Genomic DNA, 116,264 nt, shown 5'->3' on the forward strand with positions numbered 1-116,264 from the left:
GTTGTGTCCCATTGTCGTTGTTGTTGTTGCCCGTTTTTTGTTGTTCTTTTGTGATGTTGTTGTTGTTTCCAAAGGAAGCCGGCATTTTTGAGGTTAGCGTTTAGCTTCGAGGGAAGTGCTAAAATGAAAACAAACAAAACAACAAAAGTAACGAAATGAACTTTTCGAAGCGAAGACACGATGAAAACACGACGTGTGGCACGTTGTAGTGTCATGCAGAAAAGAGCCGCAGGTGGAGTTCTTTAGCTTTTTTTAAAATCTCTCATTTTTCTCTTTACACATTATGCTGAGAAAGAGAGTGCTTCAATTAAATGAGAAATTTTACTCTCGAAATGCACAGGGAAAAATCGCAAAAAATACATCGCTTTTTGATCTAAAATAAATAGTACTTGAATTAATTTACTGATTTATTTTTAAAGTTATCCCCTCAAAACGTTGACCATTTCAAATTATATATTACTATCATATGCCCGCTATCTAACGTGTGCGCTACTATTGTACGCATTTGCAAAACCTCCACCAGATACTAGCAGAGACCTTAATATAAAATTTCGGGATTCCAGCTCTTTTAACTCACTCAATACCAAATTTAGTAACACTTGTTCAATTTCGTATAATTTTAGATCTCATTTGCAAAGCCTTTCTACATCACAATTCTACACACGAACAGTTATAACAATATCAAATTTCGCGGTGTCAGCCTTATCCCTTTACCCAATTCTAAATTTAGTTTCCATCTCCATAGCAGAGACTAACAGATACCTCAATATCAAATGTCAGCCAATACCTATTTTATGATCACTCAGCACTTTTCGAACAATTATAGCACACATTTCCAAAACCACCGCTTTTTTAACAACAGACACTAATAGTGACATCCACATAAAATTTCAGAATTCCCGCTTTATTCCTTCACCCAATACAAAATTTAGAACTTTTCGTACAATTATAGTACCTATATAGCCAAATCTCAAACACTCTCTCTCAAACACATATACAGCAACCAACTTCAGACTGCTGTCATTTCTAAGCCACTCGTCTGACAGCTACTAAAATTACAGCTCATTATATTGTTTACAAGCGTACAAAAGCATTTTGGTGAAAATTTCCAGAAAAAAGTTATTCGTGATGGAATTCAAGCGTGATAGTGTGATTTCTTTACATTTGGTTAGAAAACCACAAGTGGCTATCGTTAGAGCACTCCAGAATTTAAATTTGAATAAATCTTTTGTGTCTCGTACCATCGCTCGTTACCGTGATACTGGTAGCGTAGCCCGACGTCAAGGAAGTGGACGGTAGAAAACAGCAACATCGGTAGAAATGGTTCGAAAAGTAAAAAAGCGCGTCGCAGTGACAGAAAAATGGCTCGTGACCTGAACATATCGCAGTATTCCATTCGGCAAATATTGAAAAACGAGCTCGGGGTAAAGCCATTGAAATTCCAAAAAGTGCAAGAAAGAAAATAGACTCAAAAGAGTTGCTTCGCTGGGCCAAAAGTGTTGAACTGCCGAATTTGGTTTTCTCCGATGAGAAAACGTTCGTTGTCCAGCAGCTTGTAAACAAACAAAATGATCGTGTTTACATGCCAAAGAAGTCAACTGAACTCAAGCGCCGGCCATGGTGATGGGGTGGCCCGCAATATTCTGGAGGATGCCTTGGGCACGCAAACATTTTGGCCGAAGACCTTGGCCATTCCAAAAGGAATCAGCACCATCGCAATCAGCACGCGCCATCCAAGAACGTTTACAAAATGAGGTTCCTCATTTCCAGCGCACAATGGCCGCAAAAATCTCCGGATACCAATACGTTGGACTATTGTGTCTGGAGTATTTTGGAAAGCAAGGTTGAAACTAAAAGGCCATAAGTCGTGCCAAAGGTGACCAATTCGAACATATCTAAACTTATTCTAAAATTTGATGTTATTTCCGACATTTTTTGCTTTTATTCAATAAAATTAAAAAAAATAAAAATTATGACGTTTTTTTTTATCTCAACCTGGATATATTAAACATACTTTCATACCAATTTTTAAATTGTTTTGCTCTATGTGTTTACATAATACCAAATGAAATTTAGTACCACTTTAGAACTTTTTGTAAGCTTAGATTTTGATTTTCCAAAAATCCTGAAGTACATTTATTCTGCACTCCATCAGTGGCTTTTTTCCGAAACTCAGAACAAAGTATTCAAGTTTTAGTCCCTTTTAGTACGAATTTCAAAAACCTAGCCTTATCACACTACTAGGAACCTTTTCGTCGGCCTCTTTATCGTCTCCTGTGAATTTTCTTTCATCCGAAAACCGAACTTTTTTCCAGTGCACTTTTTGAGTGTAAGAATATTTTCTCTTTGAAACGAGCAACTGAAAGAGACAAAGAGCTAACTAAAATTGTCATTTATGCCACAAAGCAATGCAACAATAACAACAATCAAAGTGTGACTTGCAGATTTGTGGCAAATAAGCAACAACATTTCAAACAAACAAAGCCCAACTCCACATCCAACAGACAGCAATCAAATTGAGCAACAGCAAAAAAACTAATGGCCCAGTCAGAGTTACTCTGCTCCCCGTGTGGACATTGTTCTCTTTAAAGGCTGAGAGCGTAAGTCAGGTTAACTGCTGTTGGTTCTTGTTTTCTTGTGTGCCACACCACAACAAAAACAATTCAGTAACAAAGAACTAACAGACGGTCGAACGGAGGAATGAATGGATGGTTGGTTGGATGGATGGACACAATGGCACTAAATAAGCGCAGACAATTCTGGCAAATGCTTCAGTCTATGACAAGATTTTATCGGGTGCGTATCTCCGCTCTAACGCTAAAGTGAGTTACTCGGCTCTTTCGTAAACGTTTTCGTAAAACGCACACTGCCGACTACTAATACGGATTCATTCAGTTAGTCAGTCAGGTTGTTAGTCCTCAATAAAACAACATTGCAACTAAGTGGGATTCGTTTCGTGTCAAAGAAAGAAATTTTTATGCGATTGCGCAGTTATTCGAACCGGCGATCCTGAAGAGTTGTAGTTGTGAAATGTGTGTGTGTGTGTGATTCTGCTTTCCGTGGACGATTTGTTGCATTTGCACGGTGGTTTTTTGGCAAATGTGAAAGTGTGTTTGTGTGCTTATACAATAATCCTTGCAGCCCTCTGCCTAATATGTAATTCACGCATTTAACATTTAGTTCAACGGCAACATTACAATGTGTCACTTTTAACGTGTTTGGTTCAACGCATTCGTGAATCGGAGGACAAGTGTCGAATTTTGATTTGTAGTGGACATTTTCGTGATTTAATGCAAAACCGGTCGAGTTTTATGTTTATTATTGAGTGTTGTAATTTTTTCGCATCGTTTAGAGGATATTGAAAAAGAATTCCGTATTATTTGTAACCTTGAATAAAAAAATTGACTTTTATTGGGTTACAAAGTTAAATAACAAAAGACCGTTTTCAAATATCACAAAAACAGTCCAGTTTGAAATATACTACACAAAATTTATATTGCAGAACATTAACAAATTTACAGATCCTTAGAACGTGAATTTTAAAGAATTTTTAAAGTGACAAAGAATAGATTCTAAATAAATTTGTAAGACCTCCCAGAAAGAAAATTTCTGCAATTCGGATTTGGAAGATAGATTTTGAATAATTTTTGTTGGGTTTCAGAACTTGGGGAAATTTTTTTGGCAACATATCAACATATTTCGTTTTTCATACAACACTATGTGTCTTTATGATACACTACACCGACTTTATGAAACCCTACACCACATTGCATATTTAGTAGAGCAACCCATAACAAATATCCTTTTTATGGGGAATTCATGGGAATTAAATCATACAAACTATCACAATTTTCAAGTAGGTCAGTCAGCCAAAATGAACTAACATATTGGAGGTATATCCTCCAATGAATCGAATTCTACTAATTCCAACCATTCCATTCGAGCTTATGTAAACCATTTGGATCATAATAAACTTCAAATCTAGTAAAGATATATATGGGATATACATCCAAATCTGGACCGATATTGATAAAAATCGGCAAATGTATTTTTGTGCTCTATTTTCTAAAATTTCCTCGAATATCAATGGTACGGAGTGAATATTACGGCTTTGATATATTACGTTTTGGTATGGCCCCCATACAATGGTATCTCCTTATATCCGGTATTTTGATGATTTTAGCTACATTATTCACCGATTTTTTCAAGTTTTGCAATTTGAATATTATGATTAAGGTTGCCTATGCAGGCCCACGTTGTCGTATTTTTAACGGTTTTTGTTTTTTTGGATATTGCCAAATTCGTTCTTGATCAGCGTAAAATTATAAGTCGATTTAGCCATGTCTGTCTCTCTGTTGTAATCACGCTATCTTTCGAACGAATTGAGATAGAAGGCTAAAATTTTGCACACGTGTTTATTTTTCCAGTAGGCAGGTTAATTTTGTAAATGGGCCATGTAGGTCCACGTTTTCATATAGCCCCCAATATAACGGTACTTCCCGATATTCGGTATTTTGATGATTTTAGCGACATTATTCACCGGAATTGTTTCAACTTTGGTATTTGAAGTTCGAAGTGGATACTACAGCCTATGACAGAAAATTATCTGGCCAGGGCCACGTCTTCGTATAGCCCCATATAACGGTAACTCCCTATATTCGGTATTTTGATGATATTAGCGACATTATTCACCGGAATTGTTTCAAATTTGGTATTTGAGATTCGTAATGGATGCTACAGCCGATAACAGAAAATTGTCTGTGCAGGTCCACGTCTTCGTATACCCCCCATATAACGGTACCTCCCAAAATTCGGTATTTTGATGATTTTAGCGCCATTATTCACCGGTATTGTTTCAAATTACGTATTTAAAGTTCGTAATTGGAACTACAGTCTGTGACAGAAAAATGTCTATGCAGGTCCAGGTCTTCGTATAGGCCCCATATATCAGTACCTCCCCATATTCGGTATTTTGACGAGTTTAGGTACAATACCCTCCGAAATTTTTTGAGATATCGTATTTGACGTTAGTAATGGATGCTATAGCCTGTGACAGAAAATTGTCTATGCTGGTCCAGGTCTTCACACAGCTCCGATATAATGGTACCTCCGTATATACAATATTTTGATGATTTTAGCTACATTATTCACCGTTTATTTCAAGTTTGGAATTTGAATATGGTAATGGCTAATGGCAAATAATGCCTATGTAGGTCCACGTCGTATAGACCCCAATATAACGGCAATATTCGGTATTTTTAAAATTTAACAGAATTTTTTAAGGATTTTAATTTTTTTAAATTTCCAAATTCGTTCCAAATGGTGGAGGGTATTCAAAGTTTGGTCCGGCCGAACTTAATGCTTTTTAACTTCTTTATTTAATTCATATGCTTAAAGTTTGTTATATATAGTTCGTAATAGGAACCATTCTAGCAAACTGTCTATATAGGTCCAAGTTTTCGTACAGCAATCATGTTATGGTACCTCCCGATATTCGTTGTTTTGTTGACTTTAGTCGAATTTGCAAAAAAAAATTTTTTGTCTCGAAAGTTCATACTAACAGAAACAGCATTCCAATACTGAAGCTGGACACTTATAGAATTTTTTTCAAAAGCATTACTTTCCAAAAATTCGGCTTGACCGAACTTGATTGTTCCTTTTTTGTTTTCGCTAAAATTTGTAATTATGGATGTTGAATGTAAACTATGGATATGGGTAATATGGGTTTGGCCGATTCAATTTGCATTCAAATTCTGTACTGACCAATTTAATTTGTGTCCACAGTCTTAGTCACATTTTCATTTCGCAAATTCTTCTTCATTGTACATTCTCGCAAAAATATGATCAATAAACATTCAGGATTACGATGCGAATACCGGAATTATTCTACCGTGAGCCATACATAAGTTACTTTTAGTTGTCAACGCGATATAATTTAACGCCGTTCCAAATCGTTATACCCAACACGTCATAATATCCTTCATAAATCCCATAAAGTATATGTATATATCTTATGAAATGGCTTAAAATTTAATGTTTATTTAGGCATTTCCGTGCCTGTGTCGGTATGCTAAAATCACGAGAGATATTGCTCTATTAATTATAGAGCTTTGAAATATACACGCGCATTAAAAATTCCAAGATGTTTGCAATACTCAAGTCAATTGAACGCCGCCTCATATTCAGACTAGCTTTGCATTCTTATCAGTTGTCCAAAAAGACTTAATAAATAAATGTTATTCTAAGCTAGAGATGTATTAAAATATGTTAAGTACTCAAATTTTTGTCTAATTAATTAAACTAATGTTAGTACAACAAGTAACACTTAGGCTTGTCATTAGCTAAGTGGTAAATGAATTGAATTATGATAGAAGAATACAGACGTTGACACAGCTACTGAAACAATGAACTCTCACACCAATTTTGAAATTCAAAATTTTAAATGAAAAATTATTCAAATTCGTAAAAATTGTTGAAATTGCATATCATAACAACCACCGATCGGTGATGCATAAAAAAATGCAAATCTAAAAACAACCTTTAAAATTTTTTGACATTTCAATGTTGCCAAACGTTTATATAACACCCATATGACGGCACCTCGTTTTCGATATTTCGGTGGTTTCAGAATCAATTTCTGCTTAATCGGTTGTAATTTGACATTGTGGACTTTCTCTGGGCAGATTTTCTTCTCGCAAAAAATGTTTAATGTGCGTCAATTTTTATACCTTTCACCATTTCAATTATGTATGAAACCTCTTTTCATAGAGCTGTCAATATAGGATAGGGCTTTTTATAGTCCGTATATAACTGTACCTCTGGATATTCGGTATTTTGATGATACAGGTTCACGCATGGTACAATGAATTCAAGGTAGGGCAGAACAACCATATGATTTCAATTTTTTCATTTTTCTGGCTTAATATGTCAACTTCATTTGTTTATGTGTGTGTATTTTTTCAATAATAAAAAATTGTTCAGGAAATATTCAAATTTGGGTGTTTTCAAAATGCTTATTGCAACGTATACCTCGACAAAATCTACAGTTTTTGTTGCGAAATAAACCATAAGAGATATATAGAACATAATTTTGAAAAGAAATTTTGACCTTTCATTCATTTTTCGCGGTTTGAAATTATTTATTCAAAATAAATGCAACAAGTTGTTTGATTTTTTATTGTTTTGATACTAATTCTGACATTACAAGCCAAACAGGTAGACCTCTATACTTGCAATTTTTTCAAAGTTGACCTACCTTCTCTTCATTGTACCATGGGTTCACGTATTTGTATAGCCCCCATATAACGTTACCTCCCTACATTCGATATTTTGATTTATTAGCGGCAATTATTTCAGCGAATATCTTAAAGGCATATGACAAAAATTACATACACAGATCCACGTCTTCGTAAAGGCCGCAATATAACATTATTACATTATTTTTATGATTTTAGCAACATTATTCAGCGGAATTGTTGATATTTCGTATTTGTAGATATTAATGGGTACAACCTCCTATCAGAGAAAATTGCTCATACAGGTTCACGTCTTCGGGTATAGCGGTAACTCCCTATATTCCGTATTTTTTTATTTTAGCAGTATTTTTCAAAGGAATTTTTTGAAAATTTGTTTGTTCCTTCCAAATAGTGAAGGGCATTAAAAATTCGGCCTGGCTGAACTTAGCTGTTTTTTTACTTATTTAATATAATGGATATTGAGGGTTTAGGTCCGAATTTCCAACCAATTCAGCAGTAATTTGATTTTCCTCTCGAAAACATTAAATATAGGTATAGCCTTACAGGGTGAGATAAAAAACTGCAACAAAGTCAAACGCCATAATTTTTAATTTTTATTTTATTAAATGAAAGCAAAAAATGTCGGAAATATCATCAAATTTAAAAATAAGTTTAGATTTGTTCGAATTGGTCACCTTTGGCACGAATTATGGCCTTCAAATTGGCTAGCTGCAAATTCTCAGCAAAATGCTTTTGTACGCTTGTAAACAATATAATGAGCTGTCAATGGAATAATTTTAATAATCGGAGTGGCTTAGAAATGACAGCAGTGTGAAGTTGGTAGCAGTTTTTTTCATCTCATCCAGTATGCAAAATATGTAAAAAATACAAATGTTGTGCCTTTTATTCTTATTGATTTGTTATGTAACGATGCTCTACGACCATCCAAAAAATAAATACATTAGCATAGTCTTCTAATCATGTGTCTTGGAAACGTATTGGCATTTTTCGACAAAAAAAAACTACAATTTTTCTGAATTCTGCTTTTCAATTTCCATTTCTTTCACACAAACGTAGAAGATATTATGCTCTAATTTGTTATTGCCAAAATTTTATGCATTTATGAAAGTAAATGTGAAAGTTTAAATTAATTTGAAACTAACAATTTGTACGTTTTACGACTTACGTCATTTCAGTGCAAAATAAGAGAGAAAAACAAAACAGATTTTAATAACAAATGTACATGATGACCTACATAATTTTATGGATGGTTACTGTATGCGAGTACGACGAGTACATGCAGCTATGCTGGGTACGATAATGACGAGATGAGATGATCTATGAGTTTTAGTTAAACAGCTTTGTGTATGAACGGCTAGGCAATATAAAGAGATAATAAGCTACATGTTTTTCCATAAAATCCATCTCTTCTAACAAGTGTTCTGTGGGGAAATTTGACAGTTCCTTGTGTGTGTTTAAATGACAGTGTTAAATTTACGGTTATTACCAGTCCAGCCAGGCTCTAATGCATGTTTAGAGCTTCTACTCAGCCACACTCACATTTGTTGATGTAAACATGTGTGTTGACACCCACTGTCAATTTGAACTGTCAGTTTGGTTTTGGGGTGAAAAGTATAAGCAACAAACACTTCCTAAGACGCATGAACGTGAGCGTCAGCGTGAATACGTGCGTGAGCCAAAGTAAAACATCTGTAACACTTTGTGTTTTTGTGGAGCGCTCGTTGACATTTCAAACGTGTAAACAGCTTGTTCTCAAGACAGTTATGAGGATAGAATGGAGAACATTATGCGGGGCACACGTACATTCACCACGATGCTTCGTTAGAAGCATCGTAGGAAATAAAAGAAAAAAGCAAGTCAACAGAAAAAAACTATCTGCAATGCTCTTGCAGAGCAGGAAAATGCAGACAAAGAAGAGTTGTGAAAACAAAATAATGTGGTAATGCGAAGAATGCCATTGGGATTCTTATGGCCATTTGAGTCTTGCGAACTACTTACCTTACACAGAGTTAGCTGGGAGTGCGCATTTTGCGCATCATCTGAGGTATTTTCTTTTTGCGGATACATTGTAGAGATTCTTCAAATGATTTCATCTCAGTGGCCATGTAACAAAGCACGCGTGACCGATTTCTTTTCCAGAGAAACAGTGATGTGGGTTCGGATCTGATATAAAATATGAGGCATACTCAAATTGTAAATGTAAATTCCCATAAATATCTTTAGTATAGTTCTGAAGCAACAATTAACCTGTCAATTAGGCTTAAATGAAACATGGGAGAAGCATTTAACGTTGGACGCCAACATTTCTTAAAAATAGCAAATACAAAAAGGCAAAGAAAACAAGTAAGCAAAGGCTATAGTCGTGCGGGACCGACCATGTTATACACTACAATACTACAATATGTTAGAAGTCCCCTTATGTCCTAATCCATTTTGAAAAATTTCGCTTTTGAAATTATATTAAGGAGCACTGCCCAGATATTACCCTTAGCATTTTGACCAGGGACATTTGCCCAATATTTACGCACTCTATCGCGCTGTTAGTTGTTGTATTCTATTTTACAGCTAAATATAATCCTATGGTCATACAAAATGCTAGAATTCTTCCATGTCCTTAACTCTCTTCTCAGGCGTGTCGGTTGGCTTCAATTGTGTGATCAGTAATTTTTTTCTGTGTTTGGTTCATTTGAATCCTCAAGAGGGTATCTCCAAATTCAGATTTGCTTGTCTACGATATTTGGCTATATTCATCAACGAAATCAGCATAAAAAAGCCAGAAGTTCGCCTTTTGTGTATTTCGGATATCGCCTGTAAGTAATGTTGGTATTTTTTCACACAAAAGTAGTGGTCCATTCTACCCGCTGTCGTTAACTCAAACTTAATGCGATATTTCCTTTGGTTTCTATTTGTCACTTTTATAACGGCTGCAAAATCAGAAACATTTTTGTTTTTTTGGTCCATTTCAACCACTAAATATATTGCGGACATCTTTGAAAAAATAGGCCTAGCCTATTGACCCTCGTGAGGATCGGACGATAATTGCAATCTGTATATAACAACCCCAATCTGTGCTGTAAGGTAAAAAAAATATTACAAATTATACACTTCAATATTAAAGGTCAAATTGAAAAATCGCATACGATAAAAAATATGAAAAAATAAAAAAGTGTCACAAAATACTACAAAATCTATATTAACATCTTTATTGGCATCTTTTTATGCGATTTTTTTAGATTTTATTCTTTTATGCTAAGAAGGCATTCTGAATTATCAAAATTGGTGCAGCCATTATTGAGATATAAGCATTCTAGCAAACATCCCCTTCGTTTGTATATATACATTCTAAATATTTCGCATTATATATCTGATATCGGCATCTATGTAACGGTCAAAATTGACCTGTTCGTAGATTTGTGATTATAAATATAAATATATATATTATAAATATTGTTATACATTCGGACCCATGGCTTTTTGTATGAACTCCAGTCCAGGATATTTGAATACAACCAAGACTTTCTATGCCACTGGATTGCTTGGTTAAAATAACTCTACCAAACAAAGATCATGACCAAAGAAAAACTATGTCGACCCATTTCTTTTAGTACTACCACAACACGTAGACCACAAGATTTATATAAAATTCCAATTTTACTGATACCATAGAAATGTAGGATGTATATTCCTACGGATATCTGGCTGATGTATTACTGCTTTTTAATAAGTGGAGAAGTATATCTATATATTTAAGAGGTGTGAAATAAATGACTGGCTGACTGAGAATCAACACCTTGGTGCGTAGGGCTTGGGCTGGGTTTTCTGAAAGTCGTTTTAAAGCCTAAATACTTTGTATTGGGCATACGGAATGAGGTAGAATTTGAAATGAGAGTCACTGACGGAATGCAGGATAGATGTCCCAAAGGGTTTTTGAAAATTCGAACTTTAAGGTTACGAAAAATTGAAAAATGAAACTTAACTTCTAAAATGGTACCATTTGGTATTATGTGAAAGGATAGAGCTAAACACTTGAATTCTGAAATTTTTGTATGAAAGCCACTAGTTTTGAGAGAAGAAATACTAAATTTGCCGTTGAATGAATGGGTATAGTTTATTTTGAACAGAAAATTCGGAACTTATTATCCATAAGAAATTCTCATTGAGAGGACTTTTTGGTCTCTATGAGTAGACCTCTATAAAAAGAGATCATGGTCTTCTTTGAGAAAAACACATCATGGTTTTCTATGAGAAGGGAATCTCCGGGCCTTGTTTGAGTATATCTCCTGGTCTTCTCATGGAAAAACCTCATCCTTATAAGAATCTGGTCTGTAATCCTCTATGAGAAGATGCCAGATGTTCTACGGGAAAACCTCTTGGCCTTCCGTCAAAAGGCTTTCTGGACCTCTTGGTATGGGGGAACCCTTTGGGTATCTATGCGAAGGCCTCTCGATCTTCTATTAAATGGCATCATATTTCTTTAAGGAAAGAAATCCTGATTTTATATTAGAAGGCCTTCTGGTGTTCTATAAATTGACATTTTGGTCTAAAGGAACACGTCTGACCTTCCATAAAAATAATTCCTATGTTTCATTAGGAAGAGTTATTATCTTTTTATTCTACAAGTAGTAGTATTCAAGTAGCAAGAAGTAGTCCTTAGCAGTGTCCTTGTCATCAATAAGAAGAATTATTGCTCCTTCTTGGGGATTAGTCTTTTTAGGGAAGATTGGGCGATTTAAAAACAAGTCCATTTTTAGTGGTCGTCTCAGTGCTCCATTAGAATACCCCTTGGACTTTTTTTTTTGCATCAACTGAATGAAATGTCATCGGTCTTTTACAAAAGGATCTCTTGTTCTTCCATTAAAATACATCTTGGTCTTTCATAAGAAGTTTTTTGAGCTATAATAAAACTCTAGTCTATGATAGATTAACGAACTTCAACATAAAAAAATAATGGTCCCGTTTTTTTTTAAATTCTCCATATTATTTTTTGGTCTTCGATAAATTTTGGGGTTGCAGTCCGTTTTAAATCCAGAAATTCCTCGTCGAATTCGTCTTTTTTTCTGCTGCAATGAAAACTCAGTTTTTGTATAAAAAAGGGATTTCTAAAAAAACAATTGATAAAAATCTCCTAAATAACCAATAGGCTTAAAACCGCGTATGCATCTAAATATTGTTCCAAATAGTTCCCATTATACAAACACTATTTCACCAATGCCAACCACTGTGCAACACACAATTCAAATTGCCCATAACGCGATCTGCTGTGATCTTCATGCGATGTTGTCTTTAATTGGAATTATTGGCGTAACGTTTTGTGTGCTCTACCATCATTTTCAAAGTCAATTTCATTACAAAGTGTTTTGTTGACTTCCAGTGAGACTTAAAAATCATTACAACTACTAAAAAAGTTAAAGAAAAGAAAAAAATATTAAAACGAATTAAGGAAATCAAAACATATCTTAAAGAGTGATAAAAACGACAACTAAAATACTAAAACAACAACAAACAACAAACAATAAACAATAATTGTGTACAAAATGCTGCTAATAAAATTAATTATAGTCAGGTAAGTTAAAAAAAATGAAATACATTTATTTCAATGTTTCCCACTTTGTCTGCATCAGCGCATCTAAAATTGTATCCTTAATTGAAATGTGTGTGGAGTCTCTGTCCTCTAAGCTGCACGTTTTTATTTCTCTAACTAACAACCTTAACTAGTTACCTTGTCCAATTTGGCTAGAATTGTGTCAAACAAGAATGATATCACATAGGTAAGATGGACGAGCGAGTTGCCGGTTTTTCTGTAAAGAACAGCAATTGAGATCTGTGTCATTTGCAGTTGAGACGAAGACGAATGGGTATACATTTCATGGGAATGACCAAATTGCAGAACATTATTTAAGTCGGATATTCTGTAGATATTAGCCCAAATATGGCCAAATAGTTACTCTGAGGGTAAAAACAAGATAAACAAGTAAAAAAGCTGCTAAGTACGGCCGGGCCGAATACCCTCCACCATTTGGAAAGAACTTGAAAATTATCAAAAAATTGTCCGAAAACGATCACTTAATTGAAAACTTTTATATGGGGACTTAATTGAAAACCGTTATATGGGGACTATACGAAGACGTGAACCTGCTTACGAATGTATATGCTGTAGTACCTGTTACGAACTTCAAATACGAAATTTGAAACAGTTCCAGTGAATAATGTCGCTAAAATCATTAAATTATCGAATATCGGGAGGTACCGTTATTGGGCTATACGAAAACGTCATTACGAAATTTTAGTCATAGACTGTAGTAACCATTGCGAACTTTAAATATGAAATTTGTTACAGTTCCGTTAAATAACGGCACTAAAATCACGAAAATACTGAGTATCGGAAGGTACCGCTATATGGGGGCTATACGAGGACGTGGACCATTAATATATTCCAATACGATATTTGAAATGATTCCGGTAAATAATGTTGCTGAAATCGTCAAAATACCGACTATCGGGAGGTACCGTGGAACAACTCTAGTTTAGTAAAAACTCTTAGATTTTTTCGAAATTTTTCCCAGAGATAGGTATTTTTACCCTGAATCCCGGAAACTATTTTTTTTCTTGGGGGACGTACCCGGGACCCCAGATTTTTGACCCGAAAATCCGGGTTCAAGACCCGGCCTGGACCCGGATCCAATTACCCCATATAGACGGAAGTTATGGTCAAATTATCGATTTTTTGGACCCGGATTTTTTATAAAACACCCTAAAAGTCAAAAAAGGCCCATTATGGGGGTCAACAAAATTGGTAGATATTGGTCCTTCCATCCGCATTACCCGATTCTAACCAGTTCATTAAAATTATGTTTTCAATAAAAAAAAGTTTTATTTCGCGTAGCCGTCGTTGGATTACAAAAGCACCACATTTAGAAAACTTTGGTTCGCGTTAGCCGGTGTTGGACATAGTCAGAGGAGAAAATCTCAAAATCTCCACTTGTTGGATAGGTATTTTCATAAGCTTTCCAACGATACCTATATGGTCTATATCGAGTAATTGGATCCGGGTCTAGTCGGGGTCTTGAACCCGGACTTTGGGGTAAAAAATCTGGGGACCCGGGAAAAAAATAGTTTCCCGGGATCAGGGTAAAAATACCTACCACTGGAAAAAATTTCGAAAAAAAATTGAAGAATTTTTACTAAACTAGAGTTAAGCCGTTCCGTTATATGGGGTCTATACGAAGACGTGGACCCGCACAGACAATTATCTGTCTTAGGCGGTAGTATCCATTTTGAACTTCAAATGCCAAATTTGAAACACTTCCGGTAAATAATGTCGCCAAAATCATTAAAATACCGAATAACCGGAGGTATCGTTATATGGGGCTATATAAAAATGTGGGCCTACATGGCTCATTTATGAACTTATCCTGCCTACTGGAAAAATAAACATGTGGGCAAAATTTTAACCTTCTATCTCAATTCGTTCGAAAGATAGCGTGATCACAACAGACAGACGGACAGACAGACAGCCAGACATCAAATCAATTCAAAATCAAGAATATATATACTTTGTTGGGTCTGAGATGAGTATTTCGAGGAGTTACAAACGGAATGACAAAGTTAATATAAAAATCTATTTTGTTAACAGTGGAATATATCTCACCACAATACTAAAATAAAGTATTTTACCTCCGAAAACACCAATAGGAATCTACATGACAACATTCAAGATTATGGATTGAAATCTTAGTATAGCACAGCAACAAGTTATATTTTTAGCTTTTAGTATTTTTGTAGCCTTGAGGTAGAAATTTCCAAAAATGCTACCTTTTCTCAACAACCTACACCAGAGAGATCCTTTTTAAAAATTATCCAATTATAAACTACTAGTAAGTGCCCAATACATCGTCAGCGAAAAGTCCACCTTAAAATTTTAGCTGCATTCCAACTGTTCGTGTTTGGCCTTTCCAGTACTCAAAAAATGCACAATTTGTTCAGTTTGACAAAGTTTTTTAATCATGATCTTCAAACATCGTACTAAATCTTCAGACTTTCAATTTTTTATATATCTTATTTAAGTTTTTTCCTTTTCGGAAAGAATAATAGGAACATATTTACCTTTTATATCTAAAAGTGTTTAAAAAGTTTATCTGTCATATGGAAGTTAACTCTTCGATAAACTTAAATTAATAAAACCATTGCAAAATGGACCCATTTCCACATTTAAAACGGTTCCACATCTTAATCCGAATCCACATCATTTCCGAAACCACCTTAATATCTCAAACTCAGATACCAACAGAGACCCCAATATGAACTTTCGGAATTCCATTTCTATCCTTTCACCCAATACTAAAGTTAATGTGTACTATAATTGTTCGAAAAGCACGAAAATGGACTAACATTCCAATATTAACTCCGTACCTTAAACACAGACACCAACATTGACATCTATATCAAATTTCCGGATTCCAGCTCTATTCATTTACCCAATACCAAATTTAGTACTATTTATTACTTTCCGTGCAATTATAATACGCATTTGCAAAACCACAATTATTATACAATTATAGTATACATTTCCGAAACCACCTCCATATGTCCAGGTAACACATGAACAACGATCCAAATACCAAATTCCAGATTTAACTCACTATCTGTTGACCCAATGCGAAAGTGTGCAAAATATAGTACTATTTAGTACTTTTCGTGCACTTGTTGTATGCATTTCCAAAACCACATCTTTATCGTAATCCTACCACCAACAAATTTTCAAAATTGCATCTTCATCCGTTCACCCTAAACCAAAATGTTCCAAATTTAGTACCATTCACTACAGTTCACACATTTACTTTCCGTTCACATAATACCAAATGGTACCATTTCAGAAATTTAGTATCATTTAAGACATTTTTGTAACCTTAAAGATTAAATTTCCAAAAACACTTTGGGACATCTGTCCTGAACTCCAGCAGTGACTCTCATTCTACACTCCAGAATTCTAGCTCATTTCGTTTGTCCAATACAATGTATTCAATTGTTAGTACCTTATAGTAATTTTTGTACATTTTAATTACGACTTTCCAAAACTGGCCCTCGTGCAAAATTTTAAAATTCTAGCTTTAGCAACGTTGCACCATTTGTAACTTTCAGTACTTTTTGTATCATTTTCAACGATATTGTACTTTTTGTACAAATTTTCGTACCTTTAAAATACGAAGTTCCAAAAATCCTGATTTATATCACTATTTTACACCAAAAGCGACCCATGTGCTAAATTTTAAAATCATATATATTATTTTGTACGTTTTCGTACCCTCAACGTTATATCACCAAGAGAGGCCACTTTGGTATAATTTGAAATTTTACTCCCTGCGGTACCAGAAAGAGTGGACAATAAAACCCATATTCAGAATTTTTCAAAGTTTAAATGAATATTTGGAGTTTTTAGACCCTACATCGGATCTGCATCATACATTCTATCCACACATATATGACGAAATCAGAGTACAGTTTTGACCTTTTTCATTCGGAAGTTTTTTCCTCCTTTTGTTTTGTGTGAGAGCTCTCCCGAGTCATTGATTTGTGTTTGTGTGCAAATAATAGGAAACGGGTTGAAGAGGAGGGGTGTGATCGTTTACAGAAAAAATACAACAACGGTATAACAAAAACTAAAACAGTGCTCGCCAAAAAAAAGAATCTGCTCTATTTTAAAATGAATTTTGCTCCCATTCAAAAACGAGGAGGATATGCTAACTCCTATTCGTGCGACATCTAAAAATTGAGTTTGCTCGATTTTTTCTGCCCCCAGGAGTACTCCCGCTCGAATTCGAGCGAGTTTTTCGAGGGTCTGGATGAAACATTATGAAACACAATTTTGGTCGTTTAAACTGAGACGTTTGGTCCGGAGACTGAACACGAGATCCCACAAAATAGTTACTTTTCTGACATTTTTCGTACATTTTACATAGTTGGGTCGGATCGCATTTCTGAGTACGTCACTGATCTGAAGGTTTGATATCAAAGGCAGAAATCAAACAAAGGCCAACATTTAATCCATCTTTCTTTTGGGTGGTATTTGGACAATAGTTTCATCATGTTCAAAATTTCGACGTACTTGAAGACCCCATTCGCCTTTTACGAGATTGGTGTTAAATACAACTTCGCCCATCATGGCTCAGATAAGAAAATAAGTAAAAATATATTATCAACATAGGAGGTCGCTTGATCGAATCTCCAGAAAGGATTTATGGCAACCCTCATAACCCTATAAACAATATTACCCATGGTACAATGATATCAAGGTAGGGCTATGATACCATATGATTTTAATTTTTGTTTATTTTCTTGGCTTAATATGTCATCTTTATTTGTTTATGTATGTGTTTCCTTTTCAATAACACAAAAATTGTTCAGAAAATATTAAAATTCGGGTGTTTTCAAAATGTTTATTTCAACGTATGCATCGACAAAATCTAGAGTTTTTGTAGCGAAATAATCCTTTAGAGATATATTGAACCTGGTTTTGAAAAGAAGTGTTGACCTTTCATTCAGTTTTCGCGGTTTTCAATTATTTATTCAAAATAAATGCAACAAGTTGTTTGATTTTTTATTGTTTTGATACTAATTCTGACATTACAAGCCAAACAGGTAGACCTCTATACTTGCAATTTTTTTAAAGTTGACCTACCTTCTCTTCATTGTACCATGGTATTACCATTCTGTTCATATTCTACCTCTTACTCCCTTTTATCATTCTTAATCAATAAATATTTCCTTATTTACAGTATCATCTCAATAAATCTTAATGATTATTAGCTAACAATTTCAATCCCCAAATTATGGTAATTGATTTTCAATTATGCCATCATTAATATTCAATTCAGTTCTCCAGCTATTGAGCAACAACTGGAATGGGCCAGTAACAGTGCTAACTAATAATTTTTATAACAAACAACTTAAAGGCAGGCATAAAGACGAGCGAAGAAAGGCCACAGCGTAATAATTATTTTGCATGAACATGAACGATATGAGCTACAAATTCATTTACCTCAATACTGAAGTGTTTGCCCGTGAATTTTGTTCTCAGCCGCTGAGGCTTCTGTCTTCAATTCTGGAATATGATTTTTTTCTTTTATTCTCCAATTCATTATTAATGGCATATTTACACGCGATTCGAAGATTCCTCATAGAAATGCCTACAAATATTTGAATAAGTGGCCACAATTACTACTGACTGACTGCCGGGCTTGTTGGCAGACTGCCGGATTGGTTAGTTTAGCTGGCTGGTTGGCTGGATACCTTGCTGCTCGATTCGTTTATTCCCATCAGCCGCCTCTTCAAATTAAACAAAGTGGCAAAAACATAAAAATTGTTTTACTTGTTTTTACTCAATATGTTTTTGTTGCTGTTGTTATTTCTTTTAAAAACATAATTATCTACTTCACCAAGTTTGCAATAGCACCAATTGAAGTTGTTGAAATAGTGGCGGGTAACGTGATATGGCATTTCAATTGTTTAATAAGATCTCTTTAATTCATATTTCATAATATTTATACATTAAAAACCTCACATCTGGCACATAGAAGGCCATGTGCTCGAATCCTGTAAATCATATTCACATCTACACCCAAATTACTCTTGAGCAATACCGGTAATATGCACTAGTATATTAATAAGCGAGTTGAGTGATTAACCTCAACGCCCAAACTAAACGGTCAGTCTGTCAACCTTGGGTTGAAGGTTCGTAATAAAAAGGTACGAAAAGTACTAAAATGTAGTAAAAATTAAATTATTTGTATTGGACAAACGGAATGAACTAGAATTCTGAAATTCGGAATGAGATTTACTGATGGAGTGCAGGATATATTTACCAAAGGGATTTTGGAAATTCGAACTTTAATGGTTACGAAAAGTTCTAAAATGTTACTAAATTTCTAAAATGATACTATTTAGTGAGAAATTCAATGTTGGAAATGGTACTAAATTTGGATCCGTTTGGTTTAGAGTGAACGGCAGAAGCTGGAATTCTGACATTTCGTATTGGGGTCTTTGTTGTTGATAAGTTTATGATAAATGGGTGGTTTTGGAAATGTGCACTACAAGTGCATGAAGAGTACTATATTTGATACAATTTGGTATTTAAACAGATAATACTTGAATCTGAAATTTCGTTTTAAGTTCGCAGTTCATGTATCAAAATTTGATAATTAGATTATGATGGTATCTGGGTTTGAGATTTAGCGGTGGTTTGGAAATGCATCCCATAATTGTACGAAAAGTACTAAATGGCACTAAATTTGATATTGGGAGAAGGGATATGGTCGAAATCCTGAAATTTGGTATTGATGTCTCTGTTGGTATTTGGAATTGAGATATACAACTGGTTTTAGAAATGTCTGTTATAGTTTTTCGAAAATTAGAAAATAGTACTGAAGTGCTGAAATTTGATAAAGATGCCAATGTTGGTGTCTCTGGTCTCTGGGGAATATATGGAAGCTATATCCAAATCTGTGCCGATGTCAATATAATTTAGCAAGCACAAATTTCATCACACATTTCAAGTTTCATTGAAAAGTGGCGAACACTGCTTGTTTAATGCATCAAATATCCAAATCTGAACCGATGTCAATATAATTTGACAAATATATTTTCTGATCAAATATCGTCACTCTTCCCAGACTGTATCTATGTTACTTTAAGGCAATGTTGTAGCATACTTGGAAATTTTCAGGAAAATCTGTGCAGCGGTTTGCGAGTCCATAAATTACAAGCAATTTTTCTCTTTTATAGATATAGATTATTCTAAAAGTACTAAATGATATTAAATTTTTGTATTGGGTGAAGGAATAGAGCTGAAATCACGAAATTTGATATTAAGGTCTCTGTTGGTATCTGTGATTGGGATATTGATACTATAGTTGTTCAAAAAATGGTACTAAATGGTACTAATTTTGGATCACTGTTGCTGTCTAGGATATAGAGATGTAGATTGTTTTGGATATGCATAGTAAATTTTACTAAACTTGGTATTGGGTGAAGGAGTAGAACTAAAATTCTGACATTTCATATTGAGGTCACTGTTGGTTGCTAGGGTTTATATATGGAGACGTTGAAATAGTATTGGACAGAAAAATTGGAGGTGCGCGCACTGTGCAATTCTTTGGCTAATATCCTACTCTGTAAACTTCAAAATGAATGATTTGGATGGCTTTTTCGTGTAAAAGATAAACATTTTCCTATGATTCTTTCCGAATAAGGAAAAACTTGAATAATATACAAAACCTTCATAGACTGGAAGTTTACTAAAAAGTATCAAAAATTAGTAAATGTAAAGGATTTGGTTTAGAATACGTAAAAATTTAGCGATGGTATGAAGGGTGATTAACTAAAGTGTATATGAGAACTTGTACTTGTAGTACTTACTAGTACTAAATGATAAAATGTACTTGATTGTGATGCCACGTAGAAATTTGACACTATTGATTTAAAACAGAAACGAAGTGGTGTATTTGGAAAGAAATTAAAAATTAGATTCTTCTTAAATTTGGGATGTAGTCCGATTAAAAAAGTCATAAATTTTGGATACTACTGTAACATTTTTATTTACCAATAAAGGTAGATTAGTGTTTCAACTTTAAAATTTTGAACTAGGGTTACGATAAGGCAGGATTTTTTTTAAATTCTACTTTAATAACACGAAAAAAACTTAAAGCAATTGGTAAGAATTAGAGATTTGAATGTTTACAACAATATGGATTTTTAAAGATTTCCACTTTAAGGGTACGAAAAGTACTAAAAAGTACATTACTTCTTGAAAATGAACCAAAAAAGATGTAAGATTTTCATAAATTTGTACTAAAATGTGGTTGGAAAAACCATTAAATTTTAGAATTTACACACAGAAAAATACACGTTCGAAATATGTTTGGATTCAAGTATGTATATATTTGGGCCTACTCGCGGCTAAACACTTGTGTTTTGTTATTTGTTGATGCTGTTGCGTGGAGAATGATGAAAATGTTTATAAGTGCGGTTGTAAGATTTAGAAGATTTTCTAAAAGAATTTTAGTTTTATTTAATTCTTTGGTTCCTCTTCTATTGAGCTTACGATCTCGACACTTGGGTAAAAAAGTTGTTTGTCATAGAAGTTATTTTTAAAATAACATCGAAACATATATACATCGAAACATATATATATATATATATATATATATATATATATATATATATATATATATATATATATATATATATATATATATATATATATATATATATATATATATATATATATATATATATATACTTGTTTCCACGCATAACTTTACCTGCATATCAGCATATACATATACTTGCATCTAAGCATATATTTACTTGTAGTACCCAAACATATTATATGTTTGAGACTGTATCAAACAAGTATATGTTTGTTGCAAAATATGTTTGGAGACATATGTTAGAGAGGCAATATTTTCCTTCCGTGTACATATGGCACAAGTTTTCCAAATGTAAGTAATCGAACATTTTGAAAAGTTACAGGATGATCAATTCCTAAAAGTTTGTCGATTAAGTTATGTGTGTTCCTCCGTCCGTTGTACAACAGAGGTAGAAGATAAGATAATCCTTTCGCATTATTATGTAAAACTGACAAGTGGACGCTACTTCGTCAAGGAAAAGTTCACCATTAAATTTTAGATTCGTCTTTAAAATCTTACATTTTGAAGTTAATGGAGCAGGATATTAGAAAACACCATTGCACAATGGATCCACATCCAAATCTATTTCATGGTCTCCATAAGCATATTACAAATGCAAGACCAACCCCTTCTCTCAACCCCAGACACATCCATATTAAATTCCAAGATTTCAAAAGTGCAGGGTGAGATAAAAAAAACTGCAACAAAGTAAAACGCCATAATTTTATATATATATATATATATATATATATATATATATATATATATATATATATATATATATATATATATATATATATATATATATATTTGATGGTATTTCCGACATCATTTTTTGCTTTTATTCAATAAAATTAAAAAAAAAAAAAAAAAAAAAAATATATATATATATATATATATATATATATATATATATATATATATATATATATATATATTTTTTTTTTTTTTTTTTTTTTTTTTTTTTTTTTTTTTCCTAATTTTATTGAATAAAAGCAAAAAAATGTCGGAAATAGCATCAAATTTTAGAATAAATTCAGATTTGTTCGAATTGGTCACCTTTGGCGCGAATTATGGCCTTCAAACGGCAAATGAAACCGTGACACGCTGGCCGAATGTTTGCGTGCCTAAGGCTTTAATACACTCTTCAGAATATTTTCGCGATAATATTCGGCATTTATTCTGATGCCACGGTCGATTAATAAGAGCGTTGAGCGACCATCGGCTGTTATGGCGGTCCACACCATCACCATGGTCGGCGCTTAGTCCTGGTGGCCAACCGAAGGTGCACATTTTCAGCTGATATCTTTGACAAGTAAACACGATCATTTTGTTTGTTTACAAATTGCTGGACAACGAATGTTTTCTCATCGGGGAAACCCAAATTGGGCAGTTCACCACTTTCGGCTAAGCGAAGAAACTCTTTAGCTCGTTTGAGTCTATTTTCTTTCTGTTGCGGTGTAAGTTCTTGAACTTTTAGGAATTTCAATGGCTCTACCCCGAGCTCATTTTTAAATATTTGCCGAATGGAATATTGCAATATGATCAGCTCACGCGCCATTTTTCGGCCACTGCGACGCGGGTTTCGATCAAGTCGCTTCTTTACTTTTTGAACCATTTCTGCTGATGTTGCTGTTTTCTTCCGTCCACTTCCTTGACGTCTGGCTACGCTACCAGTATCACGGTAACGAGCGATGGTACAAGACACAAAAGATTTATTCAAATTTAAATGCTGAGGTGCTCTAACGATAGCCACTTGTGGTTTTCCAGGCAAATATAAAGAAATCACACTATCACGATGGAATTCCATCACGAATAACTTTTTTTCTGGAAAATTTTCACCAAAATTCGTTTGAAGGATTGTAAACAATATAATGAGTTGTCACTGGAGTAACCGCAGTCGCTGACGAGTGGCATAGAAATGACATCAGTCTGAAATTGGTCGCAGTTTTTTCATCTCACCCTGTACACCTTGGGGTCCCGGTCTCTATATATTAACCACCAATATTGACATCTATATACAATTTCAGGATTTCAGCCCTACTTGCTTTCCAACCTTGATTTTCATACAAAAGGTCAAGTTTTTGCTGAATGGTATCATTAAGAAGTTTAATGCCATTTTAGAACTTTTCGTAAGGTTAAAGTTCGAATTTTCAAATACTCTTTGGTGCATCTATCCTGCGATCCATTAGTGACTCTCATTCTAAAAGAATTCTAGATCATTCGTTTGACCAATACGAAGTATAAAATTGTAGTACATTTTTACTTTTTAAGAATTTCCAAAACTCTGCCTACGCAGCAAGACTCACCCTAGTGAGTCAATATTCATATTTCAATATTCTAATTTCATCCGTTTTATCGGGTATTAATTCTAGATCAGTCAGTAGACAGTTATTTCTCTAATCAACAAAATTGTAGATTAATTCATTCGCTTAGAACCATCGCAACATATTGAGTACGTTTTAACACAGTTTTTGTGAATTTGGCTCCTATTTATCCCCCGTTAGGTACTCGCAATGAGTTCTAACATTATGCGTTGGCTTAACCGGCACGTATTCTATTGTCCTTTTAAGATCTGATTGAGCCTATACCAACCTGCTGCCATTTTAATTCAAAATTTCACAACTTTAGCTTCAAAAAAGTAAGCAAAGGCTATAGTCGTACGGGGCTGATCAGTGATACCCTACAACACTACAATATGTTGGAAGCCCCCTTATGTCCAAATCTATTTTGGAAGATTTCGTTTTTTCTAATAATGTCATAGAGCCCTTCACAGATAGGGTCATTCACAGATGTTACCCTTAGTTTTTGAGCAGGGCAATTTGTCCAATATTTACGCTCCCCGTGGTGTTGATAGGCATTCAAAAATATTTCACACGAAAGTTGTGGTCCATTTTGCAGCTAAATATAATCCAAAATGCTAGACTCCTTGCCTGTACCTATCTCTCCTCATAAAAAATTCCGTGTCGATTGGTTTTCAATTGTGACCTGTAGAGTGACTGCAACATCAGGAAAATGTTCATTTTTTTGGTTCATTTGAACCCCTAAATGTACATATACCTGACCGTATGCTTAAATTCTGACCCTAACCCCAACCCCATGCTAAATTTCGTTAGGATCGGACGATAAATGTAATCTGTATATAATACCCTCAACAAAAAGTGTTGCGTGGTGTAGAAAAACTTTAGAAAATTTACTATTCAAAATTGTAAGTCTAATTGAAAAAATTGCATGTTGTCATATTTTTACGCGATTTTCTTAGATCTTATACTTTTTTGGCAAGAGAACATTCCAAATTGATTCGAATTTTGAAAACCAGTCCAGCGGTTCTTTTAAAACATTAAAAAATGTGAGAAGTGCGCCTTCTAAGGGACCTTAAATAAGCAAAATTGCCGTTTTTACGCCACTGAAAATCCTCAGGAGATTCAAGAAGTGCCTCTTTATGACGAAAAAGTCACAGTTTGGCGCGGCGTTAGTGCGAAAACGGTCATTGGGCCGTTTTTCTTCCAAAATGAAAATGGCCATGCTGTTACCATCAATCAGGAGCGTTATCGCGACATGATGACCAATTTTGTGATGCCAATTATTCGTCGAAAGCGTATGAGGCAGTTCTGGTTTCAACAAGACGGCGCTCCACCGCACACAAGTCGCATAAGAAAACATGGGTTCGTCGAATATGGGCAACCCTGTACATAGCTAAATCGACTCGACTCGGCGAGATAGGAAGATCGATATATATTTTCCTATATAAAAAAATACTTCCACATTTCAGACAACCCTCCTCGATAGTCGGCTTTTAGTCCTTGACAAATAAATACACTCAATAAACAAATCTCAGTTATTGCGAAAGCAAGTAATCCCTTCAAACATAGATAAAAAATAATAATTTAAAAAAAGGATTTGATACAAGCTTGATTTTAAGGCTTAAAATAATACCTTGGCTTCGTTTCTTTTTTTTTTTTTTTTTTTGTTTCGCTCAACAGATTATGTCAGATGACACGCTATCATCATTTCATCATTATGTTAATCCATGATAAAAAAATCGAAAAATAGCCAGAGATGAGGGATGTTGGATGAGTTTAGAATGGGATGGGATGCTTGGCTCTGTTGCCTAGCTGGGTGAGATGGATAAATTGTTTGTTTTTATTTCTTCTGAATTGTGCAACACAATATCTGGCGATGAGATATGAAACCACAGCTTTAGCCACACCATGCGTATAAACACAGAAATAACAACAACAAAAGGGTATTAATAATGCAATAGTGCCACATATGTGTGGTCGACCCATCCATCCATCGATCCGGACGGTTGATTGTCTGTCCATTCATCTCCCAGAATGCCTGACAGTCAGGTTGCCCCTGCCATCAGCAATTTCATCCAACAAATCCTCTTCAGTTTCGTCACCAGTTGAAAAATTATGGAATAATCCAGAGAACAGAACACAACGACGACGACGTGCACCCTTCTTGGTCATTAACAATTTCAACTAAATCAGAGCTGATGGCAAACGTGTTCATTGGCTGGCAGTTCGTTTTGCCTTGCTTTTGTGACTTATATTGTTGTTGTTGTTGCTTTTTTTTGCTGGTGATGTTATTGTTGATGTCCTTTGTCTTCCTTTTATTATTAATTCTTAATGGTTGGCGAATAAGTTTGGCCATTGTTGTTAGGATGGTTGCGTGTGTTTCGTTTTTGCAAAACAACAACAACAACAAAAACTTCAGATACCGAAGTCGAAATTTCAAAAAAAAAGGGTGCATCCATATTTATTTTGTAATTTTTCATTAAAGACTAGACCTTCCGTCCGTTCCCTTGGAACATTTTGCTAAGGTCACTGTGGCTGCTGTTGCATGGTAGCAACATCGAACTCGCAAATCTCTTTACGTAGCTTTAGGGTTGTTCGACTTAAATCTCTTCGATTCAAAACAACTTGTTACCCTGAAAAGACGATACACGAGGAATATACGTTCGTTCCTGGACGAAAAAGAATCCAAAGGAAATGGCAAATAAAAAAAGAATTCAATAAATGATTTAAAGGATTTCATGTTCCTGCTTTCCAGTGTCCAATTGGTAACATAAAATAAACAATTTGTGTTCGTTTTGGCCTTGCCGTGCCCAGCTATTTGGGGGATACAAAGCAGAAGGTTAGTAATATGACCCAGGGGTAATTTAAGCAAAACATGACAACAAGGTTTTACACTCACATGTTGAAACCATAGTTTATAGCTTGAAAAATGCTGTTGCTAATTTGCCAAAAGGAGGCTCTCCGCAGTTATCTATTTTTATATGAGAGTAATAAAATAACTGACTGATAGAGAATTAAAGCCCAGGCGAAATGGCTGAAGGTAGAATCTTGAAATTTTGTACTAATTACAGTCTTGGTGCGTAGGTGTGTGATATGGTTAGGGTTTTGAAAATTCGTAATAAAGGGTGCGAAGAGAACTAAAATTTACAGAGATTGGCCAAACGGACTGAGCTAGAATTCTGAAATTTGGAATGAGGGTTTTTGGAAATTCGAACTTTAACGTTACGAAAAGTTCTACAATGGTATTAACCTTCTAAAATGGTACCACTTGGTTCTATGTGGACGGACAGGTCTAACATATTAAAATTTATTTTGAGAACCTAGGATGGAAATTAAGTTTCATATTTGAAGGTGGTGTTGGAAATGTGTAATAAGTATGCGAACTTTACTAAATTTCCCATTTAGATAACTCTTGATATCTGTGTTTCACATTCGGTACTATAATTATTCGAAAAGAAAAAAGTAAATGTGGTATTGGGTGAAGGTTTAGAGCCGAAAATTGATATGGATGTCACAATTGGTATCTGTAGCTTAGAGAAGGCGGTGATTGTCCAAATGAGTACTAAGACTATACGAAAAGTACTAAATGGTACTAATTATACCCTCATTGTATATATATCATTTGATAAGGCCAAAACGTGTCTCATCGAAATATCGGTTTTGCCCTAGGTCCCTTTGGAACAAAACCGTTTCAGGATCTTGGGTTGTCCGTACGCACTTCCGTCTGTCTGTCTGTCTGAGTGAGTGGTCTAGTATCGACAACATCGGTCGACTCCTTCTGGTAATTGTCCCATAAAAGGTCCATGTTTTCTAAGAAAATAGTTCAACTGATAGAAAGATAAATTATCATTTGATTTTGTGTAAAATTTGCCAATCCCAATATTGATAGCAGTGCTATGTCAAGTGCGAAAATGGATAATATCGACCAACTCCACCATGTACCTCCCATACATGGGTCAAATATAATACATTGGAATAAATAAACCGTGGCGGAGGGTATACATTTGTAGACAAAACCAGCTTATACTATTTATACCCTTAGCCATATGGCTAGATGGGGTATATATATTACTTGATACAGCCAAGACGTACCTTATCGAAATAACGGTTTTAGACCCTAGATCTCTTTGGACCAAATCCGTTTCTGGACATTTTGAGTCGATCTAGCGATGTCAATCCGTCTGTCCGTCCGTCTGTCTGTCTGGCTGCTTCGAAAGATAACTCTCAAAGTTAGTATTCGAATTGTTCGAAACCTAGTACATCGTAATATTATTATCAAACAAAGATCGATTCCCATAAATCCCCCCATAAATTGTCAAAATTTTGAATATCCATGAAGCTCATAAAAAATCGAAATTAACATCTGATTCCGTTCAGACTTGGTACATCTCACTATTTCCATCCATACAAGATCTCTCCCATAAAGGGTCACCGTTCTGAATAACCAAGACGAGTATGGAATCCGAAATAAATATCCGGTTATCAGAACAGAGTTTGGCTTGCTTGTTTGGGATACCATAGTATTTTGTTGTTGCAAAATCGTCAGGCGAAATCCCATTATTGTTGTTTTTATAAAAACAACGTTTGTTTATGAGTGGAGAACGATGGTAATGTTTACCAGGGGGTAAGGCAGGGAATACCTAGGTTTCGGAAAGAGCCACCAATCCTCATCAGTTCCCTTGTTTCTTGTCTGGGATATTCTCCCCAGAAGTTATTTAAAAAAATAACTTCTGACGATTTTGCAACAACAAAATATCCGGTTATCTTTATATCTTATATCTTTATATTTCACACATCCCATTCCATCAACACACTATTTCCATCAACACAAGATCTGTTATAAATATGGTAGAGATCGGGCCATTTCTTTTGTTACCTCCCCTACATAGGGTTCAAGATTTTGAAAACCAAAACGCTCAAAGCGTAAGCCTCCAACTCTTTAAAAATTTCTCAAATACAAACATTTTTCTAACACAAGATCTGTTGTTAAGATGATATACATACACATGCGAACCCCCTCTGGTACCTCACCCACAAAGGCGATTCTTTACAAACTTACTATATTTAGTATTTTTCTCAACCAGAAACCTGAAATGAAGGTCTTTGTGGGTTAGGTAATGGACAGTTTTTATAGACACGTGTCAAAGTACTATATACGTACGAAAAGTACTATATTCGAAATGGATATTATGAATATAACTAGAATTATAAATTTTGGTATTAGGACCACTGTGAGTGTGTATCTTTCAGATAAGAAAATTAAACTGGTAAAAAGCAGATGAATTCGGCCGAGCCGAACATTTAATACCCTGTACCATTTGGAAGAAACTTGCAAAAAGTAAACAAAAATCTCTTGAATAATATCTCTGAAGTTATGAAAATTTCAAATATCAGGTTAAATTCGGTCATACGACCTCTACCTCTATTGCCAATTGTTTGCCAAGGCTCTGGCTCTTAAGAACTCCAAATACTAAGCCAACATCTTTAAAATACTGAAGTACAATTATATGAGGATAAATGGGAAGACGGAGATCAGTACAGTCATATGAAGTAAAGAGTAACACAAATCATTAAAATACCAGATTGTACCTGCAGCTATCTGGTATTTTATATGAAGACTACATCCAGTTCTAATCAAGAGTGGTTCCAACATATAGGGAATGCAAACTGTCAATATACAGTAAATTCGAGTTTAAATTATGACTATTGTGAATGTGAAGTGACCAGATAAATGTATTGGAAGATCTAGAGAAAGTCTTCTATTTAGACAGGAAACCTGAAGTGAGAACCTTTTGAACAATTTTGAATTCTCAGTGATAACCTTTTGGATATTTTTTAAAGGATTTCTAAGGCCTCTTAAACGATAATTGTTAGGTTGAGGACCTGGTCTTCCATGAATGTGAGAATATTCGGCATTCTTCTCTGGAATGGATTTTTTACGGATACCTGAAGTTCTTCTTTTTTGCAGAAGTCCTCCTTTGTGTATAAGCGGTCCATTTATAAAAAGAAGGCCCCGAATGGAAAAACATACAAAAAATGTCATCCTCTCCCTACGTACGTCGGTATGCTACCTCTCTCGTTAGAGTTATTATCTGCAGAGAAATTTCCCCAGGTTGAAGAACCCCTGAGAGTAAATCACCTTCACTAATAAAGTTACTCCTGAAGGTTTCTGTGGATAGAAGTTGCCCCAGAGGTTTTCTTTAGATTAAAAGAAAGCACATAGAAGCTCACCTTAAGACCTTCGGTAGACATACGGACTTCTGTTTAAAGAAGACCTCCTAAAGGTCTTAGAGAGTAACTTTGCAAAAGTTCTGAATGCTTGTGTTTAGTTTTTGAAGCACTTTCGGATATAGAAAATCTTCTTTTGACCTTATAAGGAAGAAGACCTCCTTGCGGTGGATAGACCCCTGAAAAAAGTCCATGGGAAGATCTTTGAAGATCTATTATAAATATAAGACTGCTAAAGAAACTCTGTAGATAGATGACCCACAGTAGATGCAGGGAGTTGTTGGCGATCTGGCCTTCTTGATTTGTATTGTTCAAATTAAGTGTATTTCACTTCACCACACCAATACTCTTTCTTCAATTACCCTTTCCATTGTATTCATTTCCAATTAAAGTAAAAGGACAATTTCGTTTATTTTTTTGGCATTTTTTGCATCAGCGATTTTTTGAAACTTTGTTGCTTCTTTTTTTTTGCCCACATTTTTATGGTTTAATTCTTCAAATGTATTTCCATCTGTTATTCCATCCAGCCACACAAAATGTTATACAACTTTTACATATTTCAATTCAAAATTAAAAAAAAAACAAAACATGGAACTTCTGTCGTTCTCTCCTTTGCTGTCTAAGTTTCTTCCGTTTTAATAATGTTTTGCAGGACTAAATAACCAAACTGTGTGGTTGCCATTTGGTCACAGGCAGCAGCAGCAGCGGCAATAGTTTGTTAGCCCAGCCCAATGGTCAGAGAATTTCTACAGTTTAGTTAATAAAATACACTGGTACTTTATTATGGACTCATGTGTGTGTGTATGTGTGCGTGTACATGAGGCCGTGTCCCCGCTAACGAGGGGGGGACATATGCCCATTCGGGCATATGTTGCAAAATTTATTGGATTTAATTTTGCGGCAATAGAGGAAAAATAGTGCTGCCAGTCCAGTGCATAGTTAGTCAAACGTTCCATGAATGCTATTCTCGGAAAGCCCTTTTTGCGTGAAACCGAAGACGAAGAAGACGCATCTGAGGAGAATAGAGGGAAGCAGGCTTATGCTAAAGTTTGCTTCTCTATGGGCTTCCTTTTGCATTATTGACTTGACAAAAGAATAATCAATAAATAAATATTATTTTATTCTGTTCGGTTTTTGTATGCAAGGTTTCTCTCCGCTTCTCTTGACTTTTTCGTGGTCTTCATGGGCTGTTGTTGCCACTGCTTTTGTGCCCAACTTTATAAATTATTCTGGGAAAGCAGAATTTTTTTTCAAAATGCTAAACACGTCTCATAAAATGCGGCATTTTTTATGCAACACAACATTGCCACTCAGCCATCCAACCAGCTAACATTGCAATAGCCGCTGCCCCTCAATGGCCGCCACTTCATTACGTGGACAAGTTGCAAGCTAAAGATTTTTCCATATTACTTTTTTGTTGCTGTTCATTTTTCATATTTCTTTTAGTTTAATTTAAAGTATTTTTGTAGAAGAAAAATCCAGAAAAACGTCATATGAGAAATTCCAGGCTTTGGCACTATTGTGACAAAGAAATATCGTCATCGAAAGGAATTCATTCCGAAGACCTTTTATGGACAATGGACACAGAAAATGTATTAACAAACTTCCAGTAAAGAAATTTTTTTTTATGGATCATATCTTTTATATTTTATCATCTTAAAGTTGAAAGCTTAAAATTATACATAGGTTATAACAAAAATTGCAAGTTGGTGTCATAGAAAAATAATGAACATTTAAAATAATTCTCATTCAGTTTCGAAAATATATATACAGGGTGAGATAAAAAAAAACTGCAGCAAAGTCAAACGCCATAATTTTTACATTATTTACATTTTTTTGAATGAAAGCAAAAATGTCGGAAATAGCATCAAATTTTAGAATAAGTTTAGATTTGTTCGAATTGGTCACCTTTGGCACAAGTTATGACCTTCAAATGACCAATGAAAACGTCACACGCTGCTCGAATGTTGCTCTGCGGTATTTTGGACCATTCCCGGCGAAGCGCTTGCTTGAGGTGATCGGCAATTTGGTATTTTTTAGAGCCAGCCTTGCTTTCCAAAATACTCCAGACACATTACGCGAGGAAACTCATTTTGTAGTGCGATGGTGCTGAGTAATGTTGGAATGTCCAAGGTCTGCGCCAAAATGTTTGCGTGCCCAAGGCTTTAATACACCCTCCAGAATATTTTCGCGATAATATTCAGCATTTAATTTGATGCAACGGTCGATTACTACGAGCGGAGAGCGACCATCTGGCGGCGAATAACATCACCATGGTCGGCGCTTGAGTTCTGGTGGCCAACCGAAGATGCACATTTTCAGCTGATATCTTTGGCAAGTAAACACGATAATTTTGTTCTGGACAACGGATGTTTTCTCATCGGAGAAATCCAAATTCGGCAGTTCACCACTTTCGACCAAGCGAAGCAACTCTTTAGCTCTTTTGAGTCTATTTTCTTTCTGTTGCGGTGTAAGTTCTTACACTTTTTGGAATTTCAATGGCTTTACTCCGAACTCATTTTTCGGCCACTGTGACCCGGGTTTTGATCAAGTCGCTTCTTTACTTTTCGAACAATTTCTGCTGATGTTGCTTTTTTCTTTCGCCCACTTCCTTGACGTTGGGCTACGCTACGAGTATCACGTTAACGAGCGATGGTACGAGACACAAAAGATTTCTTCACACTTAAATGCTGGTGTGCTCTAACGACTGTGTCCCAGCCAAATATAAAGAAATCACAAATATAAGAATATCACGCTTGAATTCCATCACGAATAACTTTTTTTCTGGAAAATTCTCAACAAAATGCTTTTGTACGTTTGTAAACAATGTAATGAGCTGTCACTGGAATAATTCTAACAGCTATCGGACGAGTGGCTTAGAAATGACAACAGTCTGAAGTTGGTTGCAGTTTTTTCATCTCACCCTATAGAGCTGGATTAAACCCGAAATCGGATGAAAAATATGTATGGGATCTCTAGCTATATCTGAGCCGATTTTCGCTAAATTTAAAGCACTTGCTTCTGAGCTGCCGAAATCCATTCCATTGGGCGAATAAAAAACTGATATAAATCTTACAACATGACAGAATTGGACTACATCGACAATTTTCTTCACTTTATATGAGATATATGATAATTTTTGCAAAATATTGAAGCGTGCGTGAGGTACCAGGCATGATAAAAAAAATATTGGGATGTGCAAAATTTAAAGATAATCGCTCATTTATTTCTAATTTTATGGGTGTTCCAATAAATTCCATATTCACATCAGACCTCTGTTTGAGAGAAATGTTTAGATATACTATGTTTGAATACAATCGCTGACTTGTTTCGTAAGTTATGAGAGATATAAGTATTGAGAATATTGATCTTTTGTGAGGGAGGTACCAAAAAGGTTAGGCCGATATCTATCATCCATACCTCATCTTAAGTCAAAAGGAATATTGACATGTGTGAAATTTGAAGAGAATCGGGTGCTCATTTTTTATATGGGTGCACTTTTTATGAGCGTGTTATTATTCAAAATATTGATCTCTTTGTGGGGGAGGTAACAGAAGAATTGGACCGATGTATCCCATCTTCACACCAGACCTTGTGTGGGGGAGTTACACGAAGGAACGGTTCGACATATTTTATCTCCACACCCAGTCTTTTGTTGATAGAAAAAATGGGATGTACCAAGTTTACCAAATAACCGGTGCTCTTTCGGATTTTATGACCGTTTCGATATTCAAAAACTTGATCCCTCTCACATCAGATCTTTTTTAGCAGAAATATTGTGTTGTAAAAAAGTTTTTTTTATGCAATTCGAAATCATTTCCCAATTTTCTTCACCTTGCAATATTTCTACTAACTGCATATCTATGTTTGAACATTTTGCTCCAATCTTTATGGTAGTGTCAAAAAGTGTATACTTTAAATTTTCAAATACTAATGCTTTATATCTGTCGAAAACCGATAGAAATTTTTATAAAAATCAATGTCCTTTAAGTCTTGTTTTAGTTTTTCTACCTTTGATGGGGAATGATTCATATGATTGATTCCCTTTGAAATTAGATGTTTCAGCCTGTCATAGTTGTTGCATTCTGCATTCACACGACGTGCCTTCAGCAAGAAATTTCAACGAGACGATTGTCAGGCATTAAACGTTATAAATGGATACGTGCCGAGTGGAAGAGTGGAAAATTTGCTTTGCATTGGCAAAAAATAGCTATGAACATTAAATCGAAAATAAGTTACAATAGTGTTTGAATGTTCCAAATGACTTCCAAAACTAATCGAAATAAATTCTCTGTCCTCCACTAAATGTTCATATGTGTGTTAGAATTAAAATTCAAACTCCAGTAAATGGTTGTTAATTGTACCGCACTTCTATTGCAAACATTGCTCGGCAAAGCACAAATATCGCTTTTGTAGCACTGAACATTTGATATTTAATCCTATGGATTTTTTTTTAATTTTTCCTTAAATAAAATCAATCAAAACTACCTAATTATGTTTGTTTTTTTACATACTGTGCTATTTTACCTGACCACAAATGTGTCATGTTCGACAATATGCATTGTTTGTAACTTATTTGTTCAATAACCTATGCATTTGTTGCCATCCGTAGTGTCCCTCAATCCTTGGTCTCAGACTACAGTCGTAGCCTCAGTGCAATCCAATACCGCACACAGAAGAACGTGCCTTTTCATCTTTAAACAAATGATGGAATGGCTAGAATTTTTTTATTTAACACATTGTCTCCCCTTCTATCTCTTCCTCTCTTTCGTTACCCATGACATTCTTGGTAACAATGACTTTAAACAACTATTAATTGGGTATTGGCCCAATGTACTAAAGGCAAGTTTGAAGTGACTTGGAGTTTACTGCTGGTGATTCCCAGTGCTACATGTCATTTGAGCGGTTTGCCAATAGAGAAGAGCCACAAAGAGGAACGTATGAAAGAACACCAATAAAAAGTACAGAAACAAAAGCTTAAAGCAAAAATGATTTATTATGTCGATTCTTTTGAATTTCAAAATGTTTACACATTTCAATGGACTTTGCGTACAAAAAGACGAAGGGATATTGGTTGTTTAGTTATTTGTTGTTAATGGATACTGTTGCATGTCCCTTGGACAAAGTTACATACCCACCACTTTTAGGATTAATGTGTTAGCCTCATTATGTTATTTTCAGCACATTTCTATAAAGACTTTGTAATGCTAAATCCCCTAGGAATTTATAATATCGATATCGAAATTAATTTGCATGAACACGTAAGCTCTACCCGAGAAAGAGTAAGAGTAAGAACGACAATTATATATGATCAAAAAATCAAAAAACCCTTTTGGTCTAATATCTTATCTAACCTAAATTAACATATAAAAAAAATAAAACTAATTCAGCAAAACATATTGGATACATCAAGTCTTTTTAAATTCTAAACTTTATCTTAGGTATTACGATTTGTACTTTTTTGTTGTCTTGCCCGCATGACCTAATACCATCACCTATAAAATTATTTCACAGTAAATTTACTACCGTTGATGGCACATCGGACCAAATGTACATCTTATATACATTACATTGTACTAATCAAAACGGCAACCCTATCTGCAAAACTCTTTTAATGAATTGTTGTTTCCTTATTTCGTATGAGGGTGGAGACCATTTTTTTATTTTCTGTTGTTGTTGCAGCTTTAGATCTGATTACATTGTTTGTTTAGCATTTCTTTGTTATAATATTAAATTTCATTAAATAAATAGTTTACTTTATATTTATTATATATACAATAAAAAACATTTTAATACACATTGGAAACAGTACTTGGTATTCTTTTACAACAACAAAGTACCTCTTCTCCTTTTCTTACAGTATTTCAGAATTAGAAAAAAATTTAAATTTAATAAAATTTCGACAACAAAAATGTTATGAGGAATTAATAATTAATAATAGGTCTTTCCTAGCAGACCAGAAAATCTTCTCATAGAAGTGCAGAAGGTTTTCTCATAGCAGACCAGAAGGTCTTCTCATAAAAGACCAGTAAGTCTTCTAATAGAAGACCAGATGAAATTCCATAGAAGACCAGAAGAAGGTCTTCTCATGGAAGACCAGAAAAAGGTCTTCTCACAGAAGACTAGAAGAAGGCCTTCTCATACAAGGTCTGAAGGTCTTCTAATAGAAAGCCTAAAGAAGGTATTTTCATATAAGACCAGAAGAAGTCTTCTTATAGAAAGCCATGAGAAGGTCTTCTTATAGAGGACCAGAAGAAGGTCTTCTAATAGCAGACCAAAAGAAGGTCTTCTCATAGAAGACGAGAAGAAAGTCCTCTTATAGAAAACAGAAGAAGGTCTTCCCATAGATGAACTTGTCATTTGACTAACACCAATTTCTCACAACTCTCAAATCGAATACACTCGCAAGTCTAATTGAATTTCCAAATTCTGAACACTGTGCCACATTCGATAAAGTTCTTCTCTATGAATAGGGTCTGTTTAGTTATATTTCAAAGTGGTCTTGGGTTATTGTCTGCATTGTATCCAAAGTAACAAACCATTTATTGTTGCTTGGAGCTGGCAACAACATTAACAACGCCACCACCACCCCCACCTCACCGTAGTATCATATTTAGGCTTGTTATTGTTTTGTCTGTCCGTCTGTGTACTACGACGACGTTGTCTAATGTTATGGTCCACTCAAGGTGTTCCATTTTCACGCTTAACCAAACATTGAAGTATTTTTCCATTCATGCCCCCGTACATAGAAACCTACAATCGGACATCGTAGTAAACCGCCAGACGCTTATGAATACCGTAGTTACGAATGTAGATTCAAAGATGGTCATATATGATATGATTATACGCTTAAAGTACTTGCTTTTGTTGTAGTCGTTTCTTTCTTGCAAACTACAATTCATTGTTTTTCTTTATGTTTTTATTTTTTCGCAAATGAAAACAAAGCGAACCACTCATAACGGGAAATGGAGCTCAAAGCTAGGTTACAATGTATCTAAATTGGAACAGATATTGTTTATGTGATACAATTCCGTTCAGGTTTTTTCTCTTTGGCAGGTATTTTACTTCAGTGTATGCAAAATGTTCTCAAAACATTGAATTGGACACATAAGTGGATTTCTAATTGTTTTGGCAGGCATTGTAGAAATTCAAATCGTAATCATTACTCAGGACTAGTTCTGTTCGTTATTTTCTTAAGGGTTATATTGTTTGGATAAACTTTCTATTGATCGCTATTTGCTTATCATTATGGGTTTTTTTGGCACTACATGTATTTTTAGAAAATATCAATGGGAATTTTTTTCGGACATTCTTGCCTTTTTGGTGTATTTTTCGAAAGAACTTTGACATGAGAAGCAACTATGCGATTACCTTCATCACTATTTCATCAAGGCAAAAAATGACATCGCAGCATAATATATTCATTGAGTACACTTTTTGGTACTGGTAACTATTTATAAAATAACATCCTAATACCTCATTTCAACACGAATATCTCATTGGAAATAAGTCCTTACCAAACAGTCATCAAGATCAAATAAATAGGTTAAGGGTCCGTTTTTTAGAACAACAGAGTTGAATTTGCGTTTTATTTCACTTACAAAAAATTTAGATTTTATATCCACATATCTATGATCTTAAAAGTTGGAATGCGTAACGGAATTTGGAACAAAAATAAATTTGCCAAATTATATTGAAATTGCTTCAGATTTAGATATAGCTCCCATATATAATTTCGACAGATTTCGTTTATTTAATGAATCAAACACGCTATGTATCTCCAATTTCAATCCCATTTGGAATGTTTGATGGAATTTGGTCTAAAAATATATTTTCCAAATAATATTGAAATTGGTTCAGATTTGGATATAGGTCTCATGTGTAAGATTTCATGTATTTAATGCAACAAAAAAGCTGAAAATGTTCACCCTCGGTTGACCACCAGAACTCAAGCTCCGGCCATAACAGCCGAAGGCCTCTCTTCGCTCGGTTTAATCAATCGTGGCATCAGAATAAATACCGAATGTTATCGCGAAAACATTCCAACAGGACTCAGCACCATCGCACTCAACATGCTCCACCCAAGAAATGAGGTTCCTCGCTTCATTTCCAGCGCACAATGGCCACTCAAGCAAGCGCTTCGTCGGGCATTCGGGCAGCGTGTGAAGTTTTCATTGGCCGTTTGAAGGCCATAATTCGTGCCAAAGGTGACCAATTCGAACGAAACTAAAGTTATTCTAAAATTTGATGCTATTTCCGCTTGCTTTCATTCGGTAGAATTAAAAAATCTAAAAATTAGGGCGTCTGACTTTATTGCAGTTTTTTATCTCATCCTGTATATGTTCGTCCATAAAATAAATGGACTTTTGCCCATTCTACTAAATTTTTCAATTTTGTTAAACTTTAATATAATCTTTCTCGAAGTAATATAATGCACTCTATAGTAATGTTATTTGCAAACATACATATCTACCTGTTTGGCTTGCAGTGTCAGAATTACTATCAAAACAATCAAAAAACCAAACAATTTGTTGCATTGATTTTGAATGAATAATTGAAAACAGCGAAAACTGAATGAAAGGTCAAAACCTCTTCTCAAAATCATGTTCTATATATCTCTAAAAGTTTATTTTGCTACAAAAACTGTAGATTTTGTTGATGCATACGTTGCAATAAGCATTTTGGAAACACCTGAATTTGAATGTTTTCAGAACAACAACAATTATTGCAAAGAATGCACACACATAAACAAATAAAGTTGACAAATTAAGTCAAAAAAGTAAATAAAAAAGTAAATATGGTATCATAGCCCTACCTTGATTTTATTGCACCATGCTTCTTAGCATAATAAATATAGGCCCTAGCCAATGGTTCATATATTTACACAGTATTTTTGAACACTTAAGGGCCTTCATACATTTCTTAATTCCAATATATTATCAAACAAGTAAGCAAAGGCTACAGTCGAGCGGGGCCGACCGTTGAATACCCTACAACACTATAATAAACGATACAGTTTATACAGGCGAGATACTCGAAAGAATTCCACAAGATATTGTGACAAATAATAAAAGAAAACCATAAGGTTTCGTTCTCTAATTTTCGAATAATAGCAACTTTAACTAATTTGCTCATTTCCAATTTATTGCAAGATGTTGCACGTAAATGGTCTTCCTAGATCTGGAACCAATATTTCCCAAAGACCTAAAATCTCTCAGAAGTGGCAAAAGATTAACATTTATTATTGGTTTTTGACTGAAACGCATCTATATGAGATACAGTCATTTGACTATATTCTTCAACGAAATCAGCGTTAACGAAATAGTCAGAAGTGTGTCTTTCCTGTATTTGTGAATTCTCCAAAGAGTCACTGGAATGGACATTTTCTTATTTTGTCTACAAAAGTTGGCAAACTATTTCACACATTGAATATTTTTGGATGGCCATCCAAAACTGCTTGTCTTTTGCAATGTCTGGTAACCCCCATTAAAATGTGCGTGAGGACCGCCGATAATTACGACCTGCTGACAATTTTGCAGTTTTTTGGTCCATTTCAATCCCTAAATATATGGCGATCATCTCCAAAAAGAGTAGGCTTCTATTCTGACCCTCATCTTATCCCCATGCAAAATTTCGTTAGGATCGGGGCATAAATGCGATCTGTATATGATATACTGATATCCTAACTACTTAGTTTTGTTAGCTGTAGAAATATTACCAAATGTTCAATTCAAAATGAAAATATGACAAAATGGAAAAAATATGAGAAATTGTTACAAAATCAATATTTTCATCTTTATTTTTATGCGATTTTTTAGACGTTTTTTCATTCCTTGCAAGAGGCAATTCTGAATTAATGAGAACTATCGAAATCAGTTCAGCCGTTCTCGACATATAAGAGATCTTTCAAGCATATACATACATAAGTATATATCGCACATATTTTGCTATATATCCGATTTGTTGGATGTTAACATCAATGTAAAGGTCAGAAGTAACCTTGTCATGGCTTTGTGATTTCGACGGGCTTTAAAATATTCGCGGTTTAATGAAAAATTTTGAATTTTTTCAACACAAAAGATATGGTCTATTTTACCCGCTAAATATTATCCGATTCCCCACCTTAAACTCTAACTACATGCGAAATTCTGATTCGATTGGTCTATAATTGCGACCTGTATAGCTACTGCAAAATCCGACATTTTTTCAGTATTTGGTCCATTTCAACCCCTAAACATTTGGCGATCATCTCCAAAAGAAATAGGCTTCTATTCTGACCCTAACCCCACCTTCGTGCAAAATTTCGTAAGGATCGGGCCATAATTGCGACCTGTAGCGTGATTACAAATTAACATGGACAGACGGACGGAGGGACATACATAGCTAGATCGACTCAGCTCGGCGGGCTAGGAAGATCCATACATACATACCTATATGGGAAACCAATATTTCGAGGTGTTACATAAATTCTGGCCCAATCAAACTTATAATATCCCCAACACATAGTACTGTAGGGTATAAAAACTTCAATTGCAAGAGCATTAAATTACCCTAATCATGTCTTTAAATTCGTCATTAAACAAATTAAATACACTTCATATTCGACTTGAAATGTAAACATTAAATAAATTACGATCTTTCTTCCTCTTTCTATTTTTCAATCTATTTGCAGTGTCCTTTGCCTTCTGAGCTGGCCAACAAATGTGGAAGGTGAAAAGACACAATTAACAAGAACACAAACAGAGCAAGAACAAGGCATAAGAAAGGATCCATCGTCTTCCTCGTCATCATCGACAATTGTAACACTGCCACTTACAACGACAACAACAGCAACAGCAGCCGCATCAACATCACCACAGTCAAACATTTACCGAATTAAAAGACTGAATCTGTCAAAGGATAAACCAAAATTACGCAAACAACAAAAACAACGAATAGAAGGACATGAAGAACAGCAAAAGCAACAATCAACTCTTATCCAACAGGACCATGGCCATTATGCAGACGAATCAAAGGCTATCATCAAGGATAAAATGGCAATGTCAGGTGATTCTCGTCCAGCTGGCAAAACGAAGGGAAAGAAAGTGAAAGGCATGGGAAAAAATTCCCATAGCTTAAATAAGAAGCTATTAAAGTGAGTAGACTGCTGTTTTTAATTGAATTTCCTATTAAATTGTAAGGTAAAGGGAAGTCGAATGTATTATTTTCTCTTAGCTTTGTTCGTTTGATGAAAAAACAAAAACAGACTTCATCATTGACATTTAAACTTTGGCTAGTTGGCGTTGGTTGGAGGCATTTTGACAAATTCCCACATAATTATTTTTGACTGGACTCAATGGCTAATGGTTATTCCTTCAATCATTAATCATTCAATCAGAAACACACGTTCATTGATCTGCAGATCTGCAATTGTTTGTCGTTGTATAGCTCCCAACCATGAAAATAAGTCAAGGCTGTCATTAAGTGTTCCCATAACAAACATCCATTAAAAAAAGAAAACAAAACAAGTGAAGAATATATGTTTTGTTGTTATTTTTCTTTTCAATTAATTATTTTGACTGTTCTTTTGTTATTTCATAACAAGGGTTTGCAATCATTTAGAAAAGGAATTTCAGTTTCAAATAATTATTTTGTGGAATTCAAAAAGAGCTTTTTTATATTGTTCTAACGATACAGTGAATTACGAATGTTCCCGAAACACAATACTATACCTTTGGAGCAGCGTACGAAAATAAACTATACCAAACGTTTGCAATCGTTTCGTTCTGTATTTTCTCGAAGTACAAAACGAAACAACGTTGGGAATTGTAATTGATTGAATTTATACATTCCAATGCAGTTTTTGAATTTACTGTCCGTTAGGACGTTTACGGTAGCCGGTCTCATATCAGTTCAGACACTCTGGATCGCATTATGCTCGGGCAAGCGGAAAAAGATTATGGTATATGGTTCTTCAATGAAAAGTCCCAGTCCCGTTCTCCCCTAGCACTGAGCCGTTTATATAACAAAATTTTCCAGTCGGCATTTCTGATAGAAATCCGTCGATCCACGAGTCTCTGGTGGGAATTAATGTTTCACATGAGGCAGCTACAACTATTTTAGGTATCCGATCCTATACAAATTCTCCAGTTGTTACCTGAACATTTTTTGATGGCTTTTTTGGCATTGATATGGCCTTTATGGCATTTAAATGTCCTTTATTTATCCACTCGTCGTCGCCCTAAGCCTTATAGCCGCCAGGGCCTCTTCATATCGTATCTGAATATATTTTGGGTGTATGTATAATATTATCTCTTAAGCCCTAGTTGGTGTTGTCCTAGGGTTAGGGTTCCTTCCCCTCAGAAGTATTTGTATTGTCCCAGCGCCTAAAATGCGTTATTGGGACGTATCGTTTTTTGTTACAGAAAAGAACGTGTATGATTTTAATGCAAGAATAGTAATTTTGGATTTAATATTTATACCCTACACCACAAGGTGGTCAGGGTATCATGTCTTTGTGCATTTGTTTGTAACAGGCAAAAGGAAACGAGATAGACCCATAGTTCCTTTTGATGATCTGCATAGAATCACATTCTGCGTCGATTTATGCATGACAGTCCGTCCGTCCGTCTGTCCATGTATTTTTGTAAACAAAGTACAGGTCGCATTTATTGCCCGATCCAGATGAAAATTTGCACAGATCATTTGCTTGGCCCAAGGACGAACCCTATTGAAATTGGAGATAATCGATCAAAACTTAGATATAGCTCCGATATATATTTTCGTCCGATTTGCCTTTTATTGTGTACCAAACGTATAATATCTGCCCGAATAGTATGGAATTTTGTATATAGATCCAAATTAGGCCTAAAAATAAGTATGCCAAATTTGATCGAAATCGGTTCAGATATAGCTATAGCTCCTATATACATTGTTCATCCGATTTGTTATTTTTGTCCCTCGCAGCCGTAATATGCACTCTGCAACAACAATATTTGGGGAAATATATCAAATACAGCTCAGAAATATCTTTGCCAAATTTTATCGAGATCGGTTCAGATTTGGATATAGCTCCCATATATAACATCGTCCGATTTACCTTTTATTGTGCACCAAAGCTAGTGTATCAAATTTGGTAAAGATCGGTTCAGATATAGCTATAGCTTCCATATATACTATTCATCCGATTTGTTATATTTGTTACCCACAACCGTAATATGTACTCCGTAACAACGATATTCAAGGAAATATATCAAATACAGCTCAGAAATATCTTTGCCAAATTATATCGAGATCAGTTCAGATTTGGATATAGCTCCCATATATATCTTTATCTGATTTCAAATTAATTTTGCACCAAATGGGCAATACAAGTCCGAATTTAAAAGATACAAATGCTTCGGCATATTTAATCCTTTGAACTTTAAATTATAATTATAATCATAGCGTGTATGATTGAATTCTCCCATAAAAACTTTTAATTGTTATGTGGAGCTCTACTAAATTAGCAAAGTGGTGTAGGGTATCATAAAGTCGGCCCGCCCGACTTTAAGACTTTCTTTACTGGTTTCATTCTAACTCTTTTAAAGAAGAAGCATTGACATATTTGTTAGGAGGAGAGTTACTCTCTTTACCTTTTAATATACCCTCCACCTTGAAAAAGAGGGTATATTAACTTTGTCATTTCGTTTGTAACATACCTAAATATTCGTCGTATAACCCATAAAGCATATATATTCATGATCAGCATAAAATTCTAAGTCGATTTATCGATATCCGTCTGTCTGCCTGTCTCAAATGGTAATTGTGGGTCATAATGGGTTCTAGCTCCGGTGGCGAAACATTGTATGTACAGGTCCACGTTTTTGTATAGCTCCCATTCAACGGTACCACGTATTTTGTTGATTTTTGCCACATTTTTCAACGGATTTGTCCATAAAATTTGTATTTGTAGGTCATAATGGGTTCTAGCTCCGGTGGCGAAACATTGAAAGTATAGGTTCACGTTTCTTTATAGCCCCCATACAACTGTACCTTTCGAGGTACCGAGGTAGAGGTTCCCATTTTGGTATGGCCCCCATATAACGCCCTCACGCACTTTATGGTTTTTGAAAAGTTTAACGGTGTTATCCAAACGGTCTTGCTGGTGTTTGTAGTTTAAAGTGGAATACGTTTTATATAAAAATGTTTTCTTTACCCAATGATGAGGCCTGGCCGGACTTAATGTTTTTATACCCTACACCACATAGTAGTAAGGGTATTATGTCTTTGTGCATTTATTTGTAACATGGAGAAGGAAACGAGATAGACCCATAGTTCCTTTTGGTGATAAGCATAGAATCACATTTTGAGTCGATTTATGTATGTCCGTCCGTCTGTCCATGTATTTTTGTAAACAAAATGTAGGTCGCATTTATTATTCGATTGAGATGAAATTTTCTAAATAACATTTGTTTGGCTCAAGGACGAACCCTATTGAAATTGGTGAAAATCGGTCCCAAATATATATCTTTATCCGATTTTAGGTTTCTTGTGCACCAAACGGCTAATACCAGTACAAATGGTGTGGAAATCGGTTCAGATACAGCTATAGCTCCCATATATATGTTTCATCCGATTTGGTTATTAAGTCCTTCATATTCGTAGTATACACCCCACAAAAATGATATTTAGTACCAGATATTAGATTCAGCCCAGCAATACATGATTTAAATTTTATCAAGATCGGTTCAGATTTGGATTTAGCTCCCCTTTATAACTTTGGCCGATCTCGGGTTAATTGAGCACCAAATGGCCAATATCAGCCCAAACAGGCTGAAGTTTGGCACATTCGGCCAAGTTTAGCCTAGAAGCAAATACATCAAAAATCGGTTCAGATATAGCTATATATCCCATATATTTTTGTTTCATCCGATTTGGTGTTTAAGTCCCTCAAATGCACGATAGAAGAATAATACTTTGTACCAGATATCAGATACAGCCAAGAAATGGCTGTTTTCAATTTTATAAAGATCGGTTCAGATTTTGGTAAATGAATTTTCGCACTTCAACCGAATTCAGCATAGAAGTAAGAATTTCAAATTTGGTCCCATATAGGGTAAGTGTACCAGTAGTCGGCACTTTTAGGATTTTCGCGTTTTTAATCGCTCACCATTCTGAGTGGAACATTTCAATTATTACAAAGTTAATTTATTCAGATTCGAAATTTTGTATAGTTTTTGCAATCTATATGTATATAAAAATCTATTGTTGTTCGTTGGCAATGGAATCAGTTGAGAACGGCTGAACCTATTTGCATAATTTTTTGTACAAACGTTCGTCATATCCCGAGTTAGGTTTTTAAAGAACAAAAAATTGACCACGCCTACTTTTACGCCCACTATTTCGATTTATCTAAAATCCTTATATTTGCCAAATAATGAAGATATCGATATTATTACACGAGATACTGTTGACTTTCCCTCAAACCCTAAGTATTTATTTTGGGGCTGAGGACCTGACCACGCCTACTTTTTAATCTATCTATATATACAAAAAAGTCAATTTTTTTTGGTAAGAATCTGTTGAAAACGACGGGAACGATTTGGATTTTTTTAAATGTTCGTCCTACCACGACTTAGGTTTTATGCAAAGAAAAAGTGACTACGTCCAATTTTACGACCATTTTTTTCGATTTACCTAAAATCTTAAATATTTGTCAATATATTTGCCAATCATGAAGATATCTGTTCCACTGTTAGTATACGACGTAATCTTGACTTGGGGTCAGAGGAACTGGCCACACCTACTTCTTTAAATCTATATGTAAAAAATTTAAATAAGTATAGTAAAACATCAGTAAAGAACGGTTGGACCGAAACTAATGGAAACATTTTCATGAAAAAAATTTTGAGAAAAGCCTCCGGAAAAGTCGCGGAACTGAAAAAATTTATTGTTCTATTTTGATATGGAATTGTTTGTAGAATTGTTTTAGAATGTCTTTTGGAATTGAAAATTTTTATTGAAAAAAAAAAACAACCGAAAAAAAAATGAGAAATTTGGCATATTTTCTATAGATGCTGTTATATGGTTGCCATACTAAAATTGTCAATTTTGATTAAGAAATACTTCTCAAAGCTCACGGACATAATTTAATCGACAAAGATTTCTACGCTTTAACATTCTTTATGGGGTCCCTAACTTTTATAAACCGATGAAACTTTAAATTAAAGTCATATTGCCAGGATTTCAATTTAGAAATAACTATCGATTCTGAGGTCCAAAATTCAAAAAAAAAAAAAAAAAAATGGTTAGATATAGAAATAATCCACCAATGAGAACTCAAAATATATTTTCGAATCGATTTCGCTTAAAATGTATGTTTAGAATACGTTGGGGTAGTTGATGTATACTTTTTCATATATGTGCTATGTTATTTAGGTTTTTAACTGTCAAATTAAAACCTCTGAAAAATGGCATCAGGTTTTTAAAAAGGTTTTTAAAAACACTATAAGTCGTCCGGTACGTGAACCTGTATTGACATTTATGCGATGCGTATTTATTTCTTTTTAGTCGAATCATCATTTTTACTATAAATTATGCCACTTATTTGAGCCAGATCTGTGAATTATTATGCTTTAAAAACTATGCATTAAAGACAAAAACTACGGGCCGGCAACGCGGACTGGGCCAGCTAGTAATAAATAAAGTTTTAATAGCTTTTTATTAAATTTCATAAATTTGTAGTTTTATTAAAAAAACGCTTTTTTGCCAGTAGTCGGCACCACTTGCCAATTGCCGGTATGGGATGTTCCAATAGTCGGCATACCAATTTTTTTGTAAGAATAATTAATAATAATAATAAATTAATTCATTAAAATAAAATATTTTTGTTTCGACGTCTTTATTGTACTTTTCTTAAGAATATGAATTATTCAAGATCTTCACAGACAAAAGTTTAATTTTTATTAGAATAAATCATCTTTTCTTAGCGAAATTGTGCACAAAGATAGCTGACAATATATTTGAAGTAAACAAAATACATTTAGTTATAATAGTTTCATTTATTTGGACTTAAAAATAAAAAGTGCCGACTACTGGGACATGCCGAACATAGGAACACTTACCCTATATGTTTCATCCGATTTGGCGTTTAAATTTCTAACTTTCGGAACATGCACTCTACCATAATAATATTTTCTGCCAGATATCTCATAGAGCTCAGAAATGCCCAATATAAACCTTTCTTTTACGAGAGCTCTACTAAATATGCATAGTGATGTAGTAGTTAGGCGGGACCGACTATATGATTTGAGATTTTCTTACTGGTTTACTTATTTTTAAGTAATAACCCTTTTTTTCCTCCCACTGGTAATACGTATAATCTTTTTTTCACCCCTCTACAGTAACAGTGATTTAATAATAATTTGTTAAATTCTTTGATATGAATTTGATATGAATACTTTAATAAAATTGATGATATTATGCATAAAATTGATGTATGACATAGACCGTTATTGACTTAAGCAACTTATCATACATTTTTAGAATATACGATTCCATAACATATACAATGACATGTCACACATACGAAAAGTTTAATTAAAATAATTTCAATTAACAAAGCAAACAGGCCGTCGTTTCATATTTCACAACGTTAGGATAATGACTGCAATTCCAATTATTTGTTAGTAAAATTATGGTCAGTTTTGGCCATAATTTTTGTCTTTCACAGCGGTTGAAAGAAAAACGTGTTTTCATGTTGTTGGAAAACTCTCATTCATAATCAGACAAATAATTTATAAAGAAGACGACGACGAAGACGAAATAAGCATGCTCTGGCAAATTATAACAACTGGAAAATATTCCATTTTCCCAAACTAGATGTTGTTTTTGATGAATTGGTCTGTTAGTTGTGAAAATTGACTATTCCTCAATGGCCATGATGATATGATTGATGTTTTGAAAGAAAATCTGGGATCTATGGACAACGAAATTTACCACTAACTAATCACGTTTTTCTGCGCTCATTACTTCGCAGGAAAGTGGGTGATTTATACACTTTTTGATTTTTTGCCAATTTTCCCTTATTTTCTTTGTTATACTTATTTTCTGATGTGCTTTTTCTGTCTTTTTGTGTTGGCATTTCAGCAAATTGGGCTTTACCAAAGTCAAAGCACCAAACAGTCATAACCGGAAACGTTTGGCCATTGAATCACGACGCCATGCCTCGCCCGATGACTCACACATGTTCATTATAAAATTACCACCAAATATGTACTATTATGCGAACCCGAAACCATCATCCGGCAGTGGATCACCCAATGCCCTTCCATCGTCATCATCGTCGTCGACATCATTATCAGCCAACTCATTTCTGGATAAAAAGAACTTCCTAAAGACGTTGCAGGAACAGGCCCATTCATCCAGCGATGATTCAACAACAACAGAATTAAAGGATGCTAACGGAAAAAAGGTAAACAAGTTTTCTGCTACTTTTCTATGCCATTTCTATAATTATTTTCTATTTCCAATTTGTTGAGTTTAAATGGAAAGTTGTAAAGAAATCTCCAAAGTAATGGAGTTCCTAAAAGAGCTTCGCTTCCAATTTGTTGATGACTTTTGGGCAGAACAAATTGTTTTTTAACCCATCAGGAGAGAGTCGAATTTAAGAAACGATAGTACATATCAAGACCTCTCAGGGGTTTAGTATCGAGAAAACTTTTAAAAGTTCCCTCAAACCTACGAAGTCTCCACTGAAAAAACTTTGGAATGTTTTCTTAGGCAGAAATCCACTAAAAGGTAGTCTAGGTGCAGATGACCTACTTAAGGTCTTCTGAAATGTCATATATGTACGAGACAATTTGAAAGTCGTCCGAGACTACTTGAAAGTCGTCCATACATAAAATATCTTTGGAAAGTCATATATTTCGAACACCCTCAAGACAATGCCTCTGAAACGGCTTATATACATAACCATCATAACACTTCAAACAAATCTTCTGACTGGAGGCTTCCTGAAAAAATCCATGCGTAGCATACCCTGAAAAGGTATGAATAACTTTACTTACTTAAATCCTAGAGGATCCCTTTTGGCCCGTTGTTGTAAGTTTGTAAATGAAAAATAAATTTGTTGTAAATTACAAATAGAAGCAATTAATTAAAATGTAAATTATTTGAAGTACATCTGAAAAAGGTATAGGTATACTGAAGTGTAAAGAAGGGTTATACTAGGCGATCAGACGAGTCAGGGAGTCTTTCTAAAAGAGTTGACAGGTCAGGCTGCCAGGACAGAGAGCAGTTACAGGTCTGAGAGTCTCTATAAATGAGCTGACATGTCGGGTCTTAGAGTCCCTATAGACGAGCTGACATGTCGAGTCTGGGAGTCTCTATAGACGAGCTGACATGTCGGGCTGGGAGTCTCTATATACTAGCTGACATGTCGGGAATGGGAGTCTCTATAGACGAACTGATATGTCGGGTCTGGGAGTCTCTATATACGACCTGACATGTCGGGTCTGGGAGGCTCTATATACGAGCTGACATGTCGGGTCTGGGAGTCTCTATAGACGAGCTGACATGTCGGGACTGGGAGTCTCTATAGACGAGCTGACATGTCGGGTCTGGGAGTCTCTATAGACAAGCTGACACGTCGGGTCTGGGAGTCTCTATAGACAAGCTGACACGTCGGGTCTGGGAGTCTCTATAGACGAGCTGACATGTCGGGTCTGGGAGTCTCTATAAACGAGCTGACATGTCGGGTCTGGGAGTCTCTATAGACGAGCTGACATGTCAGGTCTGGGAGTCTCTATAGACAAGCTGACATGTCAGGTCTGGGAGTCTCTATAGACGAGCTGACATGTCGGGACTGGGAGTCTCTATAGATGAGCTGACATGTCGGGACTGGGAGTCTGTACATGGACTGACCCTGGTTAGAGAGTCTCTATAGACGGACTGTCCCGGGTCGTAGAGCCTCTATTGACGAACTTGGCCCGGACAGACAGTCTGTATTGACGAACTGGTCCCGACCAGGGAGTCTGTATGGAAATGGCCCCGATCAGGGAGTCTGAGTGATTCAGGGAGCTGAAAAGAATGGAAGGCGTAGCTGTGGAGATTTGATTTTGTTACTCTGGTTGAGAAGTAAATAGTCCCCAGAAGCTATAACAAACTAAAGCTCTTTTGCGAACTTTGAGATTGCACTTATCTGCTAAAATAATTAAATCTATTATAATAATTAAAGTCTCTAGCTTGAGCCACATACATCTCGCAATGGGTTAATTTTCCACCGCTCCGCTAACTAGAATTTCCAAATCAGAAAAAAGACGCATTTCATTTGAAGACATTTTGTTTCGTTTCATTTCTTTTTTTTCTTCATTTTTGTGGATTTGTGTCTGCGCATTAAGTTCAGAGATAAACATCAAGACCAGTTCAATGCCAGTCAGACTCGACGGAACAACAAAAGATAAAGAAGTGGCAGCAGCAACAGAATCGTCAAACATCCAAAGAATGGAATAATGTGGCCACTGACGATGCTGTTGCTGCTGCCGGGTATTCGTTACAAATTGCAAACACACGTTTCTGGTGTTGTTTGGCAAATGTTGTATGAAAACTGGTACTGATGCACTTCCATTTTATTCTCTAGCCTTTACCGCAGAGGCAAGGCAACAATTCGACATTCATATGTACGTACGTACATACAGAGGAGACGTAGTTTTCAACTGTGTCTTAGATTGAAGTGATCAGAGTAACACCATCTCGACTGGTTGCACTTAGATTTCCAAGATCGTTTTTTTTTTTGGTTTGGTTGGTGGTATTTTTTTCGTTGTGTTTTGTTTCTGCTGGTAGAACCAAAACTCGTGAGAATCGCCTCGGACTAAACTAACAGACTCTGACAGACCACTAGAGTTTAGTTTGTTAAGTTGGTTTTCTAGCTGGCTGGCTGTTTGTCCGTCTGTCTGTTTTTTTTTTCTATTTACCCATAAGTAGTTGATATGCCAACTGACACATATAATCTCGATTTTTCGGTATTCCAGTATGTTAGGCATTTCGGATAACTGAATAAACGTTTGTTCACACTTCACTTTGGCGCAACAAATATCCTCTGGTCGAATTTTTCCGCTCAAACTGTGAATCGTATACAGCAATTGCATGCCAAGATCATGTCAAGAGATACCACCAAATGACGGCATTTAACGTGAAATGTTACACGACATATTTACCGTAAATGTGGCATTGCCGTCTGACCATATGACATAGCAAATGTGGAAATACATTATATGTTGTTGGTTATAGAGGTTATTGGTAACGCTGGACATAAGACAACATACTAGGTCAATTAAAATAGCAGGAATTGGCTAGTATGGGCTACAATGCCCTATATCAATATATACAGTCTTCATTACACTAATTACGTAAGGAGAAAATGTCGAACGAGTACGTCTATATGATTCATTAATGACACATTCTCACAAAGTGTGACCACCATGTCAAATTACTAAGTTCTTCCTCTTTTCGTATCCATAAAGTATCACATCCCCAACTCACTTATTCGTTTGTCGATCAATAACATAATGAATTATAAATCTTGTAATGCTTAATATTCAATTCTCATTGAGAAACTGCAAAACCAATTTAAAACGCCATAGGATGGTAAGTGTGACTTCGCTCTTAAGCAGACAAACATAGCTATATTAGGCTTAAAAACAATCGCGGGTCTACTATTGCCATATGACATATCTCCAACCAATTCGAAAACATATTGGTACATTAAAACCTATTCGTTCGGAAATTGAACTAGAAGCAGGAAATCATCTATATATATCCTTATATGGAGGACGTAACAAATGGTGGATTTATATCCTCTGCTTCTATGCTTCTCAAAGCTTTAAAAGTCTTCAGGTACCGTTATATGGGGGCTATTCCTAACAGAGAACCAATATGAAACTATTATTGCTGGAAAAGATTTCAGAGTACATAGATTTTTAGCACTTCTACCGAAAATTGTGGCGGAGGCATGATAAATTACGAATATCAGGTGCTATCATTATTTAGGGCCTATACCTAAACTGGGCCAATGTTTCAACAGCAATTATCTTTGATGTAAATATACCAATATAGTAATTTTAACAGACGGGCGGATAGACAGACGGACGGACTTAAGTCGTCATAGAATTTTCTTTGATCAAGAGTACTACTACTACATGAGATCCCCAATGAATGTTTTCTGGTTTTACAAATTGCTGACAAATAAAATATTTCCATTCAGAGATGGTCTGTGTGACAGTTTTTTAGGTTTCCGACTGTCGAAAAGTTATAAACGTCATATACCTGTATAAAACGTAGAAAGAGTATAAAACGTTATAAACTTCTAAAATACTGTTATATCCCCATTGATAAACGTTTAGGTCGTATTAATGAAACCTCGTTGATCTCAATGAGGATAGTTTCCTAGTGTAAGTCTTCCAAATCTACCAAAGTTACTGCAGAGAGCTTAAAACCTCAAGCTGAAGTTTTGTTCCAAAGACATAAAACTGTAAAGATTAGGTAAAATGCATATTGAATTTTAATGTCTCTATCAGGGCAAAAATGCATTAGCAAATTTACAGAATAATGTTATTCTGATATCGCAAAAAATAGCTTTAAACTGTGGAGAAAATCAACAGATATGATACATATGGACTTAAAAACGTATTCCAGAGCATTTGGGGTGTGCATTTAATCGATAAAAAATAGTGAAAATCCTATTAAGGTGTCCGCTATGTTACAATAAAACATACATACCGTAGCCTGACGTCAAGGAAGTGGACGGAAGATAACTGCAACATCAGCAGAAATGGAGCTGAACATATCGCAATATTCCATTCTGCAAATATGAAAAAATGAGCTAGGGGTAAAGCCATTGAAATTCCGAAAAAGGACAAGAACTTACACCGAAACAGAAAGAAAAGAAAGAGTTGCTTCGCTTGCAGAAAGTGGTGAAATGCCGAATTTGGTTTTCTCCGATGAGAAAACATTCGTTGTCCAGCAGTTGTAAACAAACAAAATGAACGTGTTTACTTGTGTTGGCCACCAGAACTCAATCACCGGCCATGGTGATTGTGTGGGTCGTTATAACAGCCGATGGTCGCCCTCCGCTCGTATTAATCGACCGTGGCATCAGAACAAATGCCGAATATTATCGCGACAATATTCTGGAGGGTGTATTAAAGCCTTGCGCACGCAAATATTTTGGCCGCAGACTTTGACATTCTCAGCACCATCGCACTCAGCACGCGCCACCCAAGAATGGGCACAATGACCACCAAAATCTCCGGATTCCAATCCGTTGGACTATTGTGTCTGGAGTATTTTGGAAAGCAAAGTTGACACTAAAAAATACCAAAATGTCGATCACCTCAAGCAAGCGCTTCGCCGTGAATGAACCAAAATACCGCCCAGTAACATTTGGGCAGCGTGTGACGATTTCATTGGCCGTTTGAAAGCCATAATTCGTGCCAAAGGTGACCAATTCGAACAAATCTAAACTTATTCTAAAATTTGATGCTATTTCCGACATTTTTTGCTTAGAAAAATTTAAAAATTATGGCGTTTGACTTTATTGCAGTTTCAAATAGAGATTTATTTTCTCTGGTAACTTATTATTTATTATATTTGATGAAGAATATTTTAATCTTCGACGTTATCCTTCTAAAATTATGCTTTGTTGGAGATTTTCGCGCAAACTCAGACAAAATACAACTTTATCCCTAAAATGTATTTTTTATATATATGAATTCCTGGCATAAAGGTTATATTTAGACTTTAGACATTTTCTAGAACCTATAGTAGAATTTTATGACAAATAATTTCAAAGAAATCAGATTTCCAAAAGTGTAAAAGAGGGGGGAACTTGTCCCCTTTTTTTCGGTTACTTTTCGATGTTAGCTTTCAAAACGCCGATACACGTGTCTTCTTTTTTAGGTCTACTTTCATAATCTGCTGGACTTTCCTCTTGTATATTGAAAACTTGAATTTTGTCCCAATAATTGGGATTTTAAATAATGTTTTAAGAAACTCCTGACAGAAGTGGAGGATTTTTTTAGAAGAAAAATTTGAAAGGACTTCCTGGCATAATTTTCATAACCTAACACCTTCTGGTTTCAGATGTTTTTAAGATTCCGAAGGTTATTCAATTAAAATAGGTATTATTCAAGTTCAGCCTTTTATAGATAACAATAATCTTCTCTATAGAAAGTGTCTCATTTATATACATCAGGTTGTAGTAAAGAATTCCTATAGTGTTGGCGAAGGTCTCAGTCCGAAATTTCTACCGAAATTTTAGCGTGTGAACTTACATTAGAACTGTTCCACATTTTGATACAAGCCCCATATAGCAGTGCCGATCTGAAATAAAAGAACAAAACTCCCAATAACTACATGAAATCATTTCAATACGTGAACAGTTAACGTCCATTCTTACCTTCTCTAGAATAATTCATAACATGAATTACACAATCAACATTATAAGTAGCGGAAATGTTCGAAACATTGTACCAAACACCAAACTCGTTCTAAACCGTAGCCAGATGTACCTTCAATACAGAAAACTAGATCATGTTAATAAATCATATTTAATTGAAATATTAATTAAATTCGAATCATAATTAGATTTGAAAAATTATCCATGTACCTTCATAGGTTGCCTGCCATCTAATGTGGAGTACACTGCTGGGCAACATTACTTCCTTGGAAGCACGCACAATTCTTACGATAAAAAGAAAACTTATTAATAGCCACAAGAAATTGTTGTTGCGTGTGGCAGTGATGTGGAATTTTCAGGGGATATAAAGCTCCCTTTAATTCATCTTCAAAACTTTTTTCATTTATCAGAATGAAAACTACTACTACTACAGCTACGCCACTCTCGCGTTTCATAGTCTACAGAACAAGTGCTCAAGTATTTTGTTTTTTAAACAAGAATAACACAATTCGAACGAAGTCGGCTATTTTTAGCCTGGCTTTCATAGGAGAAATATAAATAATACCACGAATTTGAAACCTTAGTATCGGTTCTCAGCTACGAAAAAAGGAGCTGACCAAAGAGCCACCAAGTAAAGGCATCATCACCATTATCCGCCAACGACTATTTTCCAAGTGCAATGGTGTTGAGCGGTTTCTCAGTTTGGCCATCTTTGGAGCGGCATATCTGACTAGACGCATGCGTGCGTGCGTGCCCAGTCATTGTGTATTTAAAAATATGTTTCCTTATCCAATAAACTTCACATACTAAAGTCCATAAAGGCACCATCTACATATGTCTGCTGCTATGAAATGCGTCCACCCAACAACAACAGCCAGCAACGGCAGCAACAAATGTCTATACCAAAAACATTTATCCTCAACAATGGCGATAATTGAATACGCCATAAGAGAACTTCAACAACAGCAAAAACAAATTATTATTCAAGGCTACCATTTCATGATTTGTTTTTTTTAAGGTTTGATTAACCATGATCAAATTCCATCGGTGTGTGTGTGTGTGGTAGTTGGCTGGAGTTTGCTTTCAACAATTTTAATGACTCCACAATCAACATTTGTCCAAATGGACATAGAGACCGATCATTAAAATTGCAATTTGTACAGGAAAGGTGCAAAATATTGAATTGGGTCCAGAAGATCCGCAAATTAGTATACTTTATATGGAGTAGGGGAAATTAATTGGATTATTTTTTGCAATAATGACCCTGTACAAATCTACAAAAAAAAAGAAGTAAAAAAGCTGGTAAGTTCGGCCGGGCTGAACTTTTAATGCCCTCCACCATTTTGAAGAAACTTGAAAATGTTCCAAAAAATTCCGTCGAAAAATACCGCTCAAAGGAAAACCGTTATATGGGAGCTAGCGGGTAGTACGAACTTTGAATACGAAATACGATTTTTTGTAATAGGCTGTAGTACGAACTTTTAATACAAAATTTGAAACAATTCCAGCAAAAATGTATGTTATATCATTAAACTGGAAACAATTCAGGTGAATAATGCCACTAATATCATCATAATAGTAAATAAAAAGAAATGTGCCGTTACATGTGAGCTAAATGAAGACGTGGACCTACATAGACAATTTTCCGTCATAGGTTGTAGTACCCATTAAGGGCTTCAAATATGAAATTTTAAAAATTCCGGTGAATAATGTTCTTAAAATCATTAAATTACACATTATCAGGAGTTATCGTTATGTGGGGGCTATACGAAGATTTGGACTTGCATACGCAATTTTCTGTCGTAGGCTGTAGTAACCAACAGATGGACGGACTTTACTTTACGTTGATCAAAAATATATATATACTTTGTTAAGTCTAAAATTATTATTTCGATGAGTTACAAACGGAATTGCGATCATAATATACACTTCATACTATGTATAGTGGAGGGTATAAAAACGAAATATATCCTGTTGCAGACGATTCCACCGGTCATTCACACTGTTTTAAAAGATTCCTAGGACAATCTACTATATTTTAGTCAACAACATGGATCATCTACTCTAGCATAAAGATCACTCAAACCATTTACTCAAGTGCAGAAGATTCCGTGTATTGTAGACGATTCCATGGGTCATATCTTTTATTGCAGATGACTCTATTGAAGACGACCCCTTATGCCACCTTCGCTAGTCACCGAAGACCTTCAAATTGTAAATTCTTTCCAACAGTTCATTCTAGGTATTCTTTTAAGTATTCAAAATGCACAATTAGTTCAGTTTGACAATTTTTTTACCCTTTTTCCGGAAAGGTTAATAGAACAATTTCTACCATTTACTCCAAAAAGTCCTCAAAATCTTTAATTTTAAATTTTAGCGAAGAGGATATTAGTAAAAACATTGAACAATGGACCCACGTCTAACTTTTCCTTGAAACCAACTGTGATCTCAGCCACAAATACCAACAATTATATTCATTCAATGACAAATTGCAGGATTCCACCTCTATTCCTTAACCCAATACCAAATTTAGAATTATTTGGCATTTGTCGTATAATTATAGTTCATATTTTCAAATTTAAGGATTCCAGCCCTCTCCCTTCTCACAATATTAAATTTAGTTTAATTTAGTACTTTTCGTACAAATATAGGACGCATTTCAAAATTTTCAAACACAGATATCATCAGCGATCTAAATATAAAATTTTAGAGTTGTATATCAATATCTTATCACCTAATCCAAACATGGTACTATGTACTTTTAGTACATTAGAAAATAAGGCTAGAAATTTCCGAAACAAATTCCATATTTCCAGGCTAGACATGAACTAAAACTAAATTTCAGATTTCACGCAGTATATGTTTAATCAAATCCAATTTGTAGCATATATAGTAGTTAGTACACATAAGTACAAATTTCCCAAAGTTGCTACATAACCCAATCCTACACTTGAACAATAATATTATTTCCAATTTTCAGGATTGCAGCCCTTTCGATTCATCCTAATCCAAATTATACCACATTTTGTACGTACCCCAATCAAACCAAACCTTCAACAGCAATTCCAAATTTCAGCATTCCAGACCTATCCGTTCATCCAAATCCAAATTGTACCAAACGTTGTATACCCTAAACCTACACTCCCACATTAATCTTATTTCCAACTTTCAGGATTCCAACTTTATGGGTCCACCCAAATCCAAATTGTACCAAATTTAGTACATTTTACAACATATGAATACAAACTTCCTAAACTACCTCCATATTCCAATCCTACACTCCCACAGTAATCTTATTTCTAAATTTCACGATATCGGCTCCATAGGTTCATTCAAATTGCACAAATTTAGTACGCTTTAGTATATATTCCCATAACTACCTACATCATACAATCCAATAGAAATCTTATTTCCTGAATTCACTATTCCAACCCTATCGTTTCTCCCAAATTAAAATTATACCAAATTTAGTACCATTTTGTACACATAGACACGTATTTCCAAAAATTACCTATATACCCCAATCATACAATACAATAGAGATTTCTATCAGCATTCCAGCTCTATATGTTTTAGTGCCATTTAGTACTATTCGTGTACATAAGTACAAATTTCAAAAGTACAAATTTCAAAAAACCCCATATTCCAATAATACACTCCTCCAGTAATCTCTGTACCGACTTTAAGAACTCCCTCCTTTCATGCAACCTTTATTCCCATTCCAAAATTACAAAATTATACCAAATGTAGCACATTGTTGTACTTTTCGTACACTCATAATGCGAATTTCCAACAAACCTTTGGTACATCCATCATACACTTCATCAGTGACCCTCATTCCAAATTTAAGAATCCTAGCTCTACTCAAATATAAAGGGTATCATATTTAGTATATTTTATTTCCTTTACGTACCGTTCAAGTACGAACTTCCAAAAAAACTGCCTTATCAGCCAAAATGTCCAAATTCTACCTTCATCTGTTTCGTCTAGGTGTTCATGAATCATTGAGTCTGTCAGTCAATCACTTTACTCTTTTAATAATATATTTATTGTATACGGAACCTTTAGCCATCTACTCAATTGTGGACGACCTCATGGGTCATCTTCTTTATCGTAAATGACCCCATGGATTATTTACTCTATTGTAGACGATCGCTTATGCAACTTACACTATTGTAGACGACCTCTGTGTCAGTTATTCTATTTTAGACGACATTTTGAGTTATCTGCATTGTAGTCGATAAATAGGGTCATCTACATTGGGCCATCTCCTCTATTGTTAAAGTTACTCTATTATATGTGCTAGACAAACCAATGAGACTTTGATATTTTTTAAAATGAGTAATAATAAACGTATCCGATACTGTGCCTGTATTCCATTATATCATTACGTAGTTAGACTTAAATTTACGCTGATAATTAATGGAATAATTCCTAAGGATTAATTGTTGCTAATGTTCAAATGCTACCGGTTTCATAAACTTTATTTTGGTTCAAATCATGGTGGAACCTCTTTTAAATACCACGGTCGTACTCAGAAATGCCTTTCGCAAAAATTTCATTGACCTTTATTTTCCATGCAAAAGGTACAAAAATATCAGAATAGTAGCCATTTCGGAGGAGGTCCGGGCCACATGCACCCCATATGTACGCCTCTGCGAAAGATGGCATTTATATGTAAAGTGTAAAGACTGTTCTCATGATGGATAATCGAAATTATCCAAATCATTATTCCTGGAATTGTCGTCTATATCTCCTGTAAAAATGTTCAAAACTCTTTCAATCATAATTCACATTCATTATTCTAATGAAAATTGTCGTTAATTCCCCTCATTAAATTCTATGTTAATTAAAACACGGTCATAAACTTCTGAAGAAATCGTTTCATAAATCATTAAATCAGTTAATTGAAACATCGAAGCGAAACATGCAGCTGGAAAACCAACCCAACTCAACTCAACAGATCAGCCATAAAAGCCACAATAATTATCATCATAAAAGGAATCGGACAAATGACTGACATGAAAATACGACTGTCATCTTGTTGCTTGTTTAATACACATAAACATGCCACCCAACATGACATTGCACCAGATGTTGTTACTTTTAAAAATGGAAACATCAAAAGAATAAAATCTTATAATTTCACGTTCTTCGAATTATTTATAAATCTATATCTATAAAAGAGGAAAATGTTTGTATGTTTGTAATTTATGGACTCGAAAACCGCTGAATAGATTTTCCTGAAAATGTCCATATATACTGCAACATCGCCTGAAAGTAACATAGGCTATATACATTTTTGAATTTCCACTTGGAACTGGAGATATAGCATCAGAATCGGAGGTACCTCCCAACAATTTAGATTTTATATGTACAGTCTCCAAATTTGGAATACGTAACGGAATTTGGAACAAAAATAAGTTTGTTAAATTATATTGTAATCGGTTCAGATTTAGATATAGCTCCCATATATATTTTCGACCGATTTCGTTCATTTGATGCCTCAAACACAATATGAATGTTCGATTCCAATGAAATTTGGAATGTGTGACGGGATTTAATCCGAAAATAAATTTGTCAAATTATATTGAAATCGGTTCAGATTTGGATATAGCTCCCATATATATTTTCGGTCGATTTCAAGCATTTGATGCACCAAACACGCTATGTATCCCCAATTTCAATGAAATTTGAAACGTGTGATATATTTTATCTAAAAAATTGATTTCCCAAATTATATTGAAATCGGTTCAGATTTGGATATAGCTCCCATATTTATTTTCGACCGATTTCATGTATTTGATGCACCAAACACGCTATGTATCTCTAATTTCAATGAAATTTGGAATGTGTAGCGGAAATTAAAACAAATATACATTTGTCAAATTATATTAAAATCGGTTCAGATTTGGATATAGCTCTCATATATATTTTCGACCGATTTCATGTATTTTATGCACCATACACGATATGTATGTTCGATTCCAAAGAAATTTGGAATATGTAACGGGATTTTGATTAGAAAATAAATTAGTCAAATTATATTAAAATCGGTTCAGATTTGGATATAGCTCCCATATATATTTTCCGCCGATTTCACATATTTGATGCACAAAACACGATACGTATTTCCGATTCCAAAGAAATTCGGCATGAGTGGCTAAATTTGGTACAAAAATAAATTTGACAAATTATATTTAAATACGCTCAGATGTGATTAAAGCTCCCATATATATACTCAGCCGATTTCACATATTTGCTGCACCCAAAGCGAGAGAGACAAAATCTGGCACCAGAAAAAATTGCCAAATTATATTGAAATCAATTGAGGTCGATTTCATACATATTATGCACCAAACACGATATATGACCGCACATATTTGCGTCAAATATGTGAAATCGGCCGAGAATATATATATGGGAGCTATATCCAAATCTTCATTAATTTCCAATTAATTTATCACATTTATTATTATAACCAAATTCCACCACACATTCTGAATTTCATTGGAATCGGTCATATATATCGTGTTTGGTGCATATAAAATATGAAATGATTTTGTTTATTAACGCATTAAATTAGTGCAATATATTTTTTTTTAATTTTTAAATTTGTTTTTCTTTATCCAACACTAGCTGGCCCGGTCCGCGTTGCCGGCCCGTAGTTTTTGTCTATTATGCATATTTTCCCAAGCATAATTATTCACAGATATGACTGATATAAGTGTTCACGTACATGTCGATTTAAAGTGTTTTAAAATACCTGTACCCATTTGTGTGGATGTGCTATACAAATCTATTAAAAAGTATATATCAAACTTATCGCCATATAAGGGATCAAATTAATTTTTAATATGGTAAAAATCGTAGCAAAATCTTTCAATCTTTCTTTGGAATTTACCGTAATTTGTATACTACATAATTGAGGGCTGAATGATTTAAGAATAGCCAAAGTTAATTACTTTTTTAAACCCATTAGCACCTTAGATTGTGCATTAGAGTCCTCATAAGTCGCCCTAACCATGTCGGTCTGTTTGTCCGCCAAAAGGTTGACTTAAGAGGGTATTATTACATGGAGAAAATTCTAAAATTTGTAGATATGTCGAAATTTTAGTGTAAGGTTTTCACCCCCCTAATACACATTATTAGCCAAATTCTTTGAAATATGGTTAAATTAGGAAGTACCTTCTTTATATGGGCACTACTCCGAAACATCGACATACATTAAAAACTTTCTTCTACTCTATAATTCAATGATGATTCAACAAATATTCGGTCCCGTGCTACTTTCTTATATTAGTAATTTGTTCATGTTTCCACAATTTATTTCATATAGATGCACATCCCAAATCTACGTTCCCAACCAATATTCTCTTGGGGGTTACAAATTCAATAGAATACAAAATTTTCTTTTCTGACCACACATTAGATGTGAAAGAGGACTTGGGGATACTCCAATGTGAAAATTTCAAATTTTATGCGAAGAGGTTCTCTACCCCCTTGGAAAAAAAATGTCAAATAAGGGCCAAAAAATGAAAAAAGTGGCCAAGACCCCAAAAATAGCTTAAATCATAGATGGTTATATAAATATGAAATCGGGAAATAGGGTCATCTACATTGGGCCATCTCCTCTATTGTTAAAGTTACTCTATTATATGTGCTAGACAAACCAATGAGACTTTGATATTTTTTAAAATGAGTAATAATAAACGTATCCGATTCTGTGCCTGTATTCCATTATATCATTACGTAGTTAGACTTAAATTTACGCTGATAATTAATGGAATAATTCCTAAGGATTAATTGTTGCTAATGTTCAAATGCTACCGGTTTCATAAACTTTATTTTGGTTCAAATCATGGTGGAACCTCTTTTAAATACCACGGTCGTACTCAGAAATGCCTTTCGCAAAAATTTCATTGACCTTTATTTTCCATGCAAAAGGTACAAAAATATCAGAATAGTAGCCATTTCGGAGGAGGTCCGGGCCACATGCACCCCATATGTACGCCTCTGCGAAAGATGGCATTTATATGTAAAGTGTAAAGACTGTTCTCATGATGGATAATCGAAATTATCCAAATCATTATTCCTGGAATTGTCGTCTATATCTCCTGTAAAAATGTTCAAAACTCTTTCAATCATAATTCACATTCATTATTCTAATGAAAATTGTCGTTAATTCCCCTCATTAAATTCTATGTTAATTAAAACACGGTCATAAACTTCTGAAGAAATCGTTTCATAAATCATTAAATCAGTTAATTGAAACATCGAAGCGAAACATGCAGCTGGAAAACCAACCCAACTCAACTCAACAGATCAGCCATAAAAGCCACAATAATTATCATCATAAAAGGAATCGGACAAATGACTGACATGAAAATACGACTGTCATCTTGTTGCTTGTTTAATACACATAAACATGCCACCCAACATGACATTGCACCAGATGTTGTTACTTTTAAAAATGGAAACATCAAAAGAATAAAATCTTATAATTTCACGTTCTTCGAATTATTTATAAATCTATATCTATAAAAGAGGAAAATGTTTGTATGTTTGTAATTTATGGACTCGAAAACCGCTGAATAGATTTTCCTGAAAATGTCCATATATACTGCAACATCGCCTGAAAGTAACATAGGCTATATACATTTTTGAATTTCCACTTGGAACTGGAGATATAGCATCAGAATCGGAGGTACCTCCCAACAATTTAGATTTTATATGCACATATCTATTGATTGGTTGAAGATACAGTCTCCAAATTTGGAATACGTAACGGAATTTGGAACAAAAATAAGTTTGTTAAATTATATTGTAATCGGTTCAGATTTAGATATAGCTCCCATATATATTTTCGACCGATTTCGTTCATTTGATGCCTCAAACACAATATGAATGTTCGATTCCAATGAAATTTGGAATGTGTGACGGGATTTAATCCGAAAATAAATTTGTCAAATTATATTGAAATCGGTTCAGATTTGGATATAGCTCCCATATATATTTTCGGTCGATTTCAAGCATTTGATGCACCAAACACGCTATGTATCCCCAATTTCAATGAAATTTGAAACGTGTGATATATTTTATCTAAAAAATTGATTTCCCAAATTATATTGAAATCGGTTCAGATTTGGATATAGCTCCCATATTTATTTTCGACCGATTTCATGTATTTGATGCACCAAACACGCTATGTATCTCTAATTTCAATGAAATTTGGAATGTGTAGCGGAAATTAAAACAAATATACATTTGTCAAATTATATTAAAATCGGTTCAGATTTGGATATAGCTCTCATATATATTTTCGACCGATTTCATGTATTTTATGCACCATACACGATATGTATGTTCGATTCCAAAGAAATTTGGAATATGTAACGGGATTTTGATTAGAAAATAAATTAGTCAAATTATATTAAAATCGGTTCAGATTTGGATATAGCTCCCATATATATTTTCCGCCGATTTCACATATTTGATGCACAAAACACGATACGTATTTCCGATTCCAAAGAAATTCGGCATGAGTGGCTAAATTTGGTACAAAAATAAATTTGACAAATTATATTTAAATACGCTCAGATGTGATTAAAGCTCCCATATATATACTCAGCCGATTTCACATATTTGCTGCACCCAAAGCGAGAGAGACAAAATCTGGCACCAGAAAAAATTGCCAAATTATATTGAAATCAATTGAGGTCGATTTCATACATATTATGCACCAAACACGATATATATGACCGCACATATTTGCGTCAAATATGTGAAATCGGCCGAGAATATATATATGGGAGCTATATCCAAATCTTCATTAATTTCCAATTAATTTATCACATTTATTATTATAACCAAATTCCACCACACATTCTGAATTTCATTGGAATCGGTCATATATATCGTGTTTGGTGCATATAAAATATGAAATGATTTTGTTTATTAACGCATTAAATTAGTGCAATATATTTTTTTTTAATTTTTAAATTTGTTTTTCTTTATCCAACACTAGCTGGCCCGGTCCGCGTTGCCGGCCCGTAGTTTTTGTCTATTATGCATATTTTCCCAAGCATAATTATTCACAGATATGACTGATATAAGTGTTCACGTACATGTCGATTTAAAGTGTTTTAAAATACCTGTACCCATTTGTGTGGATGTGCTATACAAATCTATTAAAAAGTATATATCAAACTTATCGCCATATAAGGGATCAAATTAATTTTTAATATGGTAAAAATCGTAGCAAAATCTTTCAATCTTTCTTTGGAATTTACCGTAATTTGTATACTACATAATTGAGGGCTGAATGATTTAAGAATAGCCAAAGTTAATTACTTTTTTAAACCCATTAGCACCTTAGATTGTGCATTAGAGTCCTCATAAGTCGCCCTAACCATGTCGGTCTGTTTGTCCGCCAAAAGGTTGACTTAAGAGGGTATTATTACATGGAGAAAATTCTAAAATTTGTAGATATGTCGAAATTTTAGTGTAAGGTTTTCACCCCCCTAATACACATTATTAGCCAAATTCTTTGAAATATGGTTAAATTAGGAAGTACCTTCTTTATATGGGCACTACTCCGAAACATCGACATACATTAAAAACTTTCTTCTACTCTATAATTCAATGATGATTCAACAAATATTCGGTCCCGTGCTACTTTCTTATATTAGTAATTTGTTCATGTTTCCACAATTTATTTCATATAGATGCACATCCCAAATCTACGTTCCCAACCAATATTCTCTTGGGGGTTACAAATTCAATAGAATACAAAATTTTCTTTTCTGACCACACATTAGATGTGAAAGAGGACTTGGGGATACTCCAATGTGAAAATTTCAAATTTTATGCGAAGAGGTTCTCTACCCCCTTGGAAAAAAAATGTCAAATAAGGGCCAAAAAATGAAAAAAGTGGCCAAGACCCCAAAAATAGCTTAAATCATAGATGGTTATATAAATATGAAATCGGGAAATAGGGTCATCTACATTGGGCCATCTCCTCTATTGTTAAAGTTACTCTATTATATGTGCTAGACAAACCAATGAGACTTTGATATTTTTTAAAATGAGTAATAATAAACGTATCCGATACTGTGCCTGTATTCCATTATATCATTACGTAGTTAGACTTAAATTTACGCTGATAATTAATGGAATAATTCCTAAGGATTAATTGTTGCTAATGTTCAAATGCTACCGGTTTCATAAACTTTATTTTGGTTCAAATCATGGTGGAACCTCTTTTAAATACCACGGTCGTACTCAGAAATGCCTTTCGCAAAAATTTCATTGACCTTTATTTTCCATGCAAAAGGTACAAAAATATCAGAATAGTAGCCATTTCGGAGGAGGTCCGGGCCACATGCACCCCATATGTACGCCTCTGCGAAAGATGGCATTTATATGTAAAGTGTAAAGACTGTTCTCATGATGGATAATCGAAATTATCCAAATCATTATTCCTGGAATTGTCGTCTATATCTCCTGTAAAAATGTTCAAAACTCTTTCAATCATAATTCACATTCATTATTCTAATGAAAATTGTCGTTAATTCCCCTCATTAAATTCTATGTTAATTAAAACACGGTCATAAACTTCTGAAGAAATCGTTTCATAAATCATTAAATCAGTTAATTGAAACATCGAAGCGAAACATGCAGCTGGAAAACCAACCCAACTCAACTCAACAGATCAGCCATAAAAGCCACAATAATTATCATCATAAAAGGAATCGGACAAATGACTGACATGAAAATACGACTGTCATCTTGTTGCTTGTTTAATACACATAAACATGCCACCCAACATGACATTGCACCAGATGTTGTTACTTTTAAAAATGGAAACATCAAAAGAATAAAATCTTATAATTTCACGTTCTTCGAATTATTTATAAATCTATATCTATAAAAGAGGAAAATGTTTGTATGTTTGTAATTTATGGACTCGAAAACCGCTGAATAGATTTTCCTGAAAATGTCCATATATACTGCAACATCGCCTGAAAGTAACATAGGCTATATACATTTTTGAATTTCCACTTGGAACTGGAGATATAGCATCAGAATCGGAGGTACCTCCCAACAATTTAGATTTTATATGCACATATCTATTGATTGGTTGAAGATACAGTCTCCAAATTTGGAATACGTAACGGAATTTGGAACAAAAATAAGTTTGTTAAATTATATTGTAATCGGTTCAGATTTAGATATAGCTCCCATATATATTTTCGACCGATTTCGTTCATTTGATGCCTCAAACACAATATGAATGTTCGATTCCAATGAAATTTGGAATGTGTGACGGGATTTAATCCGAAAATAAATTTGTCAAATTATATTGAAATCGGTTCAGATTTGGATATAGCTCCCATATATATTTTCGGTCGATTTCAAGCATTTGATGCACCAAACACGCTATGTATCCCCAATTTCAATGAAATTTGAAACGTGTGATATATTTTATCTAAAAAATTGATTTCCCAAATTATATTGAAATCGGTTCAGATTTGGATATAGCTCCCATATTTATTTTCGACCGATTTCATGTATTTGATGCACCAAACACGCTATGTATCTCTAATTTCAATGAAATTTGGAATGTGTAGCGGAAATTAAAACAAATATACATTTGTCAAATTATATTAAAATCGGTTCAGATTTGGATATAGCTCTCATATATATTTTCGACCGATTTCATGTATTTTATGCACCATACACGATATGTATGTTCGATTCCAAAGAAATTTGGAATATGTAACGGGATTTTGATTAGAAAATAAATTAGTCAAATTATATTAAAATCGGTTCAGATTTGGATATAGCTCCCATATATATTTTCCGCCGATTTCACATATTTGATGCACAAAACACGATACGTATTTCCGATTCCAAAGAAATTCGGCATGAGTGGCTAAATTTGGTACAAAAATAAATTTGACAAATTATATTTAAATACGCTCAGATGTGATTAAAGCTCCCATATATATACTCAGCCGATTTCACATATTTGCTGCACCCAAAGCGAGAGAGACAAAATCTGGCACCAGAAAAAATTGCCAAATTATATTGAAATCAATTGAGGTCGATTTCATACATATTATGCACCAAACACGATATATATGACCGCACATATTTGCGTCAAATATGTGAAATCGGCCGAGAATATATATGGGAGCTATATCCAAATCTTCATTAATTTCCAATTAATTTATCACATTTATTATTATAACCAAATTCCACCACACATTCTGAATTTCATTGGAATCGGTCATATATATCGTGTTTGGTGCATATAAAATATGAAATGATTTTGTTTATTAACGCATTAAATTAGTGCAATATATTTTTTTTTAATTTTTAAATTTGTTTTTCTTTATCCAACACTAGCTGGCCCGGTCCGCGTTGCCGGCCCGTAGTTTTTGTCTATTATGCATATTTTCCCAAGCATAATTATTCACAGATATGACTGATATAAGTGTTCACGTACATGTCGATTTAAAGTGTTTTAAAATACCTGTACCCATTTGTGTGGATGTGCTATACAAATCTATTAAAAAGTATATATCAAACTTATCGCCATATAAGGGATCAAATTAATTTTTAATATGGTAAAAATCGTAGCAAAATCTTTCAATCTTTCTTTGGAATTTACCGTAATTTGTATACTACATAATTGAGGGCTGAATGATTTAAGAATAGCCAAAGTTAATTACTTTTTTAAACCCATTAGCACCTTAGATTGTGCATTAGAGTCCTCATAAGTCGCCCTAACCATGTCGGTCTGTTTGTCCGCCAAAAGGTTGACTTAAGAGGGTATTATTACATGGAGAAAATTCTAAAATTTGTAGATATGTCGAAATTTTAGTGTAAGGTTTTCACCCCCCTAATACACATTATTAGCCAAATTCTTTGAAATATGGTTAAATTAGGAAGTACCTTCTTTATATGGGCACTACTCCGAAACATCGACATACATTAAAAACTTTCTTCTACTCTATAATTCAATGATGATTCAACAAATATTCGGTCCCGTGCTACTTTCTTATATTAGTAATTTGTTCATGTTTCCACAATTTATTTCATATAGATGCACATCCCAAATCTACGTTCCCAACCAATATTCTCTTGGGGGTTACAAATTCAATAGAATACAAAATTTTCTTTTCTGACCACACATTAGATGTGAAAGAGGACTTGGGGATACTCCAATGTGAAAATTTCAAATTTTATGCGAAGAGGTTCTCTACCCCCTTGGAAAAAAAATGTCAAATAAGGGCCAAAAAATGAAAAAAGTGGCCAAGACCCCAAAAATAGCTTAAATCATAGATGGTTATATAAATATGAAATCGGGAAATAGGGTCATCTACATTGGGCCATCTCCTCTATTGTTAAAGTTACTCTATTATATGTGCTAGACAAACCAATGAGACTTTGATATTTTTTAAAATGAGTAATAATAAACGTATCCGATACTGTGCCTGTATTCCATTATATCATTACGTAGTTAGACTTAAATTTACGCTGATAATTAATGGAATAATTCCTAAGGATTAATTGTTGCTAATGTTCAAATGCTACCGGTTTCATAAACTTTATTTTGGTTCAAATCATGGTGGAACCTCTTTTAAATACCACGGTCGTACTCAGAAATGCCTTTCGCAAAAATTTCATTGACCTTTATTTTCCATGCAAAAGGTACAAAAATATCAGAATAGTAGCCATTTCGGAGGAGGTCCGGGCCACATGCACCCCATATGTACGCCTCTGCGAAAGATGGCATTTATATGTAAAGTGTAAAGACTGTTCTCATGATGGATAATCGAAATTATCCAAATCATTATTCCTGGAATTGTCGTCTATATCTCCTGTAAAAATGTTCAAAACTCTTTCAATCATAATTCACATTCATTATTCTAATGAAAATTGTCGTTAATTCCCCTCATTAAATTCTATGTTAATTAAAACACGGTCATAAACTTCTGAAGAAATCGTTTCATAAATCATTAAATCAGTTAATTGAAACATCGAAGCGAAACATGCAGCTGGAAAACCAACCCAACTCAACTCAACAGATCAGCCATAAAAGCCACAATAATTATCATCATAAAAGGAATCGGACAAATGACTGACATGAAAATACGACTGTCATCTTGTTGCTTGTTTAATACACATAAACATGCCACCCAACATGACATTGCACCAGATGTTGTTACTTTTAAAAATGGAAACATCAAAAGAATAAAATCTTATAATTTCACGTTCTTCGAATTATTTATAAATCTATATCTATAAAAGAGGAAAATGTTTGTATGTTTGTAATTTATGGACTCGAAAACCGCTGAATAGATTTTCCTGAAAATGTCCATATATACTGCAACATCGCCTGAAAGTAACATAGGCTATATACATTTTTGAATTTCCACTTGGAACTGGAGATATAGCATCAGAATCGGAGGTACCTCCCAACAATTTAGATTTTATATGCACATATCTATTGATTGGTTGAAGATACAGTCTCCAAATTTGGAATACGTAACGGAATTTGGAACAAAAATAAGTTTGTTAAATTATATTGTAATCGGTTCAGATTTAGATATAGCTCCCATATATATTTTCGACCGATTTCGTTCATTTGATGCCTCAAACACAATATGAATGTTCGATTCCAATGAAATTTGGAATGTGTGACGGGATTTAATCCGAAAATAAATTTGTCAAATTATATTGAAATCGGTTCAGATTTGGATATAGCTCCCATATATATTTTCGGTCGATTTCAAGCATTTGATGCACCAAACACGCTATGTATCCCCAATTTCAATGAAATTTGAAACGTGTGATATATTTTATCTAAAAAATTGATTTCCCAAATTATATTGAAATCGGTTCAGATTTGGATATAGCTCCCATATTTATTTTCGACCGATTTCATGTATTTGATGCACCAAACACGCTATGTATCTCTAATTTCAATGAAATTTGGAATGTGTAGCGGAAATTAAAACAAATATACATTTGTCAAATTATATTAAAATCGGTTCAGATTTGGATATAGCTCTCATATATATTTTCGACCGATTTCATGTATTTTATGCACCATACACGATATGTATGTTCGATTCCAAAGAAATTTGGAATATGTAACGGGATTTTGATTAGAAAATAAATTAGTCAAATTATATTAAAATCGGTTCAGATTTGGATATAGCTCCCATATATATTTTCCGCCGATTTCACATATTTGATGCACAAAACACGATACGTATTTCCGATTCCAAAGAAATTCGGCATGAGTGGCTAAATTTGGTACAAAAATAAATTTGACAAATTATATTTAAATACGCTCAGATGTGATTAAAGCTCCCATATATATACTCAGCCGATTTCACATATTTGCTGCACCCAAAGCGAGAGAGACAAAATCTGGCACCAGAAAAAATTGCCAAATTATATTGAAATCAATTGAGGTCGATTTCATACATATTATGCACCAAACACGATATATATGACCGCACATATTTGCGTCAAATATGTGAAATCGGCCGAGAATATATATATGGGAGCTATATCCAAATCTTCATTAATTTCCAATTAATTTATCACATTTATTATTATAACCAAATTCCACCACACATTCTGAATTTCATTGGAATCGGTCATATATATCGTGTTTGGTGCATATAAAATATGAAATGATTTTGTTTATTAACGCATTAAATTAGTGCAATATATTTTTTTTTAATTTTTAAATTTGTTTTTCTTTATCCAACACTAGCTGGCCCGGTCCGCGTTGCCGGCCCGTAGTTTTTGTCTATTATGCATATTTTCCCAAGCATAATTATTCACAGATATGACTGATATAAGTGTTCACGTACATGTCGATTTAAAGTGTTTTAAAATACCTGTACCCATTTGTGTGGATGTGCTATACAAATCTATTAAAAAGTATATATCAAACTTATCGCCATATAAGGGATCAAATTAATTTTTAATATGGTAAAAATCGTAGCAAAATCTTTCAATCTTTCTTTGGAATTTACCGTAATTTGTATACTACATAATTGAGGGCTGAATGATTTAAGAATAGCCAAAGTTAATTACTTTTTTAAACCCATTAGCACCTTAGATTGTGCATTAGAGTCCTCATAAGTCGCCCTAACCATGTCGGTCTGTTTGTCCGCCAAAAGGTTGACTTAAGAGGGTATTATTACATGGAGAAAATTCTAAAATTTGTAGATATGTCGAAATTTTAGTGTAAGGTTTTCACCCCCCTAATACACATTATTAGCCAAATTCTTTGAAATATGGTTAAATTAGGAAGTACCTTCTTTATATGGGCACTACTCCGAAACATCGACATACATTAAAAACTTTCTTCTACTCTATAATTCAATGATGATTCAACAAATATTCGGTCCCGTGCTACTTTCTTATATTAGTAATTTGTTCATGTTTCCACAATTTATTTCATATAGATGCACATCCCAAATCTACGTTCCCAACCAATATTCTCTTGGGGGTTACAAATTCAATAGAATACAAAATTTTCTTTTCTGACCACACATTAGATGTGAAAGAGGACTTGGGGATACTCCAATGTGAAAATTTCAAATTTTATGCGAAGAGGTTCTCTACCCCCTTGGAAAAAAAATGTCAAATAAGGGCCAAAAAATGAAAAAAGTGGCCAAGACCCCAAAAATAGCTTAAATCATAGATGGTTATATAAATATGAAATCGGGTTATTCCCTTATCCGTGAGTTAATATCGATATAAAGACCTGCAAAAGTGATTTTAGTTTTTTGAATGTTTGGGAAGAATTTCTGGAAGGATATAAAACCTTTTTTTACTAAAAGTCCCATTCGCTCTACTATTTTGCACCTTTTATATTTGGTATTTTACTGATTATTCTCCCAAAGAATTTTGCATTTTGAGCTCTCATTGGACGGATCATTGTCACGCTTTGAAATGAGCCCCATTAAGCTTTTTCGGTCATTTTTGTTTGTTTAAATGTGTTCGCATCTTCCAGCTGAACCACGATGTAGGCCCTGGAGTTGAAAGGATAGATGTCAGTTAACATTCTATTTCGCACTTATTTCATTTTTTTAGTGAAAAATTATTCTTTATTTTGTTCGCAAAAAACCCACTGAATTCAATATGATAATACAAATTGAAAAAAAAAATGACAAAAATAGAATAACAAATTGAAAAAATCTTCAACTTGTTCGCTGATTTTTACAGCAAATGTTTAAAGATCCTTACAAAGTTTGTCAATAGAATATACTATTACTTTAAAATTCGATTCCATTGAAAATTTTTTTGATTTTTTCCAGATTTGAGAATTTTTGCAATGAGATCTCTTTTTCATGATTTTTTTAGCGATTTTTAAAAAGTAATTATCTTTTAACTTTGGTGTGACCGCGTTCAATTATTTCAATATCATCTATTCCGTTCGCCACCACATAATTCGGTACTACACTTCCATGTAACCCGCCATCAATTTCAGTTCTCAAGAAATCAAGTCAATTAAATAAATTGGTATTAATATTCGAATTCAAAAATAAAATATAAAAACACTACAAATGTACGTTAGAAAAAAGTAAGTCAAAATGGAAAAAAATCATGCAAAATAAAACATTACTATTGTACATTTGAAAAGTCACAATGAAAATGTTAATATATCACATTTTTACGCGATTTTTTTGGATATTATCCTTTTCGGAGAGGAGACAACTCCGAATTTGTGTGAATCGTTAAAATCAGTCCAGCGGTTCTTAAGTTATAAGCGTAGTAACTAACACAACTTACATTTATATATATATATAGATATATTCGTAAATAAAATTTTGAATGCATATAAAATCAAAAGGGGTAGCGAAGCGCACCGGGTTCAGCTAGTATGTCAATAAATCGCGTCTTATATGAGTTTTTGATATTTATGTTGAAAAAAATAAATAAGGTTTCAATTCTTCCAATAGATGGCGTAATGACATTTCAAGCTTCTGTTACGTTTTCATTTGGCAAGAATTGTCTCGTTAGCCTGCATGCCATTATATCACAGATAAAATTGACCAAAAACATACAAATGCATAAGATTATTAAATTAGAGCTGAAAATAGAAATCTATTACGAAAAAGAAAAGAAAACAAACCATATCTATTGGAAAATATGGCGAAGACCCTAGACCAATGATTCTTGGGATTAGGACTACATGGTGAGATGAAAAAACTGCAACCAACTTCATTTCCAAACCATTCGTCCGATAGCTGTTAAAATTATTCCACTGATAGCTCACTATATTGTTTACAATCGTACAAAAGCATTTTGGTGCGAATTTTCAAAAAAAAAAGTTATTCCTGGTGGATTTTAAGCGTGATAGTGTGATTTCTTTATATTTGGCTGGAAAACCACCACCGTTAGAGCAATCCAGCATTTAAATGAGAATAAATCTTTTGTGTCTTCTATCATCGCTCGTTACCGTAATACTGCTAGCGTAGCCCGACGTCAAGAAAGTGGACGGAAGAAAACAGCAACATCAGTAGAAATGGTTCGAAAAGTAAAGAATCGATTTGATCGAAACCCGCGTCGCAGTAGCCGAAAAATGGCTCATGAGCTGAACATATCACAATATTCCATTCGGCAAATATTGAAAAACGAGCTCGGGGTAAAGCCATTGAAATTCCAAAAAGTGCAAGAACTTACACCGCAACAGAAAGAAAGTAGACTCAAAAGAGCTAAAGAGTTGCTTTGCTTGAGCGAAAGTGGTGAACTGCCGAATTTGGTTTTCTCCGATAAGAAAACATTCGTTGTCCAGCAGTTTGTAAACAAACAAAATGCTCGTGTTTACTTGCCAAAGAGGTTAGCTGAAAATGTGCACCTTCGGTTGAGCACCAGAACTTAAGCGCCGACCATGGTGATGGTGAGGGCCGCCACAACAGCCGATGGTCGCTCTCGACTCGTATTAATCGACCGTGGCATCAGAATAAATGCTGAATATTAACGCGAAAATATTCTAGGCACGCAAACATTTTGGCCGCACACCTTGGACATTCCAACAGGAATCAGCACCATCGCACTCGGGACGCGCCACCCACGAATGGTTACAAAATGAGATTCCTCGCTTCAATTCCAGCGCACAATGACCACCAAAATCTCCGGATACCAATCCGTTGGACTATTGTGTCTGGAGTATTTTGGAAAGCAAGGTTGGCACTAAAAAATACCATAATGTCGATCAACTCAGCCAAGCGCTTCGCCGGGAATAGGCCAAAATACCGCAGAGCAACATTCGGGCAGCTTGTGACGTTTTCATTGGCCGTTTGAAGGCCATAATTTGTGCCAAAGTTGACCAATTCGAACAAATCTAAACTTATTCGAAATGGCTTTCATTCAATAAAATTAAAAAAATGTAAACATTATGGCATTTGCCTTTGTTGCAGATTTTTATTTCACCTTTTTATATTTACCTTTGATATGGTCAAAATGTGCCTCATTTATCATTCTTCACTTTATTCTTCCTCCTCTTCTAAATTTAGCTTCAATTAATTTCCCTTACTGTTATCTGCAAAATGTATTCGCCAACTTGTAATTGACTTCAGATGATCGATATTGGTCCAGTTGTTGTAAAATCAAAATTCAAGATAACTACCATTGGCTGTTGAAGCATGTGCACAAAATAAGTCACAACAAATGACGTTTGGTAGCTTCGATTGGTGTCCCCATAAATTCCAATGAATGCTGTTTTGATGTTTATCATTGGACAGCTTTAATTAAAATTTGTAACACCACTGCGTCAATATGCCAAAATTGAAAAAAAATGCAGCAGCATTTATTCTGGTCATTTATAGAGAGGGGAGGTGACTGGGGGAAGGAATGCATTCAAGCGTATGATGCGCACACAAATGCCGCAAGTGATTGCTATATCCTTGTTTGCAGATGATGATAATGATGGTGGTGGCATTTGTGATTGTGCAACGAAAGCTTAAGGGGAAATTAAAAACAACATCAGTAGCAACAACAACAATAAAATATGTTGCTAATTAGCATTTGAACTCGAACATAATAAATTTTAAACATCATGTAAATGGCAACAATATTATCATGCCTGCACTTATTCAGACATACCATTTGGACAAAATATTCATTTCCAAAAATCTCTCTTCTCTCTTTTTTCATGAATCGTTGTTGACTTTGTTTTATTTATATGATCTAAGTTGATTTTTGGTTTTCTTTTTAGGTCTCCTTCCCCTTCAATTCGAATGGTAAACCCGGACGCATCTACCACTGGAATTTGCCGGTAATTAAGAAAATACTCGAAGAGAAACAACAGCGTTTTCCCAGTGTGGCCAATGTGGAGCCACATAAAGTCCAGCAATTGATTGATATCCACAACATACCCACCTGGTCCAAACCGTGGGAGAATGAGTCGATCGAGAAGTCTTATCATCACCATCATCACGACTCAATGATGAGCTATAAAAAGTCCCTAAAACGCAAATCGCCCTCGTACTATGCCCCGGCCAATACCGTCAACAAGAATAGCTTCAATAAATACTTTTCGGGTAATGGCAAACCGAAGGGATTCTATGTCATCAAAGAGAATCAAAAGAAACCATCCTACTATAAAAATATTGTATCGTAAACAGTTCGGGAGGAAGTAAAGCCGAGGAACAACAAACATTCGCCTACATACAAAAAGTCTAATCCTAAGCCTAAGGAAACAAACCACAAAATAAACGAAATGCAAGTAGTTACTTAAGTATTTTTACGTTAGGGAATAAAATACTGAACACACACAATTACACAGACACAGGGAGGACCACAACTTGAAAATATTAAATATTGGAATCCTGAAGAGAACACATAAAGTTGTAACAAATTTTAGAAGCCATAAAATCAAGAAAACGGGCTTTCATTTGGTGTGATGGAAATTTATAGAACAGCAGCAGAGGATATTGTAGACTTCTGTAGTCTTTCCTTAAATGGGATCTATAGATTTGAAAGAAAACATTAAAAACTTTCACGAAATCTCTTGAAGGAAATTAGGAAATCTTACCAAAAAATCTTATCTTAAATATGATCTATAGATTTGAAAGAACATATTTAAACCTTTCACAAAATTTCTTGAAGAAAATTTCGAAATCTTATCTTAAAAATCTTTTAATAAAGGAGCTTTTACATTTTTATAGAATATGTATTGATCTACGGATAAAAATTTTCTAAATAAGGGATACAGAGACGAGAACAAAATTCAACTTTCAAAATTAAAAGATTTTTGTCTTCAGTAAAAAAATTTAAAATCGAAAATCGACTTTTACTTCCCAATCAAAGTTAATCTAATTAGATTTTAGACTTATTAACAATTAATTTTGGCAACAGATTATAAAATGAATTTATGCCTCAAGAACGCCTGCCTAATTTTAACAATTCACACTATTTCGAATGGTATCTTGGCATAATAGGATAACATAGGCTGCAATCAGTAAAATATCGAATATAAATAGTTACTGCAATATGTGGATTACACAAAATGGCAGAGCGAATTGAACATAAGGAGGAAAGAAAAGGATTCATACCCTCTGAAAATACTTCCGCAACTTTCAAGATTCTTAAATCGCTAGTACTGTTATACGGAGGACCATGCGTAATAGCGTGTAATGACATTGTGAAACAGCAATCCAGGGGTTGGTAAATTCTTAGTGAATAGTTTTCGGTTCCCATGCCAAACACTTTAAGGAACCACTAAATTTATCCCTTACAATACACAAAGGGCCTCAAGTATGTTGCTATACGCTTCTCAAAATTTATGATAAAGTTTTAAATATGATACGGTCGTATGGGTTACATGTATCATTTGTACAAAATATGGGTCATGCACGCTTCCCAAAATTTATGATAAAGTTTTCAATTTGATACGGTCGTATGGGTTACATGTATCATTTGTACAAAATATGGGTTATGTCGGCTTACGTTTTGGTACAGCCCTATTTAAGGGTGTATCACGATTTCAAGTATTTTTATACGCTCCACCATTCATAGTATGGAGGATATATTAAGTTCGTCATTCCGTTTGTAACTCATCGAAATAATAATTTTAGACCCAACCAAGTATATATATTCTTGATCAGCATGAAATTCTAAGACGATTTAGCCCTGTCCGTCCACTGTTGTAATCACGCTACAGTCAAAACTAATTAAGGTAGGAAGCTTCGACTTTGCACAAGTCTGTCTTTTGCCTGCAGGCAGGTCAAGTTCGAAGACGATTTAGCCCTGTCCGTCCGTCCGTCTGTTGTAATCACGCTACAGTCAAAACTAATTAAGGTAGGAAGCTTCGACTTTGCACAAGTCTGTCTTTTGCCTGCAGGCAGGTCAAGATCGAAGATGGGCCATATCGGTCCATGATTTCGTTTAGCCCCCATATAACGTTACCCCTGATATTTCGTATTTTTATGATATAAGCCACATTTTTCAATGGAATTGTCTGAAATTCCACACAAGGAATTCCTTGTGAGTACTTTACCCCCTGAAAGAGAATTGTCTATATAGATCGACAATCCCCATATAACGTCACCTTCGATATTAGGTGTTTTTAAAATTTTAGCCACATTTTCCAATGGAATTGTCTGAAAATCCACACAAGTAGTTCCTTGTGAGTACTTTATCCCCTGGAAGAGAATTATCCATATAGCTCCACGATATCGTATAGCCCCCATATTTTTATGATTTTGGCCACATTTTTCAATGGAATTGTCTGAAATTCAACACAATTAGTTCTTTGTGAGTACTTTACCCCCTGAAATAGAATTGTCTATATAAGTTAACAATATCGTATCCATATTTTTAAGATTTTAACAGAATTGTTAATGAATTTTATTTTTTTGAAAATTTCCTAATTCTTTCCAAATGGTTGAGGGTATTCAGAGTTCGGCCCGGCCTAACTTACTGATTTTTTATTTTTTTAAATTAAGAAATTTTTTTTATATTTTGAGTTTATAGAAAGAAGAAAACATCCTTTAAAAAAATTATATGTGTAGGCCCACGTTTTATTATATTATCTATTTCGAGAGTCTTGACCAAATTTTCCAATCGAATTTGCTAAAAATGTGTATTAAAACTACTTTGGGAGCAGATATAATTTTGTATAATCCCCACATAACAGTAACACCGATGCCCAAAGATCTTCTACTCCTATCCCTTAATAAAAGGCTTGGATTTTTTCGACAGCTTTTGAACTTTGAGAGATTTCAAGATTAATTAAATTAAAAAAACAAGTAAGCAAAGGCTACAGTCGAGCGGGGCCGACCGTTGAATACCCTACAACACTATAATAAACGATACAGTTCATATAGGCGAGATACTCGAAAGAATTCCACAAGATATTGTGACAAATAATAAAAGAAAACCATCAGGTTTCGTTCTCTAATTTTCGAATAATAGCAACTTAAACTAATTTGCTCATTTCAAATTTATTGGTAGATGTTGCACGTAAATGGTCTTCCTAGATCTGGAACCAATATTTCCCAAAGACCCATAGTCTCTTAGAAGTGGCAAAAGATTAACATTTATTATTGGCTTTTTATTTTTTTGAGATACAGACATTTGACTATATTCTTCCACGAAATCAGCGTTAACGAAATAGTCAGAAGTGCGTCTTTCCTGTATTTGTGAATTCTCCAAAAAGTCACTGGAATGGACATTTTCGTATTTTGTCTACAAAAGTTGGCAAACTCCTTCACACATTGAATATTTTTGGATGGCCATCCGCAGTTGCTTGGCTTTTGCAATGTCCGGTAACCCCAATTCAAATGTGCGTGAGGATCGGGCGATAATTACGACCTGCTGACAATTTTGGTTTTTTGGTCCATTTCAACCCCTAGATATATTGCGATCATCTCCAAAAAGAATAGGCTTCTATTCTGACCCTCATCTTATCCCCATGCAAAATTTCGTAAGGATCGGGCCATAAATGCGATCTGTATATGATATCCTGATATCCTAACTACTTAGTTTTGTTAGCTGTAGAAATATTACCAAATGTTTAATTCAAAATGAAAATATGCCAAAAATATGACAAAATTGAAAAAATATGAGAAAATTTTACAAAATCAATATTTTCATCTTTATAGAGATATTTTTATGCGATTTTTTAAGACGTTTTTTCTTTCCTGCCAAGAGGCCATTCTGAATTAATGAGAACTGTCGAAATCAGTTCAGCCGTTCTCGACATATAAGAGATCTTTCAAGCATATCTTCTTTGATAGACATATATATCGCACTTATTTTGCTATATATCCGGTTTGTTGGATGTTAACATCAATGTAAAGATCAGGAGTAACCTTGTCATGGCTTTGTGATTTCGCCGCGATTTAAAATATTCGCGGTTTAATGAAAAATTTTGAATTTTTTCAACAAAAAAGATATGGTCTATTTTACCCGCTAAATATTTTCCGATGACCACCCAAATTGGTAGGCTTCTTCCCCGCCCTAAACTCTAGCTACATGCGAAATTCCGCGTCGATTGGTCTATAATTGTGAACTGTAGAGCAACTGCAAAATCAGCAAATTTTTCAGTTTTTGGTCCATTTCAACCCCTAAATATTATGCAATCCTCTCCAAAAGAAATAGGGTTCTATTCTGAACTTAACCCCACCTACATTTTAAATTTCGTGAAGATCGGGCCATAATTGCGACCTGTAGAGTGATTACAAATTAACATGGACAGACGGACAGACGGACGGACGGACATACATAGCTAGATCGACTCAGCTCGGCGAGATAGGAAGATCCATATATACTTTCCTATGTGGGAAATCAATATTTCGTGGTGTTACATAATTTTTGGCCCAATCAAACTTATAATACCCTCAACACATAGTGTTGTAGGGTATAAATATGTTTTGGGAAGAGTTCGAATTATGGGTTTCTATTAAAAATATTTATATCCCTTTACTCCTTCTGGTACTTTCCCCAAAAAATGTTCAATAATAGTATTTTTTAAAAACATGAAATTTCTGTCAATTTTTTTTAACTTCGCTTATCCGTTATTACAATTTAAGATGCCGTGTCAAAATGGGATATACCTCTCCCACAAATGTACAAGGATTTCCAAAAAAATGCAAACAAAGGTTATATATCTGTCGACGAGACGAATGATGCTTTTAAAAATTCACATTTCCTGACGAATAATATTTCCCATTGAATTAGTAGGCCTTGTTTGGTATGAGATTCGAAAACAAAATGGAGGCTATACCAAATCGTGGACAAACAATGGCAATTTTCGATGAAAGTAGTGAAACTATTGGACTCTGATTTCACGTCCAATCACTTGAAAAAATTTAAATTGAATTGGTGAATAAAATCGAAGTTTGAGGTGATGAAGAATATTTTGACAAAGTTCGTGATCTAAATTGGGCAGCCCTTAGAGTTTGCCAAATTCCTATTCACTCCAATATACGCCTCAGATAATTATGTTGCGTAAAATGTTTATTTTTTTTCATCACACCAAACACGAACAAAAGGGCACTAAAATCCTTAAAATCGTATGGGTTATTTAATTGACAAAGCCTATTACAACAACGAAATCATAAAAGCTCACAAACCTATCCTAATTTTATAACACATATAAACCTTATATAGAATCTTAAAAATTTAAATAATAACCAACAAGTTTATGGAAGCAACAAAAACGAGTCAAGGCTGATGAAATCACATCATAACATAAGAAAATCTTACCCTCAATTCAAATACAAAATAAAATCATAAAATGAAATTTTCTATTTTTTTATTGCCCAAAAAATCACTTGAGCCAGCTTACAAAGCACAGATGATCAGTATGGCGAAATTTGAGTTTAAGCCATCCACAGATTATCTCTGAAGACAGCCAATATCAAACACAAAATTTATTAATCTAGAAAAAAAAAATAATTACAGCAAGTTTTTTTGTTTATATTTAACGACCAACAATAATTTCTCCCGAGGACTGATAAGAAAATGTATACCCTCCCACTATGGTATAAGGGATTTATATCAATTATTTTATAAGCATACAAACATACATTAGTAGATGTATTTGACTTCAAAATGGATACAATAATGAAAAAAATTTTTTTTAAATTAAGGTGAATTTACCCGGTTTTACCTGCGAAACTAAGAAATAAATTTGGAACTTTTAATTCGAATAAAATGGTTCCCCATCCCCCATTCAAATTCAAAATTCTTTAAATTTAGTTCTTACTTTTGCTTGTGAAACCATCTGCCAACTATATATCAAAAAAAATTAGATTTAATAAAAAACTAACAAAATACGTTTTTGTAGAAAACAACTTTTCTTATTTTAATATATATTAAAATGTATTTAATAAATATTTCTTGTGTTTCTGTTTGTTTAGCATTTAAGGAAGACTTCTTAAAGTTTTGTATTTTGGTTTATTTTTTACGTTGAAAACTATTTAGTTCTAAGGAAAAAATACCACAAATTATGAAGTGAAAAGTGACGAATAAATAATGTGAATTAATCTTGTATGAGTATTTGCAAAGTCAATAAATAAAATAAACATTTTTATACAAATAATAATTATGGAATATGTTGTTTGGTTTTATTTAATTATTTCCAGTTTTTTATAGAAAGAAATCTTGTGATGAGAATTTGGATCATTCGACCAATTCGACCTTTCGATATCAATGATTCTTCGAAATGTTGACCTCTAGGGACTGTTTTTAGCGATAGGCAAGGGTTGAACTTCAACAAAATTTGAAAAACAATAATACGACCATGGTACAATAAAAAGGTAAGGTAAAGTTACAAGCTGGTTAAATTTTTTCCTGAGTGTACCCGACTTCGGCCAACTTTGTGTGTGTATAACAATACTGTCGTGAATAGCATCAAATTTTAGAATAAGTTAGATAGTTCAAATTGGCCACCTTTTGCACGAATTATGGCCTTCAAACGGCCAATGAAACCGTCACATGCTGCCGGAATGTTGCTCTGTGGTATTTTGGCCCATTCCCCGCGAAGTGCTTGCTTGAGATGATCGACACATTGGTATTTTTTAGTGCCAGCCTTGCTTTCCCAAATACTCCAGATACAAAAGTGTAACGGATTGGTATCCGGAGATTTTGGTGGCCATTGTGCGCTGGAAATCAAGCGAGGAACCTCATTTTGTAATCATTCTTGGGTGGCGAGTTCTGAGTGCGATGGTGTTGAGTCCTGTTGGAATTTTTGCATACCTAAAGAATATTTTCGCGATAATATTCGGCATTTATTCCGAGCGACCATCGGCTGTTATGGCGGACCACACCATCGCCATGGCCGGCGCTTGAGTTCTGTTGACCAACCGAAGGTGCACATTTTCAGCTGACCTCTTTGGCAAGTAAACGCGATAATTTTGTTTGTTTATAAACTGCTGGACAACGAATGTTTTCTCATCGGAGAAAACCAAATTCGGCAGTTCACCACTTTCGGCCAATCGAAACAACTCTTTAGCTCTTTTGAGTCTATTTTCATTCTATTGCGGTGTAAGTTCTTGCAGTTTTTGGTATTTCAATGGCCTTAACCGAGCTAATTTTTCAATATCTGGAAATTTCTCGCCAAAATGCTTTTGTACGTTTGTAGACAATATAATGAGCTGTCACTGGAATAATTTTAACAGCTGTAGGACGAGTGGCTTAAAAATAACAGCAGTCTGAAGTTGGTTGCAGGTTTTTCATCTCACCCTGTATATGGGAGCTATACCCAAACCTCAACCGATTTTAATATAATTTGGCAAAAATTTTTGGTGTCAAATTTCGTCACTCTGTTCGAATTTCATTGGAATCGGACATATATATCGCGTTGGTTGCATCAAATATGTAAAATCGGCCGAAAACATAATAATTTAAAAAAATTATTTTTTGGTCAAATCCCGTCGCTCATACCAAATTCCATTAAAATAGAACATACATATCGTATATGTATATATATTTTGCTAATTTATTTTTTTTCCAAATTCCGTTATGCATTCCAAATTTGGAGACTGTATCTGTGCATTTAAAATCTACATTTTTGCGAGGTACATTCAATTCTGATGCCATATCTCCAGCTCCAAGTGGAATTTCAAAAATGTATATGTTACTATGTTACTTTCAGGCAATGTTGTAGTACACTTGAAAATTTTCAGGAAAATATGTTCTGCGGTTTTCGAGTCCAAAAATTACAAACAAACATACATACAAACATTTTCCTCTTTAAAGATATAGATGATAATTATTTGTTTAATTTATGCCAAATCTAACGCTGACGGATTATTTTCCGAATTTATTCAACATTTTTACTATTTATTTATCATCACAGAGTAAGGTTAGGTCATGATACAATCATTACAAGGTAGGACAGCTTAATTAAATTTATAAAACACGACTCTAGCTTCAGATTTGTAACTTCAACTATACTAATAACAAATGCAAACAGTTGTTTTGTTTATTTTAAACTTTTTTCAAAATATATTAATTTGAAAAGAAAATTACGAAAGATAAATGGTATTTCTCAATATCGCGTTCCTAATACGATTAAAATGTTTTTTCATCCAAAAACGTAAAAGCTGTAAATAAAAATTTAAATATCAACAGAATTTGAAAATTTTCTCGGGAACCGGAAAGAGCGTTCCAATATTTTTCATTTTCGAAATATTCACGATGCGTTGAATTTGAATACTATCGGATGTTCCCATCACTCATATTAATACTTTAATGAGAAAGCCACCTAAAGGTGTGGGCGGACCTTTGGTCATCTTCGAACGCGATTTAAACTTGGCAAAACATTTTACAATATACCAGGTTAGGATCAAATCAAATACTTCTTTCGGGAAACAAATATGGATAGATCGACTCCAAATGTCTTGTAACGGATTTCGTTCATAAAAGCCTATGGTGTAAAATTGTTACTTCGATAAGGCACATTTTGGTCATATCGAACCGTCTGAAGCCATAATACTGAGGATATAAAAGTCCTTAATCATTTCCGTGACTTTGTTGAATATATTCGACATTTTTATGTGGAAACCTATATTTTTATACCCTCCACCAGTCGTGTATGGAAATCAATCAAGCTTCCGAACGAAATGAAGTAGGTTTATCTGCAGGACTTTTAGCATTAAATGTGCCAAGTATGTCCATGTTTTGGTATAGTCCCATATAACTGTACCGCCAGATTTAAGGTGGTTTGGTGGTTTAAGTCATAGTTTTAACTCGAATTCGCTGTAATTTGTCAGTTTGTATTACCAGCTGGTAAGAAAAATCCATGCATAGAAATGTCTATATAGGTCCATGTTTTGGTATCTACCTACAAACATTCTGTGTTTTACGGATTTTAGCTAGATTTTTTAATTTGATTTGATTTGGGTACTACAGCTGATGACACAAAATTTGTCTATACGAATTCAAGTCTTCGTATGGACCCAATATAACGGTACCTCTCAATATTCGGTATTTTGATCATTTTAAATATATTTTTCAGCAGAATTATCTTAAACTTCGAGTTCGTAGTAGACACCCCCTTTTCTGGAAGATAATTATCTGTTGAGGTCCACGTTTTCGTATAGTCCCATATAACAGTAATATCTAATATCCAGCATTTTTAATATTATAGCAGAATTTTTTACGGATTTTTAAAAATTTTCAAGTTTCTTTGAAATGGTGGAGGACATTAAAAAAATGAAAAACAGAATATTGATAACATTTACTTTCAAAAGGACGGCGCTACTTGCCACACAACCGAAGCTAAATCGATTTTCAAAAAAAAAAATATTTGGCGGACCTAATTTATTGGTGTAGAGCATTTAATGATCTGTTCCGCCCGACATTATCCTTTTACAAAGTCTTTTTATACCCTCCACCATTCTATGGAGGTACATTAGCTTTGTCATTCCGGTTGTAACTCCTCTAAATATTCATAATAGACCATACAAATATTCATTATTGACCCTATTCTGGATCAGCGTAAAATTCTAAGACGATCTAGCGATGTCCGTCTGTCTGTCTGTTGTAATCACACTATCTTTCGTTCGAATTGAGATAGAACGCCAAAATTTCGTAAATGGGCCATGTCGGTCTATGTTCGTAAATGGGCCATGTCGGTCTACGTTTTCGTATAGCCCCCATATAACGATACCTCCCGATATTCGGTATTTTGATGATTTCAGCAACATCATTCACCGGAATCGTTTCAAATTTCGTATTGGAAGATCTTAATGGGTCCTACAACCTACGGCAAAAAATTTCGTATGCAGGTCCACGTCTTCGTATAGGCCCCATATAGGGGTACCTCCCTATAGTTGGTATTTTGGGTACTACAATCTATGACTAAGAATTTCGTATGCAGGTCGTATAGCCTCCGTATGATGGTACCTCCCGATACTCGGTATTTTTATGATTTTTGCGACATTATTCACCGGAATTGTAACCAGTCCGTATTTAAAGTTCGCAATGGGTACTGTAGCCTATGACAAAAAATTTCGTATGCAAATTCACGTTTTAAGTTCAATGGAACTGTTTCGTTCGTAATGGGTACGACAGCATATGTAAAAAAGGTTGACGTTTTCGGATAGTCCCCATATAACGGTTTCCAATTGAGTGATAGTCTAGGATGTCTATCAAGGTTTTGTGACAGAATTGTTGTAGTTCTAGTTTGACGGACACAGGCATATTTTTAACAAGTTAAAAAACAGTAAGTTCGGCCGGGCTGAACTTTGAATACGCTCCACCATTTGGAACGAATTTGGAAATAAAATCCTGAAAAAATTTTGTTAAAATTTTAAAAATACCGAATATAGCCGTTATATTGGTGCCTATACGACGTGGACCCACACAGGCATTGTTTGTCATAAGTCATTACTAAATTCAAATTCGGAACTTGAAATAAACGGTGATAATGTAGCTAAAATCATCAAATATCGCATATAGGGAGGTACCGTTATATCGGAGCTGTGCGAAGACCTGAATCTGCGTAGTCAATTTTTTGTCATAGGCTGTAGCGTCCATTACGAACTTCAAATACGACAAACAATTTCGGTGAGTATTGTACCTAAACTCGTCAAAATACCGAATATAGGGAGGTACTGGTATATGGGCCCATACGAAGACCTGGCCCTGCATAGACAATTTTCTGTCACAGACTGTAGTTTCCATTACGAACTTCAAATACCAAATTTGAAACAATTCCGGTGAATAATGTTGCTAAAATCATCAAAATACCGAATATAAGGAGGTATCGTTATATGGGGGCTATACGAAGACCTGGACCTGCATAGACAATTTTCTGTCACAGACTGTAGTTTCCATTACGAACTTCAAATACCAAATTTGAAACAATTTCGGTGAATAATGTCGCTAAAATTATCAAAATACCGAATATCTGGAGGTACCGTTATATGGGGGCTATATGAAAACGTGGACCTACATTTCCCATTTACAAACTTAACCTGCCTACTGAAAAAATAAATATGTGTGCAGAATTTTAGCCTTGTATCTCAATTCGTTCGAAAGATAGCGGGACAGACGGACAGTAGACAGACGAAACTTTTCCGAACTTATTTGCTTTTTTACTTGTTAATATGGCATTGTATAATTTGTTATTCAGATTTCAATATATTAGAACCTTAAATAAATCTATATAAATAACCTAGTATCTTATATATATAAAAGAAAGTTAAAAGATAATTACTTTTTCCAAATCACGAAAATAGAGATCTCATTGCAAAAATTCTCAAATCGGGAAAAAAATCGAAATTTAAAAAATTAGTACATTCTATTGACAAACTTTGTAAGGATCTTCAAACATTTGCTGTAAAAAATCAGCGAACAAGTTGAAGATTTTTTTCAATTTGTTATTCTTCTTTTGTCAATTTGTATTATCATATTGAATTCAGTTGATTTTTTTGTGAACAAAATAAAGAATAATTTTTCAGTATATACAATTTTTCACCAAAAAGAAAAATGAAATAAGTGTGAAATACGATGTTAACTGACATTTACCTTTCAACTCCAGGGCCTACATCGTGGTTCAGCTGGAATATGCGAACACATTTAAACAAACAAAAATGACCGAAAAAGTCTAATGAGGCTCTTTTCAAAGTGTGGACCTACTTCTTTCATGTGACAATAATCCGTCCAATGAGAGCTCAAAATGCAAAATTCTTTGGGAGTACAATCAGTAAAATACCAAATATAAAGAATGCAAAATTGTAGAACAAATGGGACTTTTAGTAAGAAAAGGATTTCTATCCTTCCAGAAATTCTTCCCAAATATTTAAGATACCTTAAATCGCTTTTGCAGGTCATGATATCGATCATAACTCACGGATAAGGGTACAACCCGATTTCATATTTAAACAACCATCGTATTATTTAAGCTATTTTTGGGGTCTTGGCCACTTTTTTCATTTTTTTGCCCTTATTTGGCATCTTTGTTTCTAAGGGGGTAGAGAACCTCTTCGCATAAAATTTGAAATTTTCAGAACAGGATTTCAGAATTGTGAAAACATGAACAAATTACAAATATAAGAAAGTAGCACGGCACCGAATATTTGTTGAATCGTCATTGAACTATACTATGATGAAAAATATGGACTTTATGGGGTCTCCAACTTACAATTTAAATGGCAAATAAAATTAATTCCCATCTTACGGTAAAGGGAGTAAAATTGTAAAAATATTTGACTATTCTATCTATGTTGTTCTGCTATATTTTTGTTTTGACCTCTATTTGTCATCTTGGATTATAAGGGGTTGAAGAAAGTTTTCAATGTATGTCGATGTTTCGGAGTAGCGCCCATATAAAGGTACCTCCTGATTTTACCATATTTCAAAGGATTTGGCTAAAAATGTGTATTTGGGGGGTGAAAATCTTACACAAAAATTTCAACATATCTACAAATTTTAGAATTTTTTCAAGTCCACCTTTTGGCGGACAAACAGACCGACATGGTTAGGGGGACTTATGAGGACTCTAATGCATAATCTAAGGTGTTAATGGGTTTAAAAAAGTAATTAACTTTGGCTATTTTTGAATCATTCAGCCCTCAATCATGAGGTGTACAAATACAGTAAATTCCAACTTACTTCTCATTTGACTGGAAAATTTTGCTACGATTTTTACCATACTAAAAATTAATTTGATCCTTTTCATGGGGATACGATTGATATATACTTTTTAATAGATTTGTATAGCACATCCACACATTCCAAGTCCACGGTTTAAATATTGAAGCCTACGACATAAAAATGGGTACAGGTATTTTAAAACACTTAATCGACCAGTGCGTGAACACTTATATCAGTCATATCTGTGAATAATTATGCTTTGACAAATATGCATAATAGACAAAAACTACGGGCCTGCAACGCGGACCGGGCCAGCTAGTTTATAATATAACGTAGTTACAACAAATCGATTTTCGAGAACATATTTCCATTAACCTGATGTATGGACGAAAAATAATGGCAAAAATCAATTTCATTCGAAGAGTCACAGAAGAATAACAAACTTTAAATCATTTTAGTTTATTGGTTTCCCCGTCAATTGCCAGGGCAAGTGAGACGAAGGGCATAAATAGCATCGAACGCATACATCCAAACGGAGGCACGCTCCAAGGTAACCAGACCAAAGCGAAATCCTACAAAATAAAAATAATGAAATATATTCAACAAACGATGTTGGTCGAGTGCAATGAAAATAAGTTAACTAAAAACGAAGTGCACCAAGAGTATTTACGGTGTGGTGGGTTTATGTGTGTGTGTATATGTTTACACAACATCAGGTATGTCATCGACGTCATCGTCATAGCCATCATTGGAAGGAACATCATTGCTGGCGCTGTATCGCTATTTCACATCAGGATATTGCTTCCATGTCGATGTCTCTTGTTTGGTTTGATTCGTCGTCTGTGGAATTTCGAGCTCCTTTGTCGTTATGTTTACATCTTCCAGCCTGGCGGACTTCGACATCCTCGTCATCTGAGCTTCAGCGATTTGGTTTCTATCTTCTTTTTATATTTGCTTATATAAACTTCCTTTGTAATGCTTATAAATCAAAAAAAAAGACGATGAAAAAAATTGTTCAGGAACGTTCATCATTTTTGTTCGCCCTTGTCTGTGTGTTCTTATCTGTTCGTTTTGGGTGTTGTTTTTATACCCTCCACCATATTATGGAGGGTACATTAACTTTTTCATTCCGTTTGTAACTCCTCGAAATACTTACGTCAGACCTAACAAAGTATATATTCTTGATCAGCGTAAAATTCTAAGACGATTTAGCGATGTCCGTCTGTCTGTCCGTCTGCCTGTTGTAATCAAGCTATCTTTCGAACGAATTGAGATAGAAGGCTAAATTTTTGCACACATGTTTATTTATCCAGTAGGCAGGTTAAGTTCGTAAATGGGCCATGTAGGCCCACGTTTTCATATAGCCCCCATATAACGGTACCTCCAGATATTCGGTATTTTCATGATTTTAGCAACATTATTCACCGGAATTGTTTCAAATGTGCTATTTGAAGTTCGAAATGGATACTAGACCCTAAGATAGAAAATTATCTGTGCAGGTCCCCGTCTTCGTATAGCCCCCAATATAACGGTACCTCCCGATATTCGGTATTTTGATGATTTTAGCGACATTATTCCCCGGTATTGTTTCAAATTTGGTATTTGAGGTTCGTAATGGGAACTACAGTCTGTGACAGAAAATTGTCTGTGCAGGTCCAGGTCTTCGTATAGGCCCCATACATCAGTACCTCCCTATATTCGGTATTTTGACGAGTTTAGGTACAAAACCCACCAAAATTGTTTGATATGTCGTATTTGAAGTTCGTAATGGATGCTACAGCCTGTGACAGAAAATTGTCTATGCTGGTCCAGGTCTTCGCACAGCTGCAATATAACGGCACCTCCCTATATACGATATTTTGATGATTTTAGCTACATTATTCTCCGTTTATTTCAAATTTCGAATTTGAATATGGTAATGACTTATGACAAACAATGCCTATGTAGGCCCACGTCGTATAGACCCCAATATAACGGCTATATTCGGTATTTTTAAAATTTTAAAGATTTTGTTTTTTGAAAATTTTCAAATTCGTTCCAAATGGTGGAGGGTATTCAAAGTTCGGCCTGGCCGAACTTACTGCTTTTTAACTTGTTTTTTTCTTTTTTTTTTCATTTTTCTTACCATCTCTTCCTTAAAATACTGTTCGGTTTTTCATTATGGTTGAATAAACCTTGAAGACATTCTTCTTCTGCATGTTCTTTGGTTTGTTGGTCGTCGTCCTCTTCGCCCATTCTGCAAATGAAAGTGAAAAAATAACGTCTTATAATAATCGTGAAATGATTCACAACAAATTCACAAAAAAGTATCTCAAGAGAAGAATAAAAAAAAGGAATCACAACAGTATAAAGACTAAATGTTTATGCAGCCAGTAAACGCCTTAAGCATGAGACACATACCGCTGGCAGATGCCATCACAATGGCTTCAAGAATATTCCACAGATTGTCCATCCCATGTGCCTGCCTTGACTTCCCCTTATACTCAAACAAGACGCGCTTAGGCAGGGTGTCAAGTGGAAGTCAATTCGTTGCAGATTTAAATAATTACTACCGCATTGAAAGGGAACCATTTTTTGTCAAGAGCAAAAAACTGATCTGCCTTATATGGAGTTTTAAAAGCTCAATAAATAAACTTAAAACAATTTTCAAATCATCTGGGGGGAATATGTGGAAATTATTTGCATTTTTGTTATTTAAGAACGAAGAGGAAAGTTGAGTAGACATTTTTTCGGCGATATTAATATTGGGTGGCCCATAAAAGACTATGTTAATTAAAAATGAGTAAAGAAGCAAATAAGTAAAAATTCATTAGTCAAGCGGGTTTCATTTTAAACCGTAAATTCCAGTAAACTCGAGTGGAGAAAAAACTTTAAGTCTTTAAAATGCAATGAAGTGGGGGGATACTTTTATGTGTGGACTACATCAATGTATATACAATTCTCTGATAAATGGTTTTTCGAAATTCGAACTTACAAAAAGTTCTAAAATGGTACAATTTGGTATTATGTGAACCTATAGAACTGTTGGTGTCTGTGGTTAAGATATGGAGGTGGTTTTGGAAATGTGTGCTATAACTGTACAAAAGTACTAAACAGTTCTGTGAAAAAGATCTGCCAATAGAACTTGAGTCGAACCTAGAGAGTTTCTAGTGTATAATTCGCATATGCTAATTTGCAATAAGTTCGAAATATATATTACTTTCCAGAGAACGGCCCTTGTAAGCCATCATCCACACCAAATATGCCTGATGAGCCGCTTAACCAACGGCGAAACGTGTCGCATAGTGGTGAGTGTGTGATAGTGTCTATCAGGCTTACCTTTTCACTACAAATTTCAGATCATTAAGCTCGTCTCGAAAGAGAAAACAAACACATAAATCATAAAACATATGATCTTCGCCCTTACAAGGCAAAACTCAAAAATTCAGCCGAGCCTGGCTGTGGGATTTGAACCGCGGACCTCGGTGTGCACCCAACTAGAAGTTGCCGTCTCTACGTTCAGAGCCATTAACCCGTCTTCCTAAAGCAGCACTAAAACAAGTGTTTGCATTGGAAGCAATGTAGTTGTTGTGGACAAAAAATCCATCACTACAAAAACAAAAAAAAAAAACTTTGCTGTGAAAAAGATCTGCCAATAGAACTTGAGTCGAACCTAGAGAGTTTCTAGTGTATAATTCGCATATGCTAATTTGCAATAAGTTCGAAATATATACTACTTTCCAGAGAATGGCCCTTGTAAGCCATCATCCACACCAAATATGCCTGATGAGCCGCTTAACCAACGACGAAACGCGTCGCATAGTGGTGAGTGTATGATAGTGTCTATCAGGCTTACCTTTTCACTACAAATTTCAGATCATTAAGCTCGTCTCGAAAGAGAAAACAAACACATAAGTTCTAATTATTGTTCGAAAAGTAGTAAGTGGTAGTAATTTTGTATGATCGTTGGTGTCTAGAATGGAATGATGTATCCACATCTGAGTATTAAATGTTACTAAATCTGGTATTGGGTGAAAGAATCCTGAAATTTATATTGAAGTATCTGTTGGAATCGGGAATTGAGATATGTAGCTGTTTTTGAATATGCGAACTATAATTGTATTTAATAGTACTAAATTTGGTAATGAGGGAAATCCTGAAATTTGATTTAGATGTCACGGTTGGTATCTGTAGGTGAGCGAAGAAGGTGGTTTTGAAATGCATACTATGAACGTACGAAAAGTATAAAATGGCACAAAATGTGCCGTTGGTTGTTGGAATGAAAGTTTTAAAATTTATATTGAACTCACTGTCGGTTGCTAGGGTTTACATGTGGAGACATTGAAATAGTTATAGACAAACAAATTGAATGTGGATCTATTGTGCAATGGCTTTACTAATATCCTCCTCGATAAACTTTAAAATTAAAGATTTTGAAGTCTTTTTGGTATAAAAAATTGTTTTTTGAACACAAAAAAAAAATGTTTTTTTTTGGTTATGATAGGGGGATATTTAAAGTTCGGGCCGGCCGAACTTAGTGTTATTCACTTGTTTTGACATCATTTTTTAACACCACAATATATTCTATGGGAGCCAGAGGGCAAAATTCGACCTGTATTAAACTATGTCAAAAGACATATTGTGATCTGAAATTCAAAGAGAGTCAAATGACAAAAGTGAAAAAACTGATAAGTATATTGTCCACATTTTGCCAAAAGTAGTCTCCTGGGTTCGTAACCGGGTACTGCCACAACGTTATTCCCAAATTTAAGCGATTTGAGGGTATACGATTTTAACATAACTAAAATTTGCACATGGTGAAGGGTATGACTAGGGTACGACAATATTGAACTTAACGCCGCGTTCTAATGCGAATCTAACCGTATATCTATTATTTTTATTGAGGTGTCAAAATATATAGTTTGGCACCAAAAGTGTAGATGTTAGCCAACTTTGTTATTCTTCGATTGCTATTCCTTTTTACCCGATAACACTGAATTTAAAATCAATAAAACATCAACCGAGTCCCCAGTATTGAAAGATGCCACCCTGGTGACAAAAACAACTAACTATTACAACAATAACACGCACAACATTGACAAACAAACAAATATGAAATTCATAACAAACAACCAGGGATGGGTGACACATTAATGCAAATTTATGACCATATCCTGGCCTCCTCGGGTGTGCTGGTCGTGCATGGTTTATGGTGTTATTGGTCTGGTGCTGTATCTGACCATAGCTGCTGCTGTTGTTGTTCGAATGACCAGCCGACAATTAAGAAGCCATAAATGTGTTTCTTACCAAGTTTACATTTATCGTCGGCAAAATCTGTTGATGATGACTTGTTTAAGACTTATGACTGGTGCTGTGCCGGCGAATGACGGCACTCTTGGATGAACACAAAGGGAGAAGAGAGAACATTAAACGCCATCGATAATGTTAGGACCTGGAGAACAACGTCAATGGAGACGATAGTAATGGTAATACAAACGCTATTGAAATTTTCATCTTATCTCAGCCAAAAGGTTGAGTCACGTTCGCCAGTTGAGAATTGCCGCCACATAAGGTCTCCAAATGATAATAACTGCAAGAGAACTTTGTGTTTGTTAGCCGCCGCATACGTGTTGAGTTAGCTGCCGCATAGAAAACGTATTTGATCTGCATGGCATTTGAATGAAGCATTTTAACTAAGTCAGGATAATAGATAATCTTTGCACTTTGCTGAGAAACCTTCACGTGGCATACAAAATTAAAACTAACTAACCGAGAGTTTAGAGAAGAGAACGAGAAAAATGATAAGAAAAATTTTAATGAAAGCTGATTTGAGAAGTTAGGTTACGATCGGGCAGATTGAATACAGTGTGCATAAAAACTTGGGTTAGATGGAAACAATTATTGTTCCATAATGTGGTGACCGTTGCAATTTAAGAATTCTCGCATAATTTTTCCGATTTTTTTTTAAATTCGATGTTCGTCTGTTGATATCACGATAAAGGCCACTTTATTTGACGTAGAGCTTCAAAATTTGGCATCCCACATATAATAGTACATCCCTTTCGGTATCCCCCCTATTCGGTATTTTGATGATATTAGGAACATTATTAACCGGAGTTGTTTCAAATTCGATAATATTATCATGGTACAATGAAATAAAGGTAACCTCATTTCAAATTAGCATTCCCAGCTCTACATTTTCTGTCAAATTTCAATGCATAAAAAACAGTTCCCATCTCTGATTTTGTGTGTATACAATGGATTTATGAATATAGATTTTGACAATAAGATTTTGTCAAATGCATAAATTTGAAAACCAAACTCAGCTGCATTTTACTTGTTGATTCTTTCGTGTTTTATTTCTTTTTATGGCGACAAATTAGATTGCTTAGACAAAACAGCTGATTCCTTGCATGTTTTTGCAGGGATTCCGTATGTTTCCGTACACTTTGAAGCTGGGGTAGGTTCAGAAGACAGAGTCGACATTTTATTTAATTTTGGGGACATTTGATAGACGAATGCAGAAGGATTTCCTTTTATAAAACGATACTTATATTAGGTGTGTCTGGTTACTTTTCCTGCAGGAATTGTCCAGCAACATATTTCTGAGAGAGTAAGGTAGTTTTATTCTCTTTTGCAAGGAAAATGCGAAAAGTAAACAGACGGCATTCCTGCAGAAGCTTGCAACTAATCAGCTGATTTGCCAAACAAACCAATTTGTCCCCCATTAAAAGAATTAAAAGAAAGGGAGCACTACCAATTCTACAAGTTTTATAAATAAAAAGCAAATTGCCAATAAAATAAAAATATTAGCAATAAAAGGAAGATAGATTTGATGCGTTCCGTGGAATCCTTTAAACCTGTTGCTAATGGCGTTTGTCTAAAAATATTGGAAATATTCTTTTATTTTCTAATTACATATTAATATTTGTGTTTTTCACATTCTGTAAAGTTGTTCTCCAAAAACAATTAGCCTTGCTAATTCCAAGAAAATATTTTCAAATTAAAAGCACAAAAAAATAAATAAACAAAAATAAGAAACATCTGATTGAATGTAGATGAATGAGAAGAAGAAGAGTTGCAAGAGATTGCAAGAAAAAATATGTCTAGCAAGAATTTGCAAACTCTCACTGAAAGAACTGTCAAAATTTCTCTCTCCAACCGCTCTCTTTTGCAGAACTTTCGGGTTAACAGACGACTTCCAGTAACAATTTGTAACAATTGTTACAAATTTTAGGGTAACCAGACACACCTATTATTGTATATGCATCACTTGATCGATTGTAAGAAATACAACGCACTATGCGGCACAGAATTCAAAACAGCAAACAATGTGACAATGACGGCTCTGATGACAATAACTGGGTTTGGATGACGACAGATCGATGGGAGTGACACTGACAGCGAAACATGCAAACACGTTATAGTAGAGGGAACGTTAAAAAACCCCACTCCACACCAACATTGCAACACAATGTTCTATTTAATAAAGGGAAGGTTGGGAACCCAACTATTATTACAAGACAACAAATTCGGCATATTTAAGAACTGATGCAAAGTTAGAAAACCATCTCAACTCTAACGAATTAAAACAATACAGGGTGAGATAAAAAACTACAACAAAGTCAAACGGCATCATTTTTACATTTTTTTTTTAATTTTATTGAATGAAAGCAAAAAAAGTCGGAAATCAAATTTTAGAACAAGTTTAGATTTGTTCGAATTGGTCACCTTTTGCACGAATTATGGCCTAAAACGGCCAATGAAACCGTCATACGCTGCCCGAATTTCGCTGTGTGGTATTTTGGCCCATTCCCGGCGAAGCGCTTGCTTGAGGTTATCGACACTTTGGTATTTTTTAGCGCCAACCTTGCTTTCCAAAGTACTCCAGACATAATAGTCTAACGGATTATTATCCGGAGATTTTGGTAGCCATTGTGGGCTGGAAATAAAACGAGGAACCTCATTTTGTAACCATTCTTGGGTGGCGCGTGCTGAGTCCTGTTGGAATGTCCAAGGTCTGCGGCCAAAATGTTTGCGTGCGCAAGTCTTTAATACACCCTCCAGAATATTTTCGCGATAATATTCGGCATTTATTCTGACGCAACGATCGATTAATACGAGCGGACCACACCATCACCATGGCCGGCGCTTGAGTTTTGGTGACCAACCGAAGGTGCACATTTTCCGCTGACAGTTTTGGCAAGTAAACTCGATCATTTTATTTGTTTACAAACTTCTGGACAACGAATGTTTTCTCATCGGAGTAAACCAAATTCGACAGTTCAACACTTTCGGCCTAGCGAAGCAACTCTTTAGTTTTTTGAGGCTATTTTCATTCTGTTGCAGTGTAAGTTCTTGCACTTTTTTGAATTTCAATGGCTTTACCCCGAGCTCATTTTTCAATATTCGCCGAATGGAATATTGTGATATGTTTAACTCACTCTTAACTCTACCGACGTAAAAACGATATTCTTAGAAGTAAAGAGAACGTTATAAAACCCTTATCTACCTAATTTATTAACCTAATTGTATAAACCATACTCAACTCAAAAGACGACACTGAAATTATTGCCGCTATGATTATCGAAGGAACGTTATTAAACCCTCCTGGTCCATCAGAATTCAACAGACGACTGACCTCGAACAACTCTACGATTCCTCCTTTTATGCTGTGGTTAATGCATCAACGCTTGAGAACATTGACATGTCAAATATTTTATAATGCCAAAGAAATAGTAAACAGCCTGGCACATCCCAATATTTATTTTGAGATTAGATGAAATGCGATAATTCAACAAAAATAATATCGTAAACATCTTTCGAAATCTGCAATTGAAGAAAACCTTTGTTTTTAATTTAATTTGACTTACTCTCCTACATTCTTAATATTTAAAAGTAAAAAATTCCATTTGGTTTTGTCAGAATCTGTTCAACCAACTTCCCACTGTCCCCACTGTACTCCATATCATTATAATTTTTCAACAATTTTCAAAGAATATCAGCCTAAGAACTTTTCTTACTTAACAGCGATAACCGAACTAGCGAAGCGAAGACTTTAAAATGATGATGATCCGTTTTAGAAGAATTTATTTTTGCAGATAGTCTTGCAGAATTCCGGTGTCTCCAGGCCATGCAGCCTCACTGAGCCATACCATGCGTAAAGATACGAGCAGCGCACCATCGTCATCCACATCAAACCCAGATAATATTTTACCTGATTCTTAAATTGTTGTTATGAATCACGTTTCCTCTTTAAGATTGTTTTGTTGATTCATTTACTGGATTTCTTTTCAGTGGGGCTTTTTTTTTAGAGTTTAGAAATGCTAGAACGATTTCCATTCAATGGGGAATGTGTATTTGATATGTAATGTAAACAGTTAACGCCATTCCAGCCACACGGTCAGGCGTTTTATGTAAGGTGTAAAACCCGTTAATAATGGTCAACAATGGCACTTGTTAGGTAAACACAGAAGTTATGACAGATCTAGCAACAGGTCATGGCATCTAATGTATAAAAGTTGTTGTTGATAGAAGCTGAGATTCTGGAGTGGCAGTACGTTTTATTAAAAATTTTAAATATGCATATGTGCATGCATATACAGGGTGAGATAAAAAACTGCAACACAGTCAAACGCCATCATTTTTACATTTTTTTTTTTAAATTTTATTGATTGAAACAAAAAATATCGGAAATAGCATCAAATTTTATATTTGTTCGAATTGGTCACCTTTGGCACGAATTATGGCCTTCAAACGGCCAATGAAACCGACACACGCTGCCCGAATGTTGCTCAGCGGTATTTTGGCCCATTCCCGGCGAAGAAAACATTCCTTGTAGAAGAAAATTGGTCCCCATAAAACGATTCCACCCAAACTTTAACTGTATTTTTAACCTATCTTGCTGTTATTTGCAGATCTAAGCGTGCTCCGCTTAAAGATACTTTTATTTAAAAATGTTTTTTTAACTAATGGCGGAGGGTATTAAAAAATTCGGCCTAGCTAAACTTAATGTTTCTTGTTTGTTAAAAGGTAAATTATTTTCTTTGAAAATCATTACCTTTTGTGGGACCGATAGGGGTGGGTCGGTTTTGCTATCCCCGAACCCGATCTATGTTCAATTTAAGTACCAAATATGGACGAAATCGAGTGCTCGGGACAGATGGACATCACTAGATCGACTCCAAATGTCATGAAACGAATTTTGTATATGGGATCCATGTATAAACGTAGAACTGTCCGGAAAATGACTGTTGGTCACATTGTTTTTACCACTGCACATGACACTACATAGCTTCGACAAAAAATTAGATCAATTCTACCTTTCCATACTAGGCTGTGATTTAAGGCCTGGACCTATCAACTTCACCTACTGTGTTAAACCAAACAAGACTTTTTTCCCATAACATACTTGACAATTCTCGCCCTGTTTTAAGAAAAAGAACACTTCCAAATAGCATCCAGTTCTAAATTAATAAGAGTTTTATTTTTTTTACGGATCTAGTTTTTCAAGCGATTTTTTGAGTTTTTTTATTTATTCTATTTTAAATATTTTCAATTTTTTTTACTGTACAATGTAGGGTATTGAATCTTTCAGTCCCGTTTTTTATCGTTCAAGCCAACCTTACTTACTGCGTCAATAAATATGAAAATAGTAACACAAAACCACATAAATAATTCAAAATAAATTGGCCAATGTACAGTTGTTTTCCACAACTTCGTCTTATGAAGTTTATTAATTGTCCGCTTCGTTTTTCTTGCTTATCAAGCTAAAAAAACATTAACTGGAAAACTCTAGATATGTTTGCCAGAATTTCACATAAAGCATAAATGTTGGTTGGTAGCTCATCCCCAGCTTAGTCTATGTGGTACAACAAGTGATAAGATCAGCTTAGAAATGGAACTGTTCTACGAAGCAGTAGTTGACTGGTTGTGTAATTGAAAATCGGGTTCAGGTACGAGAGCTGTTTAAAATTTGTCATGGTCTTGTGAAATTATTTATGAGCTAAAGGTAGAACATGGAGTAATTTATTGTTCGGAGTTCCAAACTGCTTATTTAACTTTTGTTTAATTTTTTTGCAACGAAGTTTTTCTAATGTTGTGTTTTGTGTATTTTCACATTATGTAAAGTTCATTGAAATGTTGTGGACCCAAATGGTGTGTGTGCACATATATCTTAATGTATAGAACTTGAGACATCAGTGACTACTAAATAATGAAACAACTGTGTTCTGCGACCATTTTCATCATAATTATTTACAAGAGTCATTTAAACAGTAGAACATACGTGTGTATGTTAGGGTGGGCATACTTCATATTAATTTCAATTTGCTGCTTAAATTTGTGCCAAGGTATGAGTATGAGAGTTATAAAAATAGATTTTATACGCTCCACCATGGAAAGGAGTTGATATGAAATTTTCCTCTTCTTGTAATAAGTATATAATGGTATCTCAAGGTATTATGTATTTTGATATATCATATGTTTACAATTTTTTCAAATTTACACAAAAAATCAGAGATGGGAACTGTTATGCCTTAAAATTTGACATAGTAAACTACAGAAAATGCAGAGCTGGGAATGCTAATTTGAAATGAGGTTACCTTTATTTCATTGTACCATGGTATTTTTATAACACAGTAAATAATGAAAGTAGAGCTAGAAAAATAAAACAAAAAAAGTTTTAAAAGTTTACAGGGTTACCCATATTCGACGGACCCATCTGGCAACGCCATAACTTTTGACAGAGATGTCACATCACTTAATGACATACCACGTTTGAAGCGTCAGTCCAAGCAGATTTTTACCATGAACCAATACACGCCACGCGAGCGCTCTGAAATTTACATTCAACAGAAGAAGTAAATTGTGAAAAGTCAACGTGCTTTTAAAAATTTAAAAAATGTGAGAAGTGCGCCTTCTAAGAACACCATTAAGCATTTATACGAAAAATTTTCGACTGGTAAGGCTCTTTCTAATCCGAAGAAGCCATATAAAAGTCGACCAAGGCGATCGGCCGAGAATATCGCTGCCGTACGAGCCAGTGTTGAGAGGTCCCCAGAACATCCCAAAAACGCCGTTCTCAGCAGTTGGGCATGGCTCGGTCCACTTTACAACGGATTATTCGCATTGATTTGCATTTGTTCCCGTACAAAATTCAATTGACGCAAAGAATGTTGCCTGCGGACAAGCCTCGTCGATTGGAATGGGCCCATGGGTCCGTCGAATATGGGCAACCCTGTACATCGAAAAGTAACCAAAATAGAAAAGCACACTTTTGGAAATTTTTGAGTTAAGATTCCTTGGAATTCGTGTATTTTAGATATTTAGTGTCTTCGGCAATATTGCATTCGGGGAATATTCTGATTTGTAACAGAGTCAGAAAATATCAGTACCAGTATCACGGTAACGAGCGATGGTACGAGACACAAATGATTTATTCACATTTAAATGCTTGTCGTTTTCCAGCCAAATATAAAAAAATCACACTATCACGCTTGAATTTTATCACGAATGACATTTTTCCTGGAAATTTATCACCAAAATGCTTTTTTACGCTTGTAAACAATATAATGAGCTGTCACTGGAATAATTTTAACGGCTGTAAGATTGGTGGCTTAGAAATGGCAGCAGTCTGAAGTTGGTTGCAGTTTTTTTAATCTCACTCTGTATTTAATATATATTTCAGGGTTAAAACCGTACTTTTTGTTAGTTGGTGCAAATATCTCCCACAAAGCATAACTTTGTTCCAAAAAGCGAACCGAACCGAACCCATTTTCTGTACCAATGTTTCTCGATGCAATTCAAAGTTCTTTATCAAATTTCAAAGCTCTATCCTAAATATTGGGAAATATGTATATCCCAAACTATAGGAGTCGCTTTGTATATGGCAAAAATTATTTAAGGGTCTTGACAACTTTAGATCTAAGAACCTAGAACTCCTTTGCGTTTTTGATATAAAAAAGAGTACTATCAACTGACAATTACCATAAACCAGACTTGCTATTGTACTGTGCAGTTATAAGAAAATCCGCAGGGAATTGGGAAAAAGTGCCAAAATTTTTAGATAATTTTGTTATTAACAAAAATTTATGCTATTTTCTACAGTACATATTAAGTATTCACATATCTTTTGTTCAGAAACTCACAATGAAATTTATTCTAAAATAATTCTTTAGCATTTACCCCAAAAATGATGTATAACCTGAGATTTTAAATCGATTTGGATTTGGTTCTAAATGAAGAGTAAAGAAAACAAAGACATAATTTTCACTTTTAGTACATACATTTTGAATGTAGCTAAATATATGGATTATTCTGAGATTTATAGTGAAATTTTGCGTGAAATATTTCTGCCTAGAACGAAACATTATGTTACATTCAGACATCAACTCGAAAAAATGTCGAGGAAAAAAAATATCTTGGGAATATTGATGCAATCTATTTTTGTCTTATTTTTTGATTTACTACGATCGCGTTTGAAGGGAATTTTTAACCATATATAAAAAAATAAGCAAAGGCTATAGAGGTGCGGTGCCGACCATGTGATACCCTTCAACACTACAATATGTTGGAAGCCCTCTTATATCCAAATCCATTTGGAAGATTTCGTTTTTTAAATTATGTTTATGTTGCTTTTCCCAGGTGGTTTTTTTCACCGAGGGCCTTTCCCCAACATTTACGCACTCCGTCGTGTGGTTAGGTATTTAAAACAATTTCACAGGAAAGTTGTGGTCCTGTATACAGCTAAATATAATCCAATGATCGGCAAAAATGCTGGACTTCTTCACTGTCCTTTACTCTTTTCTTATGCAAAATTCCGTGCCGAATAGTTTTCAATTGTAACCTGTAGAAAGACTGCAAAATCAGGAAAATTATAATTTTTTTGGTCAAATTGAAAAAAATCGCATGCGATATAAATATGTCAAAAATTTAAAAAAGTCACTTTTTATTTACATATTTTTCCGCGATTTTCTTACATTTTATACTTTTCTGGCTAGAGACCATTCCGAATTGATGAGAATTGTGAGAATCGGCCCAGCGGTTCTTGACATATATACAGAATAAATAAGACCTATTTCTTGTTCACAACCGTACAAAAGCCTTTTGGTGAGAATTTTCCAGAAAAAAAATTATTCGTGATGGAATTCAATCGTGATAGTGTGATTTCTATATATTTGGCTGGAAAACTACAAGTGGCTACCGTTAGAACACTCCAGCTTTTAAATGTGAATAAATCTTTTGTGTCTCGTACCATCGCTCGTTACCGTGATACTGGTAGCGTAGCCCGACGTCAAGGAAGTGGACAGAAGAAAACAGCAACATCAGCAGAAATGGTTCTAAAAGTAAAGAAGCTACTTGAACGAAACCAGCTTCGCAACGCCTGAAATATGGCTCGTGAACTGAACATATCGCAATATTCCATTCGGCAGATATTAAAAAATGAGTTCGGGGTAAAGCCATTGAAATTCCAAAAAGTGCAAGAACTTACACAGCGTCAGAAAGAAAATAGACTCAAAAGAGCTAAAGAGTTGCTTCGCTTGGCCGAAAGTGGTGAACTGCCAAATTTGGTTTTTCCTGATGAGAAAACATTCGTTGTTCAGCAGTTTGTAAACAACCAAAATGATGGTGTTTACTTGCCAAAGAGGTCAGCTGAAAATGTGCACCTTCGGTTGGTCCCAGAACTCAAGCGCCAACCATAGTAATGGTGTGGGCCGCCATAACAGCCGAGGATTGCTCTCCGCTCGTATCGACCGTGGCATCAGAATAAATATATTAGAATAAATATATTATTATCGCGAAAATATTCTGAAGGGCGTATTAAAGCTCTGGGCACGCAAACATTTTGGCCGCAGGCCTTGGAATTTTCAATAGGACTTATCAGTATCGCACTCAGCACGTGCCACCCAAGAATGGTTACAAAATGAGGTTCCTCGCTTCATATCCAGCGAACAATGGCCACCAAAATCTTCGGATAACAATCCTTTGGACTATTGTGTCTGGAGTATTTTGGAAAGCAAGATTGGCATTAAAAAATACCAAGGTGTCGATCACCTCAAGCAAGCGCTTCGCCGGGAATGGGCCAAAATACCACAGAGCAACATTCGGGCAGCGTGTGATGGTTTCATTGGCCGTTTGAAGGCCATAATTCGTGCCAACGGTGACTAATTCGAACAAATCTAAACTTATTCTTAAATGTTATGCTATTTTCGACATTTTTAGCTTTCATTCAATAAAATTAAAAAAAAAAATGTAAAAATTATGGCGTTTGACTTTGATGCAGTTTTTTATCTCACCGTGTATATTGTACCTATTTTGCTATGAATCCGATATCTTGGCTATCAGTATAACTGCAACGGTCGGAAGAAACATTTTAATGTATTTTTTATTTCGCCGGAATTAAAAGTATTCGCGGTTTTGTGGATTCTATTCTAACACTAATCCCACCTCCATTTTCAATTTCGTGAGAATCGGGCCATAATTGCGACCTGTAGCGTGATTGCAAATTAACATAGACAGACGAACAGACGTACACACATAGCTAGATCGACTCAGCTCGGCGAGATGGGAAGATCCATATATACCAATACTTCGAGGTGTTACATGATTTTTGGCCCAATAAAACTTATAATAGCCCCAACACATGGTATTATAGGGTATAAAGAGGATCAAATCCTAATCCCTAATCCTATTTTCGGCATGTTGATGGTTTTGGTCAAAAAGGTGACAAGTATTCACCCTAATAAATCCAATCCTAACATACCTTAACACAAGTGCAAACACATTAGTCTGGACAAAAATTCTAGAAAATTAGTTAAGGGAAAAACAACATACCATTTAAGTTCGCACTTGTTAACATTTGCGCATGCGCAAAGACGACAATTCCACTGAAATCATTTCTCGCACTGAACTTCATTCAGTGCTACAAAAATGTTCACACAATCAATGGTGGCGTGTTGCGTTCCAAAGAAGAAGAAAACAAAAAGTTGGAATCACAACAGAGCAAATAAATCACTCCCGACTTATTAAAGACACTCGCTTTATCCAAAGAATGAATGAGCGACTGAGTGAATGAATGAAGGAACACAGCAGCGGCAAACCTTCCAGACGACTGACTCTGAATTATGTTAGAAATTCAAGACAGGTATTTGTGATTATTTAATTTATAATTTCAACTTTAATTTGTCATCGTAGCATAACGTCAAAGTAGCTGTAGTAGTAGTTGTTGTTGTATTTTGTTGTAACGTCGAACAAGGGTTTGTTGCCGATTGTTTCTTCTAAAGCTCAGAAAGATGGCGCCAAGTGATAAATTATGCTTTACAATAAAATAAAACATATATTGAGGTATTGCATGCAATTGTCACTCGGTAGACTTTTGATGTTGTCCGTCAGTTGTAAATTTCAATAATACGGATCGACAGTTTAATTAATATTTGGAACGCTATTTCGTCATTGGAAAGAGTAAGAGAATGGACAGTAAGAAAATGGACAATATGGACCCACTACATCAAATATCCCCCCATAAAGGGCCAAATTTTTGAATACCAACATAAGATCTGATATGAAGATGGGGTATATAGCAGCAATTCTTCTGGCACTCCCCACAACGAGTCAATATTTCAAATAATCAACAAGTAAAAAAAAAGATAAGTTCGGCCGAGCCGAACTTTTAATACCTACCACCATTTCGAAGAAATTTGAAGAATTTCAAAAAAAAAAAAACAAGTAAAAAAGCTGTAAGTTCGGCCGGGCCGAACTTTTGATACCCTCCACCATTTGGTACAAATTTGGCAATTTCAAAAAAAAAAATAAAATCCGTTAAAAATTCTGTTAAAATCTCAAAAATACCGAATGCTTATACGACGACGTGGACCTGCATAGGCAACTTTTGTCATAAGTTATTACAATATTTAAATGCGAAACTTGAAGAAAAATCTGTTTATATTGTAGCTAAAATCATCAAAATTCCGAATATGGGGGCTATACGTAGACGTGGACCTGCACAGACAATTTTCTGGCATGGGCTGAAGTATCCATTACGAACTTCAAATACCAAATTTGGAACAATTCCGCTAAATAATGTCGCTAAAATCATCAAAATACCGAATATCGGGGGGTACCGTTATATGGGGACTATGTGAAGACATGGACCTATATATTTTGACTTAGGATGTAGTATTCATTACGAACTTCAAATACCAAATTTGAAACGATTCCGGTAAACAATGTCACTAAAATCATCAAAATACCGAATATCGGGGGGTACCGTTATATGGGGGCTACACGAAGACGTGGACCTGCACAGATAATTTTCTGTCTCACGCTGTAGTATCCATTACGAACTTCAAATGCGAAATTTGAAACAATTCCGGTGAATAATGTCGCTAAAATCATCGAAATACCGAATATCGGGAGGTACCGTTATATGGGGGCTATATGATAACTTGGACCTACATGGCCCATTTACGAACTTAGCCTGCCTACTGGCTAAATATACATGTGTGCAAAATTTTAGCCTTCTATCTCAATTTGTTCGAAAGATAGCGTGATTACAACAGACAGAAAGACGGACAGACAGACAGACAGACACACAGACAGACAGACAGACGGACATGGCTAAATCGTCGTAGAATTTTACGCTGATCAAGAATATATATACTTTGTTGGGTCTGACATGAGTATTTCGAGGCGTTACAAACGGAATGACAAAATTAATATACCCTCCATAGTATGGTGGAGGGTATAAAAAAAATATGGGGGCAATAGGAAGACGTGGATCTGCATACGAAATTTTTGCCATAAGTTTTAGTACCCATTAAGATCTTTCAATACGAAATTCGAAAAGATTCCCCCGAATAATGTTGCTGAAATCGTCAAAATACCGACTATTCGAAGGTACCGTTATATGGGGGCTATACGAAAACTTGGAGCTGCATACACAAATTTTTGTCATAGGCTGTAGTACCCATTACGAACTTTTAATACGAAATTTGAAATAATTCCGGTAAAAATGTCGTTAAAATCATGAAAATACCGAATATCGAGAGGTACGTTATATGGGGGCTATACGAAGACGTGGGCCGGCATGGCCCATTTACGAACTTAACCTGCCTACTGTTAAACTATGCATGTGTGCAAAATTTTAGCCTTCCATCTTAATTCGTTCGAAAGATAGCGTGATTACAACAGACAGACGGACTGACAGATAGATGGACATCGTTAGATCGTCTTAGAATTTTACGCTGATCCAGAATATATATACTTTGTAGGGTCTACTATGAGTATTTCGAGGAGTTACAAATGGAATGACAAAGTTAATTAATATATAGAATGGTGGATCTTATAAAAACGCGAAATGAGGATCCGATTACTTTCAAACTCTGTGCATCGAAACATGTCTATCAACACAAGATGGGGGCGAAGATGGTAGATATCGATCCATCTCTCCCTCAAAGGGTCAACATTTAGAATAATTATAATCCTTATGACATGCGGTTTTCATGAAAATTTCGTGTGTCTCAATATTTTTGTTTACCATAGATCTAATAAGTATTTCGGTCCACCTCTTTGGTTAAACTTTCAACTAACAATTATTCCCTTGGGATTGTAAATAAGCGTTCGATTTTCTCACATTCCAATATTTTTGTCAGTCTTAGTGATGTAGAATGCTTCGGTCACTGTATAGTACAATGAAATCAATATAGGACACTACTACCAATCGATTTTACTTTACTTTGCTTTTTTCTTAGGTTATCATATGGTTGAATTAAGAAGGTAAAGTCATGCTATAATATTTTTTTTAAAATGACTCATTTGGCAAGATCTCATTGTGAAAATTTATATTTATAAATCCAGTGTATATACACAAATCAGAAATGGGAACCTGTTTTCTATGTAGTGAATTTGAAATTTCTTAAATGACTTTACCTTCTTAATTTTATATCCGTTCATTCTATACTGGTTTAATCTTGAGGCTTTTTATACACAGAAGAACTTCTATCGGGACTCATATATTTCCTGACCTGAAGCGTGTCACTTATAATTTTAATGGGCACAGTTAGTGGACTTGTTTCAAAGCGATTAAAAACCCATTAAACGATTACGGCAATTACCAAAGATTCGTAGTTTTTGACAAGTCATTAGAAAGGTAGAAAGCAGCGTGATAGAATGAAAGACACTTTGGACAATTGAAACCACTTCAAGCTGGTGACACACATCTGGAGATGGCCAACAATTTTCTCGTTAGTGTCAAGTGCTCCACCACGTCATCCAAGATGCATTCAAATGAACGAACATTTGTTTCTGCAATGAAATGTCTGCGAATAACATTGCCATGGTCTACACTTGCAAAAAATATTAACACCAAGATTATCATCATCGTCAGCATCATTTCCGGTTGTCTGATCGTCATTATTATCTGTGACACATAACGCTGCAAAAGAAAAATGAGAGGAACCCCCTTAGAAAAAATGGTGAAATTTAAATCGCCTTTCAAATCTTAATGTAAATGATCTTTTTTCATATGTGGCATGTCCAACGAACTTTCCCAAGTTATTGGCCATTGGAGTGCAGTGGAGAAGCTAGACCAACCGAGAGGAAACCAGTTGAACTGATTAAGAAATCACAACCACCATCACCGTTGGCATTTACATTAGAATGGCAAAATGTTCATCTAAACGAATTTACATGCATCTAATTAAGATTAAGACCATATCAATATGAGTATCGCAACCGCGAGGCACACGAAGCTTGTGGTCGGTAGCTTTGAACATTACAAATGGCAATAACATCATAATTAAGTGCACGAAAGGCGGCACAAAAGTTGGGTAGTGTTAATAGTGTCCGCAATTAATTTGGGTTAGATATCATTGGTACATATCATTTTTTAGAAAGTTCGGCCGGGCCGAAATGTTAATACCCATCGGGTAAAGAAAACTTTATTATATAAAAGTATCTGGATTCAAATGGGTTCCACTTTAATCTACAAATACCGGTAAGACCGTTTAGATAATGCAGTTATACTTTTCTACAACTACAAATACCAATTTTTAGACAAATCTGTGACAAAGTGGTATCGGAAGGTGCCGCTTCAATACCAACCATTCTAGACACTATACAAATTGTGGGCAGTATAGTATACGATAAATAATGTGGGCAGTATAGTGATTTTAACAGACAAACTGACATCGTAAAATCGACTTAAAATTATATGTTCTATGGGATCTACGAGGAATATTTAGGGAAGTTACAAACGGAATGACAAATTAGGCAAATAACTTCGGCTGGGCCGAACTTTTTATACCCTCCACCATTTGGAAAGACTTGAATAACTTAAAAAAAAATCGTCGAAAAATACGGTTTAAATGAAATCGTTATATGGGCGCTATACAAAGACGAGGGCCTGCATATGCAATTTTTGTCATAGGCTGTAGCATCAGTTGAATAATGTCACTAATATCATCAAAATAACGAAAAAGGGCGGTACCGTTATATATGGGGTATACGAAGGCGTGGTCCTTTAAGATTCATTAACATCGTAGAATACGAAATTCGAAATAATTTCGCTAAAATCATCAAAATACAGAATTTTGTATAAATACATGTTTTTTACTTGTATGGTGGAAAATGTCGACCGAGAACGTCGAATTTTAGTTAACGCTGTTATATATATGTGTTTAAGTTTTGCACAATCCGAAAGTAAAGGTTGACAAAGTAGTAGCATTTGGAGATGTATACCGTAATATCTTACAATCAATCCACAAACTAAACAAAAAAATCGCTCGATATCAGAGATTTATCATGAGGTTAGAATGTTCTAACTTGCTTAAAATATATCATGACTTTTGAAACATTTACTGTTTCTGTAAAAAAAATAAATTTCATTTTTCTTCCTACCACTTTTTTTCATCACCTCCAGCTCAAAGAAAAAAAATAATTCATAGCACATCATTCGCTCATTTCATGATTTCAAATTAGCACACAAATTATGATAAGTTTTCGTCGGAACATGTAATTTCCCATGTTTTACAACAAAAGCGGACATTAAGGTTGGATGCGAAAAATTTCACAGCTAGCATGTAGATCAAAGGTAGCGAGGAACAAGTTAGTAGACCTAATATCATCTAATTACTAGGGTTAGTAGAATCGATCGTGTGGATTTTAAAGGGATTTCCCATTTGCCTTCAAAGCTTTTTTGAAAATTATGGTGATACTACAATGCAGTTTCTTGGCTAAATTATATACGACTTAAATGAGTGGGTTTACATTATGTTAGTCATCGGTAAGAATACGCTATGTATTAATAAGTCTGCGTATTCATGTACAAAAGGAGATCTTAAGAAACCAATAATATAATATTAAATATTAAACCACTGGGTTTAACAAATCCAGTGAATAAACCCTATGTGTTTAGATACACCCTTAGGAGGATATAGCAAAGGCCTTAAATGGTAAAGACTAGACAAATTGCATTTTGAGCATATGGTATGTGTCTACAATACACAAAGTAACAGCTCATGACAAAGGCATGTTAATATAACAATCACAATTACAGAAACGAAGGACAAATAAATGTTTGAAAAATCTAAAAATCTGGTTCAAATTTCTATTCCATATGTGCATGCTTCCTTAGCGGTTTAAATCAGTTAACATTGATAACTATGTTGTTATAATATCATAACAACAGAGGTATTTTCTCCGGGTTGCCATATTTGACTCTGTCTTGTCCTATCTTTATACTTCTATATTTTTGAATATAACATACTTATAATTTTTCAAAAAGACATTTTCTTTCTTAAAAGCTCATATTATCAGTAGTTTGATAAATATGGCTTAAATATAAAAAATACTTAAAATACTTACATAAGGGCTATACCAATTCGTAGACCCATATTTTTTACAAACGATTCTATATGTAACCCCTAGGACTGTATCAAATTTAAACCTTTTGATCTACTAACCAAATACTATTCACTTAGAATTTCCCAACCCCCTCACAATGTTGCACAGTGCCATTATTACTCAGCGATTTTAATATCTGAAGGTTTCAGAAACATTTTTGGAGGATATGAATTATTTTCTTACTACATTTTCAATTCGATATACCAATTTGTATAGTCCATTATATTCGGTTTTTTGCTGATTGCAGTCCCAATGAATTTGAATTTCGGCGTATTACTGCCAAATTAAAGGAGTAGATCCACGTCTTGATATGTCCCCTACATATACAGCTGTATCGGCCATTTTTTGTTTGTTTGAAAAGATCACAATTTAACGTCATATTGTGCAATAATCGCATTTTGTTTATATTACATTCAGAATTAAAGAAAAAAATTTAAACTTCAATAAAACTTGTCAAATTGAAAAAAATATGAAAGATTAAAAAATATACATTAAAAAATTTTTTAGTCAGATTTTTTTGACGTATTCTTACGCGATTTTTTAGGATTTTATGCTTTTCTGCCAAAAGATCATTCCGAAATAGTTTGAATTGTCAAAATCAGGCTAGACGTTCTTGCGTTATAAGTGTAGTAACAAACATAAACTTATTTTTTATATAGATGGTAAATAAGTCAAATTGAAAAAAATGTGCATAAATAAAGAACGCGAAAACTGAATCAGAGCTCATAATTTGTTTTCAAAATCATTTATAAATCTCTAAAGATTTATTTCGCTACAACTACTATAAATATTGTCCATTCATGCGTTACTATAAGCATTTTGAGTTCAACAAACACATAGAAAAATAAAATTAACATTTAAAGTCATGGTATAATTATTTCAGGTAACAGCAAGTCCCAGCTGATTTGCCTAAGAATAGAAAAAAATCGCCGTTGTACTTAGCAAAACAACAAAGGCAATGGTTCGGAAACTTTTTTTGCGATTAAAGAACAGCGACACCACGTTAGAATATATAGTCGTATATTTCATGTTTCCTAAAATTACAAAATATAGTAACTTTATGTTTGTATGCTGTTTGGGTTCAACTTGAACGGGGTGTTGCCTTTTCCACAATTTTCTAACGATTGCTGGAAGTGTTGAGAGATTAGAACAAACAGCTAACAACTGTACATGCAGAGGAATGATGTGAAAGCATTAAAATTAAATATTTTAAGAACTATTCTTCTGCATTTTCAATTTAATAATCCAAATTCCAAAAATGTGTATTTTTGAAATTAAAATAATTTATTGAAAATTTATTATTTTGTTAACATTTTTGGACATATACCTCTGACACTTGTATTACGTACAAAAACAAATTTGTATGTGGTTGTTGTTAAGATTGTTGTACAACAACACTTTCTGTTACCTGTATTATTCTACCATGATTTGAAGCAAAGAATATAAAAAAATAGAATCATATGGTATCATAGCCCTACCTTCATTTCATCCATGGTGAATTCCTAAAATGTGAATTGGCACATGGTACAGTGAAATCATGGTAGAAATACCAGGTAGCAACATAGGCGAAAATTACAACAAATCAACTGTTCTGGAAACTTGATATGTCGAAATTGTAAGCAAGGCGAATTGACAAATATAATTCAGGGCAAATTGTTTTGTACCAATCAGAACATTTTATTCTAAGACATTGAATAATTTTGTTTTGGTTCATCGAAATTTAAAAAAAAAATAATATTTTGCAAGAACATATTGTTTCGTTTTGATTTTTAATGTGTGATGTGGTCTCAGATTTTAACGAACTGGGAAAGAAGAAGGAAAATCAGTTGGAAAAGATTCCATAAGGAGTCCACGAATTTGAAGTAAGACAAGAAACAAAGAAGTCATCCTCAATATGTGGATTTTCTACAAAAGTTTCTGGATTTTGATCGTAAATTTCTAAACATTAAAGATTCCTACAAGACATCAAATGCTTGATTATTCAGGAACCTTTCCGGGTCTAAAATCGTGGATTTTTTCGTGAAGCTTAAAGATTATCCTCGGGTCTCAAATTGTGGCTATTTTTAGAATAACTGCGGTCCTTAAATAACAGATTTTTAAAAGCTATTTGCGGACCAAATCGTGGTTTTTTAAATAACTTCTCCAATCGTGAAGCTGTTATGATTTACTTTAGCCCTCGGAATATTAAAATGGTTCTTCCTTTTTTAACTCGGAATATTATAATGGTTCTTTCTTTTTTAAATTTGATTGCATGAGGATAATGACGATAACCTTTTAAATTTTGAAAAATATTGATTAGGGAAAATAATCCTTTTAATGAATTTATTTTTAAGGCAATTTCAATTTTCAAGGATAGAAAAGAAATCGTATAATGGTGAATATTAGGAAATAAACAAGAACTATATTTGTACTAATTACATCTAGATATTGAAAAATGGAATGATTGGATTATTTTTATGTGTGTGGGTCGTGACGACACTCATGAATGAATTTATACAAATGTTAACTTAAAGAAGGTATTGGACTTAGCTTGTACTCCAATATACGTTCTTTTACAAACCATACAATGCCTCAAAATTTACAATTCCAAAATCTTCGATGTTAATAATTTTTTGCGCTCTTTTTTCTCTTTGTGTATATGTAGGACGAATTCGAATTACAATAATTTGTTTGACATATCAAGTTGCCTTCAGCTGGCCTGGCTACCTTGAAATTCTACCATGCAATTCACATTTTAGGAATTCATTGTGTAATAAATACAAGCACAAATTGGCAGAATTCGAGTACACTCAGAAAAAATTGTAGTCACCTGGTAGCTCTACAACACCTGTTATAGAACCTACAAGTTTTGCATTTATTTTTCCATATCATGAAAGAAAATTTTGTTATAGTAGTAAAATCTTTTAGGTTCGTGCAGTTGTAGAACAGAGCATTAACACATATTTTTCTAATTATCTCTGATAGCTGTGTATTTGGCTTGCTAATAATATCTTAAATATATTTTTTTCTATTAATTTAACCATGGTACAATGAAAGCAAGGTGGGGCAAAGCAATATGCTTACAGAGGGTATATATCATTTGATACGGCCAAAACGTGTCTCATGGAAATAACGGTTTAATACCCTGGGTCTCTTTAGATCAAATCCGTTTCAGGACATTTGAGGTCGATCTAGTGGTGTCCGTCTGTCTGTCTGGACTGTGCGCGAGTTATGTATAAAGGCCACATAGATATTTTTTAAAAGAAATAAACAAATAAACTTCAACTTTTGTAAAGTTGTTGCATAAGCATTTTTATAAGGTCAATCACTTTGCATTTTTATCAGTATATTAACATTTATGGCATTACAGCCAATCAAAATGCATTCTTATTGTAATTTGCCAATTTTGCATTAAATGATAGTCTACTAAATTTAGGGCATATTAACCAATCAAAAACTCTTTTTTTTATCATTTTTTATCATTTTTTATCATTTTTTTTTTTTGCAATAAATTATGGTTTACTAAAAATTAGGATTATTAGCCAATCAGAATAAACTAAATAATAAAAATGCTTACACAACAGCTAAGAATAATATTATAAATATCAATGTAAAATTCGATTTAAGGGAGTCAGTGTTTGGTTCCCGATCTATATTCAAATAAACGGGTTTTAAAAGTAAATTAAAAACAAATACCCTTTTTTTAACAAGTGAAATATAAAAGTGGCGCAGTCGGCAGGATCCTTATAAAAATAAGGATACAGTGAAACGAACTTAAATGTGAAGTGCATTTTAAAGTTGCTCATGGGAAAATTAAATCAGTTATGGTGTCACAAAAAGTAATAGTGAAGTGATCTGTTTCATATTTCAATAAAAATGACACCACAATAAAGTGCAGTGTATTTTAAAATTGTATATGTACAAAAAGGACACCACTAAAATTACAAAAAGTAATAGTGCAGTGAACCGTCACATAGTACAATAAAAAAGGACACCACATTGAATCAAAACTGAGTTCACAAAGGAAAAAGAGAAATACAGTATTTGACAGACGGAGGCTCAATACATCAACGCAGTCATAGCGGAGATTGTCAGAAAGCATGAACAAATTAAAAGACTTAGAAGTGCCTACATCGAACTACAACAACACACTCGTACCAGAGAATCCATATTAAAGGAAATAAGTCATATTCCAATCTTTACTGAAAGTGGTGAAATAACAGTCAACAGCTTTTTCTGCAGCATCGAGTATTTGCTTTCAACTATTAAAAATGAAGACTTGAAGAAGGAAGTAGTGAGATTAATATTCTATAAAATAATACAAGGACAGGCCAAGAACACAATTATAAACACCCCGGAACCAGACAATTCGGAACTTATTAAAGAAACTTTAAAATTGAGATATAGACCATCGGTGGAACCTCATCTTGTATACAGAATGATTGCAAATCTGAAAGTGAACAACGTAAGTGAATTAATTATAAAAATTCAAAACATTAAATATAAGTCTGATGAATTAATTATATACTACAAAAATGACCATTACATTAACTTATCAAATATTGACAGTTTATTAGTTAATACGATAAAGGAAATGACGCAGGGAACGCTTCTAGACAAAATTTACGAAGAAACACATATTAATGACATATTAAAAATACTAACAAAAAGACGTTGTGAGGATACATGCATTAGGGATGAATATAGAAAAAATAAATGTAATAAATATAATAACAATAATAGTCCTCATAAAAATAAAAATGAGGGAAACAATTATAATCAAATAAATAGAGGACAAGGAAGTAATTTTTACAGAAATAATAACTTTCATTACAATAATAACACCCGAAATTTGTACGGACAACCTTATAGTCCACGAATCGACTATAACCAAAATAGGAACCAAAATAATAATTCAGGGAATTTCCAAATTTCAAAGAAATCAGAATAATGGTAATAATAACAATTCAGGAAATTTTCAGCGGTTAGCACAGGTAGGACACCCAGGGACACATTCCGGTCAATTTCGCAGGAATCAACCTTGGCAAGACCACGGCGAACCAATGGAAATTGATAACATAGAAGCAAAGGATTCAACAATTTTAAATGAGGACAATAATAAGGAAAATAAAGAAGAGGAAGTAAATCAATATGAAATAATATAACAGTAAACAAAATGAAAGACAGAATTTATTAAGAAATAATTTATTTCTAAATACAACATCAGAGTTTTTACCTATGATAAAATTAACAATAAAAAATAAAGACACTGTAGCATTGATACATGGTAGAATTAAGATGCAATCATATGTTTACAATTTTGTTTTAAATTATTCATTTGACAATATATCATTGTCAAATTATTTATTTATAAATCCATTGTACTGCACAAATTAGAGATGGGAACCTGTTTCTATGCAGTGAAATTTGACAAGGTAAATTGCAGAAAATGCAAAGATGGGAATGCTTATTTGAAATGACTTTACCTTCTTAATTTTACCATGCATTGATAGATACAGGAGCAAGTATAAGTATAATTGATGAAAACATAAATGAATTAGTAAAGTATAAATTGCAAGAAGTTATTCAATTTAGCACCATACATGGAATAGGAAAGATTAAATATGAAATATTAACAGATATACCAGGTCAATTTAATATTAAAGAAGGAAAAATTAAGTGGAAAGCGACACCACTTACAGGACGAATGTATAACTTTATAATAGGTATAGATTTACTCAACTCATTTAATACAGTAATAAACATGGTAGATGGTAAAATTTCTTTTAACAATCTAACAACAAATTTTATTATAAATCTATATACAAATATTCAAATACATATGTACGTTAGAATTTTGACTGGAGTAGAATTGAACTATGACATTTAAATACCGAACAATTGGAAGAAGTTACAAAAATCATAA

At 34.4% G+C, this 116,264-nt stretch overlaps 1 protein-coding gene across 6 annotated transcripts; it reads left to right on the forward strand.

Moving 5' to 3' along the window:
- The first annotated feature begins 2,760 nt into the window (after positions 1-2,760).
- LOC101899374 (uncharacterized) lies at positions 2,761-78,179 on the forward strand. Of its 6 annotated transcripts, none has more exons than XM_059127094.1 (5): positions 2,761-2,822; positions 12,628-12,819; positions 40,643-41,104; positions 48,079-48,403; positions 75,645-78,179. In XM_059127094.1, the coding sequence occupies exons 2-5, from the start codon at positions 12,791-12,793 to the stop codon at positions 76,047-76,049; spliced, it is 1,221 nt and encodes a 406-aa protein (XP_058983077.1). In that variant the 5' UTR covers positions 2,761-2,822; positions 12,628-12,790; the 3' UTR covers positions 76,050-78,179. The 6 variants fall into 6 exon arrangements, with proteins under 6 accessions (XP_058983077.1, XP_058983074.1, XP_058983076.1 ...); XM_059127091.1 differs by having other exon boundaries at positions 2,783-2,910; XM_059127093.1 differs by having other exon boundaries at positions 2,783-2,894.
- The last annotated feature ends 38,085 nt before the right edge of the window (positions 78,180-116,264 follow it).

Source organism: Musca domestica, unplaced genomic scaffold, assembly GCF_030504385.1.
Source record: "Musca domestica strain aabys unplaced genomic scaffold, Musca_domestica.polishedcontigs.V.1.1 42, whole genome shotgun sequence".
In the NCBI taxonomy this organism is placed as follows: domain Eukaryota; kingdom Metazoa; phylum Arthropoda; class Insecta; order Diptera; family Muscidae; genus Musca; species Musca domestica.

What these genes read in the sequence shown, in the direction of transcription:
- LOC101899374 (XM_059127094.1), top strand. Translation starts at nt 12,791, where the DNA reads ATGCTGCTAATAAAATTAATTATAGTCAG. An exon ending in ATAAAATTAATTATAGTCAG is followed by an intron (nt 12,820 to 40,642) that starts GTAAGTTAAAAA and finishes ATCTATTTGCAG; the next exon opens with TGTCCTTTGCCTTCTGAGCT. An exon ending in TTAAATAAGAAGCTATTAAA is followed by an intron (nt 41,105 to 48,078) that starts GTGAGTAGACTG and finishes TTGGCATTTCAG; the next exon opens with CAAATTGGGCTTTACCAAAG.